The 114,522-nt window shown below is 41.7% G+C and overlaps 5 protein-coding genes across 14 annotated transcripts; 2 read left to right on the forward strand and 3 right to left on the reverse strand.

The window, feature by feature from the left end:
- Nucleotides 1-44,825: 44,825 nt before the first annotated feature.
- On the forward strand, nt 44,826-46,516 carry LOC6524731 (probable RNA-binding protein 18). Of its 4 annotated transcripts, none has more exons than XM_039377788.2 (5): nt 44,826-44,909; nt 44,972-45,096; nt 45,215-45,289; nt 45,663-45,755; nt 45,834-46,516. In XM_039377788.2, exons 3-5 carry the CDS (start codon nt 45,221-45,223, stop codon nt 46,116-46,118), a joined length of 447 nt encoding a protein of 148 aa, XP_039233722.1. In that variant the 5' UTR covers nt 44,826-44,909; nt 44,972-45,096; nt 45,215-45,220; the 3' UTR covers nt 46,119-46,516. The 4 variants fall into 4 exon arrangements, with proteins under 4 accessions (XP_039233722.1, XP_015045853.2, XP_039233719.1 ...); XM_015190367.2 differs by having other exon boundaries at nt 44,827-44,909; nt 45,169-45,289; XM_039377785.2 differs by having other exon boundaries at nt 44,837-45,096; nt 45,145-45,289.
- Nucleotides 46,214-47,176, reverse strand: LOC6524732 (probable 28S ribosomal protein S25, mitochondrial). The gene is made up of 3 exons (XM_002100540.4): nt 46,938-47,176; nt 46,680-46,874; nt 46,214-46,434 (listed from the first exon to the last, which is right to left on the reverse strand). Exons 1-3 carry the CDS (start codon nt 47,072-47,074, stop codon nt 46,263-46,265), a joined length of 504 nt encoding a protein of 167 aa, XP_002100576.1. The 5' UTR covers nt 47,075-47,176; the 3' UTR covers nt 46,214-46,262.
- Nucleotides 47,177-47,252: 76 nt separating this feature from the next.
- LOC6524733 (nucleoside diphosphate kinase 6) lies at nt 47,253-48,611 on the forward strand. Its single transcript, XM_002100541.3, has 2 exons — nt 47,253-47,547; nt 47,624-48,611. The coding sequence occupies exons 1-2, from the start codon at nt 47,348-47,350 to the stop codon at nt 47,874-47,876; spliced, it is 453 nt and encodes a 150-aa protein (XP_002100577.1). The 5' UTR covers nt 47,253-47,347; the 3' UTR covers nt 47,877-48,611.
- LOC6524734 (b(0,+)-type amino acid transporter 1) lies at nt 48,295-65,920 on the reverse strand. Of its 6 annotated transcripts, XM_015190370.2 has the most exons (10): nt 54,679-54,920; nt 54,265-54,436; nt 53,526-53,572; nt 52,129-52,230; nt 51,631-51,737; nt 51,495-51,570; nt 50,835-51,333; nt 50,668-50,764; nt 50,061-50,379; nt 48,295-49,992 (listed from the first exon to the last, which is right to left on the reverse strand). In XM_015190370.2, exons 1-10 carry the CDS (start codon nt 54,752-54,754, stop codon nt 49,922-49,924), a joined length of 1,566 nt encoding a protein of 521 aa, XP_015045856.1. In that variant the 5' UTR covers nt 54,755-54,920; the 3' UTR covers nt 48,295-49,921. The 6 variants fall into 6 exon arrangements, 4 of the variants coding, with proteins under 4 accessions (XP_015045856.1, XP_015045855.1, XP_002100578.1 ...); XR_005562226.2 differs by lacking the exon at nt 54,679-54,920 and adding an exon at nt 65,603-65,762 and having other exon boundaries at nt 50,061-50,317; nt 51,495-51,737; XR_005562225.2 differs by having other exon boundaries at nt 50,061-50,317; nt 51,495-51,737; nt 54,679-54,921.
- A 1,587-nt stretch (nt 65,921-67,507) lies between these two features.
- Nucleotides 67,508-111,410, reverse strand: LOC6524736 (netrin-A). Of its 2 annotated transcripts, none has more exons than XM_002100544.3 (7): nt 109,713-111,410; nt 82,980-83,168; nt 72,942-73,091; nt 72,714-72,866; nt 68,660-68,725; nt 68,219-68,600; nt 67,508-68,133 (listed from the first exon to the last, which is right to left on the reverse strand). In XM_002100544.3, the coding sequence occupies exons 1-7, from the start codon at nt 110,824-110,826 to the stop codon at nt 67,992-67,994; spliced, it is 2,196 nt and encodes a 731-aa protein (XP_002100580.1). In that variant the 5' UTR covers nt 110,827-111,410; the 3' UTR covers nt 67,508-67,991. The 2 variants fall into 2 exon arrangements, with proteins under 2 accessions (XP_002100580.1, XP_015045858.1); XM_015190372.2 differs by having other exon boundaries at nt 67,994-68,133; nt 72,710-72,866.
- Between the last annotated feature and the right edge of the window lie 3,112 nt (nt 111,411-114,522).

Below are 114,522 nucleotides of genomic sequence, written 5' to 3' on the forward strand. Positions count from 1 at the left end.
AAAGAGCACCCTTCGCCTTGATGAGCCATGTTTATGCCGCCAGAGAATTTTTAATTGAAAATAAAGAGTTTAAGCAAACATCAAAAATCACACATACGCCATGTTGGCTGCGAAGGCTCCGGCTTCGGCTTCGTGCTGTTTAATGACTTCATTTGTGTGGCGATGACAGCTGGCTGACAGGCAAACACAACAACAGCAGCCGCAGAATGTCATTTTAATAGACTAAACAAAAGGCTCAAATAAAAATTAACAGCATTTCGCTCGCTCGCCGAAGAGTGAAGTGTGCGAAAACGAGGCGTTTGTATTTTATGGCAATACTTTCGGGCTCATAACATTTTTACAGTTCCCGCTTTTGGCCAGTTTCGCGATGTTGATGATTATCATGATCATGATCATAATGGTGGATGATTTTTGATTCGACTGCTCTTCGAATTGTCGTTGTTTCCACGCAACAAGTGGCAATTTCATTAATTAGTAATACGCCACCCACTTTTCACGCCCAAATCAGCGTTGTAATATTGGCCACATCAAAGGACCTGGGAGTAGAGAACATTTTTAAGGGCCAAAATTGAATTAGCAGTTCCATTTGGCTGCCAACGAGGCGCTTAATAAATTATGCTTTAAAAGTAATACTTGAAACCAAATGGAATGCTATAAAATATTGTACCAGCGGTATTTAAACCGGAGTCTAATCTAAGTTTGTGCAATGATAGATTTCTGAGCCCCGAAACGATTTCTGCCATAAATCAGTTTAAATATCCAAGCCACTTCAGTGTTTGTTACTTTACAATTTTCACTTTGGCAACGCCATCAAGTGTACAGTGCTGTCCATGCGTATAGCTCCTGTGAGTGAGTGAGAGTGAGATGTAGCAGCCGAAATCGCTTATTATGTGAAATGGACTTGCGAATGCCCCTGGGGGCGTTTTCAAAACCTGACGCCCTGCATCGCAGTAAATTTGAAATTGATTTTCACTCAAGTTCTGTTGCTATTGCTGTTGCTGTTTGCTGGCAGGCAACCAAATCGAGTTGTTCATCAAACAATGCCTATTTGCATTCGGGCACATTTATATATTACATATCGGTGTGCCCAGGATGCCAGCATTGAGCAGAAACAACATCAACATCAACATCAACAATGACCGACGGGGATGGCAACAAAGTCAAAGTAATTTCCCTAAGTAAATTCCGAATAGTTAGATGTGCAAACCCGTTGGCTTTCTCTGCCCCTCGAGCCACAAGATTTTTATAGTGTTCGCCTACATGCCCCGCCCCCGTTGCCTGGAGAAAGCAAATTGTACAGCTGAGGCCAAGGAAGTAGAGCCAATATGAACTATAAGAAAATCACATAGATATTACATTTTACCTCATTAATCATATAAGCTTTCAAATTAGTAAAACTTTCACTTTTTACTGTAAACTTTACTTGCCTTTAAATCTACGATATGTTACCTATGTTTAATAGTTGCATTGCCATAAAAGCCTTTAGGAAGTAAAGGAGTTCGAATTTTGCTGTTAAATTGAGTCGTACTGTGCACACACACACACACATCCTTACACGACCACGCCCCCAGTTGGCCCATTTCAATTTGCACGTTTGCCATTCTTATCAATAGTGAAAAGCTTGCCTGCCCGCCTCGAAGTGCCGAAGAATGAAACTTCAGCTGTTTGTGGACTAACTGACTGACTGATTGACTGACCTCCAGATGGCGAGTGGTGCTCTGTTTTCCTCGGTTTTCCTTGGTTTTCCCAGCAACCAGAGCCAGTGGCTCTTTAGTATGCCAGTCGTGTGTGCGGGTGAACTGAAATGGTTTCGGCCAGGCTTAGTCCTTAGTCCTTGGTCCTTGGCACTTGGTCCTTGCAATCCAGCAATACTCCTCCGTTTATCCCGCCTGGCGAAAAGTTGCCTCGTTTTTCAAATTTGAATTTACTGCCTTCGTCCTCCCGATTTGAGCAGTCAGAGTCAGTCAGCCATTCGGTCAGTCATTCAGTTGTTCAGTGGTTCAGTCAGTCATTCGGGCAGTTGGATTGCAAATGGTATGCGAGTGGTTGGAAAACAGTCGTGCTCATTCGCTCATTCATTTAGCCGCTAATCAAACAAAATTGAGGCATGCATTAGTTATCTGCACGCACCACAGACGCTGCAGGCATTTGACTTGTACAGTGGGCTCAGAAAGCTACTACCACCTACAACTAGCATTCCTAGGGACATAAAAGTGCTACAACAATATTTTGAGACCAAGCACTCAATCTACCAAACTGGTAAAGCCATTCAAAGGCTCCTTTAACGAAAATGAAGTCATTATAACACTTGCTACCTTTAATAAACGAGTAAGCTAAAAATGAAATGGTCTCAAAGTTATGCACAAAAATGGATGTTTCAAAATAAATATGAAAATATTTGTCGTAATCGAAATGGCCATTTTTTTGGGGGGGTTGCGGCAGCGATAATCCTTCGGCAGCCAGGAAGCGAAATTAATTGAAAAATTGACTTAATATTCCAGCAAACAGCGGTTGATTCAGATCGGGTAATTTGCGATGGCTTGTGTACCGACCAATTTCCACAACAACATAATCGTTTTTTATCCCACTGCACAGTGGAGTGACTCTTGGGAATGCCAATAATTCACTCACTAGAAATAATTAATGCCGCGCTTTAATTAATTATCTTTGGAGAATAAATTGTAGTACCATTCAGTTAAGTTTAGAAATGTTAAGGAGATTCTCTGAACAACACTATACTAACCCCAATAAATTATACCATTTTTGAAGTATTGTTCAAACTTTTTAACCCACTTTTTAAACCACTGTGCGTGGCAGGAAGAAAAATCGCCCGGCTTTATGTATTATGGTATGTATTAATTTTTCGGGATTAGTGAGATTGCCGCCCTGGCATAAAGATCAAATTATATAGCCATTCTAAAGTGGAGCGATGCAATTGATTTTTGTCATCAAAACGAGTGGAAGTAATCCACTGTCAGGACGAGGCTAATTCCGTGGCTGCGGATGACGATGAGGATGGGAAAGAGGATGCTTCTCAGGACTTGGCTGGTGATGAGGATTTTTGATGGGATAGGAAGTGGGAGTGGGAAGTGGGAGCGGTTGTGGTGCTGATGATGACGCTGGTTGAGGAGGACAATGGCGCACGCGCTGCCCGTTAATGGCCGCTGCCACGCCTCCCCCGCCTACCACGCCTCCCCCGCCTGCCACGCCTCCCCGGCAGCCACAACGCCCAGCGTTCCACCGAAATTTTTTGGTCCGTTTAAGGGCCGCTCACGTACGCAAATAATGTCGCTTTCAGGCGGATGAGATGAGAGGCGGCTGTTGTCGGTTTGCTAACTTTTAGCCAACTGAAACGTGATTTGCCGCAAACAAATAATTTTCTATAGCCAGCCAGCCAGCCAGCCAGCCAACCAGCCAGCCAGCCAGTTTGTTTGGTTTTTCGAGGAGGTCCTGGTTGCCAATATATGTGCAGCATACTTTCGGGGCATTTATTTGCAGAGATCGCATTTGCGGCAAAAGCGGCAAAAGCGGCAATTAGCACGGCTCGCTCTTAAAGCCAAGATGAATCGAAACTGCACAGTGGTGGTGGCCCTAATTGGTTAAATAATAATTGGCAAGCTTTAATCGCTCACAAGTGCCATGAACGGTGATTGCTGTTTAAATTAGAATTTCTCCGAATTTTTTTTTTCGGATGGGAGGGGTGGCGAAAGGTGGGGCGACAACCATAATTGGATAAGTTTGCCACACTTTAATTACACACTAATGGCAATCAGGCATAATTGTTGCCTGTTTTGTTGCACTTCTATCATGAGAACTTATTGATTACTTTATGTATCCAATTAGGGCGGTTGCAATTTGTGAAATTTGCGAGATGCATGACTTAATTTATTGGCCAAGAAGCAGCAGTGGGTAATTATTATGCTTTAAGGGCTGTCAGCACTGGAGGCACCGAATTTTGCACTCGGAATAAAAATGATCAGAAATGATTAGAAGAAATCACTATAATATAAGTAAGTAGGCAACGAAAAAATACATAATCCGCAGATCTCATCTCTTCTATCAGCCCAAAAGTATCTGAAATCGAGAATCTCTCAATTTCACCTCCAAAACTCGGCTTTAACGTCCGGTTTTTGGGACATTTCGTTGTTTTATGCACCAGGCAATCATAATTAGCAGTAGGTGGCTACTAAAATCTAAATGATCGTTGGCCACTTCCTGACATTCTAAAATAAAATAGATTTCTGCTCTACAACGGCTCTTTTTTAATGCAATTAAAAAACCCAATCTGTTTTAAAACTAAAATTTTGTATAAAGAGATCAAGTTTTTAGAAGTGGATGGGTGACAGGTGGCCAGGTGTCCACAATCGCTCACCGTATCTATTTCCCTGCCGAGTGCGTTGATAGTAGAGCTTAGCTTCAAGACAGATTACAGCTTAAATGATGCATTAAAGCACACCAACACACGCTCACAGACACTCTCAGCAAGTCACAGTCACACCGGCGTATCCTAGTTTATTATTGACTGCTAAAGAGTCAGGACTAAGCCAGGACGATTCGACCGAGAGCGGCCAACGGCAAATGCCTTGGCATTTAAGAGGATTTGGGGCAGACGTCGCTCACACTTACACACACACACATACACACGCACACACACACGCACACTGGCACGCAGATATTTGGTGTCAAACTTGGTCAATCAGGACGTCAGGATGTGGAGGATGACCTGGTCAACACTTAGCCGAAGGTGAAAACTAAAAAAAAATACTCCAGTAAAAGTGAAAACTGGAAGAACGTTTTTTCACCCAGATAATCTGCCATTCAAGTCCTTTTGTTTTAGTAAGAACTGTTTGGTTTAAGTAAAAGTGCAAAGAAGGCTCTTCAACGGGTATAAAAACTATAAATAAAATGAACATTACTCGTATAATGCAACAGCATCTTTATTGCCTAATAATTTTAAGTGGATTTCACAAGCCCTTGGTGTAAACGCTGTGAGCTCAGCACAGATATGTAATCCCCTGAATATGCTCTTAATTCAGATAATTTATCCAAATTTTCCAGAGTGTGCCCCCAGAATTGCGGCTGCTCCGCCATTACACTCATTTAATTACATCAGCAAAATGACCAAAACAGTCTGCCAATCCAGCGCCCATTCCATGATATGTGAGCCAAGGTTCTAAGTGTTTTGCACAGGGATCAGAGGATTCAGGATTCAGGACTCAGGGAAGATGGGAAGATGGGATCCTTTGTGTGTCGTGGTAAATTTTCTAATGCGCACCAATAAATTTTCAGCGTCGAAAAGTGCGTTTTATGCACTCTAATAATTCAAGCCGCTCCAACAAAAACACTTGATGCTGGGAAAAAACATTCGTTATAAAGTGCTAAGAGTTTCAAGGAGCCCAGTACCCCAGTACCTTAAGCCAAATGAAAGATGGTAAATGGTGAGTGGAAATGGGGAGTGGGGAGTGGGGAATGGGGAATGGGTCATCCAGCTCCAGCTCCAGCTTCAGATCCAGCTCTCCAGCTTTAGCTCCGGCGATAAAAAGTGCCCCTCTTGGAAAACGACTGTCCACAGTTTGGATGGCAAAAGGAAAATTAATTATAAGCGCGGACTTCTAGTTAAGATTAACAAACTGTGAAAATTGCTCAGCTTTAATTGAAATTAAGCAGCACTTGAGAGCCAGAGATACTTTGTAGTTTTTGTGCTTGCGGATTAATTTAAATTTATTAGAGCCAAGCTTTCAAAGTTGCATTTACATTTTACATTTCTCACTTTTGCATTTCGTGGCGGTAATTTATGCCACGCCCGGCAAATCATTTGAAAATCAGCTTAGCCACCCAGTCAATAACTTCTGACACTGCGCAAAATCAACAAGAAAATATGTAGCAAAAAAACAAGTAGAATAAAAACAAAAAAAAAGGAAAAAATGAGAAAAATGGAGGCTAAAATTCCGTAGCTATGGCTGTGGAACACAAAGGGCTGTAATGAGGCGTTGGAAAGTGCGGGAAAATGTGGGGGGTGGGGAAATGCGGAAAGCGCGGAAAAGCGGGGGCGATGGGCCAGCTGGCGATAAGCCCCAAGTGTTGACAACTGGCAGATGAAAACTTTGGCCTGAAATGCGCAGGGAAAACAAGCAAGCCTACACCAGCAGCTGGGGAAAACTTTCTAATAAATAACTTATTAAAATATTAAAGTGAGGCAGTCGAGCAGAAGGAGTCGCATCCTTCACATCCTTCCTCACACATGGCCCCCATTTAAGCCGCCCTAAGCCAAAGTAACTTTTTAAGTTCACTTCTTCAGCCAACTTGTCTGGATGCCAATGGATGTCGATGGAGCACGGCTATAGAAAGATATCCGGAATGGTAGTGGAAATCGAAGGGTTTTAGTGCAGAGCAGTAAAAAGAGAGGAAGGATATAAAATACAGCCAAGATACTTGCCCACTTCGAAGCTAAGAGATTATTTATCGTATTTATGCTAAATTACTAAACAAGAACTAACTGAATTATATTGGCAATAAAAAAACATTTTATTGGCTTCCCCAGAGCTAAATGTTAAAAGATATATATTTTATTGCTGCTCATTAACATTCAACCTTTAAAGCCTATATGGCTATATGGCTTTAGTCCTTACAATTCACACTCATGTTTGCATTACAAATAACATGTAAGCGCATTGCAATATCCGACTTTTTCAAATAAATCAGATTAGCCGCCGTAATTAACGCCCATTTCAACTTGGCTAAATTCATTTAAACAGAGAGATTGCGTGAATAGATTTCGTAACACAATGAACTGCACATACTTGTAGCTGAGCATTTATAATCGAATATATAAATAAAATAATTCAAACTTTTTGAATGCAAATTCAATGCAGGTTTGGGAAGCATTAGAGAATTATGTTAATTACCCGCTAATCGAACCAGAGTACATATCTTTTCAATGTGCCAACTGAAGCCCAGCGATTTCCAAAAATTTGCGCTTTGCCGCTTGAATGTCTAGTTTACGAATTTCATAAACATTTTTCATCGCCTCCGGCATCGTCTGAGTTTCATTGATTGGTAATCCCAAAACGCCTCAAGTTCACTGCAGCGAACCACTTCACTCGAAAGCTTCACATGCGTTTAACCTCCATATCAATTTTATTTTGCAGCTCATTTCCCATTTACTTGCGGTTTGTGAATATGATATTTGATATGTAATAGAATAAAAAACAAATTTCCATATATGAAACTGACTAATCTTCAAAATCCAAATTTAAGGCTTAGCCTCAGAATTGCGTAGTTACTGTTTTAAATAGATTGCATGTAACATGTATTGAAATTCCTAAGGCATAGCTGGATTTGACTTAAGTCAATGCTTTCAAAATCTGTCCCATGATTTGGCATCTTTTTTAATTTTGAAGGCAACCTGTCAAGTTTGTTGACGTTTAAGTGACATGCCCAAAAGAGTGTTTCAATTTTTTCCTTCTTTAATCTTCCTTTTTTTTCTCTGGTTCAGACTGTGTGGCTTTGTTGGGGATTTATCATTCACATGTTGCTCTTTACCAGCAAACACAGCCAACCCGGCCAGGAATTATGCAAAAAAATTGACTTTGCAACTTTGGATTATGAAGCCTGTAAAATGGCGCCATCAACAAAAACAGGAAAGATTTAGGGGCCGCAGACGCAGCAGCATAAAAAGATACATACTCGTATATAGAAACGGAACCAGACAATTGGGGTTAGGTGGCTGGGGGGCTCAAGAGTTCAACAGTTCAACAGTTCAAGAGTTCAGCAGTTCGGCTTGTGGGGATGGTTTCAATGGTTCAGTCAGACACGTAAAGGTGGCAATAATAAAAACGATAACAATGCAAATACGTGATGGGCCTGAAAAGAGATTCAGGTGCCAGATTTGTGCCCTTCTAATCCATCATTAGGCCAGGTAATTATGACTGAAATTAAGGGAGTGCCATGTGTGCGTCATAAAACAGGCTTAGTCTGATTTTAGCCTCTATACTCCATTCTCCATTCTCCATTCTAGTTCGCTACTATTACTACTCGTTTTTCCGCTCCGTCTAGTGTTATCCATGGACTTGCATGGCTTCCCTGGTTTGGGTAATAAATTTTGCCGTGTGCCAGGACCAAACACAAAATGCCAGCTGCTTTTTGCACTCCCATTTATGCAAATTGAAAACTTAACAGCATTTTTAGTGCGCCAGTATGTGGTGTAGTGTCTGTGGGGCTTTCGCATTTTCGGATTTTTCAAGAGGGCATTCCGTCTGCAACATCATGCGCTTAGAGGCCCAACAAACCCCACAAACTCCACAAACCCCATGAACCCCACAAAATCGTACAAAACCCGGCAATTAATCGTCCACTCGACTAACTGACTGTTTCCCTCCCAGTAATTGTAACTGTTTACAGCAGCCAAACATGTCGCATGTTTTATGGCGCCGCCAGGGGTTAAGGATATGGAACACAGGTCATAGGTCACGGAAAATAGGGGGGGGAAATGGGGCCCTTGCAGGGGGGTGTATCGCTTGTGGCTCGAATTTGATGCGATGCGGTAAAAGTTGTTTATGACACGATGTGATTTAGGCAACTCAACTGCCACAAATAGGCAGCCATAACGAATGGGCTTTTGAAATTACCACGAATATATATCCTGACAAATCCTGCGAGTGCTCAGCCAAAAAATATATTCCGACAGAAGCCATGACAAATCCCAAAACGCACTCAAAACGGAATCGTTTAAATTTTGGTGAGTGCCCGCGTAAAGCAGCCGTAATTGGCCTTTTTGTTGTCTTGCGATTTTAGATTCGATTTATTGCAATGGAATTGATGGGATTTTTAGGTAAACTGAATAGGTGAAAAAATATTTTATTTCAACTCATAGTTAAGGAAATATCCTACAATGTTGCATAAAACTCCATCTAAAATAAAAAAATTCACCAAAAGCGGCGAAAACCAATTTCAATTTTAGCTGGCTTTTAAATTTAATGATTACTCTGATCTGAATAACTATATTTGCAGATTTTCGTAACTTTGAGCTCGAAAGATAACACGCATTACCATCTATACTCTCTATATCTATATATATCTATATTTTCTATCTTCTTTGCATGTAAACCATATGCTTAAATTACATACATTTGACATTTATGTGTGCTAATTTATACGTGCAAAATCGTAGAAATCTGAAATTCAGGTGCCACATAGGCACGGTGGTATGTATGATTTTAAAGACATTTTGAGAATTTTCAGAAATCCAATTCCTAAACCAAACTCTTCTTGTTTTATAAACATTTCTTATACATTTGCTTAAGATTTTTTCTTTTGAAAAAAATACAATTGTTTTTACTAGATTCCTACAAGACAATGAAATGTATGTTTTCGAAAAATATTTTAGCATTTTGAAATTTACAATTGATTTCCAGTTACGATGCTCCACTGTGCAGCGTATGATTGACAAATGCCACAACGCAATTTCTTTGGAGCCGAGTTAATTTAGCCGTTATGATGTCCAAGTCCACAAACACTATTAATTACCATTAGCAAAGTCTGGATGTGAATGCAAATGCGAATTCTTTAATTAGGCGGCCAAGGATTCATTTATTGAAATTGTATTTCCATGTTAGATCGCAATCGGTGGCAAATAAATTTCAAATTATTGCATAAATCAGTTGCACATTTGGTCATTTGAAATTAAAGTCGTAATTTGTTTGCCATTGCCAAAATTACAGATTACTGGCAACATGCTAAATGATATTGCGACAATGTTGTGCAATTCATTTATGAAATGTACGAGTATTTATGCAAATTAATTTCGACCGACGACTCGGTTCAAGGTGGCACTGTAATTGGGATTGGGATTGGGGGTATAAAGTACACGTCGGCTTGAATCCTTCGAGACCCTTCGAGCGGAATAAATGATTTCATTGTGAGTTTGAAATAGAGACGCCGCCGACTGCCGACCGCATATAGAATGCCAAACGAATGCTGCACATTAACTTGCAATACCATGGATTCGGAGAAGCAAGGAGCACTCCTTTCGGACTGCTGACCAACACCACAAATGAACAATTGCCGCAAAGAATACGAAAAATTAATGAAATTCTCGAAATGTGGCAATGTGGCAATGAAGACGTTCGCCGCAAGTCCAACTCGAAATGGTCCTTCAACGTGTCCTTGCCACAGCCCACACCCCTCTCCCCGCCCATTGTGGGCCTCTAAATTTGCCAAAAAGTTCATTAGAGTAAGACAAAGATGGTTTCCACTCCTCCACTTGGCTCCTTTTCCCATTTCCCATTTCCCATCTCACTTGTACACCCTTCCATCTTGGCCTTCTGCGATGCCAATCCTTTGTACCTCCTCCGTGTTGTGTTGGTTATTTTAATTAAAAGCACATAAACGAGTCGGCCACGATCCGAACTTAGGGCTTTACACTGAGCGAAATCCATGAAGCTTGATTCGACTAGAAGTGCTGCTTGAGAAAGATGACTTCAGGTGATAGCCAAACAGAAATGCAGTAGGATATACATGGCGCTTTCTATTAATAAATAATAATAATAATACATATTCAATGTAGACATTTTCCGCAGTGAAGGCAGTTTTCCAAGGCTTAGAAAAAATGTTAGAAAATACACATTTCTACTGTTGTTTCCCAGATCCATGATGGTAGCTCCGAATATTTTTTTTCCGTGTCCAAGAACAGACCACAGTCCATTCAGCTTCCCTATGCATGCGCCTGCCAACTTGCGGCCACAAAATAATTATTGCAGGGAAATGTTCTATGAATGGACGCAGAAACTTTCATGGCTGTTCACTTTGTGCTACGCCAAACAATGCAACATGGGAAACTTTTACTCTCCTTGGCTTCGAGTTACTCACTTTCCCCGTTTTCCCGTTTCCCCCACGATTTTCCCCCTTGCAAGGTGAATGAGTATACAAGAAGAGTTGGAATTCTTGGCCACAGTTTATAGCCCACGCTCCAGAGGCCCAAAAACAATGCCATCGAAACTTTGACGGAGCTATGTCAAATGCAATTTCAGCACTCGAAACTCCCAACTGGCAGTCGATCGATCACTTCGAAAGTTCCATTGTGTTAAACAACTCGACTCAAATCTGCATTTACATGGTATGTGTTTTTCAAACTTAAAACTCCTTTAAAACTCCAAACATTAGCTTTTGAAAAGGATTTGCTTTAAATAATAATATCTCAAAATTGAAAATACTTGGGCCATTTCCTAAATATTTATTCACAGTTTTCTAATCCCGTACATCACACCAATGATATATGAGCCATATGAGCAACTTTCGTTTCTGGCATTAGTAGCCTTTAAAGTTTTGCCCATTTATATGCTAGATACGCTTGCTTTTTGGGCGGCAGCTTCACCTTCAATTAGTTGCTCCAGTGGCAGTGCTTTTAAAGCATTTAAATAAATGTTCACACCGCATTAAGCGTAATCCCTGCCCTGTCAGCCCAGGATTCGGGATACAGAACTTCGGTCCAGGATACAGACTTGGGTCAGGCTTGAACTGCTCTTTTCTCCCATTTTGGCCAGGGCTCTGTGAATACTCGGGTTTTACGGTATTGCGCACTGTGCGTATGAATTTGCAACTTAATTGAGTAAATGTGGTCATCAGTTGCATTTCGGCGAAGTTGTGTGTTGGATCGTGAAGGCAGCGGTCGAGTGTGGCATGGTGTGTTGTAGGGTGGGGTAGAGTAGAGTAGGGTGAATGAGGGGAAATTTCAGCAATTGCCGAAGGCCATATGCACCACTGTACCGGAAATGACGAGGAGCAGTTGCCGCTAAGCAGCTTAAGCACGCCAACTGAATGCCACACTAGATATGCGGCCAAGTGGGGCGGTGTGGGGCAGGGCGGGGGGCAGGGGCAGGGTTGGAAAGCAGTTTTCCAGGGGCGTCGACAAGTGAGGGGTGACGGGTGAAGGGGCGGCAGCTGCCACTCCGGGCAACTTGGCGTGCAGGAGGCGGAAGGCAGCAGGTTGTGGCCATCGCCATCGTCATCACCATCGCCATCGCCGTGGAGCGCTGAACCTTCCTCCAAAGTACGAACTTTGTGGCCTCTGAATACAGTCGCAGAAAAAAGTGTAAATTAGCAATGACATCAATCTCAACTTTAATATACTTTACTATATGTAAATTATTATCGTTTAAATAGATGTTGAAAATGCAGCCTGGCCAACTGTGCGTATGTGTAATATATTCAAAGAAATCGTTTCAGATACTTCAAGCGCACTAAACAATTAAATAAAATCCAATTCGAAGCAATTTCATAGAACTTAACTTTAAATTTCCAACGTTGAATTTGCTACGTTTAAGTTTAACAATTTCAAGTACACTTTTCCACAAAGGTTACTCATACGCACCGTTGTTTCCGCACCATGAAGTTTAACTTTGTCCTTAGTATATCAAAATATGTTCTATTATTATTTATTATATATTATTACTTATTATATATTATTATTTATTATACTGTTTACTATTATTTATTATATATTATTTATTTTGTTATCAACTTTTTCCCGCAGTGCACTCCTGAAGCGAAATTTCAAAGCAAATTTGCATGTGTGCGGTGGCCCTGGGCCTCCTGTTGGATGGGTCGTTCTGGCCGGCGGGCATCTCCTCCAGAAAACCCGATGACGACGCAAAGGAAGAGGGCTAACTCAAATTCGGCCATTGCCGTTCTCGTTGCGCCATTTAAATATTAAACGCATTTGAAAGTTGCACTCGGAAAGTGCCATCGAATGAGTTCTGACAACGAGTGCTGGACTTATGGGGCCGGATGGAAATATCTGTTCTGTTCTGTTCTGTACGTTTCAGCACTGTTCAGTTCCCGTGAGACGGGCAAAGTTTTCGGTCCGAAAAGAGCACTTCCAGTGGAGAGGCCATCCGAATCCATTTGCAACGAGACGAGACATTTGCACCGCGTTATGCCCGCTGCCTGATGCCTGGTACTCCGACATACAGATGAGACTTCACGGGGGCACGGGGCATCCTGCGAAAGGATTCTGGGTTTTATTTCGTTTCTAATTTGCGCGCTGCGCCAGCAAATTGAAACATTTCGTGCAACGGAAACGAAGTGCAATGACTCCAATCCCCACACTATCATTCCTACACCACCACCACCATCAGCACCACCACAAAAAAAGGAGAAAATAGAGAAGAAGGCGGAAGAAAAGGACGAAGGAGGGGAATCTCCCACTCGGCATCTCGACATTGTTGACTTGTCCCCACTTGTCGTCACTCCGAGTGGCTTTCACTTCGCTGTGCATCAGAATTTTGTCGGCTTAAGGGCGTGGATCGGGAAATGGGGGATGGGGGGCGTGGCAGAGGGTCCTTCAATCGGCGGACGAGGGGGGTTACATTCCTGCAATTGGGCGCATCAAATCCGAAAACTTGATCGCAGTGGCCAAATGATTGCCTCTAAGGACGTCATTGAGTGGAATATCTCGTATCTTCCTAATAGCCTCGTTATTTTATTGTTAAATAAATATTAAAATATTAATATATTTATTAATTAAACAGACTTTCCATCAGTACTTCATAATCCTTCATAACCGTTAAACATTGGTATGTATTTCCCATTTTGTGTTAAGTTGGATCTTTCATTTTATCTTTTTATCTGGTAAAGAAATATATTATTAGATTTTTTTTTCCCCCGCACAACTCACAAATTAACCCTTTGAAGCATCGAGTTGCCATCTTTAGCAAGTGTGGTGCAAGTTTATTTAATTATGCAAAGGAAATTTCATTTTTAATGGAAATTGTTTGAAGTTTTGCACACGATTGCCGTCAACGTTGGAGCCCCCATTCCCAACCCCATTCCCATCCCCACTCCCATATTCGCATCCCCATACCCATTTCCATATCCATGCCACATTGATTTCTCTACATGTGTTTTTTCGCACAGATGGGCTGCCAGGATATATAGTATTCCACCTACATATTTATACATGTCGCTGGCTGCTATGATTTATGCCTGTGGGGCCGTGTATATCGCTTTGGATTTCTTTCTGCTACTTTTTTCATTATTTCTTTCTTTCGCCACGACTCAAACATATTTATTACCTTTAATTAAAAACGCCATTTGTCAATGGAGCCACCCACACACATACATAAGTATCGCTGGCGTAAGTATCTGTGTGAGCTTTCTTTTTTCTCCTTTTTGGTTTGGTTTGGTTTGGTTGTGTTTTGTAGGTGACTCCGCACTCAGATGTGCAGATGTACGAGTATAGATGTATCCGCGTGGCCCAGCATCGATATTATTAATTGCTTTCAATTAAGGCAACAACACAAAGCACTCGGAATCGAATGACCACCAACGCGGCAGAGGACTTCCGAATTCAACTTTCCCAGAGATTGAACGGTCCATAAAACCGGATACCTACTAGCAGACATCAATCAGGAGGTGGAGCACCCTGAATAGCCCTTGGATATATAATACTAACAAGGCGAAATGAGTTTATTACCATCTAAAAGTTTATAATCTGTATACGATTTCACTCCTTAAAAGGAGCAGGAATTCTGCTTAATTATTACTACAATCTTTATTGCTGGAATGCTTTTTTCCTCGAGGCACTTAAAAAAGCATATTCATGCAATTTGATCGCATTCAAAGGTAAAGTCCTGTTCAATTTAAATTTCAATTAATCGTCCTTGGCTGCGGAAGATAAATCGCATGTAATAAGCAGACAGCCGCTCGCCATGTGGCCGGAATAAATGCGAGTCCATTAGAAATGAGCGATTTGTAGTCATTGCTTAGTTGGTGGCAATAAAAATGAGATCAGAACAAATAAATTTGCTCCTTCTGCTGCCAATGTGAGCTGTGTCAGATGGCAGGGGGTCAGGGGTTCAGGGGGTCGAAGGACTTGTATCCTTGGGCGAACAACAATTGCTCACCGGGTGAAATAATGATGTGGCAACGACATCGATGCAGGCCAGTACTGCTCGGTTGCACCTTTAGCCACGAAAATAAATTCGCCACAACAGAACAGACTCACTGGATGTAGCCAAGCCAACCAAAACGAAGCCATCTCACATCCCATATCCCATATCCCATATCCCACATCTCACATATCCTCGTCCTTGTTTGTGGCCCATGGCAGCAGACTGGCAGCTAAATGAATTTAGTTAGCTCCGTTTACCGCCCCTCCTCCCTTCCCCTTCTCCCGCCCCTTCGGCTTCCACTCAACTGTGGCCAAGTTTTTGACTTGGCTTTCCATTCTCGTCCGCATCTGCTCGGCTTGGCCCATAACTTTGTTAGACGCCATATTATCAGCAGCCGCAGCCGAGTGGCAGGATCCGCACTGCGAGAGAATCCCAGTTGCAACACTTACCAGTAGGTTATGAAAGGAATTATTAAACAAGCATTCACTAGAGCATTTTTTAAACAAGAACATTGAGGAATTCAATGATTGGAAATGACTTTTTAGGTACCAATTTAGCATATTATAGTTTTGCCACTATTCCAGCTAATTTCTCCAAGTGCAGCACAAGTGGCAGCTTCTTGGCGAACAGGAAACTTAACTTAACTCAACTGAGCTGCTCAGTTCAGTTCAGTTCAGTCATTTTGCTCGAGACTCCAGCAAGTTCAAGTTCAGCGCAAAGCGCGCTAAACAAATTGAAAGTAATTGGAATGCTTAGAGCAGGTCAAAGGGCATTTCCTGTTGCCTTTCAGACACACACACATCCGTGAGGTTAAACCGGGCCAATAAGGTGCCAAATGCCGTTCTCATTGATGGCGGACAATTTAGCAGTGAAAGGCGATGGGAAATGGCCAAGTGAATGGGGCAAGTCCAATCAATCAGATTGTGCAACAAGCGGTTGCAAGTTGGCCACGCTGTGTAAAGTGCTGATCGAAGTCGAATGGCTTTCAAATGAAAGTAAATTCCACAAAATGAATCATTTCAAAGTAAATGATCATTTCAACTCATATGATTAATCGTGTGTTGGTCAAGATTAGCCGAATTGAAGATGGCATATGCTTGCACTTTCGAATGCTCATGTTAATTGAATTTAGAGCAACTTGCAACTCGCCTCAGATGCGGCAGTAGATTTTTTAATTAACTTGGCTTGCTGGCAGCGATTTCGAAAGGCACCCAATGGTGGTGGAGCATTGTGTTGGGGATGGCGGAATCTTGTAATTATCTCAACAATGTTACCAGAATGCAACCAGTAAACCCCTCTTCAAAATCAAGTTAATGAAAGCGGTCTTTCCCTGTACTTTCCTGTCCTTGGCAGTGTGACACAAACAATGGCAAACACACACACACGCACACACACACGCACACACACTAACACTAACACGTATATCGCTGCATGGGTCCTGTCAAAAAAGGTTTGTGTTTCAGTTTCTGTTTCTGTTTGTGTCTGTGTCTGTGTCTTTGCAACTGTTTGCGAAGCGGGCTGCAATTGACGCTGGCCAGGTCCTGAAAAGCTGCAAGTTGAAGTGTCGCAAAAGGGACAGTGGGAGGACTTTAAACATGCCACATGGCACAGCGGGTGCAAAAACGTGCCACACGAGCAATGGCGGTGGCATGGGCAAAACAATTTCCGTGATTCGGCAGCCATTGGGGCGCTTGTCACAACCGCCGCTGCAGTTTGAGTTTGGGCTTCACTTGCAGCTGCGATGCCAATTGCACTGAGCGAAACGTGTGCTCACATTCAGAAGCTCATTCTAGCAAAAGAAGTTGTTAGAAAAGTCCCTTGGCAGTCATTTTGTATGTCTGCTCATCAGCTCGTAATTAGACCAGTTGCTGGTTAAAAACTGATTTATGATTTAAAAAAAGGATAAAACTTAATGTGTGGCTATGCAAATCAGATCTATATTTTAATAAAAATACTTTTCCAGCGCAAGTCCAGCAACCTGGCACTTAATTGTAGGCCCGTTGAGTGATGAAGCTTTTCCCCAGTTTAGTTTTAGCCCATCCTGCTGCGGTTGCCTGTGGATTAGTGGACATGGGTTGTGCTAAAAGCGGGTGAAAAAAGGGGGAGGTGTGGGGTCAATCCTTTCGAGCACGTTTGCTTTTCTCGCTTTGGGAAATATTTCACACTTGCGGCGCAGTCAGCAGTCGCTTTCAATGGACGGCCGCCGTTTCTTTTTTGGCGCCTGTCAGCTCACGTCAGTTCGCCCGCTTTTGTGCCACGCCCACTGTTTTGAGAACACTGGGCGCCATTTCTCAAATGCTGCTAACATCATCCTAGATAAACCTGAAAGCCACCATGGGAATAGTGCAGCTAAATAACATAGAAAAATCTGAGAATTTCAAGACTCGCTAGATCCGCCTTCTGATCGGCAACATTGTGGCTGTCGGCCAAGTTGCCACTGTGTTTTTCCGCGAAAACGAAATAGCAACTTTGCGGTTAACACTGTTGCAACTTGCAATCAAAATGACTTGCAACACACACACACACACACACACAAAACTCCCATGTGCGTCCTGCCAAGTTTGTTGTTCAAACTATTGCAAGTTGCACATTTTTCGCGCGCCAGCGTTGTTGCTGTCGTGTCAGCGGCAGATTTCAGCTTTGAATTATGTTCATGGCACGCACTGTAAACCGCAGGCACGCACCGTGCACGCCCATCCCCCTCCCCTTCTGCACACCCCTCTCAATTTGGCAAAACTGTTTAAGGACGACGTCCGCTGACAGTTTTTAATGCGAAAACAATATGCCACGCAGACTAATTGAGAGGCTGCCAAGAAAGTGGAATGGATGGCACACAGAAAGAAAATGCTGGCATTTGGCTTAGGCAAAATACGAGAACTAAATGCTTTAGAAGCAGTAATTGCTAGTAACCAACAGGGCGTATAAGTAATATTTACGCAATAAGTAATAGGCAGGTATAAAAGCATCTCAGTTGCTTAATTCCACATTAAATTCAGATAAAGCTGAAATGGAATTGAAGTACAGAACTTCTTAGCCAATTTTTGCTGTGCACCTTAAAGTTTTTGCCTTACACGCACACACACGCACACACATTCTAGTCCTGCGACCATGTATACATGTGTGAGTGAGTTGGCTCACGTCAGCTAGACATAAACCAAACAATAAACAAAAGTTTATGCATCTAATTTAGTTGTGAATGCTGGCAAGTAAATTCGAGCAGTCATGCTGCCGCTCTTGATGATGCACACTGCCAGAATGAGCAAATTGCGACACCCCTCCTCCATCCCTCTCCCATTTCCCCGCATTTCCACAGCAATTTTCCTACCCCACCCTTCGCTCACGCAACTTCAGTTTCCTTATCCGGTTGATACTACAGCAATGTCTTTGGCTGCTAAACTTAATTAGTTTGCTGGCAGCAACGACGGCGAAGTCGACGCGGGAAGCCAACCGCATGCGGCGCGCCACGCCTACTATACACCGCCCACCGTCCACCGCCCACCGTCCTCTTTATAGTGCCACCGAGATACTTATACACCCCTCACACCCCCCACCCATCGAGTTTGTTTTATTGGCAACAGCGTTGCATAAGCGGAAGCTTCCAGTTTACTTGCGGTCCAAAATCGCCAACTCAACTCATCCAAAACGTTACACAAAAAGAAAGTTATTAAAATAAAACGACTAATGAAAACTATAAAAACAAACTATAAAAATTATAAAATTAAAATACTATATTATTATAAAATAATAAAATAAATACTAGTTGCACTTTAATCGAACATCAGAGTGAAGTAAATTGAATTGGAAAATAATATTTCAACTTTTACTATTTAATATCTGTTCTTTGTTCGTTTTGTGTTCAGCAAATGGTTGCAACAATGAAAACAAAGTGCGGTTCATGCCACAGGACAAATGCACATTAATTGCTGGCTTAAAGTCGCGACTTGGTCTGAAGACGTTCCTTGTAAAATGAATGAAAGCAATTATGGAAGATATGCTTTTGGCCGGCAATACTTTTGACCGCCTTTCCTGCGAAAGCCAGTCGCGAATTAATAACAATATGATGTGGCAACTGAAGCTGTTAGTGTGTGCGAAGCGCAGCGTGACTGCTTTTCTAATTAGCTGCAAGAACGGCAGCAAAGGCGAGTCCTTCGAGGAGCCGGAGAGCTGCTTTAGAGCCACACAATATCCTGCGTGGCAAGCGGGGAACGGAATGGCAGAAGGACTTCCACTTACGGACACCTAACAAGTGGCAAGGGCAAGTCGAACGGAGGCACAGTGAAGCCTCTGAAGAACTCTCGATGCAGTCCTTTAATTTATTACTTTTAAGTCTGAGACTAGGTCAATGTTTAAGCTGTCCATCTGCTCGATATATTATACATATTTATTTATTTTTATATAGTTTCTTTGTGTTCTTTCAACAAATGAACAAGAATTGATTTACATTATATATTTACCAATTAAACAAAGTTTTGTCGTAGTAAAAGACAGATAATCTTACCTGTCCGTGTTTTGAGGTCAGGTTTCACTGTACCCCGAAAACCGCCTGCCGCCTGCCACTTGCCACGCCCATTGTCTGCACCGCCCCCTTGCCAACTGGCTTTGTGTGCTGCTTGTGTGTGTGTGCATTCGGGTTAATTGCGTGTAGCTCACCTGGCATTAGCAACGCTGATGTGGCTAATAAACTTGCCGCCTCCGCAGCGCCAGTACCTGCAAAATCCAGAGAAAGCGGAAGACAAGGAGATTGGGATAGAAGCTGGCGAAAGTTAGAAAGTTATTTGGCACAGCCCCCGAGAAGGAAGAAAGCAGTCGCTCGACAAAGAAATAACAGAGAAACCCTGCCAGCCAGCTACATGCAAAACGTTTTCAGCTGAATTTGCTCCGTGAAAAGTTTCCCTTTTTCCACGTTTTTTCTGGAGGGAATGAAAGGTGAGATTTCTAGTGAAGTTTTCACATCGATGTTGGGAAATCCTAGTGCGCCAGGGGATGCGATCGACCTGCTCGGCTGATCAGCACACTCCACACACTTGATTGATTGCCACCCTGTTTCCCTTGCAACCACGGAAAATCTACGGAAAATCCACGGAAAATCCACACGCAACGGACGTTGGCCAAGTTTTTGTTTACTTGGCCACTTCAGTGGCCTTCGCTGGCCAAGTTAGCCACGCAAATTGAGCAGAATGTGATGGCCTACTAAATGAGGCTAATTTTGTAAATTTGTTCACTTGGCTTACAAATGATTTGCTTTTTTCCCAGTCTCTTTTGGAATATTTATAAAAACATATGAAATATTAATATGCAATGTGTTTCACATGTCTAACCTAGGCAAAGATATATATACAATTTGAAACCGTTTGCAGTGTATCCATATCTGTTAGGCACTGAAAGAGCTTTCCAACTTTAGCGATAACTGGTATACAAGTCATCAGCGTTTCCTCAGCATTTCAGCGTTTCAGTGCTCCCCACTTTCCCCATTTTCGGCTCAATTTGACTGCCTCTTGTCGGTGGGAACGTGAGCTGAAAGCCGAACAAGAAATTAACATGACGAGGACAACAGCAGCGAGTCCTGGCCAAAAAGACGATGATGGTGGCCGTGATGACCATGATGGCCACGATGAGTCGTCGCTTTACGTTGATGCAATTGGCAGGTGGGGGCGTGGCAGTGGGCGCACGGGCGGTTGGGCAGTAGGGCAGTTGGGCGTGCGGAGTGACCACTCGGAAATTGGCAAATTTGTCACACTTCAGGCCGAGTCGATTGTGTCTCAATCTTCATAAAACACACACCGCACACTCACACATGTGGGCCTGAATCTGGTTTTGATTGCTCGCCGTTTGTCGCGTTTGCGAAGGACTCGCTAGGACGAAGGACACTGGCTAATCCAGAAGCAGAAACAGTTTACCCTAGATGATGGATTAAGGCCGAGGAAATCATCATATTTAGGCGTAACACGATTTCTGTCTGTTTCTACTTACTTACAGCAGTGATTTTTGCCTATGAAAGCAGCCGAAAAAATGTATATGTTGCATAGAGTCTTTAAACGAAGTGACATTCAATCAAATACCCGAGGCTGATCATCAGGATTCGACAGGATTCGACAGGATGTCGGCGCGCTTTGGAGAGCCCGTGAGCCAGGACTAAGTAATTACACATAAATCCACTTGATGGAGCGCAAGAAACAGCTCCTCAGCCACTTTAGTCGACATTGATGATGCACTTAGATGTCAGCACACTCACGTGCACAAACACTCGCACTTGCAACATGCTACTTGCTACTTGCTACTTGCTACTTGCCACTTTCCACTTGCAACTTGCCACTTGACACTGGAAGCCAAAAGTCTTGCACTCTTTGAAGGCCCAAAAACAGTTTCAAGTCATCAAATTCAAAGTTTGTGTAGCCGCTTGACTGGCTGGCTGGCTGGTTGGGTAGTAAGTAGTGCTGTTCATGTGGCAGCCATAGTTTCCATTTCCAACCCATTTTCCACCCAAAAGGGCTTTGCTTGTGGTTGTGCCGCCCATTTCATGTAACATGAAATGTTAATGAGAAATTTATTATGGCAAATAAGCTCGATTTGAGTTCTGCGTTCTGGGTTCTCTATTCAGCATCCTGCATCAAGCATCAAGCATCAGGCATCAAGCATCCTGCACATTCTCACATTCCCACATCCAACATCCTGCCTCCTACCTCCTGCCTCCTGCATCCTACATCCTGCATCCTGCATCCTTGGCAGGCTGTGGTTCGCTCCGTTTCGGCCATCTGATGGCAATGGCGAAGGCGTTGTTAAGTGCATGTGGCGCGCAATTAGCGCAAATGGCGTAAATGTGCAAGTTGCAACCACCCACGCACGAGCCGAATAACAGCACCCATCTAACCACCCAACTGCTGGCAAAACACCACCCACCCACCAACAACCACCCACAGCACCACAAAGCACCAAAACACCAGCCATTCCAGCATTCCACCACTGGCAACATTGCCACCAAGGCCCTTATTATTATTATTGTTATTATTATTATTGCTGCCGTATTGCCATTCCGATTAAGCCAACAGAAGGGCAACCATAAGTATGCCCCATGAAAAAGTGGAAAACGAGCAGGGGATTGAAAAACTAATAGAGACGTAAATATGCATTTTCAGGGCAACGAGAAAAGCAACAGCTAGCTTCAGAGTTGCTGGTTAACTAAAAAGGTAGCCAAAGTTGCAAGGCAAGTGATTATGCATTTTTTAACTAATTATTTATAATTAAGTTCGATGTAAGTACTTGACAACTAAATATTTTTTTATTATATTTACAGTCTTAATATTATGTTTCGTTTGTTGAGCAGCAACCAATCATCTTTAACGTTTAATGCCTTTAATTCAATTTTAATTGATGACTTCATTAGCATGAGGCACAAAAATGTTGTAATTAGTATTGAGAGGGAATCACAGACAAAACGAGGCGGCGATATTGTTGAAAAATTTATGGCAGCCAAAACAGCAATCAGTTTTTGGCCAAAGGAACAGGAAGTGCTGCAAGGAAAATTAGATGGGGGAAAAGCATTTTCCACAGCGGAGTGGAAAGTGGGGTGAGCTGACTTTGAGCAATCAGAAAATGAAGCGACAAGCTGCCACCCAAAAAAGCGACGCCTTTTGTCCGAAAAAGCAGCCAGCACCCTTCCGCCCACTTAGCCCCCCCATCCCCCTTTTTTCAACCCACCCCCACCCCTGCGCCCCCTCCCCCTCTCAGCCACTTCAATCAAATGCCAGGCGCCGCAATATTTGCGTTTAATTTACCAACAATTTGTGTGTTTGGAGCGTTGAAAATTTTAAACATGCGGTGCGCGTCAAGTGGCCATTGAGTCGGCTCGAGGGTTCCGAATTTTCCGGGTCTTGGGGATATACGTTTACACAAGTATATACATCGTTTATATACATATATATATATACAGCTACATAAATATACAACGGACCATGGACCTCGAATAAACGAACAACAGCCGTTGATGGCACAGTTTGTACTCGTAAACATTAAAATGCCTGGCAAATTAAATCGATAAATGTTTGAAGTCGAGATTTTTTGCCATCCTTCTTGCTTTTTTTTTTATATTCCACATGAATTGGGTATTCATAAATCGATAATTGCCGCTTTATATCGCCAACAATATATTTTCGTTGGGCTCGTTGCAAAAAATAATTTATTGGGTTGTTTAAATTGTCTTCAATAGGCTCATAAATGCACGAGAATTACGCTGATTACAGAAAATTAATATAAATGACCGGGAGAGAGTTATAGTTGAAGTGAATTTATCAGATCGTGAAGGGGCATTACCTTTTATTATTAATAGGAAACAGTAGATGAGAGCCAAACTTCTAGGCAGTCATTAAGTTGCACTACTAATCTTGGGTGGTTTTTATAAGGCTTCTTAAATGTTTACTTCGCCTAAAAAATTGCACAAAATAGACATAGTTTTTAAAGATTCACTAGTGAAATTGCAGGACGAAGGTAGCAAATTGAGCTGGGAAAACACATTCTTGGCAAAACACGGCCACTTGGCCAATGCAATTTCTGCATCTACGACGGCCAAACACTCGAGGCTGCACATACATGCATACGTACATATGTATACATACACAAACACACGTGCAGGAAGTGCCGTATAACGATTTAATGATTCTCGATTCTCATTTACATTGCCACTTGATATGGAATTCGCGCCCCAGGCGCATTCCCTTCCGGCTTGACACCCAAGTAACAACATCGGGAGCTCGACTGCCGTTCCCGGCGGCTGCTTACGTAACGGTTACGTAATGTGCACACTTCACTTGGTCCAACAGCCACCCACCACCACCCACTAGCCATCCCAAAATCAAAGCCAGCACCACCCACCCACAATGTGCCTGCAACCTCAGTGATGGAAAGCATGCAGGTGGATTTTTCCACAAACCCGCGGGTACGCTGGGTACATATAAATAAATGAAATAATCGTGTGATTTATAATAACAGTGCATTTAGGATTTTTGTAGCTGACTTTTGGACACCTATATAGAAGATTTTATTCCAGATTTTTGCAGAGATTCCTGAAGAGTACCCACTACAACTAGGTACACGGTGGGTGGCGCCACCAGCACCGCCGAAGAGTCGAGACCACAAGCACAGTTGGGGAAAAACAAAATGCAAATTTTGCGAGACGGCATCGTGATTGACATTTGAACTGCTAATGAAGCTATCACTCGTCGCAAGGAGAAAGTGGGTGGATGTCGCAGTAGCTGTCATCAAGTGGCAGTCAGAGATGGAGATTCACACACCCAGACACTCAGGAGCTTGTGTGGATTTTTCCAGGAGGTGAGGCAGGTCCTTTCTGTGCTCGTCGGGAGAGTCCTTCTCTTTCTCTGTGTGTGTGTGTGTGTGTGTGTAGAAATGGCAAGTACGTGACTACGTTGCAACAAAAACACACTCGTGGCTTTCCTCCTCATCGAGGAGCAGGAAAATCTGTCTGCACATTGCACTTTAACATTTTGTTTTGACAACTGCGAATTCATCAATGCGCTCTCCCGACTGATGGCCGATGCAGATTGGGTTTTTCCGAGCACCAAGCCATCCCACTTTCTGCACTTTCTACACTTTCTACACTTTCCTCCCCCCCGCTGCAACTGCCATCAAACCGAAAGACAATCAAACGAATGCAAATTGAAGTGGAAGCGATTAAGCTGAAAATGGATTTGTGTACTTTATGCCATTGCCAAAAGGTTCTTGAGCTTCTTTGCTTCTTTTGGCTTTTTCCCACCGCCAAGGGAAATCCAAAAACCGGGGTAAAACAGCTTGAATCGGCAAAGTTTTTGTAGGCCGTCGCCACTAAAGTTTGCCACGCCCTTGCCACTTGGGCAAAAATGGCGGCTGGGGCGGCGGTGTTGCAACGGGGGCGTGGCTGAGAGTTTTGTGCATTATGCAGCCTTATTGTGAATTTCTGCTGATGCGGCAGAAGGCAGCAGCAGCAGCAGCAAAAGCAGCAGCAGCAAAAGATTGCAACTTGGGGCCAAGGAGGATATTGTAGGATACTCGGATGGCTCAGGAGCAGACAAATTGCAAATGCCGCACAAAAATGCAAACGCAAATTCTTTGGAAAATACGTTCGAATGGACGGAAAGCGCTTTGCCACAAAAGCCAAAGATAACGAGACAATTTCATGCGACGATAGTTGAACAGAGTTTGATGGAAATCAACGAGCCAACTCAAATTCACGAGCTGAGCTTGCTCTCCTCGTTTCACTACGCTTCTTTTTTGTCCCACTCGTCTGCCTAAATTATTATTTAAAAGCGTTTACGAGATGATTTAGCTGAATTTGAAATAGTTAATATGATTTTCTTTTAAATTAAAAATAAATATATAACGAATAATAAAAGATCTTTCTTTTATACTGCTTTATATTTTATACTGCAATTATTTTTCGATATTTATAATTTTTTGAAAGCCCTAAAAGTGCATCTGCATACTTTTCCACTCCACAACCAAATGCACACAATTTATTTCAGCTGGCTGGTGGGCAATTTGTTAGATTGACGCGTTGCAACAAAGACGTCGTGGGTGCAACAACACCCATAATCTGCACAAAGAAGATGAGTTGCGTCGATGGCGAGTATTAAACATAATTTCGCTTACGTCACTTGACTGATTAACCATCTGGAACACTGGGAGGTGGGTGGATGAGTTCGATGAGATGGGAAAGGGATAAAATAGGGAAGGAAGCGGACAAACAGCAAATATGACAGGGCATAAATTGAATGGATGAAACATGAAAACGCACTTAAACAGCAATCAATTGCACTTTACACGAGATGCACCTTCAGAGGACACTTGACCCCATCCTCAGCCCAACCCCCCTACCTCTCCCTACCCCCCTTTACGTTCAATAAACTATGCGGCAAAGGAAGGCGGACAAAAATAGGGAAGTTTTCAGTTCAATAAAGGAGGGTGGGGAATGTGAAAAAACAATGTGCACAACACATGCAAATATTTATTTTACAACAACGCTAGAGCGCCCCCTTTGTGCCACGCCCCACAGCTCACTGCTCACAGCTCACAGCTCAAAGTTGCCGGCGATATTTTCGTTGGGAGAACGGAAAATGGGAAATGGGAAATGCGAAAAGGAGACGACAGCAGAAAACACAACAAAATACGGCGAAACTTTTCATCCAAAGAAGTTCAACTAGTGAAAAGTTTTCTGCACGAAAAAGGAACTTTTCAGTTTTTTCCCTAGTTTTTTTCCAGTTTTTTTTTTCTTCGCAGTATTTTGAAATTTTTTGTTCCCTTTTGGCTGCCAGCAAGATGCGAAACCGTCAAATTCTCCATGTTTATTTTGAAATCATGCAAAAACAGCAAAATCAAATTATGCAAAAAATGCGAATGAAAAAATAACGCGACAGAGATGCAAGCACTACAATTGCAATCAAAAGTTTTCTCCATTCCAATAAGCAATAATTTGTGCACAAAGGCCACTGAACCATTGAATAAAATCATCGACAAGTCGAGTTATCGAATTGAAATACACTGCAGTGTACCTATGCATTATGTATCACCATTATTGGTAGTTAATTAATTAGCCGCGCTTAATTGCCGTAAGTAATGCGTTCTCAAAGCAGCCTAAGCAATTAAAGCGGCGCATAAAGTGTCGAGTTTGGCAAAGCAAAGAATTCACTTCATTAATTTCCGTGGTGGCAAAATAATAAAGTGCCATTAATTAACTAATGGCTTAAAGGTAAGTTTTCACATTTCTTCACATTCAACAGAGCAAGCTTATTATTAAGGATCTATTTCTGTTGTCCAGCTGCATATATGTACATTCCGCCAGCATAGCGGCCTAGTATTAACTTGTGCACTAACCTGTTCAATCTGCAGTCATTCGCAACTCTGACCCGTTTATTCAAGTCTTGGCCGGGTCAAAAGCGTTCGCAAAACAGCTGAAACATCCTGAAGGAAAAAAGGGCGGGCAAAGGGGGGCAAGTGCCTGTTCTCTATCAGCTCGGCGAAACTTTGTGCGCTGTGCATCATCAGCAGTTTATGAAATTGTTGCAGCTGCAACACGAAGATGCCCCAAGGACCCAAGACTGAAGACCCACTACGCAGTAGCCAGTAGTAGTCCGGATCCAGGACGAAGGACCAAGGCAGTCATGTTTAAAGTTGCCCACGCAGCTGCTGCCAGGCCTCGTAAAACAATAAAAGCACACAACTTGGCCAAGGGGAATCGAATGCTACATAGCTCGCAGTCCTCCAGAAATTCACCACCAAGTTGGAGGTGCACTGAAATTGCCGGCAGGGACAATCAACAACGGTGGCCGCCACATGGCGGCAAACAGATTTACCCGTATGCCCCCACAGCTCCATGCAGTCCCATTTTCCGCTCGAGATTGTCCCCTTGTTCTATCATCTGACTCCGACGGGGAACTTGTGAACCTGGTAGTTGAATAACCCACATCACTGGAGCACTAGAGATGTTGCCACCTTGTGGCATATTACTAAATATCAAATACAGTTGATGGTAGTTCGAAAAAACTTCACCTCTGTGCACTTATAAAACACATACTTCTTGCATAAGTAATTATGAGAATCCTTCTGAGCAGTGAGTTACTGGCTTGGTGCTTCTTTGATTGGAGTCCTGCGACTCTGGGCTTCATCCTGCGACCTCTGCTACCCCACGCCCCCCCGCTCTTATCCACCGTTCTTATCCACCTGCGTGCACTCAATCATCCGGCGGACTGAGCTGCTCTTTAAGCCACGTTGGCCTTCGCAGCTGAGCCTATGCAGCAAATGCCTTACAAATGCTAATTCGCAATCTTAATGACAATGAGTCGAGGTGCTGCAAAATGCGGGGAAGACACACACAGACACACACAAGACACACACAAGACACACACACAGACACACACAAGACACACAGACAGACAAACAGGTGGCAGTTTGAGGGCGGCACGCCAAACAATTCTAAAATAATTTGCATATTCCGCTGACTGTGTCGCTGCGACTTGTGGGCTGGAATTGGGTTTGGGTTTGGGTTTGGGCTTAGCTCTGACTTGTCTCCGGGTTTTAGCTTGCGTTTTTCCCGGGGTTTTTCGTTGCGGGTTTGGGTCTGGGTCCGGGTTTTGGGGTTGCCTGCCTTTCATAACTCTGGCGACATTTATCTCAATTTCACGCACGCTAAATACTCGCCACACACACATACACTGGGAGAAACGTAGCTTATTTTACTAAATAATACAATAAAATATATATAAGAAAATGTATTAAGAATGATCTAGTAAAATGCTTCTGAGCCTTAATTTAAACTTTCTAGTTTAGGTTGAGTAAATTTGCTGGTAGTTTCTTTTTGTCTGCGCATTTTCGACTTAACTAGCAAGCATTTTAGTGCATTAGCGCCCAATGTGCAGAGAGGGAGACACACACACACACACACATAGAGAGGCAGCTACTAGGCATAATAATAACCGGGACAATATCCTGCCACGCCCCCCCCCGTCCGCCGCCCATGCACGCCAATCCTTGCCAGCTCGTCGCGTTGTCGTCATCGCTGTCAGCGTCGCCTGTTTCTGTGCCTGTTTCTGTTTAAATAATAAACTAAGAAAGCTTAGCGCTGAAATGCAAAGTTAAATATGCAAAATACACACACGCACCTCCTCACCCCTCCCGCCACCCCATCGAAATGAGCACGGCATTCCGCGAGTGGCGAAGGATGCGAGGGCTGCGAAGGATACGATGGAAGGATCATAAGCCGCTCAGCAGCTCGTTGAATGTATTTAAGCATAAATTTCAATTATGCACAAAATAAAAGAGACGGAGAGCCAAGGACTCTAAGCCGCTGCCATTAAAGCCGGCAAGTTACCGACTGCGGCTTAAAAGATATTCCATCTTGTTTCTTTTTCCGCCACCTTCAGAATGTCCTGATTTCGTTTTTAGCACTGGAAGGACACGCGGCGCTCTAAAGGGCGCACGGCTGCAGCATTTAGCAATTTGCGTTGATTTCTTTTTTTTTCTTTTTTTTTTTTTGGTTTTTTTTGGCATGGCGTGGGCGTGGAAAAAGCCATCGCCCAACTCAAACAAGCTCCACACACACGAGGAACACGCGTCGTATACGCGATAACGTGAAACGGCTAATGGGAAATGGGAAATGAAGAATGGAAATTTAAGTGAGTGGGAACAAGCGGGCGCAATCAATTAGCATTAGGTGGGTAATAAAGGCTCACAAAGCCAAGAGTCCTGAAATTTCCGAATTCCTGAATTCAAGCACCTGAGTTATGACTGCCATTCAATGGAGCAGATCAAATGCTCAATACATCTAAACTTAAGTTATAGATAATATTCATGGCAGCTATTAATATGTAAAACTACAAGTTATACACGAATTTAATACAAAAGTTATATATAGAATTATATAAAATTATATTAAATGTTGCATTCCAATTTTTGTCACAAAATAGTTAGTATTTTAGGCTTTTAGTTATATTAGCTATGCAAATAACCCTGCTTAACTCGGCGAAGGAAAGGAGTCAAGACTAATGAAATGACATTTAGTAAGTTTGTGTGTAATTGCGACCAGCGATGGCAGCAAGGACTAATATTGGCACAGCCACCTGGGAACTTCACATGGAGTCCTTGGCGAGAATTTCTAGCGGCGGCGAGTTCAAAATCAAATTACATGTTTAACAAACAAGCCACTTGCATGCCATTGAGCACACACACACCGCACTCACACTTGTTCATATAAACAGTGCCACACACACACACACGCACACACACACGGATGCAGGCAGAAGGACATTAATGCACCCCCGCAATCCACGAATTTCTGGTCCTATCGCAATCGCAAATGGCCCCAATGCGTTATGTTGCGACTAATTATTCAACATTAATTCTAATTTGATTTGTTTATTTTGTATAACAAAATGTGTTTGCTCGGCATGTGTGCGGGTGTGCGTGTGTGGTGTTGAACGTGTTAGTGCATGTTAGTGCTCAGATCCTTCGAATTCAGATCCCCACTCTCCCCTTTCCTTGCCAGTCCTTCACGCACACAATCAGATGCAGAGGAAATTCAATTGCATTTTGTTTGGGCGTAATTAAATAACACTCGCCAGTTAGCCAGTTAGTCAGTCAGTCAGTCAGTCAGTTGGTCACTTAGTCATTCCGTCAGTTCGCAGGCTATTGTTTGATGCTCATTCATGCACGCATACATTAACGCACACACACACACACACACAGAAAGAGGCTAACACACACACACGCAGCACCGATCTGACCCGATAATAAATGCTGGAGAGCTGAACGCAATCGTGCCAAGACTACACAATAAGTACACTTGAGAAAAATCTATAAAAAAAAAAGGAGAATACGAAATAAAAAAAAAAAACGAATTAAAAATATATATAAACTAATTACGCATTTTAAACACATATTTATAGCTAAAACCCTATTCAAAGATAACACAATAAAGATGATTTTCAAACTTACAGTTGGCTTAGACAATCTTCTTTTCAGGACAACTATTTTTAATTACACAATAGATTTGATGATGATTTTATAAAAAAAATTTGTTTTTAAGACACTAAGACTTTTTGTTTTAGTGCAGCCACTTTAGCAGATCCAATCGTAATTATTGGGCTTTGATTAAATCTTTTCTCTGAGTTTCCAAGTGTGCTCGAGTGTATATTGTGTGTGTGGCAAATACACACACACATAGACACACACATACAGGGAAGAGTTGATTGTGCCAAAGAAATTTGATGTTGTCAAACAAAAATGTACAACAAAACACAAGTTGTCGGGTGCAAACAAGGCGTGACCCCATAACCCTTTGCACACAACCCTCTGGCGATCCAGCAATACGAGTATATAGATGCGTATATGGCAATAGCCATATAGAAATAGGAATGGGAATGGAAATGGGAATAGCAAAAGGGGCGTTCATCATCGGAGGCGTCGCAGCTGCAAGTGGGGCCGCCAAATGCGAAATGCAAACAGCAAAAAAGAGCAGTTGGCAGACAAAAAACCAAAGTCAACGCAAAATCAAAGCAACGGCCGCAGGACTAAACGGCACAAGTCTGAAAGTGACTGGGGGAAATCATCCGGAAAAAGGATTCACTCCATGTTGGTCCTTCGGTAGCGAAAATTCAACTCGGAACTAATGAAATGCTGATTCCTAAAAAATTAGAAACAATTCAAGCGATGTCACAATTGACATGCATTTTATTAACGATAAACAAATTAACCTAATTAGCACACCTAATATTCATCAAAATGGCAATGTTTTATTCGCATTAAACCAATTGGATAGAACTGAAAGCCAGTAGACAAGCAATTAAAGCATAGAACTTAAATGCAACTTAATTTTCAATCAAACTGGCTCAAATGGGACTTAATTACATTTTTCGTTAAATGGTTTTCAGCATGTCTAAATTAAGTTTTTGATTATGCCATTTACTAAAGCAGAATTTTAAATGAGCCACAAATAAAATTGGCTAAATCTAATCAAGTTATCTGCTTATATATTGTGTAGAAGATATTTCGTTTATTATTATTTTTCTGTTGTGCCATTTGGCAGTGCAAGTACTTTAGGCACCGAAACCCACAATCAGGATAATGAGAAATACGCACATGCAACTGCATCCATTGTTCCACCTTGTGTGAGGGTGTAAACTACATAACTTGACCAGAATCCCAGGCCGTTGCCCATATAAATAGGCAATAGTTTTTGCTCGCCTCGCCACAGGAGCCACACCAATGGTGGCAAAAAGCCAAGGGAACCAAGGGGAGTCATGGGGTGTGGCTTTCGCTTAGATAGCGGCGGATGCACAGTGAACCCTTGGTTGTCATAACCGCATTTCCCAGAATTAAACCAGCAGCATGCTGGCCAAAAAAAAAAAAACCGAATGTAACCACCATGGTGGAGTGTTCAGTGTGCAAAATGCCTGCTCGTTGGTGTATTTATGACATTTTGTAATGGAAAACCGCAACCGTACTCTAATTAGCACACATACATACACACACACGCACACACATAAACGTGCGCAGCATCTCTTTTTGATATTACGCATACGCACCGGTGGCAATGCTTCGTAAGGCTCGGTTACCTTGTCGATGGTTCGCCAGGCAAAAACCAAGACCTGTAATGAGCACATAAAGGAAAGACAAAGACCTGGACATACACAATGAAAAATTCAGCTAAAAACTACTCGTATGTATATTTCGTTGGTTTTTGTGGCAATATTATTTAAATGAATCTGCTTATGTGCAAATATATAACTGACTTATATTTAAAGACATTTATTTTAAGATTCTCCGCGAAACACTGACTAAAAATCGCCGAGTCTTTTAGCTGTGTGGCAGGTAATGGGATGCTGGCATGCTTTTTTGGTAATTGTGCGATTTGGAGGCTCTGTTTTCAAACTTGCAAAATTCAATGGGATAACGAAACGAGGGGTAATTAGGTGGTGTGTCACATCACATTAAATTGATTAGCTGTGCGTACATGTGCCGCGCATTAGAGTCCTTCACTCGGAGTTTGGGGGGGGGGCCTGAAAACTCGAAGGGAATGGCAATTACACAATCATATATAATTAATTTTGAATGCCACTCAACCCGCTCTCATCCGTTATCCAAAACCAAACAAAAAATGGGGGGAATTAAAGCACAACCCCACGGCGGCACTCAACAAATTAACCTTTAATGAGCCGCAGAGGAAACATTTTTGTGGGTTGTGCACTTTTTAGTCGATTTATTCCCAACTCCTTTTCGCCTAAGCTGCCTTCTCCTAACATCCGGATGGGGCGGTGATGGTGGGGTGGGCGTGGCAGATTGCAGCCAATTAACGCCACTGCAATTAATTTTAAATGCAACGCATCAAAACTAATTGCTCAAAACTGAATTAATTAAAAAAATACAAACACTGGCAGCGCGAGCTAAGCTTTCGGAAACAACAGCTCCGAATGGAAAACTGTCAACGCGGATTACTCGATTCGAGCATACCCTTTCGGTTATTAATTCACTTTAATTTATTTCTTTAATTTTAATCAGCACAATACTGCTAAGCTAAAAATGTCACTGCATTTATGTTTGCACCTTTGGCTGTGACTTAAAAACCGTAGGAGTAACTTGCCCAGTTCTCAGATATAAATTACCAGGTTAAGGTGAAACGTAAATATTCGTTAACACTTTAAAATCACTTTGGGGTGCTGCAAAAAAATGACCAGTTTGTAAAATTCCGTTGAAAAGCGGTTAACAAGTGTGCAGTGAACACGTTTTCCCTAGTGTTCAGGTGCAGATCGGTCAAAAGTGTGCCATAAATCCTGGGCGGCCAACGGGAGTGCCAGCCGCAAATACCCCTTGCTCCTGGGCGAAGATCAAGCCAAAGCCGAGAGCAGAAGGCCAAAAGCAAGGATGCAGCAGCAGGAGGAGCAGCAGGAGGAGCAGGAGGATGAGGAGCAGGAGGAGGAGCTGTGGAAGGACATTCGTTCGACTACAAAGTATGGCAAACGGAGGCGAGGCGCCATATTGTTAACAATTCTGTGTGCATACTAAAATGGCAGCATCCCCTTGGCCCCCGCAGTCCCCGCAGCCCCCTTAAACCACCGCCCAACTCCCTCGACGCCGTTGTGTTTAATTTCTTTTTGCCGCTACCGCTCCGCTTCTTCTTCTACCGCCGCTGCCTTTGCACGCGGCATGCAAATGAAATGTCATAAAAATTGCAACTCGGCAGCGGCAGCGGCACGGGCAGCGACGTCAATGTTGCAGCTGCCACTGTCGCTGCACTAAGAAAAAAGCACAGCAAAAGCATCTAAAGCTACGCAGAAAGTTAAATTTAACAAAATCTTGATTATATATATTCATATAAAAAATTACATTTTAAATTGCAATTTAAGAGCTACAAGAATGTAGTACTGAGAGCGAATTAACTTGGGGGCTTAGCTAGTCCCATGAATTGTTTTCAGTGTGATGCGGCTATTGGTGTTGCTGCTGCCGTCAACCGCAGCAATGAAGCAGCGACGGAGCGCGCATATTTTTGCAGCGTTTTTTCCAATTTTTTAATTTTAGAAAAACGCAGAATATTTTTTTTTTTAGCCTTAGCTTCTTTCGCCTTGCCGGCTGTTGCTGCTGCTTCTTCGTTGCTCTGTGGCAATGTTGCACAGATGAAAATGGGAATGGAAGAGTGCACACACATATCCTGTGAGAGGAGGAGGTGGACGGGTGAAAGGGAGCGGAAAGCTGAGAACTGCAAAGGGATGAGTGGCAACACACTCATTTATGTCTCGTAAACACCCGGGTTTCTGGTAGACACTCGAGTGTCTGTGGTAACATAATTACTGAAAAACGAAACAGATTATGCCCAAAATCTGTAGACAGCCTCCTTATTTTATGCATTCTTTTTACAGAAATTTAAACATCACGAAATATACATTTCTTTTTTATATATTATATTATATGCATTGTTAAAATTTTTAATATTTCTTTGCCATATTTGATTAAATAATAAAAAAACAAGCAGCCGCAGCCAAAAGTCAAAAACTTAAGCGTCCCTCTCCATTTTCGCCCAGGTACTCACCCCTTTCCTTAAGCTCTCCTCTCTTCCCCTCTTCCACGTCAGAGGTGAGAGTTGGTTGTAGCTCCTGGAAAATAGCTCGCTCAGGCACTTCCTCCAGTAGGTCGAAATCACATTGTTGGTATCCTCTGCTGCCACATTAAATCACTGCACCACTCACTCACATTTAGTATTTTTTTTTTGAAAAACATCGAAAAAGTGGTTTGCTTATGTAGGACTTTTGAGAAGCGCAGAGGAGGGCACCTATATTTTGGTATTATTTAGTATTTTTAGTATTAAGTATTTAGTATTATTTAGTATTTAGTACTTAGTGTTATTTAATATTTAGTTTTATTCACTATTTCCTTTTAATGTAACGTAATACTTTCAGCTATTTTACCTATAATTTTATAATTTAACTTTGAAAGCCAGCTAAAACAATAGAAATAGAATAGTGTTAATTAAGTATTAATATTATTTAATAATATATAAAATTGGGTGCTGAGACATCCGGTGTTTAGCGGGTGCACTTAGAGTGCCGGTGGCTTGCTGCGATTCTCTGGCGGAAAGGCCAACGACAGTTTAGAAAATGTGCACAAGTATTAAATTTTAGACGCCAGGCCACAACAGCGCAACCAAATGGGCTACAATCCGCCGGAGGAGTGGGGTTCACTGCTCACTGGAGACCGCGAAGGTAAAAGGGCTCAAAGTTGCGGTAACATATTCCCAACAGACCCACTCACACAGACACAGACACAGACACACACACTCCCACTCTCACACACACAGACAACCAAAAACGTGCAACTGAACAGTTTGTGCGCGGTTTTTCCGACTCCCGAGGAGGCAGTGCCTCTGGCCAAAAGGGTGACTCACCTGTGCTGGCCAAGTCCGGCGGGCAACAGACGATCACCCGTTTGCAATCTTATTGTAAAGATTTCCTTGGACTTGGTCTGCCTTCTATATGTATGCCACTAACCTTTTTTTAGCCAGCTGATTGATTAAAAACAACAAAAATGTGATTTTAGTTTATATAAGGAGGAAATAGAAATAATACATCTGAGAACCATATGAAAAATAATTTAAAGCGTAGCCGCAGGGAAATACATTCTTGAGTGATCTAATTATTATTCTTGATGTGTTCATATTTTCCATTTGTGTCTGTCTCCTCTTGTTTCCCTTTCATCTCCGAAATCCTCCGTGATTCGTTTCAAACTTTTGCAACTGTTTTCTTTTCTTTTTTTTCTCATTTAAGCCAAAGCATTGGCTACAAAGCTCGTTCGGTTGCTTTTCGAAATTCGTGTTACATTTGCAATAGTTAAGAGGGAGAAAGAAGACTTGCTGCCATCTCCTTCTCCAAATGCCCTAACTTCACCCTCTTCCACATAACTACATGCACTCAATGCACTTGATGATGATGTTACTCCGCCCTCCGTCCTCCGCCATCACTACGTTCAGTTTTCGGTTTGGACTGCCCGAACTGATGATGACCACAAGCACCGCACACTTGACAGCTACCCCACTGACCCACCCACTGAGCCACCCACTGAACCACTGGCAGCGAACCTTTCGAACAATGTGCCAAGTGCGTGCAAAGTTTTCCCACATCGGGCAACTTTCATCGGACGACGGGTCTCCCTGCTGCAAATCGGTCTCATATGGTGGATGTGCTGTCCGAAGAAAACGCCTCGAGCCGAAATTCAGTTAAAACTCTTTTCACAGAGCAGCCAGCAAGGATGTTTTTCCAGGGGTCCCTATGATTTCCCAATGGTTTTCCGCTCAGATATGTCATATAACTAATTAGCAAATATCATATAACTAAGTAGCAAAAATCATATAACTAATTAGCAAATATCATATAACTAACTCCAGCGTGGTGATTCTGTAAAACTATATAGCCTAATCAATGTTACTACTATTTGGATATTTGATATTTTTCGTGTATAATTGGTAATATGATAAATGCACTTTGGCCAGCTTTTAGCCCTTTAAAGAAATCCTTCCAGTGCGCCACTGATTGAAAATTCGAACTAAAATGCCGCAGGAGAGAGCTGATCAAAATTATTTGAAGCTTTTGCAATTTTTGTAATTAAGCGAACAAAGCCAAACATTTGCTCAGGCATTTTCCCCATTGTCTAGGCGCTGGGTGGTGTGTGGTGGGTGGTGGGTCATCGGGATGTGGGTTCACTTTTCTGGGGGTGGTGCTACAGCTTTTTGCCTGGTTTTTCGGGTGGCTTTTCGGGCTGCCTTCGAGTGTGGAATCTGCTGCAAGTGGCAGCTGAAAGTGCCAGTTTTATTGTTGTTACTGTTGCCCTAACTGCTGCATTTGCTCCAGTTGCTGTTGCTGTCGTCGTTGTTGTTGTTGTTGTTGGTGGTGCTGCTGGTAGTGCTGTAAAGTTGCTGGACAACTGAAAAACTGCAGCATGCAAATCGAAAAATAATTACAATTGCGCAAAGTTTTAAAACGAACTGACAACTGAGGCTGAAGCAAATGAGGAGCGTAGGGGGGATTTTTTTCCAGGCGGCAGGGCGATGAGTGGAAAGTGCCTGATTTCTTTCCGTTTCCTGGGCGAGCTGCTGGTGGGCGTGGCAGATCGGTCAAGGGGGCGTACGATGTCAGTGCGAATTGAAGATAAACCACATGTTGCGAAGGGGCAGGGGGCAAGGGGCAAAGGGGGTAGTGATGAAAAGCCTTCGAAACACACAGAGAGTTCTCAAAACGATCTCGAAAATAATGAAGGAATATTTCAAATTCATGTGTGAATGTGTTAAAAAGAATAATTAACAACAGTTTAATTTAAAAGACGCTAATCAGATTAATTACAATATTTGCAGAGAAGGAGATGCAACTATCTGTGGCATGTGATATACGCGTATATTTCAAAAATCAACATTTTCAAGCATTTGCATTCACATTTGCGAAAGAGTATCTTGAGTTGCTAGGACTGCGGCAATTAAGAATGCGTACATGTACTTAGTGTAATTGGTTCGCTTTGAGGCAACTCGAATGTTTTCCATTTGAGGCAAATGTATTTAATTTTATTTTCCCAGTGGAAAAGGGCGGCAAAGGGAGGAAAAGTGGCTGGCAGAAGTGCATGTGTGTTTTGACAGAACATTTGGAGACGGCTTCAGCTGCTGGAGACTCGGAGTACGAATGGGCTCCTCAAAATGCATTAGACACACATTTGCCAGGCATGGAGCCATTCAAACATGCTCACATTCTCACATTCTAACACAAACGATAATGCGTTTGTCCCCTGTCCCCAAGAATTCATACCATGCTCTCGCATCCTGGCCGAAAAACTTTGGAAACTCATTCAGTGTCATGTAGATTTTTCGTATTTTTGCGTTTGCCCCGACAAAAAATAATTGTTGGCTAACTATTTGCCAAGCTCATAAAACTGTGCCCCTCCCATCGTCCTCGGTACGGTGTCAGGGAAGGCAGTTATCCTGAGTTGGTGGCATTTTAAAACTATTGTTCATTTCAAGCATCAAGAAACTTGCCAAATTGTTGTTGAAGCGCTGTCGAAACTTTTTAATTTTGACGCCTTGGCAGGTGGTGTTTTGTATCCCCCCGCCACTCCGCCCACCTACCACCCTCTCCGCCCTTCCACGCCGACAGAAGTGGGCGTGGTCGGGGTTTTGTCATGCCTATCTTGGCAGGTGGTGTCGGTCAAAAAGTGATTTGGTTGGTTAATATTCTTAGTTACGAGTAAAAAAATGTAATTCTTTTTACCTTCTGACCATTTTTAGCCAAGTTATGCCGAAAATATCAATAGTAAATAATGAATTTTTGCCGAAATTCGTTTTTCTGTTTTTTGCGACTATAAATATCAGTATTTTGATAAGAACATTTGAAATATTGGTCCAAATATGGAATGTCATACCTCGTTGAGCTCGTAATTAAATTCCTAATCAAACTGTGTTCAAAAATGGAGATTCTATTTTTTTCACATTTTTTGCAATTTTTGATGATGTTACCCCTTACAAAAAAAGCCAAAATTTGGCCAAAAATTATTTTAACAATGTCGGACAAAAAGTGATATATTTAGTTAGTATGGGTAATTAGAAGTACAAAAATGTAATTCTTTTTACTTTCTGACAATTTTTAGCCAAGTTATACCGAAAATATCAATCGAAAATATTGAATTTTTGCCGAAAATCGATTTTCTGTTTTTTTGCGAATATTATTATCAGTATTTTAATCACAGCATTCGAAATAGTGGGCCAATTATGAAATGTCATACCTCGTTGAGTTCGCAATTAAATTTCATAACAAACTGTGTTTTCAGAAAAAAATTTAATTTTTTTCACATTTTTTGCAATTTTTGATGATGATTTTTAAATTATCGCGAAATGCCGAAAATCGTTTTTCTGTTTTTTCCGACTATAAATATCAGTATTTTGATCACAACATTTAAAATATTGGTCCGAATATGGAATGTCATACCTCGTTGAATTCGTAATTAAATTTCCTATCAAACTGTGTTTTCAAAATAAAATTCTATTTTTTTCACATTTTTTGCAAATTTTGATGATGTTACCCCTTACAAAAAATGCGAAAATCTGGCCAAAAATTATTTTAACAATGTCGCTCAAAAAGTGATATATTTAGTTAGTATTGGTAATTAGGAGTACAAAAATGTAATTCTTTTTACTTTCTACAGAAAAAAAAAGCTAAAATTTGTCAAATTTTTAATTTATTTAAAATCAGGCGGAGAGTAATAGGGATCGTAAATCTCGACAACAAGCAGGCAACAAAAGCCATCCTTATTGCTGTGCGACCATTTTAAGCCAGTTTCAACGGACATTGCTCATACGCACCGTTAACGAAAAAGAGGAGGGTGGTGTTTGTGGGTTCAGGGCCTTTGATTCAATTAACTTTGTTTATCGCGCATAATGCATGGATTATCAATATCAATTGACATCAATTTCGGTCACTGTGGAAACCAATAGCATTAACAACGGGCCGAAGGACGAGGAAATTGTTTGTCCAAACAGCATTTTGTGCGGAGCCATTGGCAAGTTTTTCCTTTTTGCTGGCGGCCTCGGCGGCATTTCAATTAAATCCCCCCCGCGTCTAATTGAATTGAACGAAAATTGAATTGAGTGTGGGGCATTTGTTCGTGCGTCACTTAAAGTTGACCCTGCGACCCATTAAATTCCACCCAGCACTTGGCTCTGCGATGAGCGGAAACACAAACCAAAGTAATTTCAATTTTAGCTTGAGATGAGGATGAAGTTGATTGGGGATGACAGAGCAGCACGTTGGGGTTTTTATACGGCTTTAATTGCCAACAAGCAAACACTCACACTCACACCCACACCCACACATACACATATGGAACACACCACCACACACACACAGATAATTAAAAAGTTTTTGCCGCTGTAAAATGGGAAAAATCTTTGCATATTCCCATCTTCAATATCCTGCGTTCCACTCTTTCCGCATCTCCAGGATAATCCGGAGCGCACCACGGAGCTACAACATGCCACAATTTACGAATTATTATATGGCTGCTGCTCCTCATTGTTGTTCATCACAATCCTTGCACTTTCGGTTTGCTCACAATCCTTTTTTCGCGGGTATTTTGAATCAAAAAATATCTACCTTGACTTGAATCATTTAATATAAATTAAAAGTTTACTTAAATTTTTATTAAATTCGGACTTTTTCAATCAGTTTAAAACATAATTTGGGATAATTTTTGTATTGTGCCCAAAACTAATCTCACAGCTAAATGAAATGGGTATCTTAACGTCGATCAGAGCAGTCGCAGTGGGGGCTCTTACATTTATGTTGTGCTTTTTATTGCCGCCCCAAGAGCTGAAGACGACAACGTCAAAGAAATGCGATATGGAGATGAGCGAGCAGGAGTCATTTCGCCAAGGTTCACATAATCAAAGCCTCCCCTCTCTTTCACACCCCGTTAGTCCGACTCTTTCGCACTGCTTCAGTCTGTCCCTCTCGCACCCAACGTCGGCAGAATGCAATTTGTTATATGGTTTTGTAGCTGTTAGTTTCCATGTATGCGGAGTGGGCTGGGATATGTTCCTTATCCCTTATCCTTGCTCCCACATACACAAACACACACACAGATGCACTCACACGGACGAGACGCACACACACTTACTCAGTGAAAACAATGAGTGCATTATGCACAGGATAAATTTATGCAACACTCGTCATGCCTTATTATTGTTAAAGATTCCTATTGCATTTGCTGCTGGCATTCCTCGAATAAGTTTTAATTAAAATCAAAATCTGTCGGCATCTCTGCTTAACTAATTTGCATGACAACCCAAGACAGTTGACACCTTGGCATTCTCTTCTCTTCTCTTCGGCATTGTAACACCTATCCTGCATCCTGCATACTGAATCCTGCATCCTGATATCCTGGCGCCAAGGAGCCGCTCCCCTACTCATCCTACTCTCTGCGATTCATTGTCTTTGCGCATCCCGACATTCAATTAGACTAATAATTTTCTAATTACATTGCTGTTATGGCAAAGTTTATATTTTGATGCCAATAACTTGAAGTGGCAGTTGATTAAGTATATCAAAAACGTTAGCCATGTATAAATCCATAACTAAAACGCTTAAATAACTGAAAGTTTAATGTCGAATAGCTATATTTTCTTTAAATAACAGCTGCTATTGAACTACAAAATCGATTGATTGAACACTATATAGCTACTAAAAATAAATTAAATTCCAAGAGCAGCTTTTCTAAGATATATCAACAATTTTCGTAAATAATAGCTGATAAATATTATTAAACTAAATTTCTGTTTTGGCATGAAATTCCCCAAATCACTTAGAATTCGAATAAAAATATGAGAAAATTGCTCGAACGAAGTGCCTGCAATTTTCGTTTCTCGTTTCAGCCTTCAATTGTTGTTAACTAATTTGCATGGCATTCTCGATGGACATTGCAACACGTTATCCTTTAGGTCCGTTGCAAACGGCAAACAGCAAACGGCGAACAGCAAACGGCAAACAGCAAACGGCAAACTGCTCCTGTCTTTCATTTCATTCACGTTCCAGAGTTTTTGGCTGAGGCATTTTATTGCCTTCATATTTCCATGTCCTGATCCCAGACGCTGTCATAAATTGCACTAGCCTGGCACAAATGAACCGTGCACAGGACGAAGGATAATGGACGAAGGACGCAGCACAGGACGGCAGAGAGCAGGCCAAGATAGAAGCTCACCGATGCGCTTACATAATTTGAATAACTCACAAAAATGCACATTTATCGCATAATGCTCTCGTACATCAGCCTGGTCAGGACACAGGACACACGCAGACACGCAGGACTCTCTGCCATGTTCCATATCCTTTTCATAAGAGCACCCCACTATTTTCTGGCCACTCTACACGACGTTTCAGTCCTGGCAAATGCCTTAAAATTAATAAATTATGTGGTTATTCCTTGGGATATTACGCAGCTCGAATGAACCCATGCTGGCATTTTTGCCAGATGAGAGGGGATTATAAAATATACGAACTTGATTTGTGCTTAAACTTGCTCTACATTTTTAGTTTGTTATTAACACCAATTCGCAAGCATTAATAATTAGTTTACAAAACGATGAAGACCTCAGCTTGCTATCCATATTTTCCCTTGTAAACCTTAAGAATTTTTAACCGCATAATCAAAATGGTATGCTAGGAAAGCTTCCAGCTTATGTAACCTTCTTAGAAATCGTCCTTTGGCCTCCTGCTGAAGTACATTTTCTAGCCTAGTTTATATGCCACGGAATACAGAACACAGAACCCATGACAAAATCATTACAACCATTTCGTGTAGTTATCGTTTCACATATGTATATACAAAATACATACACTTGCCCCGCCCACACTCGCCCCTTTTCATCGTGATGTTGCTCTAGGAAATGGCAAAAGCTGTAAAAAATTTGCATTTTTATAACAACTTAAGTCACCAGACGACTTTACTTTTCCAAGCACTTGAACTGGTTTGCTTCCTATACAAAGTTTTGCATGCGTGTCACCCCCATGCCACGCCCCCTCCGCCGCCGCCCTCGCCATATCTTGGCATATCTAAACTATGAGCACGGCTAGAAATCGTTATGAGCACCATATTAGGTTTTAGATTTATGGAGTTTAATTAAAAAGTTGAACTTCATGTTTTCTACTATTAAATAGTATATACCTCAAATTTCAAATAATAATACTCCTATAATAATTTAATAATTTCTTTTTCAGTGTAGTCTTGTGCGAGTATGAGTGCATTTATAAAAGCAGTTATATTTATGAACTAGAAAGAGAAAACGATGTTCCAAAAAAGAAAGCAGATCCAAAAAAAATAGTGTCCATTTTGCAATTTGCCGCCGGCGCGGTGAACGCAAGGCAAAATGGTTAAAAGGCCAAAAGGGGGTGGTGGTGCAGAGCGGGAGAAGTGGCTTGAAAGTGGGCGGCAAGGGGCTTTAAATGGGCAGGGCGTGGCAGTGGATAAGTGGGGACATATGCATGGAATAGCACCGAAAACTAAATAAAACAGCACAAGTCTGTCCTCGGCGGAAATACATTTCGTTGAGAATTTTCCTGCTAGGAAATTATGATGTCCATAATTGGAAGCACTAGTTTTTGCCCCATAAAACCTGATACAAATTCTAAAAGAAATAAATTGGTACAAAGCAGAGAGATAGATCTTGGGTCAACTAATTCCAGCCAGCGCTAACTCCATAAATATTCAAAGAAGTATTTTATCTTAACAACTTATTAAGCTTATTTGAATGAAACCGCTTTTGATGCAATCAGAAACTTAAAGCTGCAGCTGCTCCGTGGTAATTTGTATGACCTGCACCCACTAAATTGGCATTTTGGCGCCATCAAGTGATTTGCTGGCGACATTACGTATGCAGAAAATGACCAACATGTTGCTCCCAGGGCTCTGCCATAAAAAATGGCATAAGAATCATGTAGAAATTGCAGCATGCATACTAAAATGCACTTCTAAGATGCACCAAAAAAAGACATCCATTCGATTATCTTTGGCCCTAAGCAACTGTACACCATGTATTGTATGTTTCAAATAATAGGAAAAGAAACTACAAATTAAGGGAGATTATGTATGAATTAAAACAAGCAGGGATTTTTTTCCCAGTGTCCTGCAGTGACCTCGTGTCAGCGGCAACTCCTTACATATGCATGCGAGAGTGCGTCCTGGCTGGACAAACTCGATATGCATCGTGGAGCCCGACGTCTCGGTGAATTATTTAAATAAATGGTGGGTGCTGGGACAGAGATCAAGCGCCAGCTTTTTTATCATCGCCCTCTAACTCATGTGCACTGTGCAGGTTTCCTTCTGCAGGACCTTTTTCGCTTGTTACTGCTGCTTTGGCTCAACGATGGTAATTTGTAAGGGCAGGAATGCAGAGAGCATGTGGGACACACGAAAATAAGTGTACATATAATATACAAAATACCTCAACTTCGGAGCACAACTGGAAATTAAATGGGAGAGTTTTTAATAAATTGCTTAAATGAGCTTTAAAAAAGCAAAGTTTTACAAAATAGTGGTTAACCACAAATTTTGTTACAAGCAAATATTATATACATTAAAAACCAATTAAAACTGTTTGTAAATACATATTAGATATATATAAAAATATAGCAAAAAATAAGAAATTTATAAAACTTTAGCTCCATTTTTTTCCTATGTCATATAGAGACTAAATTCCTACACGACTCGTAGCCAACTTACCATAAAAATAGCTTGCATTTCTGCACTCACATCCAGTCCAGTGTCCAGAAATGAAGATGTCGGAAGTTGTCCTCCAAAGGGGGTGGCTAAAAAGTCCTGGCCAAGAGGAGCTGGCCCTGGACTTATCGCATACAATGCGCATTAGCAGTGTCTACATGAGTCCCCATCAAGTTATTCCCATCCTGTGTCCAGGACGGCTGTTCTGTTGCATATTTCAAAGGACAGGGCAAAGTCCGCTGTTTGTCATCTCGTTTTGGAGCGCTTGAATCCGTTTAGCCTTTTTCTGGACTGCAGAGTGCGGGCAGCTTTACAAACTGGAGACGGAGGTGTTAGAGTTAGTTTAAGTTTATTGCCTTTACAGGATAAGCTTTACTTTATTTTTATTTCAATAGATGATTTCCAAACGTGAACTTCAGTTATTTAGATAACTAAAAGGCAGCTTACTATATTTTAAATAGAACAAAATTCGTATATCCTATTTAAATGATTGGTAGACATGTTTTTTCGGTTTTTTTTTTTTTTTTACATTTTAAATAGTTGTACGCATATCGATTAGATTACTTGCGTTACAATTACATTTTGAATTTTAACTCACCTCACTGGGTTCTGTTGGCAGTTTCATCGTGGTGAATAGCTGCACTCGCCAGCTATCGATATCGATATGCATTGATGTTATCCCGCACTTTGCCCATCCCTAAGCTCAGTAGACTGCACAATTTTTCGTTTATTTTGGCACACAAAATGGCTAGCACTGTCCGTAAATCCGTGTAGAACCGCACTCCAGTCGCATTTCAGTGTCTAAAATGTCCTTGCAGGCCGGATCGAGTGGCTCGGGAGGTGCTGGCGGTGCCGGTGCCAGTGGTGGTAGCGGCAACGGCACTGGAAACTCCGAAGAGGCGCGTCGCATTTGGGTTGGGAATCTGGATTCGCGCATCACCGAGTAAGTTGTGGCTGCCAAACACGCAGCGCGATTCCATGGTGCTAATAGTTCCCTTTGCATTGCCCCCTATCGGTTCCAACTCCTCAAACTGATGCAAAAATGCGGTGCCATCGAGAAGTTCGACATGCTGTTCCACAAGGGCGGTCCCATGGTGGGACAATCCAGGGGCTACGCCTTCGTCACCTTCGCGCAGGTGGGTTCATTGCACTATTGGTGCAGACGATGAAGACGGTGCAGCTGCAGCGTTATCGTGGCCTTTTAAACTGGGGTTTTGCAGTGCGACTTGCTTTGTATCTATTCTCGCAGTTACACTCGCCTAAAAACCCACCAGATTATTTTTATACCTGTCACACGTACTTAAAAGGATACTATATTTGTAGCAAAGTATGTAAAAGTAGAAGAGAGCCTATCCGGACTCTAAGAGGTGTATTATACACCACTGACAATGTAGATTAATAGATTCAATTCTAGCTGGGATACACAATATGTGACTGTGATGCACCGTATTCAATGATATTTATTATTTAGCTATTACCACTTACCAATTGTCACGAAATTCGTTTTAGAACGAAGGAGCCACCAATGCCCTGCTGAAACTGGACGGAACCAGCGTGGGAAACCGCTCGATAGCCGTGCGTTTGGCCAAGAACATTAAATATGTAAGCAAAACCGAGGCCTTCGAGTCACCAAGCGTTAGTTAAGCCTCACTAACTTATGACCAATTCTGTACACAACAGGACGACCTGCAGAAGCCCAAGCCGCGCCTGGAGATACCAGCGTTGGGAACAGGCAAACGCGAGGAGAAGATCAGCAAAACGGAGGCCATTCGCGCCATTGAAGCCAAGCTGAAAGTGCTGGAGCGGCAGACTGACGACAATCTCGAGCTGAACACAGCCGGCAGGGGCGAGGCCAACGTGCCCTTCATCCAGCGCTACCAGTTCAACAAGGACCGGGACGGATCGCAGCGCTACGGCAAGTCCTCGGCTCCATATCATCGACAGCAGCGTCCCAAGCGGCGCTAGGCTCTCCCAACACTCGACTTAGCCACCGTCTCACCCAGTAGTCTGTAAAAATCATTAGTACTTAGGGCGCTACCTCAGCAGACGAGCCTTGCAGGTGTAATTTACAATTAATTTATTAAAAAAAGGAACAATCAGAACGGACGTCTATTTGGGTGCGAACTTGACCTTGCCGCGCATGTGATCGGGCAGCGGCACGGTTCCGGGACAGGGCACTTGGCCGGGGATCTCGCAGATGCAGTGCCTGCCGCATCCATAGCCAAAGTTGGCCGGGTTGTCCTTACTCTCCTTCAAGCGCTCCTCCGCGTCGAGTTGCTCCCTGGAAATGAGAATTGAATATGTATTAAGTGTAAATGTACAATGAACAGCTAAATTAGAATAAATGGCGTTTTCTATACTGAGCAAGCTTCTTTCCAACTCACAATTCATTCTTAAGGGGAAGGGTTCTATATAATGAAGTTCCTCCAATAAGAATGAGTTCCTAAAGACTATCTACCGATACTAAGGCTATCTAATGATAACCACGCAAAACCTAAGTTTACAAGAAAAGTAATGGGTTCTCACCGGGTCTTGCCCACCACCTTGACCAGGTGCTCGATGATGTCGTCTCGATTCCGGCTATCCACATCTATAAGCATATCGCGTCCATCGTCGAAATAGCAACGCACAAACGGCGAGGGGGTCATGTTCTTCAGGGTGAGCACCTGCACCTCGGGATTCTTGAACTGGATCTGCGGTATGTTCCAGAACACAAAGTCCCTGTGCGTTTGGGATTTATTAGCATATAGTTCAGTTATTAGTCAAATATATGCCATAACTTACCGAGCTCCCGCGTGATGATCTCCATATGTGTTGTAGTTCACGCTGAAGATGCGCACCTTGTCCTTGAGCACCAGCTTGCCGGCATTCAGATACTTCAGAGTGCGACGGATGGGCTCACGGCCCTTCATGAACGGCATTTTGCACTTTTAATTCAAATTCGTCTGGGTAAAACAAAAGAAATCCAATAAAAAGCGGCTCTGCTTGTGTAATGCGAACAGCTGATCGATTGGTTAGCTAGTGACACCCCACGGCGATAGTTCCCATCGATAGAAATGTGGTGTCGATGATAAATGTGGCACTCGATTGTTGTTCTGGACAAATATCGATAGACCCATTTGGCCCACCGGCTGGCTAATTTGTTTACCTGCTTCATTTAAACGTTAATGTTAGTTTCCCATAACCAATAGGATATGGAGATAACACTCGCTCTGATAAAGCCGCACGTGCTGCGGAATACCTATGCGATGCAGCAGATCCGAGCTCTGATCTCCCAGAACTTCACTGTACTCGACCAGAAGGAGGTTTGCATTACGAAAGAACTATCGGAGCGATTCTACGCGGAGCACAAAGGAAAATTCTTCTACCACCGGCTAACTAGTTTTATGAACAGGTCTGTACAGCCCCAAGGCAAATCCTTAAATTCGCAGGCATATAGATTTTATAACAAGTTGGTATATATCTTTCAGCGGACCCTGCTATGCCCTGATTCTGCAGTCGGAAGCCTGCATCCAAAAGTGGCGCAGTCTGCTGGGTCCCACCAAGGTGTTCCGTGCCGTGTATAGTGATCCCAACTGCATCCGAGCATTGTACGGGCTATCCGACACCCGTAACGCCTGCCACGGATCGGACAGCGAGGCATCCGCCCTTCGCGAGATCAGCATCCTGTTTCCGGAGTTCGACGCGGCTGTCGGCAGCCGCCAGGCGAAAAGGAAGACGTAGTCGAGGATTACTTGATCCTTACATTAGTTAAAATGTCCACTACCAAAGCGGTTGATGTTTATATACTGCTTAAATAGCTATTGGAATGGTCCTTATTTATGTTTCTTATTTGTATTGCTTTGCATTTTTAAGATTAGTATTAAGCGTTGACCAACGACAGCAAAACATCACACGAAAATGTTGATATGCGCTGCTTTTGAAGTACTTTTATAATAATTTTTGTGACTTGCGTACTAATACATTTATATATTTGCTTGTAGAAGCAGGGGAACAAATAAAAAAGCATTTTAAAACAATAATTCCATGTTGAATAGTAAAAAACAATACATAATTGTCAAAGCCAGCAAAACTCAGATTACCATAGATGAAAGTATAGAAACTTACATTTCCAAATCGGAAGCGCAAATTCAGAGAGACATGTGTTTCAAAAACTTTATTTCGTCAATTTCCGGTTTACATAATACAATTCTTTTGTTATTAGGTGGTAGGTACATGTATAGATAGAGATTTTCGATTTGCTCTGGTTTCCGTTTAGCTCATTGTAAATAGTTGGTAATAAAATTATAAAATTTATAAACTTAACAAATTATATAAATATATATTTATGTGTGGGTAAGTTCTGTAGTATGCCTATAAATAGGTAAAGATATAAATGTTTTGTATATCGGTTCAGACAATTGAGAAGTATAGTAAGAAATTGAAAAGCGGGATATATATCATTAAAAAAGATCTAAATTCTTGTATTTTCTTGTATTTCCGAGCGAGACGGCACCTGCATCTGCTGTCTTTTTCTAACTCGTGTGCGACGAGTCCTTCACGAATAACAGAAAACTAGTTTGAACAAAAAACAAAACAAAAAATTTGCATTATAATAATAATTAATGTATAACCGTCTCTCTAAATCTAGATCTAGTTTTGGTTGCAACGATTTGTCAAAGCAGACACAAGTCGCAAAAAAATTTATTTAACAAGTATCCATAGTAGTATTTACGTTTGCTTTTCTTTCATTCATTTTTAAATGGCTTTTTCTATTTTTTTGTTTGAATTTTCTCAGTGTTTGTTTTCTTTACCTTACTTTGGTATCAATTACAAATCTTTAATGCCTATTTGCAGTCCTACGAATTTCACACGCGATCCCCGACCGCCAGGTGGCGCTCTAGTCGCACAAAGTTAGAAACATTCAGTTGGGATGTTTGTATTTAGCATTTGTCCTCTGTTTTGTGTTACCATGCGGTTTTTGCCTTATTATCATAACTATGATCCTCGTCCATTACACACATATATATAAATATTGCTATTTCAGCCGATCTCTAGATCGGCCAACTCGTATATAATGTGGGTAAATAACGCCAGCGGAAAATCCAAATGAGTACAAACAAGGATAACCCGAAGCTCTGCGGCGAGTGTTGACTTTGGTGGGCACTGTACGGATTGGTGGTGTCATCGATTCCTGGCGGCACTGTACTCAAACCTCAAGATCCCAAGATCCCATCATTCCCAGATAATATGTAGGTATTATTTATGGGGCCTGCACTTCAAACCGCTTGGCAATGATATCTTCGACTATTTAGGTGTGTGTATTTGTGTGTCTGTGTTTGGTTTTTTTGTTAGTTGTTTCTGTCATTTGTCTTGATCTTTAATTAATAGAACACAAAAATATATGTATATATAGATTTGCTTTGTTTGTATAAACGTACGTACGTATCAACTATGCAACTTGGCCTATGCGCGCTACATAAAGATACAAATCTATGTATCCACACTAAATATCTGTATATTCACATATAATCTTTGAATATAACCAGCTCATAGCATAAAAAGACTATTTCAAATAGTTTTTTTTTTCTCTAGCACTACTTTGTCAACGACAACGTCAGTATATCAATATAGGGTTGCTGCTAACGCTCTCAACCCCTTTTGCATCCTGTCTATGCTGCACTCCTAATATATCCTCGTTTGTATAGTAATTAAGTGAATGTATTTGCTTCTCGCTTTCCGAGCTTGTTGGCCTCCCTTTGAAATCTTGAGCACTTTCCGGGGATCCTTCACTCGAACATGGCCATCGACGAGGTGGGCACCACCTCCAACAGCAGCTGGAAGAATAGCGTCACCTTGTCTGCAGGGAGAAGAATTCAACGTTAAGAATTGTTTGTTGTTTAGTTATGGGAACTTTCGGTTACTTACTCATAAACCTCGGCGTCATTCCGAGCTTGACGAATGGCACATAGAAGATCAGGCCCGCGAATATGAAGAGCAGGGCATAGAGATACTCAACGCGCGGGGTCTCGAAAATGGGTGCCGCCACGAGATACACGGAGATGACCAAGACCACAACGGGAATGATGATCGGCACCTTGTAGGGCCGAGGATAGTTGGGTTTGGTGTAGCGCATCACGATCAGGGCCAGCATCGCTCCGCCGTAGAATATCCAGGCGGTGAAGCTGAAGAAATCAATCAGCGAATCAATTGTGCCATGGAGCACCATTGCCGAGGCAATCAGCGACTGGAGACGGGGATAAGTACGCACAGAGAAAGATACAGAGAAAGAGGGGAGTTTAGAACGAGGATCGGATCGATACACGGGCATTCACAGGCGTTGTCAAATAATAATGAGGGGGGTACTATAAGATTTCAAATTGGTTTAGATAACATACATATACATAAACGGAGAAACTATGAGAACTATAGTAAAGTTGGATCTACAAATTTCATTTGGGTCTGCTAATATTGTGGTTTATGAAGCAGTCTAGGGTATGTTCAGTAAATGAAGAGGGTAGTTTCAGATACTTACGTGGAATATCAGCCCCGGAGCAGGTGTAAGACGACGCACATGGACATATGAGAGGATATCCAACAGGTGACCCTCTCGACTGGCCGCGAAGCACAGACTGAAAGGGGAGTAGAAAAAATAATAGATTACAAAATAAAAATAATAGCAATAGTAATAATAATCCTTACCGCCCAGCTGCAAAGAGCGTTCCATTGGCGCTGCCAAACGTGCTGATGGTGACGCTAAGTGGCATCAGCCAGGCGAGTGCGCCCAGGATGCGGTTGCCAAAGGTGACGGCCACCGCCTCCGACTCGATCATCTCCTGCGGCGACATGGCCGCCAGGTAGGAGATGTTGATCAGCGCATAGCAGAGCGTGACCAGCGGTATGCCGATGATGATCGAGCGCGGCAGATTCTTGCTGGGATTCTTGATCTCCTCGGTTACGTAGTTCAGGTTATTCCAGCCATCGTAGGCCCACAGGCCCGTGTAGAAGGCCGTGGCGATGGCGCCCACATTGGGCATCGGGCCATTAAATGCATTCGACAGGTGCTGCGTGTTGCCCTGCATCAGTTTCCAGGCTCCGCCGCAGATCACAACCACCACAGCCACCAGTTTGGCGGCGGTGAATACGTTCTGCACGGCCATTCCTAGGTTGACGCTGTAGCAGTTCACGAACAGGATCATCACTGTACAGAAGAGGGAAACTCATTAGTAGAATTCATTGGTATATTAGGAGATACATATATGGGTAATAGGGATCAATACCAGAGTGTATCTATCAAAATAATTCAGTTAAATCTCTATTATTAGCTGGTACTAATCCCCTTACAGTGGTAACCATTCTTACCAATTGCCACCAGGGCGACCATCTTGACCACGCCCCTGGGCGGATCGCATTCCGTCACAAAGGCCTCAACGGCGTACTGTGCAAATGATAAGCATATTATAGCCATTTGAGATGGCTTCAACACCAAAGTCGATACCCATGAGAACAGAAACGCCGGCGCCGGTCCATAGGCATCCATAAAGTAAGCCCATTCCGCCCCCGACGACGTGTTCATCGTGCCAAGTTCAGCGTATGCCAGAGCGCCTGAAAGTAGGCAATGAAATGCATTAGTTAGGTATAAAGGATGAACATCTTTAAATAATATTAAAATACAAATAAAAACTGAGCATTTACATTCTTTAGATAAATAGCTACTTTATATTCTGAGCAAATACAATTTATTTGAAGAATCTTTCTTCTTTGAATGATTTAAAAACTAGAATGCAGTTTGCCAAGCACAATTTCGCCGAGTGTATGGTGCACAAGATTGGAAGGTGTGACATTCCGCGAAAGTTTGGCTCCTCGCCAGCCGTGCAACAAGTTGTGACGAGAGTGCAGGGTCGAGTCTTGGGACTTGGCCACTTGGCGGCGTTAAGTGGGTCAGCTGCACGTGGTGCACATTTCGGGGGATGGTGGTTCTAGTGACTTGACTTACCCAGCAGAGAGAGCACACCACATGCAAGCCAGATTATAAAGCTAACTCCAACGGAACCAGTGCGAACCAGTAAACCGGAGGGTGACACAAAAATTCCAGACCCTGTGGATTGACAAAAGAGAAAGAGAAGATTTAGATATAGATATAAATATAGATATATGTAGCTAGGAATATAGATATATAGAAGCTAAACGTTTACACAGCTGCGGTTCGGAAAAACAGCTGATTAAGGGCCCACATTGTTGTTTTTCCCTACTTTCCCCATCGATACGATTTCCCGTATGCTAATGAGCGGCTGGCGCGGTCCTACTACATAGTATATACCATTTGAGTGGGTGTTGCGGACGTCATCAGTGGGCGGACAAAAGTTCGGCGAAAGCTCCGACCACGCGGCGAATGAGCAATACCGGCAAATAGTGGTTTTTCCTGCAGAGAATCTCAGACAACTCTGCCCGGAGCGGAGGGGAAAAATATGAAGTTGGGTGGCCATCCGACCCCTGAGGCGTGCAACAATTTCGGTAACGTGCCACAAGCTGGCGCCATTGCCTAAGGTCAAAGTGCAGCAGCGACAATAGACGCCATTCGTGTCATAAATATGTATTTCAATACAGCGCACTTTTTGAGCCACATACAGCAGCGTCCAAATTGGTAGTGAAAACTGGCCAGAAAGGATAATAGCCAACGCTACGTTTTTAAATAAAAAGTTAAACTTAACATTTGAATAAGTTTGGTTTGTTTTCCAATCTTGTTATAATAAGGGACCAACCTGGGTTTTTTTCCACTGCTATTATATCAAACACTACAAAACATCTAGTGTGATTACTTTGATTTACCACCGCTAAACGAGCTCCACTTTTATAGGGCTGCCCTTTTCGCTCCCTAAAAATATGCCTGGAAATTGGCCTTAATCCACGCCATTCCCCGCACTCCCCCCTCCAACCATCTGATGGCACTTTCATTCTCACGCCGATTGCGTACCTACATATATACATCTATACATCCATACAGACAGACAATATATATATATGGGTGGGCCTAAAGCTGTGTATATGTACTATGTGCCGTGCATATAGCTAAATTCGTGCGTACGTATTTTTGGCCATGCGCGCCTCCAATCTGAAGAAAAGCAGCAAGGAAAATAAACCGAATGACAAACTGTGCCTCAATATTTTCCACCGACTCCCAGAGCGAAAGCTGTATTAAAAAAGAAAAACAGGAACGAACGGGACAGCAAATTTGACACAATCCGTGAAAAACTGCGTGTTCGTGTGTTTTTGGGGGACACTTTGGACAATTTTCTCTTTTCCTGTCACTTCGACATGCCTGCCCCATGTTTTATGCATTTGTTTTGACAATAGCGTTGGGCAGAAGCAGCTCCGAATGGATGGTACACTCACCTATCATAGTTCCAACAATTAAAGCCACCCCACTGAAGAGGCCCAGCCTGAAAAGACAAAAACAAAAGGTAAATACAATAAATAAGTAGTATAGTAAATGCAATAAAACAATCAAATAAATTTGAAGAACAAATACAATCATGAGGCAAGATTTCATCATTCAAATCAGCATGTTCAAGTCAAAAGTCCATTAATATTGACAGATAGATGTTAAAAATACATCCATGTAGTCGATAATTTTGTGTACGTTAAGTAAATCACTTAATTGGCAGCAAGGTGTTAGAAATAAATCAACTGAATAGCGCGTTTTTAGCCAAGTAAATAGAAACTGTTTACGTCTACACTGAAAACATTTGATTTTTGCCACTAGGCTAAAAATGGCTCTTTGCCTTGTTCTCTTTCCATTGAGAAGTTTGATATTATCTCTAAAGCTAATTGCTATGAGTTTACTTGTATCAAAAACTAAGTTTATATGAACAAGTTTGGAAAATAAATAAATAATAATTATATATAAATCTTGATTATTAAAGTAATTCTAGTGTTATCTTGCCAGCTATTTATAATTTATTTTGACAAGCTATAAAACAAATTAATAGATATAGTGAAACATATCGACTTGAAAATGCAGTTGCTGAGTCTCAATAAAAATGAATAAATTATAAAAATCTCCTGACTTTCGGGATTAAACGAGGGATATTAATGCACTATCATTTTGAGTAGTGGGACTAACGATCGTTACCTTCTCTCGAGGTGAACAACGTGGTTCTGCGTTGAGCCATTCCTCTCCAGCGGCTTCCGCATCCGCCCGGTCCCTGATGAGTCGGTCTCTGGCGCCTCGGGCCCTTCTGTCCCAAGAGTCCCATTGGCGCACATGGTCCCGTTGCTCGTTGCTTTTGTTGGCACATTATGTCCTGCAGGATCACCATCATCATCATCATCACCATCACCGCAAAGGATCGCAAAAAAAAGACAGAGAGCAGAACACATGAATTAGCATAAGTCGTGAGCAGGAGCACCAGAAAAAAAAAGAATCACTTATATCACACAGCAAGTATATGGCACGTTTTTCTTTTCCGTGTAGACAGAGTTTATGAATGGACTTGTGACACACATACACATACGGATACACCCGCACACACACACAGACACACACCTCTGTTATTATCTGTTGAATTATTTTTGCATGCGTTCTTTTGCAAGCAAAATAGTTGTGATATTTTATCGCGCATGGCATGGACGGATAACAAGTTGCTAAAATTATTTCGCCGCGAATTTCAGCACTCGGCGAATACAAATATATGAAAAGTATATATATATATATATATATATATAGCTATGTATATATATATAAATGTTTTAAAAGAAGTGCGGACCAAAAAAAGTGTAGCGCAGTGGGCGGCGAATCGCAGGCAACTGTTCGCATCCCAAATGGCGGCGGCGTCAAATAGTCCGCCCGGTGAAAGCTTTCCGCCGAGCGGTACGCGAGCGGTACTCGGCCGTCACTCGGGCGCCACACGAGCGGCACACGAGCGGCACACGAGCGGCACACGAGCGGCAGACGAACAGCAGCCGAGCGTCGGAAAAACGGCAGGCGATGAAAAACGAGAAAAGCGACCGGCGTTGGGAGAATAACCACTTTCTCCAAACGAGATTGCGTTCGAGATGAGTTCGACTGGCTTGGGAGCTTGGGATGGCCTCCACTTATATCACACTCATCGAGGATAATAATAATGTTCGGCATGCAGGAGTGAATGCTATTGATAATGGGATAAAATATCACATTAAGGGATAATATTCATGGTTGAAGTTTTTGGAAATCCTAAGTTGGGATAACAAGAATAGAGCTGGCAGGCAAACCTCCGCATCACATACATTGGTTTAGAACCGCAGTAATATCAATTAAATATATGTAGATATAAATAATACAAAATATACTAAAAATATACTTAGAAGAGCTCTCAAATCTTCATAATTCATAATTTTTTATATAAAGTCCTGTCACAGTGATAAGAAAGTATTATAAGATGCTTTATTTATTGTAGTGAATACTTCTAAGCCAGTCTTAACCAGCATTAATGGTTACTTTCTATCCCCACAGATAAGAGTAAAATTCAATACAAATGGAATTTTATAAAGGGGTATTAAAATTTCTTTGGCGTTGTTTGGGACAGCGTTTCAGCATTTTTGCTTCTGTTTTTTCCCGCGGCTGACTACGTGACACACTGCGTATGTATGTAGAAAAGTCCTCCTCCTTCCGACTGATTTATGCAATTCGCCTCGTCCGTCGGTTGTATGGTTCTATATTTTGATTATAGAATTGTCAAGGTGAAGGCATCTTCTCTCCTCAGATACTAACTCTCGGTCCGCCCCGCTATTTATAGCTTTGCATAAAAATTTCAAATTGAATTAGTCGGCTAATGCCGCGGCGACGTCAGAAGGTTCTCGCCGCCGATCAGAATCTGCAGTTTAGTAGCATCATCTCTCTATGGTCGCCTCCATTCATCGGCTACTCTCAATTAATTGTTGCTTGCGCATTTCATTTGCCTCAATTGGCCGCTTATTAATGGTCATGTGCTGTGACTCCGTTCGCCACACTTTCATATGTATATGCTCGTATAAATATATTTATATTTATATATATATTGCATATAACTCACTCCCGTTAGAAGTCGGGCTACAACGTCACTGGTTCTTTAACTCTCGCCCACGAGGCGTCGAAATTTCATCAGCCCAACCACCGCGTGTACATAACACTCTATGTACATTCATAATTTTAAAGTTCTCCCACTATTTTTTACGGCCACTGATTCTGCCACTAGATGCCACTGGATGTGCCCCCAAAAATCGTATATGTACCAAGATAGTGGGCTGAACAAATAGATATCTATCTGCACGAGCATAAATATAATACGTATCCAAAGATTTGGATACACACGCCATAGCGCCTACGTATGCACTCGCACAACTGGGCCAAAAAATTAGCATCGATTTAATTTCAATTATAAGTTCGTTCTGTATAAAACAGATTGAATTTCTAGCAAGAATCTCTCGAGAATCTCCAGTGAAATAAACAATTATTGTGACGCAACAGTGCGTATACGTAATGTACATCAAGTATACGTAACGTTGCCACTATCAAACAATTTACGTAATCAGTTTAATCAGCTGATGATCATTAACTTCCCACCATTTCCCAATATCAATTTTAAATTATGAAAAGGTGAGAATGGTAAGGATTTGAAATCAGCGCTATTCATTCGACTTCAAGTGTAGGTATAAAAATAAATAATACACGTCTATACACAGAGTCTTTGTATGTGTAGCCACATAAACATAAATAAACGATTCCTACGTTAAGCTCTGTGTCGTTTTTCAGCTTCTGCAGCTTCTTCTTGCTCCGCATTTTTTTTTCTCAATGTATTTTCTGTCATAAAAGTCACGCGGCTTGTGGCCATTTTCGGTTTTTTTTTTCTGTTTTTGTTCAACGCCTGGCAAGGGGGGCGTGGCAGGCGGAGAATGGGTTAATCACAAAGTGAATATTGCACCTTTGCAAAGGGAGGGAAAAGTAAACACATACCCAATAGCTTAGTAAACCGATCACTTAAGTTTTAAAGTGTAATGCAAAAACCTACAGACAGCCAAATGTAATTTAATTTAGATAATGATGTTCTCGTTGAGTTTTCATCACGATGCGAATACAGCCACTTGGCAACCAGTTCGCGATAATAGAATCTAATGGTCAATTAAAACGAAACACGAGCCAGACTCAAAATACCCCTTTCCGAGGTCCCCAGTCAGTGAGCAGTTAAGTGAGCTCCTTGCGCCGTTTTATTGAATATGATTTCGATTCCGATTCAGAAACTCGAGGCACCAGACATGAAGCGCCACATCGATTTACTGCCTGCAATTGGATTCCTACGGTCATCATTCCGAATGTGAAAATAATCTTTAGAAAATGCTCATAACGAATTGAAATGCATTACTAAAGTTGTGAAGAAACAACAATAACAAGTTAGTCCTACACTCAATACAACATTAAAGTGCGCCTATGGAGTGACCACTGTACTTCCATTAGGGCGAACAGAACCTACGACCAGCGATGCACGTAGACTGCGGATATTTGCGATATTTCTTGGTATTTTTAGGGGCCGTCCAGGTCGAACATTGTTTGGGCTTGTCGGCTGATTTTCGCTCGCTAATTATTTAGGCACTCTAACGCAAAAAACAAACTGCAAAGATATTAGTGTAGATAACACCAGCGGCTGACGAGCTGACGAGAGGGAAATGTCTAGCTCATACAAAATAATATGGTATTATTATCGCCCAGCAATTATACCCAACTGATTACTAATAAATCAATTTAATTTTCGTAACGCCAGTGCGAATAATAAATCATTTCATGACATAGAATGAAATTATTTTATGGAGCTCATGACTGCCTTTTAATTCACCAATTTAAATGGTTTTATCAGAGCTGAAAGGATTTTTAAACAAGAAAACAACGTGCTATCCTAAAGATACTGCTAGAATATGAATTCTCCTTGAAAATTCCCGCCTTAAAAAATCCGATCAATGACAATGTGAATTCTTTTAGCTTTGGAATTTATTCTATCTATAGACTAGTTAATGTAAATATTTTGATATATTCCCTGACTATTGTTTAAGAAATGAGGTGTGTTTACCTTAAACAATAACGTAATGATTAGGGGTCATAGCTATATGATATTTTTGGCAGTGTATGTTAGCGAAACCAACTCCAGGGGAAAGGAAGCCGCTGTGCCAACGTCAGCGGTACTAAAATGAGTAATAATCACGCGCTGGTCAGCCAAATTTCTGGGTCGAAGAAAAGCTGCTCTACGTGCAAATGAATATTTGAAATATGCAAAGCTCGGCGGGGGAAGTTCATGCATCTAAATTGGCCGGCGGCCAAATAAAAACGATTTTCCTCTGCCGCCGACATCGTTGGTAAATATTTTCAGTTAATTTCGTTGCGGGTGTCGCGTCAGAAATTCTTGAAATCTAAATGATCGTGCACGGGAACAAGGACATCACTCCTATTGCTAATCCTGAACTAAAGTTCCACACAAACTATCATAGGGACTTCAGCCAGTAGGCTAAGAAAATCTAAGCAAATTGTAATCCATTGGAAAAATTATATTTTTGGTAAACATGTATTAGCGCTATAAAAATTATAATTTGTCAAAAGTTTAATAGCACCCAAGTTATTTGGCCAACTCATTTACGATCTTTTTATTGGCGGCATTGTCTTCTCCGAGCTGACATCTCAATGAAGATGAAATTCATTCGAATGCCGCACTTGTGGAAATTCAATTTAAATTACTTGTTTACTTATTTGCGTTAGCGCTGTTAATTAAACGAGGAATGAAAAGTTTCATCTGCTTGTGTCGCAAATTCGTTTGTGCTAATTAGAGCAGAATATATACGGATTGATTGATCGAATGTCCGCGTCTCACCTTTGACACTAGTTATTGTCCAACCAGCTCCCCGTTTCCATTCCAATCCCCTCCATACTCAACGAGTCAATCAAAGAACTTGGTTACAAGTGTTTGCTTAACCCTCGACTGACACGCGAGCCGCAAATGCTCCCGAAATAAACCACTCTCCATTCGCTTAATTGATTTATTCTGTATCGTTAGACGTGTCCCGTGTTCCGAGTCCCGAGTTCCAAGTCCCGACAAAAGTGTCAATGGCCCTCTCCCAGTCCCAGTCCCAGTCCCAGTCCCAAGTCCATGTCCAAAATTCACAATTCTCTTGGCCACTTCGCAGAAGCAGCGCATCGGTTTACACGTCGCCGCAATTCGCGGACTTGACCAGTGGTAATAAGAGATTATTACGTTATCATTTCACTTTCGTTTTGTGCAATTTTTCATTCATTTGGTGGTTTTATCGCAGGCCATGAAAGTGTTGCTGATAAATCAGGTGTGAACCAGTTGAAATCTAATTGAAACTTAATCTGCGACTAATTTGTATTGCCGCTAAAACCACTTGCAAACCGGTTATAAGCCGATTTCGAGTGGTTAGTGTGGTTAAATAATAACACCAAATAATTCGCTATAGATTTGATACTTATATAGGCTTTATAGTTTATTTAATACATATCAAATCTAGTTTTTAAAGAACATCATCATACTTTCCCTTGTTCGGGATATCCGTCTGCGCATGAACATCCGAATCCACTTATGAAATGCTATTATTTCAATATGTGCTGCGCTCCATTTGCGTCAGCCATGCCCACCTCTGCCATCTCCTGTTCAGCACCCATACTCTCCTGCTCCATATTGTTTCATTGGATGCTGTCGAAATGCTGTTTGCCCTGGTCTTAATTGAAATGTATCGTTTGTCGTTTAACGTTGGTCACCCCTTCCCCCGTTCCACCATCGCCCTCTTTAGATTTTTGTTAATTGAGGTTCTAAAAGGCAGGAGCCGGTGCAAGGGGTGTGGCGGTGGGGTTGACCGGGCGGAAGAACGACAAAGTCAATGTCAAGGCGAGCCGTGCACTTAGAAGCAAGTGGGTAGCAGTGGGTGGCAGAAGAGCGTGTCGCCCATTCGCAATACCCTCAAAGTGTTGCAGAGTGTGCAAAGTGGTGCAAAAAACAAAGGAGAAAATTCTTTTAACAAGCCGACATTCGTTGCTCCTTTTTGTATCATAAAATTGAAAGATTCAAGTGTTGCATACTTTCTGGCGTCTTGTTAAGAAGTGAAATAACAAAAAAAGCTGCATATATCCTATTGGCATAAAATTTGGCATGTAGTTGGGTATAAGAAAAGAAAGATCTTTAATCTTTAGGATCAGATATGTTATGCTTTGACACTTTAGCAGCGCTGTACATTTTCTCTTAGTACACAACCGTTTTAAAGCCAACTTGTCGCTTTTATTACTGTTGGCACACTCTGCCATTATTAGCCACAATAATTTTGACACACACATAGGGAAAAATCATTGACGTGTTAATTTGTGACGCCAACAACACCTTGACATTGTCACCAACCAAGGTCAGCTAAAAATGCCAAACTTATATAAGGTATAAAAACAGGATGTCAGATGGGTTAAGTGACAAGTATTGGAAAACCTCATGAAGAAATAAAGATTTTAGAGTTTACATAGAAGCTTTTGGCCTTCATAGTATGGACACGAACCCAAAAAGTCTTTTGCTGAATACGACGATCTCAAAGTGCAAGAGTCTGGCTGTGATCTTCATCAACTTAAGATACCCCCTTCACACATTTTTCAAACCGTTGTATCGAAAACTCTATCAGTTGTATATTTGCATTCCCTCAAAGTCGACAGATGATCTTTGGCAAATCGGCTTACTTGACTTCGCCCATTTTGCATCTAGTTTCTGGGGACATCCAGTTTGTACTGCTGTCGTTGCCTTTTCTGTTGGCATATTAATTTAACCCAATTGATTTTCAATTGACTCGTGACGCGCCGAGCGTTATGGTGACTGCTCTGCCAACGACGACGATGATGACGCTAATGATCGCTCATAATAATCAGAAAGCTATAAATTCATTTGGACGAGAGACACGAGAGGCGGCGTAAAGGGCGATTCGATTCTATTTCGTTTGGTTTGTGGCAGCTGAGAATGTAAGACCAAATTGTTGGTTTTGAATGCGATTGCAAAATAGAAAAACACTTATAAAAGAAACGATTTCCTAACCCTTGACGTACAAATTCTCTATTTACAGTAGATAGATCTCTATAGAACAGTAGATAAAGCCAGTGGGAAAATCGTTGCGAAATCACCAGGGAAAAAGCGGGCAAAAGTCTGTAGGTGAACGATATAGGCAAGAAAATTGATTGGGAAACGCTTCTAAAAATACCATCAAACAGGTGCAATAGAAAACACGGTCCTGCTTCCGTTTCTTTTGATTTTCGTACCGGTTATCTCTTATGCATGGTGGAAACACATCGGTGGAAACATCGGCACATGTCCATGAGAATTGAAAATCAGAAATAGCTGCGGCAGCTGAGCAAAAGCCGAATACATTTCCCCCCCCTTCTCATGCAAGCTTAATGCTTCTGGTGAAATACAGAAATTGGCTTCTCAAGCTGTTGCCAGGGGCGTTGGGTTAAAAAAAAGGGGGAGGGGCAGGCAAAACACAGCACCAGACAGATGGAAAAGGGGCAGCGAAAGTTGGAGCACATTGAGGCATTGAACTCATTTTTTCCCAACTCGGGGCGCCATTCAATTATTTGTAAGCTTAGGCAAGGACACGCACACAGTTGTAAGTACGAGGAGCAGCACCACACCAACACACTTTTGTGTACACATACACATCACGAAACCTTTTTGTTTGTGAGCGGGCTATGAATTTTAGAGGCTCGTCCTTTTTCTCCGCCCTTTGTACTTGTACCCGCCTCCTCCATGGTATTCCCTTAAAACGAGCGGGTCCTTTAGCTACTGTCTCTCTTTTTCAGTCAATATCAACTGTTAGAAGTATTGAAGAATATAGATTTTTAGTGAGTACCTTAAGCAGTTTTGCCTACAGAAGAATTGTTGTTTAGATAGTAGTAGGTAGGATACAATATTAATTCAAAGTGACTATGCTTGAAGTTGAATGATTCAAACACTCTGTGCTAACTTCTGCCGGGTTTCTCATCGAGTACATGAAATTTTTATAGGCGCCCTTTGTCGTCGGCCGCCGCTGCCATCGAAAGCGGTCCACGTGTCGCTTCTGCGTGGGTGTGGGTGTGCGTGTGTGCATGCCCATCTATATGTTGGTATTTGTATTTGTATCAGTGGGGCACGCCCCTCTCGCCTTTGCTGGGCGGTAGGCCACCTGTTTTTATGGGAGCCCCCGCACTTACGCAATGGAAGCCGGCTCGCAGTGACGTTGCCAGCTGCTCATGTACACATATGTACAACCATGGATATAGATATATAAATTTACGTATATATATATATATGTATATATAAGTGTATATGTAAGGAACACTTTTATGGGTATTTGTGTGGCTCGAGTCTGGGCCAAAAATAGCCAAAGTCGGGAAAATGGGAAACCAGTATTCTGCGGAAAAGCTCGACTCTCCCAGCGCCGGCGCTCTGGATGATGTCCTTGCCAGGACATCTCGCTGCCGTTGCTGATAACAATTCGCAGGCTGCGTTATCGCCGCAAAAACTTTCACTGCCACACCGCGTTCTGCGATTCCTGAGCGCCGCTTCAGCGACGTAAAAGTTTCTCGGCAGCTGGGGAATTCCGCCCCGAAAACACGTAGCGCACTTTTCCGGGGGGCCGTTTAAGGGTCTGGCCCAAAGGACCTGCCAACTGGCACTAGCCAGCACCACCCACTCGAATGACAGAGCCAAGGACAATGCGTGAACACAATGGCGAAATGCTTAACCCTGGCCCCCAAAAATCTGTAATGGCCATGGGCGGTGATGGCCCAACCACCTCTCCCTGCTCATCTGCAAATGAAATCAGGCAACTGCGACGTTGCTTAAACACGAACTACATTAGGTCAGTGGGGAAAAGAAGTTGCCAATTGGATTTGGTCAAAAGGAAAGCAAAGGTTAATGAAAGAAGAATTTTATTTAAAAATACATTTAAACAAACGTAGTTTTATGAAATAGAACTACTTGCACGCCTAGATATCAGATACTACATAATAGTACGTACTACTCAATATCAGATTTAGGAATTTCATAAAATTGGACTTTATAAACGTAATTGCGTTATAAGTTTTCTTTTTAGCAATAATTGCTCTTGTCACCGACATGACACGTACATTTACATTTACGTCGTACAAAATCATTCATTAGATAGTTTCCTATTAATGGCCATAAAGAGGGCTGAAATTCCCCGCTTCGTTGGAGAAGCTGGGCAGAGTGGGCGGGGCCGAGGAGGTGGGATCGGTACTGCCCCCACACTCAGCAGATTGCACAAGCAAAGCGAAAAGGGAAATGCGAAAAGTGAACTCAAGCTCCCGCACCGCAGAGCAAACGGAGGGGAAACCACCACTGGGAGGCACTTCACCCACTCTCCTCCAAGTGTGATTAATGGACCACAGTTCTAAATTATTAGCTAAATGCATCCGATCATCAGTCGCAAACTATTTTCGCTTGCGGACAATAAGCGAGCGAGTGCCGCAACTGCTGAGCAGGCGGAATAATAGATGCGAATTTAAATGTGCTCTCAAGATTCTATATCTGCGGCATTCCTTACGAACGATTGCACATGCAAGTAATTTTGAGCTTCTGAATATTAGATTCTTCTCTAACTCTTTAAGGAAATTGAAATGTATTTTAAAGCTAAATGTGTAAAAATAATTCTTGATTATGGTAACTAAAAGGGTTCTATTCATCATAAAAATCCTTAGCTCACCTCAAAGGAGCTATAAATTCATGTTACACTCGTATAACTTGTGTATAGCCACACTTTCCACACACTTTTTTTCAGTGCACAGCACAGTATTGCGTGGCCAAATTATGTCAAGTGCAAAATGCAGTCACGCCAACCAACAAACAGCCCACATGCCACCACAAGCCACCCATCCATCCAGTAAAGACCACCCACGCACTGAAGAATACCACCCTTTTTGGCGTTGCCTTGACTTTGTCCTTGACTCGCTTGGCTGGAACTTTTGGGTTTTGTGGGCTTCCGTCTGCCAAAGAATCTCGGTTAAGCCGAGCTCTCTTTACATTGAAAAAGCCGGCTTTGTAACTATAATTAGACCGCTTCCAGTAATACGAAAGCCATGGCAGCGCCTAAAAGCAGGCAACACCTGGCTCTTTGCAAGGCCATCAAGTGCCAATTGGGAATCTATCTGCGTATCTGTATCTGCAAACATGAATGTGCCTACCATTGCCGAAGGGGTTGGGGTACAGTCGACACCCACTGATAAGCAACCCTCGGCAGCTTTTAACGATTGCGTAACTGACAATGGAAAACGAGGAGGAATGGTGACCACGCTAAGCCATCGTAAAAATTGCTTATAGGCACAATAACGTAAACAACCTCAAATGAAAGTGAAATGGGACGCAAGTCGTATAGACAGTAATTGCCAATATCTATCTAGGTTCCCTAATATGAAGCTACATTTGCACTTCCCAAAAGAATTTGGGAATATATATAGAATTCAACTAAACAAATATACGTAAATTATATTCCTCTTGCATCTGGATTTTTTATCCCAACAGAACCATTTTTATTCAAAAAATAACCAGTATCTATGTATTTGATGTCTGCAGAGGCAATCTTTCTAATCGAATACTGTCTATTAATTAATTTCAGCCAAAAAATCAATGAATATACTCCCAATCGTATGTAAAGTTCCCACATAAATCATTTAGCAAGTTTCGGTTTGTTTTAGGTGCACGAATCTTTAATTTCTTGGGAATTTTGGCGAATGTTTCTCTGTAGCCTGAATCAAATTTCACTATATCTACATACCATATAAGTAATAACCAAATGTCAATCAATAAAGTCGCATTTTTAAGTTTTCTTTCAATTTATCAAAACAACTGTCTGTCTTGGGGATAAAAGTCTTAATGGAGTGTCCACTGGCCTTTGATAAGTTCTTCAAAGGGGAATTATTGTATATTTCAGTGATTTTCACAAGGGAAATGGAGGCTTGGCGGATGTTCTACAATTTCGATGTTTATGCTGCAACTTTTTTGAACTTGGCTTTTGGTTTGGGCTGATTAGAACAGCTGTTCTGCTGCAATCGTGCACAAACAAGCGCATTCACGCCCTCACACACAGACATACACACACACACACACACACACAGATGAGGATAACCGTTAGCCGGTCAGTAATTTAACGTTCTTCTTTTATTTTTGCACATGCGCATGCGCGTCACACAAAAATTCACACGAAAAAAAAGTTGGTAGAAAAGCGGAGCAGAAACGCGAAAAAGGCACGCACACCTGCCATCACATGCTGCAACTCGAGCAATTGTTTGCCCGCTCACTTAGCACCGCAGAAAGGCACGAGATGGCTTGGAAATGGACATAATGCGAGTAATCACCACTAATTTGCGAAAAAAATAATTAAACAAAAAATGAAAAAAAAAAACCTAACGGAACTAGCGAACGATAACGATAACTCACCATTGGCGTGAATATGATTTGTGTTGTTTGGTTGGACATGCTGATACATGACTTGCTACAGTGCGCCAATGTCGTCACTTTCATGTCACTTTAAACACTGCGAGAGAATGAAAGCGTCGCCCTGCGGCTCTGCGTATTTATAAGGCGCCGGGCAGAATCGTCATCGCCATCGCTATCGGTATCGGAATCTCTGGGCTTCGCGCCTCTCTCCTCTCTTCACTCACCACTCTCATCGTCTTCCTTCTGTGCCGGCATTTTCCCAGTATTTCTCTCCACTCACACACGTTGCTCCTTTTTGGAGCAGGGAGCTGAGCTTTTGCCGACCACACTGAAAAAACAAATTTGGTTCGCTTTAGACACTTACTTAAGCTTACAGTAAATCAAACCCAATTAGTTGCTTATTAAATTAAATAGAATTATGAAATATTCATAATTCTAATAGTTTTATACATTTCATTGTATTTGGTTTCAGTGTAGAAAGAGAGAGAGCTTGCGTAGGCGTGCGGCTTGCAGGAGCCGAGAGGAGAAGGAAAAGGGGCGGCTTGATGACGTAAAATGGGCGGTGGGCGGTCGTTGGGCGTAACTGAATTAGGACGACGGCACAATCCGCACATGCTATGCGTGTAGAACTGGCCGCCCATCAAATGCAGTACTCTGAACGATTCAGTGGGGGAATCACCTGTTCGTGTTAGGAGGGTCAACAGCAGTGGACAAGATAATAGCACCTCTTAATTCAACTGTTAGCATAGACAATTCTATATTATACATTTTTTAAAGCCTATAAAGTGACTATAACCGCTTGCAAACTAATGTAGAATAATGCTAGTACGTCACTTTTTCGTCGACTATACAAATGATTATTAACTATTATTCAAATAGCAAGAGAGAGCACATAAAAACTGCGCGTGGAATAATTTGCTATGAGTTACAACGTTTTTTTAGCCATAAATGTTCATAGAGATATGGTTGTTTATAGAACGTGATTTTGTATTATATCTATACTTAACAACAAGGTGTGCATATCTAACAAATATCTCAAGCTAAATTCTGTCGAATAGTTAGGTTGCCCTTTTAGGTGCCCTTTAAAGGTGATTACTATATAACATAAAATATATAACAAAAAAAACTGCTGATAAAGTACACTGCTTGCTGTAGAAGTTATATTTTATGAGAACGCTATGGTATAACTATGAATATTAAATGTTATAATGTAACATACTTTGAAACAAATTTCAACTGTTTAATAAAGTATCATATTGCTACTAGTAAAAATAACAGTAAATATAAATAAACAGTAAGATAACAGCCATCAAAAAACAAACAGTCCCTTTTTTAGGACCTTGTTCTATATATTAGCCGTAATAATAAATTGGAAAAGCAAGTCCCATGGGTAAATTATAATTGAAGCTCTTTGAAACGCTTACCTTATTTTGGTCCATTAAATCTTTTCATTTTCTTTAAAAACTGAGATATAAAATCACTTTGACAATCAAACAAATCCAAAAGGCAACCAAAACAAAACACATATGTTTGGAAATCGATAGACACAAGAATCGGTCAAGAGGGTGGCAACGATACAAACTCCGATAAATAGAGATGCCACCTGCGCTACAGCCCGCCAACCACCCAAGATTCAAAATTAAGTTTGAAATATATTTATCTACGACTGTTGGGCATAAAGATTATAACCCAACACACAATAAATTGTGTATGGAATACAATTTAAAGAAAGGAATTTTGTTCTTTTAGAGAGGAGAACACCTGATTTGTTATCCAGAAGTATAATCTACAAGTGGCAGCGCTTGTATTAAATGGCATCCCTTTCAACAAATGACAGCGCCAACAATGACCCAGTGTGGCAGCCCTCCGAATAACCGCCAAATATTTGAAATTCAAAAGTTGTGCTCTGCTCTGTACAATATTTATTAATTACTACTAATTTATTAATGTTTGCGAGTCATGCATGCATCAAAGTGCTTCTTACATATAAATTATGGCTTACTGGCGCTCTTTCTGATTGCGAGACTGCCCTAGTACGTAAATTGTTCACAAATGCTTAAACTGGGCTGACAGGAATCTTAATTAGGCGAATAATACAAGTCGTATATATAGATTACGTAGATTACATGTATAGATACTTTCGTGCGTTTGATTTCAAGTTATTATCAATTACCGATTGCTTTGTAACGATTGAAGTTAATTAAATAAATTAAATACAGCTAGTTTGATTTTAACTGCTACAAAATCGGTTAATGAGACATTAAAAAAAACAAAAAAAAACTGTTTAAGAGACAATGACACGATTTGATTGTTTTCTGCTGTTAATAAGTTCTTATCTCTAGGATCTTGAGACTACACGCAGGATGTGGGATTATAATTGGCTGGAGGATTACGCGCAAGTACGCGCTCTCCGCTGGAAGCGCTTCATGCGTCGATACCAGTCCTCCTTCCATTCGATTACGATCGAGTGCGGTCCGATGCCCAAGTAACCGGGTGGCGCCTCCGAGTCCCGACCCAAGATCAAATAGGATCTGTAAAATAAGCGGTTTGTCATGAGGAAACTGTATAGACAAGCTAATCGCCAGAAAAGCGGTTTATTCGAATTAGTTTTCGCACCTGTTTACTCTAATCTTGGGGCAGCGGCACTCCAGATGCTTAGTCGGTATGATCCAGGTCATAGGACCGCGTTTTAGGATTGTACTCGGCATTCCGTACACGTTCCCCGCGCCGCTGCTTTCGCCTGTTTTGCTGCGCTTGAAGACGGCCTGGATCTGCAGATCGAAGCGCTCCACTTCGCTGCCTCTGCGATTGAGATTGGGATTTGGATAGTCCGCCGCCTGGAACTCGTACTCCCCCGTGATTGGTGATCGCGCCGATCCCGGCTGCACCTGATCCATTTCGTAGTCCGCCACGTCGGGATCCATTGCGCGTCGTTGAGACTCCCTGCTGCTGACTGCCTCGCTGCTCGTATCGCGACCAATTACTTTGGCCATTATTGCTGTGGGATAATGGATTTATTAGCAATATACACACATTTTCAGGTGGCCTTAAACTTACCGTAGTCTCTTTTGCAGAACTTGTTTAGGTTTAGCCTTTTGGTGCTGACTCTGCATTTGCCGCATTCTGAAAAATGTCGAAGAAATGGGGAATTCTGCAATTAGCCAGTGGTTAAATGAAATGCTGCTCACACTGTGAGGTCCTTGGGCACTCGGAACTTGCCACACAGAGCGAACAAACGCATTCACATTGCACAAATGACATGAGGCTCAGTGAAGGGGCAAATGGAAATGGATCGAAGTGATATTGTGTTAGAGGTTAATTGGGGGTAGGATTTCAGTTGGGGTTCCTTCCCTATCCCTATCCCTATGTCAAGTTGCCCGCCTCCTTGTCCTCCTTCCCATTTGTCCTTCGGCTGGGGCATTCCACTCTGGTGTTTACAATTTAATTGCGAAATTTATGTCTTTATGGCCAATGCCAATTAGCAGAAACAGAAACAGTGGCAGCAGCCACAGCATCAGCGTTGCTTGATCAATTTTACATTAAGACCCCGCCCCGCCCCCGACTGTCTATTTTGAATGCAGAGAAAGAAAATCTACATTTCTATCATAAATCACATTTTTGGTATCTACGTAAAGAGTTTGCCAATTTTTGGCAATGCTAAATTCAATCTTGTAGCAATTCTAACAAAAGATGGGTCACAGCGCATTTCTCTCTGTGTATTTCGACTTCGTGCCTCGGGCCGCCTTTTGTGGCGAATAAAATTAGCCAAGAAGTATTTGTTTTTGTTATTGTTTTGCTTTTGCTCTGGCTGGGAATCGCAGCTTGCATTGCTGTTCGTTCAGACGCCGATCGCAATGTCAAAGTAAACGTGACACAATTGCATTGAAACTCTCGATCTGTTCGTGGCATAAACATTTATATGAAATGCATCGGACGACTTATAAATCGATCGACGGCGGCAGATCGAATTTGAAGCCATATCTAAAGTTGAAAACTTAAATGGCACTTTTCCCTTTTTCCTTGGCTATTTATGGCTATTTTCACTATCCCGCTACGCAGAGTGAAGTGCATTTTCCCGATGCACTTAGCCAGCAAACGATATTTATCGCCTTCATTTAAAGATCATTAGCCACGCCCCGAAAACGAACGCAAATATCTGAAAATATCTGAAAATATCTAAAAATACCCAAAAATAAAGCTGCGAGATTCGTAAGTTCTGACTCACTTTTCGGGAATCCCTCTTTTGCCAATTGTTGCTATGTTGCAAGTACATAAACATACATATTTGGGTGCTCAAGAATTATTAGAAAAATAAACAACAATCTGTGGTGTAAGATGCGGAAAGTATCTTAAAGTTCGTATAAACTACAATAACATTTATTACAAGTTATCTTCAAATAAAATAAGCATAAATCGGAAAACTCCAACCTGCTGCCTGACTATGAAAGCCATTCATGTAAATTGCGAGCAAACATAAATCTTTCGGAAATTTGCAAGTCATCAAATTAACATAACATTAAAATTGACCCACGACCCCTGGGCAAACACACACACACACATACACACGCACACACACACACACAGTGGGCTGCTTTTCGCTGCGGGTGCAACTAAGTTTAAATTAACTCAAACTTGGACAGAATTTTAAATTAATTTAATAAGATTATCAAATTATAAATTCATAATTAACATTCATGTTCGTGCTGAGTGTCGGCGGTGGGCGTGGCAGGCCGCCCGCCCGCCTCCATTTCGCTGTGCCAATGAATAGCAAAGGACGAACTTTTTGCGTAGATCCTGTGCCTGTGTCTGTGTGTGTGTCCATTTGCCTAACTCAGTTCTCGGTTGGTTACAGGGAATGAAAAACTTTCCACCGACAACTTTTCCAACTTGCGCTTTTCTTTGCCGTTGACAAATACATTTAAGAGGGGCAGCCTCTTTAAACGCAGCCCTCATCTCGCAACTCGCATTCCGCATCTAGCATTTCGCATCTCGGTGTTCCGTCTGCAGCTCGATTTGCATTTTTGGCAAGATGGATGGATGGTGATGGAATGGAGTTGGTCCTTCGAGCCGGAGGCAACTTGATATGCAACAATTGCAGCCAGAAATTGATCCTAGTCGTCTGGCAGCTATTCATATCTGCTTGCAATTTTAATGGGTCTCAAGGATTTGTCGAAACTTCGAAAAAGGGATTTCCGAACTGTACAACTAAATTTAATTAAAAGTGATTACTAGATTCGTTGGGATTTTTTCATTCCCAATTAAATAATATTTTACCAGCATTTTAATTAATAAAATCCTATATAAAAATCCTATATTTTGCTCTAGCATAAGCAGGAAGAGAATGCCATAGTAAATGGGAAAACACTTGAATCTCAAGTCGCTGTCCTTTTTCGTCCTTTTCATTTGGCCACTTGGCAGTGACAATGTGACTCTATTACGATTAACTCGCCGCTTATATTTCCCGTGGCTGCTTAAGTTGCTCAGTCAATTTGTCATTGTTTCCACTTGCAGCTGCATAAACGGCTCATCTTTAGCTGAATCCTGTCGTCCTGCGGATCCCTTAAACCCCCCACCCCCCCCGTTCGGCTATCCTGCTGTGACTTTGCCCAACGCCTTGAGCAAATAGTTGGCAGCAATTAGCGGCGCAGGCAGAAGCACTAGACTCTAAAACTCGCCATTGGATACTAGATACTGGATACTGAGTACTGGGTACTTGGTAGTGGGTAGTGGGTAGTGGGTAGTGGGTAGTGGGTAGTGGGTAGTAGGTACGGTGTGCACTGGTCACTGTGCGACGGGGAGGTGGGCGACGACGACTGCTCTTCTTGATGCTGCTGCAGCTTATTCATGGGAAATTAAATAAAAAACTTTTTTAATACATTTGCTTTGCCAAGTTTCGCCTGCTCTCTGTCATTCTACACTTTCTGCCCCTCTCCTCTCTTCTCTCCTCTCTCCTCTCCTCTCTCCGCTCCTCTCTCCTCTCCTCTCTCCTCTTCTCTACTCTTCTCTCCTCTCTATTTTCTTGTTGTTTTGTATCTTTCTGTGACGTTTCTTTGGGGTGATCTTTGTTGTTGTTGTTGGCACTGTTGCTGCTGTTTGAATACCCTGCAATTCTAAGTATCGAGGGTACACTGTGTTTGTTCTAAAACCACTTTTGCAATTTTAAAAATATATTATAACTTTGTTTAGCTGCTAAAATATATGCAGTTGTTAATAAAACATCTCTGAATTACAAACCCTTTTATTACAATATCTTGTTACTGGATATCTAATAGTCTTTACCCCGTGCTGAGATTTGTCCTTTTTTGTTTTTTCTCCAAGTTTTATTGCAAAGTTTATTTTGCCGCGAGAGCGAGAGGGCTTGCGTGTGCGAGCGAGAGGGTGCCTAGAACTGGGCTTAGTATGATTTATGCTGCGTGGCGCTTTTTGTATGCTTGTTGCACTTCACCAGTCCCACTCCCTCTTTCGACTCTCCGGGGGCCCACTGTACTTTCTTCGCCACTGTAACTAAAAGTTGCGTGCAAACATTTGCGTTGTCTGTTAAGTGCCGCTGTCCCGTCCCCACCCCCCTCTTGCCCCTGGAGCCGCTCCTTGTTTTTCCGCCTTCACTTCCACTTCCCCTTCCCCTTCCACTTTTCCTGACCGACAACCGACTGCACTTTAGCGGATTTGTGTTTTCTCACCCATTTTAAAGGATTACAAAGGCGAGCCAAACGCCACGGCAAACTATGCGCCTTCTTCGACGCGTTCCTGGCACAGTGAGCCCTCGCTTTGCGGGAAGCTTGGACTTGTGTTTTGCCAAAGCAATTTATTTAAGCAATTATGTCAGAGCCCACAGCACAAGTTGTACTAAGGAGCCAGCTACTACTTAACTAATTAATTATCTTTTTCTTATACCAAACATTTGCTATGTAGTATATAGCATTTAGGAAGTAATTTACTGTCTTTTTTAGTAAGTGCCCACTGTATAAGTCCGCTCATAAACAATACTACCAGTTAGCATAAGCACTTGCAACCGAATGCCAAGGAGGGTGAGAGGAGGGATGCGGATAGTCGGTTAGCACACAAAACACAACAGATACAGATATGGATATGAGAGGTGGCACTTACTTACCCCTGCCGCCCTCGGTGCGATAGTACTGGGACTGGGCGGCCATTCCGGAGGCGCCGTTGCGATCGCCACCAGATCCTGGCGAGGATTCGGGCTCATCCGGCTCGGGAGCGGTGTTCTGGGTGTCCAGCATGTTGATCATGCGCGGTGGTTGCTCTGCGGGATGGTTAAATGGTAAATGGATTGTTAATACATTGGAATACTCTTGGTTTGTGGCAAACTTGGACTCACTTATGCAGGGGGCGATGTGGGAGCGACTTTGCTGGTAACCTCGGGCGCAGCGGTTGCAGGTCAGTCCGGTGACCCCGTCCTTGCAGGGACATTGACCGCTGGTGCTGTTGCAGATCTTGCCAGATGACCCGATCGGATGGCACTCGCAGGCTGCAAATGAAAATGAAAGGCGAAAAACGATATACTCGTGGTACGATTACGTTTACGGCTGCGATGTCTGAAAACACATAGTGCAGATGTAGCTGAAATCTTTCTTTTTTTTTGCAGAGCGTGCTGAGAGCTTAATGGACATGGTCCGGCACTTCAAAGACAAAACGGCAATTGCCAATGGCCACCGGACTCGAAATCGAATTGGAATCGCCAATCTGGTCCACTTGAGTTTTACTTAAAGTCTTTCAAGTTCTGATTTCTGCATCATCACGTTGCCGCTGCATTCACCATTCACCACAGATTCTACCCGGGATTTTGGCCCCCATTTCGACGGCAGCAGATTCGTTTATGAGCCGTGGAAATGTACATTAATACAGATACGATTACTGCACATACATACATACGTATGTATGTGTGTGCACTCCGGCAAATTGAGTGCACGCCAGCAGTTAACGGCTGTCCGCCGGATTCGTTCTTTGTCCGTTTCTTGTCCGTCCGCACACGGTTAATTGCAAATGAGAGTGCAAATGGGACCGCCCACCATTATGTTCCGCCCACTTTTCCCTTTTTTTGTTGCTTTTGGATTCAGTATGCAATCGAACAATGTCAGTGGCTTGGTAAAATTAAATTTATTCCAGATATGAGACCATTTAAGCACTATCTTCAAATACTTTAAATACTTTTCGATATCTCTAAAGCTGTTGTTATAATAAATATGCCCAGCTGCACTTAATCCTGTTTATTTCTGTGAAATCTTACAAACATAAGATCAGATCCTTAAATTATATAGCATATTTACAAATTTTTTACTGACTCCTTTGTTTACCACTAATTTTTTAGAGAGAAAACGACGGGGAGGGGATTTCTAGTTTTGAGACTATTATGAAGGACTTTGCAGTTGTTTCTTCAGCTGAGCCTGCTCCCTGTGGGTTGTTTAGTTAATAAGCCGCTTTTGGCCACATCTAATGGGTCTTTGCGCAGGCTCTTGGCCAAGAGCTGTTGCATATTTAAAGATTTAACTTGTGCATGGCATTGGGAGTGGCATGTCAAGGGGGTTAGCAGGCGGAGTGGTAATGTTGCACTGGGCAAAGGTGGGTGTCACGTTCGGAATACACACACTTAACCACACATTTAACCCATTAGGGTTTGTCAGAAAGAAATATTTCTTGAATTTAAATGTCTTTGGAATATTTTACATGATATATTTGTTGTGTTTTCAACAATATTAGTTGTTACATGGCTATTTGGTGGTTGGAAAGGGATTTTTACACTCGAAACTAATGGGTTAACTAGGCGTAGAGTTATACCTCTGTCCTGCTCTCGCACACCCAGCCTCTCGCTTCCACTTTCATATCCCATATACAGATATATACACGTTGCGTGCGCTCGTGCAACATTTGGTAATTTAATCCGATTTACAATAAATTAAATGCGATTTATATGCACACAGTGACACATCCGGATGATAACAACAACAGCAGCAACGGACAATAATAACTTGCAACAACAGCAACAAGAGCAACAATGCCGTGTGTCCATTGTTGTTGCCTGCAGGGCGCTTCATAGTCGCCGAACGAGCACGGTGGGGCAAAACGGAACACTACTATCAGGAAAATATTATATTTTTATTTATTTTAATATATATATTTATTTTAAATATTGTTTGATCAATATGAATCTTTCAGAATATTTTTATTAGTAGCGCCCTAAAAAATAGGTTTGGAAATTCATAGGCTGTGCCAATAAACTCAGCACCACTGTGCCGCTTACGGTGGGTTTTGGGGGCAACAATATGCGAGTTGTGTGCACCGCGCTATCTGCAAGGAGCAGAGTGTGGGCCAGTTGGTCACGAATGGGAATGGGTATGCGAGTGGGACTCGGATTGGGTTATGGTCCATGGACCTGGGGCATATGGGACATGGAATATAGAATGTGGGATATGGGGCTGTGGGACTTGGGACCTTCAGCTTTTTGGATATTGTTAAAATAAGCAAGCCAGAGAAAATCGCGGGACTGCAAGCCAGCGAGTTCATTACACACATCCCATATCAGTGCACGGCATTGGCATTGGCATTACACCGTATACATATATATCCCCGTATCCGAATCCCATCTGCTCCGGATTGCCGGTGCCATCCATATGCTCCTCCTCTGTCCGGATTTACTTGTCATTTTCCATTTGCGCGTAGGTTTTCCTCGCTTTTTATGCCCCTTTTTCCCGTCGCTTGCTCCATTGGCCGTGATAAAGATTATGAATTTTCATTATGGCCAGGCCAACAGAGGGATTCCCTCTGTTCGAGTGGCTTCATTTTCGAATAGTCGGGTATGAACGTTCCAGCGAGAGCCATTTGCATTTCTATTTAATTATTGAGTCCACAGTTGCATCGGTGATTCAGGAAGGCCCTTTCACCAGAGATCTCCTTTTAATTTGGCCCGAAGTGCGACCCAAATTTGTTGGGACAAAGAGTCCAGGCAAACGAGTCATTCCCTTCGGCTTATCCACAGATCGATTCGGGTCAGGGACTCCCGAAATAAATGAGCTCCTAATGAGCGGAGTCCACCAATGAATCACTTGAGCCACTGACTTACTGACTGGCCAGGGATTCCAGCGAAAGTGAATCAAATCTAAAGTTCACGAATATTTTTGCTCAATTTATTTCAGCTTTTGGGTATCTAATAAATTCTATTCTAATTCTTCCATATTGGTTTGTTTTATGAAAACTCTAAATTAAAGTGAGACAATCAATGAGGGGAAACATTCATTTGTCTGTTCTTTATCGCCTGCTGTGCATCATTAACATCATGCATATATGTATGTTAATCGAATAATCTAGTGAAACAGATGATTTAAGGCCATTATCCACTCATTAGATCATTTGTTTAACACGAATTTCTCGTTGCGCACCGATTCAAAGTTACCTCATTGAACGACCTATTAAACAGTTGAGTACACAGAAATAAATGTGCGTATGTGGCGAATACAATACACTCGTATATATTCGTATATATATCCCATGTTTATTCACATTTTCAGGTATGTTTTATGGCATCTGCCAGGCATGGATATTTTTAAATCAATCATTCGCAGTATGGCTGGCATTCATTTGTGCGAGTATATGAAATGTACGGATTGTGTTTTTGCACTTCAATCCCCTTGACCTCCGACCCTTTTTTGCATTTATGTTCGACAATTTTCTGGCTTTGAATATTGAATATTTCGATTTTATTCGTCCTGCCCGTTTTTGATTACCAAAAATAGTTAAAATGTTGATGGATTAAAATATTGCAAATACATGAGAGAGAATGCCATCCTGTTTTCTACTTTGCTACCCTATTTAAGTGCGATTCCAGGTAGCCTTGTATTTTTCTTGGCTTTCGCTTCCTTTTCCTTTTGCCAGGGCAACGGAAAATTAATTAAGCAAACCACCCACTCGCGTTCACTCAAACAAAAGCACCAACACTGGGCCTAGTGTAAACATCATAAAGCAAATCAAGCGCAATTTGTTATTGTTTATTTCAACTTTGCGCAAGCAAACCGCCCAATTTGCCCCTACCAAAAATAACAACAACAACAAAAAAATTAACAAAAAAAGAGAAGAAAAAACCCCACTGACCAGTGGAGGAAAGTGCGTTACATAAATTTACGGCAAAAGTCTCTTCCTCGGCCATCAATTGCCATAAAATATTAGCCGAAATTTTCTAGTCCAACAGCGACGACGAAACAAGAAGGAAAACGAAAATTGTTAGCCATAAAGAGCACAGCTGCCAGAAGTCAGTAGTCGGTAGTCGGTAGTCAGGGGGCTATTGTTGATGCTGCTATTTGTTATTATTAGCAGAAAACAAAAGCCCACAGAATCGTGCAATTTTCCAAAGAAAACCAAGCAAACAGACTCCTCTGCGGCCATAGAAGAATTATGAAGAAGATTTCGCAGACAAAATCTGCCGCGCCATCGCATGATTTGCAGTGAGAGATTACACCTGACCAAGTGGGCGATGTGTGAGATGTGCAGATCCAGCCTATATAACACTAACCAGACCAGATCGTGTGCATATATATACTACATACATATATACGAGTTTATATATAAATATGTATATAGGTATATGGGCAATGCCAAAACTTGTGCATTCGAGGAAAAGCCAATTGCACTAGTACTTATTAGCTGGCAAAATAAGCCTTTTGATTTGGTCTTGCTTCTGGAAAAAGCAAACACTTCAAATTCTAAAATATACGAATATTTCGAAAATTCTGCAATTGCAGTACTATGCAATGCGTCATCGTTCAAATTTTAAATTTACTATTTATTTTCACAATTTTATTGTTTGCCAGAAATAAACGCATTTGTCGATTGTTTAATAGTTTCAATTTATGTTAGTTTTCTTTAAGAGCAATTGCCTATTTTTGCAGTTGTATTTCACATTCTTAAAGAGCCATTCAAATGCATAACTTTCCCAATGATTCCAATGATTATGAATTAAATCCAAGCTCAATGCGATTACCCTTGGAGGGCAGGATTACATTACACATTCAATTAAATGCACACATATCGCACATCGCACGTCAATGATTCACTCGAATGATCATCTACCAATTGCTCATGAATGAATTCAAATGAGCCATTTGATTTAGCCCGAATGCCTGACAAAAACCGGTCCAAAAAGGCGATTCACCTTTGCCATCGCCATCGCCATCGCACTTCACACTTGGAGTTTAAGCCGCCGGGCGGAACTTTTCTTGGGTCTTATTAATAAATCAAAGGCTTCGCGCGACACTCCACGAAAAGTTGCTTTTCCTCGCCTCTTCCATTTCCCCATTTTCCTGGGCGGCGGAGTAAAAAAAGTTTATCGCGGTTGCAACTGGCGCAAAGTTCGCTCAACTTTCGTTCGCCGTTCAAATGAGCAAAAAGCCTCTTCTCGTCTTGCTACAATTTTCTGTTGCATGTACAAAGTTTTCCATTTCCAGGTGGAGAAAAGCTGGTAAAAGGCTGGGAAAATCGACTCGGGCCGACAGGCGGACGGGGGGACAAAAAAAAAACTTTTCGCGCATTTCAAATTGTGCGTTAAAGATTGAGGCGCCTTGGGAAAATCGAGAGGGAAATGCTCGTATATGGAGGAGGCGGGGTAAACAGATCTGAATGGGCCTATTGAAAATCAAACGACGCGCAGTAAAGTAGGCAATGTGGAGCCGAATTGTTGCCAAACTCTTGCTACTTCTCACGACGACTGAAAGTGCACCGTTTCGGAAAATGATTTTCCAACTGGAAAAGTGGCTTGGTGTGAGTTGGTGTGAGTTGAGTGTGGGTGGCTGGTGAAATGGCAGCGCCAATTTGACGCTCGAACAATTTGCACAGCTTTAAATGTCGGCTCGCATGCAAAATGTCATAATTCAAATTGGGCGGCTTTGCTCGCCCATCGGCGAACCTCTGTCCTTCCGAAAATGTCCGTGGATTTGGGGACATTCCGGTGCTTGCGGGTTAAACGCTGCCATAAGCTCATGTGTACACAGAGAAAAAAAGAATACACCTTTTGAAAACAGCTTACTTATATGTAGTACGTTCCAATTTGAAATTAAGTAGTTATTATACAATGTTAATAAATCCTCTTTGTAGTAGATAAAGCATCGCTTGGAATTTATTCAAAAATTCAAGTTACTCTATTCTCTGTTCTTTGACTTAAGTTCATCAATCAAATCGGCCGAAATGAACTACGCTTTTTGAAATGCCAAGAGCATATCCGATTCGTTGTGCTGTTTGAATACAACCCCTATAAAACTGAAATGTTTCTATACATTTTTTTTTTGTACTCTTCTGCCTGTTGTTTAGCTATGTCAAAATTGTTCAAAAATTGCTTGTGTTCTGGGCATGAACTTTTATAGCTTTGCCAGCAGAAAATTTGTCACGGGGCTTAGTTTTTGGTTGGAACCACCGACCCACCCACCCACTGGCTTTGAAATAGATTTTTCCGGCTTAGTTCTTCAAAGCCACCTTGGCATGCTATATGCTGTATGATAAATGCATTTCGCGCTGGCATTTCGAAATTTCAATTAAGTTGCCAAGCGACCCTCGCAGCGATAACCTTTAACCTTTAAGCGATTCGGCACAGTTGCATCGACGCGTTTTATGAAATTCTAATGATGTTTGACTGATTTCTGATGCCTGACTCCTGATCCCTGTTTCCTGTTTCCTCCCCCAACGAAAATAATAATGTCCTTGCCCAGCCTCCCCCATTTGCCACCGCATTTGAATGAACTTTTGGGCAATAAAGAAACTTTTCCCGTCTACGTGTGTGTGGCATTATTTTAATTGCCGCTCCTGCTGTTTTCCATCCATGTTATATTGCTGTAACATTTCGCACGTGACTTTCCGATTTTATGGCTTTTAATTTCACGTATTTAGTTACGGATAATGTTAATTGTATTCCAGGGCACGCCCAACGCCCAACGCCCCCCAAAATGTCCCCTCCCCATTGACACATGCGAATCCGGAGTGTCTTTTGTCATCGTGGATATGGCCTATGAGTTCCGGGCAGTTGAAAACAATTGGCAGGCATTCAATTGTATACCCTAATTACTGGGCGATGATAAACGGTTATCGCAGATACGACGCCACGTAATGTATATTAATGTATATTAAAAGGATGGCCTTGTCAGCACACATCTGATACGGTTGTATTCAGTTGGAATTTAGAAAGAAATATCTAATTAATTAATAGAAAAGCAACATAAGTAGCGAGTATTTCCTCAGTTTTGCTTATTATTTGCAGAGCACACAGTCTGCGATTTGCACTTCTTGTTTTTATTGCCCTTGTATGTGGCATGCAGATTTAATGATGTCAACGATGGCAATAAGGCAATAAGGCAAAAAGTAGAGTATACTTTTTTGGGGGTACTGGCAGGAGGGTTCAGATTTTAATTATCAAAGGAGCAGTCGTTGAGGCACAGGCAACACATGCAGACAAGTGTATGAATAACGATTCGTTTACGGCCAGGATGTCGGGATGTTCGGATGTTGGGAAGTTGGAATTTTGGAATGTCGGATCCTCCCGTTGGACAAATAATAATATGTAATTTTCCGGTCATTGAAACATTTGCACAAATAAGGAAATTGACTGAAATGACTTTGACAACACGTGTCCGTATCTATGAGTTTGCATCTGAATCTAAGTCTGTATCTGTATCTGTATCTGTGTCCGTATCTGTATCTGTAGCTGTAACTGCCTGCATCTACAGCTGTGTGTAATTTCAAATTTCAAATACCAATTCCACAGCCAACTCCTCATTTCCCACAACCAACAACACAACCAAACTCTCTGTCTAGGCGATGAATTATGGCTTTGGCTGGCATTTGCTCCATTAGACTCGACTTTGCCTTCCTCGAGTAAATCATTTGAATATTTAAATTAAATCAACTTCAAATTCAAATTCAACTGATGCACACACACACACACACTCATGCTCGAATAAATGTAGTTTTACGGAAGCCAAGTTGCTGGTAATCTTTTTCATTTTAACTGGCAATCGAAATGAATTTAAGGCGTTAATTATAAAGGATGTTAATGGCATAGCTGAAATCTAATGGCTTTCACTCAGATTTGGAATGCAGATTGCGGCGGAAAGATTTTGAGGATTGGGGAATGGAATTGCAAACCTTTGCAAACCGAAACTCACAACCGAAAACAACAAACCGATTTTATTGACAACTTAATATTAACAACAGGCTCAATATTTAATACCCACATTTAAATGTGTACTTGTGGCTTTTGATTAAGAGTCTCTGAAGCTAAAGGTAATTTCTATTAGCCTAGCACGACTTACGGTTCAGTTAAGTAATTATTTTGGAATTCTAAATGTTGATTATACATTGATTGTAATTATCTCAAAATCAATTTACCAATTGCTTAAGAAAATTTCAATTTCAATGTACGTACTTCACTTCATGTAAATTCTTTGTTGCGTTAGCTTAAAGTGTTTAATATTTTTAAGTCAACGCCTTAAAGGCCTTTAGATTTGCAGCTTCTGAATAATAAAATTCAAATTCAAATACCTTTGAGCTGCAGACAACCCACAAACACATGAGGACACCCCTTTTTGTGGCAGCTTTTGCAGTCTTGTGAAACGACAGCACAAAATGCCATTAGTAATGTGAAATTATTTTAAATTTATTTCGAACGTTATGGGTACTGCATGTATGACTACTATGACTAATATATGTGTATGAAAAACGAGCCAGCTCGAGATGAAACGAATAAATCTCTGAATGTCCTCCTCCTCTGACATTTCCATTGGGGGCATCAGCTGGCGAGGATTCCTTCTCGATTCTTTCTCATGCGGCTCCTGTGCCACAAAGATTTCACCCAACAATTTCGGGCTGACTAATTGAAAGTGGAAAGTGGGAAGTGGGAAGGGGTATGGGGTATGGCAGCCGCAACATTTGGCAAATGACAAACATGACGTAAAACATTTTGCCAACAAGCCAGAAACAAGTCGCAAAAACACAAACGAAACAAATGAAACAAATGGAACAATGGCAGCCACTGTAAGTTCGGGGAATGTACAAATCTTTCTTAACAAATTGCACGCGTGTCAAAATTAAAACGAATAAATTTTTTATGGCCTCTGGAAGGAGAGGCATATACTCGTAATTTCAAAAAATTGTCGCAGCGGCGCCTTTTGTGTCCCAAAATCGCAAGTGGTTTCAGTGGCTTACGGTGGGTGGGTGGGTTTAATTCGGCGATATTTACGATGTGGTGGCTCCGTTCCGACTTAGCGGCGGATAATTAATTAAAAATCGATAAGAATTTGATTTGGATTTAACGGCTCTGGCTGAGCGGACACGAGAATTATGATGCTTAGTCAGCTGAAATGCGAAATCCGAAAGCTAAAACACTGAAAGCTGAATGTTGAAAGCCAAATTCCGAAAGCCAAAAGCGGTTTGCGACCAAAAATTTCTGACACCGCAATGACAAACGACAGGCGGCACCCCCTAAACCACCTACCGAAAATCACTCCCACTGGGGCCTTTGGTTTTTGTTGTTGTTTACGATACTCGATTCGCAATTAGGTATAAATTTGTTGAATGCGAATTCTCAGCGGGATACTGCCTACTATACATGTTATACTATATCCGTTTATATATGTATATAAATTTGTGTATAGATGCGCCACGAAACTATAAATAGTCGAGCGCTTCAGATTTTAGCCATGTGTTCCACCTGATTTGATTGTTTGCCAATGAAAATGATTGCAGGCAATAAATTTCGGCTGCTTCCTCCTCAACCTCCACCTCTTCCCCTTCCTCGGCCATATAAAGCACATCCGCAATCTCATTTTTCTACATTAAATAATCCACTTTGGATTTGGGTTAATGAACAGCTCAAAAAGGCAGGTTTATCCAAAACCAAGGTTCATTTAATCATGGCAATTTAATAATATTTTGCAACCAGCATTAGCAGTTCTAAGTATTTGTATTTTTTATACTATTGCTTAATCCGTGGTATTTTTTTTAAAGCATTTCCCTTTTGCTGCTAGCATCTTTTCCTTATCCGCTGGCTTCGTTTTATTTTTATTGTTTCGATTGGAGCGCGTGAATTTATGGCGGCCATAAATTACATTACAAACAACACACTCGAAGGTCGCCTGGGGATGGGCTGGCCAAAGGGTGGCCACAGGGGGCTAAAGGGGTGCCAAAAAGGGGGCCTAAATGGGGATCCAAAGGGGTTACAAAGGGGGAGTCACAAGGGGGTACGGCTGGCCCAGTTGGATGTCGCTGTGAGCTAATTATTGTAAATTAGGCATTAATCTCGGACACAAGAATGCCTGATTGCACAACACTGTTTTTATTGCTAGTTTTTTTGTTTTTATTTTAATTTTAATATATTTTTTTGGCTTACCTTTGCACACCTTGCGGTGGGTGAGCGGCTTGGTGGCGTCGCGGTAGAATCCCTCCTTGCACTGGTGGCAATTCCGGCCGGTGGTCGAGTGGCGACAATTCTGGCAGACTCCGCCGGAGACGCCCTGCGACAGCCGGAAGATTTCCATGTTGAAGCGGCACTGACGGGCGTGCTTGTTGCAGTTGCACTCTGTAATGAAACAAATGGAAACAAGTTAGATAGGTTCGCATGAGAAAAGATACATTTGCTGCGATCTTAATGTACGCAATGTTCGCCTTCAACGACTCTATTGCCGCCTTCGATTTGGCGATAAATGCTGAAAAAATGGCACGCAAAATGGTTTGTCCGGGCAAATGTGCCAAGATTGGATGGGGGATGGTGCGAGTTGGTGGGGGAATGGAACACAGATTGGCAGTGGATCTGGTGGATGAGAGTGCTATTTGTCTAGCGGGACATTGGCTTAGGTTGGATAATTTATGCGGCGATTTGTCTTGAATTACTTAAGACTTAAGACGATGAGAATATACTGGGGTGAACTTGCCCAGCGAAAACGGGGCGTATGAGCAATAAGTTAGTTAAAATTATTTAACAGCATTCGATTTATATTACCTAGATGATAAAGAAACATTGCAGTTCATTTTGTCCATTTAAATACTGTATTTACTGAGCTAAGATGGGGTTTTATATTTCGAATTATAAGCCCACCTAATGCAGTTGAAGAAAAGTTAACTGGCATATCCCATTCGATCAATGAAGACCGGAGTTTTCTGTGCTTTTTTTGCTGTCGCCTGCTGCTTGTTATGCTTTTGGCAAACAGTTTTGCTATTGACATTCGAAGGCGAGTGCTGCGGTTTCTGCTGCCTGCCATTGGCACACTCAGAGAAATAAGTGTGACTTGGAAAAAAACCTGAAAATCAAGCCAGCTTTTAAGATGCTCTATGTCACTCAAATTCCAATCGATTTTCTGGCGATTTTCTTCGGTAGATAGGTAGAAAACATCCCCCGCTTTTGTCTGTGTACAAGTTCTGTGCTGAGTTGACATCTTTCAGCTGAGGTTTGGTGGCCCAAGAAAGGAGCGACAGTTCGGACGGAAATGGACAGCTGACCTGTCAATGGCATCGACCACGAAACTGGAATCTTTCTGCTGTTGCAGCTTGCAGACAAAAACTTCAAGCGCCCCACCATTGTCCACTGGTCGAGGGCCCACTGTCTGTCAACGATTCCGTGCAATCGACAGTTGTGGCACCCCGGACTTCATTTCGCAGTTCGCAGTTGGCAGTTTGCAGTTTGAAGTTCCGTGCACAGTTTGGTTCTGGTTGCACATATGTATGTTATAATTATCTTGCACAGTGAGACAACTCAGAGAAGACGACTCTCGACACCACTTTCACTCCACTTTCCACTCTCACTGGTTCTATTGGATCACGGACTGTTCCATGGTTAATGCCGCTTGCCACATGCCACATGCCGCATGCCACATGCCTATTCCTCATTTCTCATTCCTCAAGTCCCGTCCTCATGCCAGCCACAGAGCAACTTATGTCAGCGCAAATATTTGAGCGCAGTCAGGGACTTTCGCATTCATGGACTGCGAAAAAAAACCTTTATATATGACCAAGAATGAACTGAGTACGCAGCCTAACATTTTATGAATTTATATATATTTTTTTCCGACTAGCTAGACCATTTCGCACAGTGCACTTGGTCTAGCAGTTGCAGACCGTTGTAGAATCGTCAACAAAAGCTAAGCAAATATTTGAAAAACGCTGAGAGCTCAAAGCACGGCGTGTGGCTAATTGACAAGCTACCAGGCAACCAGGCTACCAGATATACCTACTAGACCACGTATAGCCCCCAAAACATCCCCACTTCCGCCCCGAGAAAGGGTTCGGTTTTGGTTTTGGTTCGGTTTGGTTTGGTTCGGTGTTAAAAATGCTAGATAATTAATTTTAATGACACACTTACGACCTGCGACTCGCGGCTCGCGACTCCCGGCGAATGCCACTTGATTTATGAGCCGGACAGAGATATTTTCGTTTTTACTTTTTTTTTTCGACCGGGGGATTTCTTTTCTTTTGGGGGCCATGTAAATCTCAGTTCGACGATTACAAAATGCCCATCCAGCTCAATCAAATGCGACTTAAAGCGATGCATAAAACCGCTCATTAGCCGGACCCCAAGCTGCTGTGTTATCCGAGAAAGGTGAGTCCAGTAATTAAGTTCAAATTTGATAAGTGGCCCTCAAACACTCATACACTCCCCGGAATCGGCGATGCATTTCGTTGGATTTCGTTGGACTGGGGGAAAACAATGAAATCGTCAGTATCAGTATCTGTATCCGTATCTTTGTCGCAGTCGCAGGCCCAGAAATTAACTGCCTGGGAGAGTTTCCAATAAAACGACATTTTTAGGCCGCTTAACTTTCGACACGAATTAGTCACTGGGTGAGCAACAAAAACGAACATTAATTTTCCTAGGGAAAGCTAGTGGCTCAGAAAAAGGATAAGAGTTAGAAAATAGTCAAGTATATTTAAGCCAAATGATGTGATAAGCTGGCCATGATTTTAAAGAAGCGGAATAAGCTGAATGCTTCTGCAACTTGTTTTCAAAAATCGCCATTTGAATGGCCACCATTTTCGGTGCTCGAACCAAGTGGACACAGTGCAAATTTTGCGATTTATGAATGGCAGCGCTTTGCAATCTACCAAAACCCACAACCAGTTGGATGCGTCTATTGGCCATCTCTAATTAACTGCAGAGGGGCTGTTTTTTTCATTCTTTATGCTCCTTAGGGATATTTTTTGGACATGGACATTGCTGGTCAGAAGCAGATTTGGCCAAGCTTAGCAACTTCGAATTGGCCATGGCTGCTCCGTTGGTAAATTGTAGGAAAACGTTCGCTTTTGGCCACTGCCATTGGCCGAAAACAAACCAAAACATTCCGTATCCAAGCAGACCAAAGCCAAAGCCAAAGCAAACGCAAACCAGCCAAAAGCCAATTCAACGTTACGCTTTTGACTTGATCCAGAGTATATAGTTCATGCCGAAAGAATTATGGCATCTATTAATTAAAAGTTTCTCAAAAAGCATGAGATCATACAGTAGCACTTCACTTAGTTAAGTTAAATTTTAAATTAGTTTTGATTTTTATTTAAATTTCATTCCTATTGTGGTCAACTTGCTTTGAAAAAAAGTAAATTAATCAATTCATTTTATTAAATTGTAATTTAATGGTAAGCCGCAATAAATGTGGTCAACTTTTTTCAACTAAAGTCATTTTGGATGTTCAATCACGAAATGGTTTTGCAGAATCGCCGTCGCATAAACCGACTAGCTGTTGATGGGTTTTTAGCCCCCTTTTTTTGGGGGTTTCTGGCGTTTGGGGCTTGGGGTTTTGTTGGCCGGGGCTTTTCCTTGTCCATGTCCTGGCTGAGAGTTTTCAATTTTCCTCACTCGATCCCCCCGATCCCCTCGTCTGCTGGTCGTTGTCGACGTTTCATCGTTTTATGATTGATTGCGTTCGCCTCGCAGTGATTTTCGGTTACCGAAAATTGTGAATTGAATTCGTGGCATGGCGTGGAGGGGATGGGAATGGGTATGGGTATGGGTTTGGGGTTTGGGGGAATGGATACCCCCCCTTTTCAACGGAAGCGGGGGCTTTCAATGGCTGTTGGTTGTTGGTGCGATTGCGGTTGCGGTTGCTGCTCTTGCGTTTTTGCACTGCAATTTGACAATTTCATCGCAAAATTGTTTTGGTGTTTGTGGCCGTGTTCTGTGCTCTGTGTCTCTCTGTGATTTATCAAAAGTGGTCGTTTTACACACACACACAGAAAATCACGAAAAACAAAAACATTCTTGCCGGGTAATTAATAATTTCAGTTTTTGCACACCGAACAAGGCGAAATCATTGTTCATCGGCGAAACAAAAAATGTGAGTGAGTGATTCACAAGAAGCCGAGCAATTATGTCATCTCATCGCGTCTTTAGCTGTCTGTCTAAAGTATTCTGGTTAACCCAATTTCGCCACTCTTTGAACTACAACTATACTTATCTATAGTACAGGGCGAGTATTTATAAACATTTTCATCGTAAACGCCCCAAAACAGTCGTAAACAGCCAGAACCACTTTCATAAATTGTTCGCACTGACTTCCCTGGAAGCGGCCATAGAAAATACCAAGAAAATCGCCCATCCCCATCCACATGGCCCCAAAAAAGCATCTAAACAATTGGAGACCTCTGGCCTAAACGCCCCACCCCTCACTTTGCACCCAACTGCATTGTAATCAGCTTTATTGGCCAATGTAATTAACTTGCAGGGTTTTCAGCAGCAAATTTATTTTGTCTGTCACCTAGTGGATGGTAAATCTTCATTTTGCTGACGATCAAAACGTGCACAAAAGTGGGGCCAATTCAAAGAACCCTCAACTAAGTCACTTTCTTTAGAATTCTGCATACCCTAGCTTAGGAACTAATCTAAATTAGCTTGGCTACTAGCTTTTGTTTAAGGAAGTTGCACTTTGTATACAAATGGCCGAGAATGTATACAATTTGGTATAAGGAAAACTTTATTTTTCGAAATTCACAACAAAGAAAAATAGTTTAGGGCTTAAAAATATAAAATCGAATTTTATGCAACAACAGTTTAGACAACCCATGCTTATTTTCATTAAAGTTCAGACAATAGTTTTTGGCCCACGCCCATTTCCATCTAATCCACTTCATGCTGCAGCATTTTCCGCGCCCTCGGCGCTTTTTCGGAAAACTTAAAACATTTTTCTTTTGGCGCTTCCTTGCAAATCGGAAAAAAAAAACGAGTGCAATTAAGGCGACTGCAGCAGCTTTTGTTTTCGGTGTCGTTTCGCGTGCCGCAGCTGCAACATTTTCCTTGTCAACGGCGGCGGCAGAAACAGCGATTACAAATTGTTTGCTGCTTGTGGCCAAATAAATAAATACAATAAAAAAAAGTACAAAAAACCTAGAGAGTAGTATGTATGTATGCTTATAAATACATTTTTAGTTCAGGCATCGAGTAAGAGCAGCGCCGGAATCTCCAACTTCCACTTGTTTTCATCTGCATTCAGAGTTTTGTTCTCTAATTAACGCCGGGCGAATTAACATATAAATATATACACATCTGGGCAGAAGGGGCAGGGATTGGAGATGGGGAGGGAGAGGGGAAAATCAGGGTGCATCGGCGATATCCTGCCGCTAATAAAAAACAATGTTCATGGCTTCACTTTGGCCCACACAGGCGGCGGAGGAGGGGTCGATTGGAATTTATGTTTGGTTTTTCGTCGAACTGCTCGCAGCATTCGGAGGAAAATGTTCTTTCTGTTTGTTATTTCTATGTTTTTTTTTGTTATTTTTTTTTTGTATTTAAATCAAGACACCGAATTATTTCAATTCTCTGTTGTTGTCTTCCTTTTAAATATTCGAATTTCAAACTCCAATTCCTATTCCAATACCAATTCCAATTCCAATTCCGATTTCGGTTTTCAATTTTCGTGGTGCATTTTCTGGCATTTCCCAAATTAGTGCGGAGGACGCCGAGGAAAAACAATAAACAAATTTCCAAAATGTTTGTGTGCTCAGCTTCATTTCGAGGGCGACAAGGATAGATAGATATATGTATATATATTTATACATACCTATATAGATATAGGGTGGGTTAAAAAAACGACTCGTTAAGACACATAAATAAAACCAGCACCAGTTTCCTAATTAAGTCGCCCAGTCAAAAAACACACACACACACACACTTATTTGCCTGAAAAGTGGGCCCAAAATAAAATCATTTAACAAAATAAGTTAAGTGCACGGGGATTATAAATGGCAGGCACTATTCACTAAAGATTGTGATGCATTGTATGGCCAAAGCTCTGTTCAGTTTTCACTTTCTATATTTTGTGCTTAAAATATGTGTCTGCATTTTCTGGCTAAAAAGTTCACTTTAACTTGTAACATTAAGCCTGAAATGGTACTATTTTTGATTTGGGAATATTTCCAAGTAAATCAATTGATTTGTTATTCCGGAAATAGTTCATATAATAGCCTTTTTAACCCCCCAAATAGCAAATAAATATTATGCAGCGCATTTGAAATTACCAAAAAGGTAAATAAATCCTTGTGAATTATTCTCAACACGATTTTCTCCGCTTTTCAGGCCTCATTAATTAGTTTGGACAACTTGAGATCGCAGACAAAGCAAACTCAATTGAGTGTGCTGCTGGAGTTTCTGGTGTTGAAATAAGCATATGTATCTGTATCTGTAGCTGGTGGGTGTGTATTTTGTGTCTGTGTGTGTGTGTGTGTGTGGCAGATAAACAAAACAGCAGCTAGATCAACAACACTTGCAGGTGAGGTGAAAGGTCTTCGCCGCCCGCTGATCGCCCGTACCGCTCATCCTCATCCTCATCCTCATCATCATCTTCAACTTCATACCGCTCGTACCGCTCAAGTGGCGCATTGTTGTTGCTGCTGGGTTTTGATCTTTGTTTTGATTGGGATTCGCTTTTCGAATTCAGAGTTGTGTGCACAGGGAGAAATAAGTGCCCCTTACCTATCTACATTACCAAGACATGAAATAATCCTAGATCTATCTAAATCTATTAAATATCATTTCTCTTATGAGATGTTTTTGACTTGAAGCAACTATGTATGCATTAGCATCATTAGCCCAATTTTCTGCCAGTGCACTGCCCGTTCTGTGGATCAAAGTGGTGCTGGTTGGGCTCTGAGTTTGAAAGTGGTGTTGGTTGGATTCGTGGTGTTGAAATGTCAGCCAGCACTTGCCGCACCGCACATGGCCTCCAATTGCGGCAATATGTTTTGTTTAACATTTTTCTCGCCTTTTTTTGGGGGCCTTGCAGTTGCATTTGTTGCATTTGCTGCATTTGTTGCATTTGCATTTTGTTTGTTTATCTTTTGGAGCTCTGCACGTGTGCGCTTACTGTACTGTTGGTGTGTGTGTGTGTGGGAAATCGTGGACTCTGTGCCCATGGGCCACGCCTTAATTACCATTTGCCAGGGGCTAATTCGTATAAATGATTTTTAAATGCGCAAAAATGGCCCGGCTACTGATTCCCAATAGAGTTGTAGATTGCATTTAATTAAGCAGAAAACTCCATCACACCAGATCGCCCATTCATTCCTTCAACCCTTTTGTGTTGTCGTGTGAATGTCAATTAAAAATCGTATCTGCCGCCTGACATTGTGCATAGTAACTCGTAGATAGTCTATCTGCGATGTCCGTACAAATTCCCCAGAAACCCTCCATGAAATGCGATGCCTCCAAAAGGTCAAAGATGCCCCAATGCAGCCGCAACCAACGAAACATAAATCAGCTCCTTCATTCCAACAGTGGGATGAGTTTGGATGGGGGACACGAGAGTTCGGGTCGAGTTCTGCTGGAGTTTTCAATGTCACTTGCAGTTACTTGCAGATTTCTCAGTTATTTTATATTCGCCCGATTGTCGACACTTGTTGGCATTCTTTTTTTTCTGTTTTTGGTGTTCTTAAGGGGAGCAAGCTGAAGCATGGGTTTCCATCTAGTTGGAGTGCAGCCGACTTATAAATATAAATTGAATTTTATTTTATATATAGGTATATACCTAGGATACCTCAATTCATTTAACACAAAACAAAACATTTTATTTTACTAGTCATTTTCGTACGCTTATTAGATCGTTGCAAGCTGCACACCCAAACCGTCAAGTAAAAACAACTAATGCATAAAAGACAATCGCATAAATTTATGACTTGGCACTTTTTTAACCTTTAGGTGATGTCATGCCATGCAGGTGGAAAGGTCACCTATGTATAATTTCCTGGAGCCCATTCCGATTGCATATTATTGTGCAACTTTATTTGTAAGAGCATTCGAGCATTCCCCAGAATCCAGCAATTCACTTCACTTTTTAAGTAGTTTCTCCCTCTGTTTTTTATTGTAGTTTTTGGCAATTCGTCATGGTCAGGACCTGAGATCGGAGTACGTGTAAAATCTCCAGCTGGGCGGCCTGGGCTCAGAAACTTGAATCCTTTTGTGTCCACGGCCTGGGAAGCCGCTTCCTTCGGTTTCCCTGTACTGTTTGCCATTTATGGCACTTAAGCAAATTAATAATAAGATGCCACCAGAGGCCCAAAGTCGCACAATGCCACTGGATTTCGGATTTCGTATTTCGTATTTTGGATATGACAATGAGCCAGAAATGGATGTACATGCGTGTATGTCTGCCCGGTCATCATGAGATAAACTAGGAACAACAATAAAAAAAAATTGAGAAAAAGGGGCGTGTCGGCCGACTCAGTTTCGTTTTCATGGATTTTAATCTTGTATCCCTCTGGTTTTTGCCACATTTTCGTACTTTTCGGTAGACATCAGTGCATTTATGGGTACAGGACCAGGGAGGGAGGGGTGAGTGAGAGCGGCGCATTGTGCATTTATTGTCTGTGCCGAGTTTGAGGCTTCGATTTGGTCAATTGTTCAATGAGTTTTCCCAACAGCAGCTGCTGCTCTGCTCTGCTCTTGCCATGTTGCACATTTTGGCCCTTCTTCTGCACTCAAAAAAAAAGTGGCAAAGTACTATTTACAAAGAAGTTACACATCACAAGTCTCTGTTTATGGTAAGTATGGCAGCTATATCGCTTGTAATGAAATCAACGTTCTTTTTTACACATTAGTTACTAAGTAATATTAATTAAATTATTTATATGTACAACAAATTTTTGTTATATAAAACTTAACATTTTTTTCATTATCAAAAAAAAGGATTTTTATTTTTTCGAGTGTCCTTGAAGGAAAATGCATGCAAAACTATGTATGTAGGAAGGCCCAGCAGAGGAGCCACGTCCCTCGTGCAGCCTTTGCATTTATTTACATTTGTCCGTGAACACGGACACAGGGACACACGGACATACGGACATACGGACAGTTGGACGGACGGACAGCGAGGCAGACGGTTGCGATGCATTCAAATTCGCATTCACATTCACATTCGAATTGACATTCATTCATTCACTCGCCGGCAAGGGAAGGGAAGGGAAGGGGGCTTGTCGACTGGCAAGCCTTTTCTTCTGGGTTTTCGGAAATCGCCGCCCAAAAGGGACCTTCCTAACAGGTGTGCAAACGGTGGTCGAAATGGAAATGGTTATGTTTTATTATGAGCTCGGGGTGCAGCGAGAGAAATACATACATACACATACATATGTATGTATGTACATATAAGGCAGGATATGCCGACTGGACAGGGATAAAGCTGCTGCTAATCAATTAGTGACAACATAAATCGATTTCCATTGAGAGCTATTAAGCCATAAAAGTGGAAAGCGTTGGACGATGAACCTGAAAATCGACCGGATGCCGAAGAGAATCAGGAATGTAACAACTTATAGGGATGCTAAATGAAATGCTTAAGCTGAACATCGCAACTAGCTCAAATGTATTTATTAAAATAATTATTAATAATAATTAAATAGTTTTGTATTATTCCTTTTATTTAGAATATCGCATTTGTTATCCTTTATCTTTATTCCAAATAAATCTTTATTACACCTTAAAAGATTTATTTACATTATTCACATTCACTTCCCCCGGCTGTCTCATCACCATCACATTTCTTTTACCAATTCTAATGAACCTGTTCGCCTTGGGAAGTGATATCTGTAGTCCCATCTCTAGTTTATCCCATCATAAACATTCTGTTGTCAGGCAGGCGGGATCAGAGACACATATATAGGCCATTAAACTGAGGCAGTGATTGGGAATTATTTGTGTTTAAAAGGCCGTGATAAAACGAACTCCTTAGCAATTTCAGTAGAGAATATTCTGGCTAAGTCTGAATCCGATGAGATATGCAAAGTATTCTTTTGGATTATTAGTTTCTCACACGATAGATGATCACAATTCCTGGGTTCTTTGCCGTTTTCCCATTGAAATCGGCACAGATGACTATCTAGATGCCCCTAAATCCTTTAGGCCAAGTCAAGTTAAGTCAAGTCGAGGTATGTAGTCGTAGTTTGACAAAACGGTTACCCGATAGCTACTATTATTTGGCAGTGCCATTCACCTGAATGCCTGAATAAAGTATATTGTCAATGGTCATGGACAGAGATATAGGGACAAAGATACAGATGCAGATGCAGATACAGTTGCAGTTGCAGATTCAGATTCAGAGAGGACAAGTCGTGAAAGTAACATGAACGGGGCCAGAGCCAAAAGCAAATCACAATGGGCCAAAACAATGATAATAAGTAAAATGTGTAAGACTTTTCCCGCGACAAACGCGATCTGCACTGAAAATACTGCCCATCTATTTATGAAATCGATTAGTTAAAGACATTTTATTTCGATTATTGGTTCGTTAATTTCTACAAGCTCGTTGCTGTTATATTGATCGTATTTAAGTGTATTTTTCGTGTGTATTTTTTTCTGTGTGGTCATGATTCCAACTAGGCAGCTAGTACAGCCGAATCCTTATTAATATTTGTACATATATTTATCTGGTCTGCTGTTTTCCAGAAACGCTCGAGGTCAAAGAGATAAACGGAAGCTGATCTGCGCTCCAATTGAACCTTAGGACAACGACTGCCGTCGCGAGACAATGCAATTTGCATATTAAGACAATGCTATCTATACATCTCCAAAGCACCGAAAGTATCTTCTGCCTTTTCTGGCTATCAATGCTCCTTTTCAGCATTTTATTTCCGAACCGATGGGGTTCGTTTTCTTTTCAAAGACAGAGAGAGAGAGGAAAAAGTTAATTGCAGGGGAAGAAATTAACACTTGACTGGGGCGACGAAAAACAACTTTTGCCACAACTTTAGTCCTCGTAGTCGTAAAAAAAAAAGAAAAAAAAAATCCAGAGAAGAAGAACCAACGAAACAGAAGCCAGTGGAAAGTTATAGGCCAACAAGTGCAGATAATATTTATGGGCAAGACAAAGCCGCAACACAAGATGGCCATGTACGAGTATCTGGCTCCCTTTACAGCCAGTTTTGTGGTCAGTATTTCTGGCCCAAACGTCGCCTACTATCTTATGCCATTTTACTTTATGGGACATTTTGCTATTTCATAAAGCCAGCCTAGGGGATTGCATGCCCAGGAGTGGGAATGGGTTGGTGTGCTAGGATAGGATAGCATAGAATAGCATAGGGATAGTCCTTGTTCTTCCAGCATCCTGGGTGTCCTGGTGTTTATTAAATGCTATTCACAAAGGCAGGCAGCAGGCGGGCCTAAAAAACCCTAAAAAACAAACAAACAACCAGCGCAAAAAGATCTCGCAATGCCCCTTAACGACTTTCGATTGCCGTTCCTTTGTTGTACACTATCCTGCAGTTTTGTTTAATTAATTTATTAGGAATTTCAGAAGTTTACTGATTCTGCACAATACAATTCATCTATTCAAACACAAGGAGCTTAAAAATCTAAAATTCTAGCTTAAAGCAGAACTAGGATTCGCTGAACTCTAGAAATATTATTATTTAAGAGATCTTTTCATTACAACTTTAGAGTATCCGGCATTTCGACTTCGTGCTACGTCTCTCAACTTTTTTTCACTGGCCCCTGGTATTTTTTTTGTTCCTCACTATCTTTCGCAACTTTTTGTGTCACATTTATCGCACTTTATAATTAAAAGATGAACAAAGAAAGGCGACCACACTGCTCAGCGCAGAAATATATGAAAAACGAGCTGTTTTTTATATTGTCAGGGTGTCAGGCGGGGATTTTAGCAGGGAGCACCCCGTTCTGTGGCTACTTGTTTGTTGTTTTTGTCAAGTCCCTGGACGCCGTCTTATCAGTTGGCTAAATAATGATAACAATAAACAAAAGTCAAGCCATTGTTGTAAACGGTTTTGCTCAGCTGCCTGCTTCTTCTACTTTGGCATCGGCTGCCTGTTCTTTTAATAAATTACATATTTATGTATCTTCAGTTGACTTTTGCCGCGGAGTCGAGTCCCCCGCTAGTTGGCATAATTGTTGGACCCACGCGATGCGATGCTATGCGATGCGACGCGGCGGAAGATTAACAACTTCCGAAATGGCTTTTTTAATGACACCAATTATGAGTTTCTTATCGGGACGGCAGCTGGACACCTCAGCTCCCAGAGTCTTTGCATTCGACAACCTTTTTTTTTTTTTTTGTTTCGGACACTTCTTCTTCATTTCGAACTTTTAATGAAGTAATTTTTCCTCTGGTTCCCCAGCGTGTTTCACCCAAAAAAAAACTGGGGAAAACTTACCGGGGGGAGGTGTACAAATATTATTATAGGGCGACTTTCGCTGCATTGTTTGTCATTTTTAATCTCGGCTTCCCCAGTTTTTATACGAGGTATTCAAAATATTATGGGTATAATGTGTGCGGTTTTCGTGAGCATTGGCTTGTCAACTTTTAGTGTTTTTGTTTAAAGGGATATTGCATATCTATGCATTTTCAATATTTCTTTTTATTGAATCATTATTATTATATGCAATCATAAAATGGGTATAAAAAAGTCGATTCGCCTGGCTAAAGCATTCTAACTTTTTTGTTTGCCTTTTGAATTGTTTCCCTTTTTGTAGTTTCGGGTAATATTTATTTTTTGGGCGCGCTTTGTTTGTGCAGCTTCTTAAATAGTTGAGTGTGATAAGAAAACTTGGAAATGGGCCAAAGTTCTCGTGGGGAAATAAAAGTGGGTAATTGCTAGCATTTAGTAGCTGAGCTTAAACTCGCAGCTGGGTGCAATACGCTTTTAATAAAGCAGTTTTAGAATACTAAGTTTCAGACTAAATGAATAGATTCCAAATATCATGTGTCTCGCACTAATTGAAAGCTTATAAAGGCACAATTTAATCCTTTTCTGTCAACCATCTAGCCAACCTTCACCCCTTAATGGACTGGGAAGTAATGAAATCAGGGCACTGCACTTCTCACTTGAGTTCCTCCAACATTCCCCTACGTCTGGCTAAGCCCCTTGAATGAGCACCGATATCCATTCACATCCATTCATTGAGGCCTCGACCATTCATCAGTTGATTTGGCGCAGTTGACTCATCGTTTTCCCATCGTCATCCTCACATCTTTCCAGCTTGCCATCTTTCCATCTTGCCACCTTTCACTTGACCGATGGACAACTGACCAACTGCATCGTTCCACGGACCGGAATCGGTTTCGAAATATTTGTCGCCTCCAATCAGGGAACTTGAACGATTTGTTTGCGCATGCAGATGAGCAACTTCAATTTGTTTGAGCCGATAATTTGGTGTTTGTTTCATCGCTAATGAAGCCAATGCCGATTTGCCAGTTCTTCAGATTGAGACCGAGATTGAGATGGAGATGAAGATGGAGATTTAGTTTCCCCAGGTTTTTCATTCCCAGCGATTGTGCAACGTCATTGCGACGAGGTGTCGGAGCAGCTAAACTTCGTCTGGTTGATTAATTAAATGTAATTGAGTTTTAATAAGCCGGCAAAAGGGCAAAAAGGCCAAGCCCTGTAAAAACAACTGCCACACTGGGAAAAAATGTGGCAAAAGGGCAGCAAATACTTCTTGAAAACAGCGCAAGAAATCCATACTTTAGCCTAAACTCATTTGCAAAATTTATTGGCTAGAATTTACTTAGATTTTCTTTGTCTTCATAGAATTGCCTGAGTGAATGGGTATGCAGACCAATTTAGAAATCCCAATTAATTTCCCAGTGGAAGATGCGGGTGTCACCGAAGGTCGCAGTTGTCGAACCAACAGACTCATTAACGACTCCACTCTGACTTTGGAATCCGTGAGCTGTGAGCTGTGGGATTGGGAAAGCCATCGAGTTGGGCTCTCCATCTCCGCCAGCGCTTAACAATCACTTAGCGCATTATTAAAAACGCTTTTTGATTGCGCTTTGGCGTGTTGGCCCATTGAAATCGATAGGCGTAGCCCAGTGGATCTTGGCCAGCGGCTGAGCGTTAGATACCCTAGCTCCACAGATCTTGACAGGGTATCATAGTATTTCAATCTATAAAAATATATCGTACTTAAACGAAATTAAAATAGTTTCATCGGAATTCTAAATAAATATGTAAGGTAAAATATTATTACTTGGTTCAGTTGCTGTAATGGATACAAAATGAAATCCCAATAAATCATTTTCTTACTTTCCCACTCCGCTTTGTAGAGTATTACCCATCTCGACCATCGTCTTCAGCTCAAAACTCTCCTTCTCTAGTTTCAGCCTCCGCTACATTTTAATTGACCATGGCCAAGAAGTCGCACTTGGAAATGTCTCAATCAAAAACAAAAAAGAAACAAAAATAAAAGGCAGAAAACCCGAAAATCGAACACAGACACAACTGCCCACAGTAAATCTACATAAATTTTGTGGTCAAGAAGGAGAGACACACACAAAATACGGGAGGAAAAATTAAATAAAATAAAATAAAAAGCCGAATTGAAACTTTTTCTTTTTGTAGGCACGCCTTTAACATATATCTTTACTCGTCAGTGTGTGTTGATAATTTGCATTTGATTACGGCTGTTTGCCGTTGGGCTGCGAAAATTGTTGTTCCGGCAAAAGGCTTTGATTTCTAATCAATGCTGTTGGATCTTGTAGAACGAAGATTAGTAGGAGTTTCTTTTGACACGGGTCTTACGATACTTGATCCGATACTTCTCGGGACCCTCCTCCCAAAAAGTTGTCTTGTTTTTCGGGAAACGAACTCCCTCCACTCCCCTGATGAAGTTGTCAATGTTCTTTGGGGACGACTGCCTAATAGGATCGTTTGCAGACCTCAAAAATTAATAATATGGCATTAACAATGGGAATATCTACGACTTGTAAGTGTGTGTGTGTGTGCGGGGGACAAAAGGCCAAAACTCAATAACAATAAAAATAACAAGATGTCATAAAATGGGAATGGACTGGAGTGGCCCAGCCAGCCAGTCAGCCAGCCAGCAGAAGAAAAGCCGAAAATAAATAAATAAACAAGTTACCGGAATGCAAAAGGCCAGAAAAAGATGCTCGGAGTTGAGGGTAAGCATTCAAAAAAGGATAATTACGTGCTTGAGCAGCAAGCAAATAAAAAAAAAAAAAGAAACCAAATTAAAGTGAGCCCGTTTTGCCTACGGCAAGTAAATGCCACTCCAGCCCCAGCCCAAAAAAAAAAAAAAATCCAAAGAGACAAGACCAACCACCGAAAGCGAGAAATGAAAAGGAAATCTAAAATTTGTCAAATGAAAATATTTTTCAAAAAGGGAAAACGATGAGTGCCACCCAAAACATCCAAAGCACCCAGAACACCCAACCACCACCCTCAAGACAATGAAAGCTAGATTATTGTTTGTTGGCTTTCCCTTTTTCCGAGTTGCCGCTTCGATGACTTAATCTCGTCGTCTTTTGGCGCCTGTCAGGCTGCGAAAAGAGTCGAGAAATCTCGACAAGATAGTCCCAACCCTTTTCGGGGTCTTACCTTTCGAACAGGTGACCATTTGTCAGGATCCAGAAATCTTCCCATCCCAAAGCATCAACCCCATCCTCATAGAAAGCCCCTGCTCGCTCGCGATGAACATCCCCATTTGGCTAAAAACGGGGTGGCATAGAACGTCGGCATAGAACTTCAATTTGGGAAATACTTTCGCATCGCACAAAATATTTGTGTAAAATTTAATTAAAGCAAAAATACCCCATACACCCAACATAACATCGATGGATGCCCGGATGAGCAAAGCAATAACACAACGCAAACTAAATGCAAACAACGTTCGAAGGGCCAAAAGTGCGATGGGTTGAATGAGGTTTACCGACGACCAAACTACTCGGTAGTTGAGCTGCATTTTGCTCACTTTTTGGACACTTTTCCAGAACCCACAAGGTAATAAAATAAAATGGATTTAATTGTTAGTCAAATTGGCAGAGAAAGTCAAGGCGAATTTGGATTCATTATGTTTATTAGTCAGAGGAATGACAGCATTTTATTTATGTTGCCAATTTATAGAAGACCAAGTCAGAATAAAAAAGAGAGATTTCTATTAAATTGTAGTATGTTTAAGGTTCGTATTCCTGCTAAAACATTTTTTTCTTAAAAAAAGCTTCCAATGCTTTGGTGATCAACTAAAGTTTTCGTCTTTACTTCGGTAAACTATAACAAAAGTCCACTTGGAGTAACACCCTCAAGGTATTTCCCTCTAGATAATCAAGTGCTCATCTTTACTCCGATCTGGAGGTTTGTAATTAAGTCACCTGGGCAAAGCCCTCTCCCCAAATTTCCCCGAGTGTGTGAGAAAATTAATTTCCAGCCGAAAAACCAAAAAAAAAACCAAAACTGATGCCTGTGAGTGATAGGCCGTTGTAACTTTCGCAGCCCAAAATCGGCTCAGAGTTAATTATTTGCCTGACCCTGGGCGAGTTGTACACACCTGTTCGAATGGCCCCCCTTCCCGCCCTTATCTTTTTGGCCACACCCCCACCCATACTCGCCCCCTGCCCCTCCCCTGCCCCTTTGCCTGGCAGCATCATTCGACAGTTTCAATTTTAATGACTTTTAACGTCTCCCGCTTGATTTTGAAGCTTTGCTTTTCCAACTTGAATTTGCTTTTCATTTATTTTATCTCATTTTATTTTTCTCGTTGCTTGTTTGTTTATCTTTTGTTTGCCAAGGGGTGTGGGGGCGGGGGGAAGTTGGAGGGTTAATATTTGAATTGGCTTTTTTCCACAGGCGTGGCCGCCGCCCTTCCAAAAATGTATAAAAAAAAAATAGAAAATAACGACGAAAAACAACAACGAAATTAAGAAACATGTTGCAATTTGGTCAACTCGCCTAATGAGCTTTTTATTTGACTAAAAAACTCTGGCGGAGTATATGTAAAGTGCTTCAGGTTGTTGTGCAGTTGGAACGGGGTATAACTGCAAAGTTAGTAAAGGTACAACTTTTTGTACGTTAAAATGCATTAAATATGTGTGTTTTGGTGCAACAAAAAAGTTATTGTCCACAATTAGCCAAGGCTATAAACTATTCCTGATGTAGATGTCAGATTTGAAAAGTACTACGCAATACCATAAAAATATATAGAAATCAGATAGTAATAAATATGAAAATGTTTCACCGCTTTTCGAAAGGTCGTGTATTTGCTCTACCTGAAGTTAAAGAGATGGTTTAAAGTGATCTCAATTTCCTCGCATGCATGTTTTTTTTTAAATATAACTTGCAGGGAGAAGTTCGAGTTTTCCGAGTGCAGGTTTTGATTGCACTTCACACCTATGATGCACCTGACGCCGACTGAGAGGCGTCATTCACGTCGTTTTCTTTTTTGGCCACTTTGCGCAACTTCTTCGCCCCGTTTTCGAGATTTCACCAGTTTTTTCTTCTTTTTCGGATAAATTTTCCCGCTGACAGGCTGAAAAGGCTGAAAAGACTGTGAAGGGGCGAATGTTCTGTACTTTACTCGATAATTAGCTGTATTTGGAGCAGATTTTATGGCATGTTCGCATGAGGTGAGAGCTAATTTCCCAAAAAAAAATATATATTTAACTCGAGGCGTATAAAAAGTGAGAAACTGAAATGCGGACGACCCGTGTGTTTGTTTATCTATAAAACAAATCCAAGAACATATCAATCAAATTGGCTGACTAAATGCTGCATCAAAATAGGTTAGTCAGGGGCATAAAACACACACATAACGCAAATGTGAATAAATTTTCATGGGAAATTTAAAATACATTTTCTCTGCTCAACGTGATTTATGGTAAAAGTTTACAAGATTTATAAGAAACTAAATAAATCAATTTAAAGATGGAAAATCCAATTAGTCAAAGTGTAAATGGTATGGGTAGATTTTTATAATTATGCTGGTCTTTTAGCCAAATTGTAACCCTTATAGTTTTGATATTTTGCTTTTTATTTAGTTTTTAGCTTTCTCCCAATACCGCAAGCGAATCAATTTTATATTAATCGTGTGAAAACAACGAGGTATCGTCTGTATGGGCTATGAAATTTTCTGTTAGATGCTAGTTAAATGCTTTCTTTGCCTTCAATGAAAATCTTCCCGTAAATCTTCCCATAACCAACATGTTTCACTTGTGGTCATTTTATGGCGCCCACCACACAAACTTCTGGTCTTTTGTTATTATTTCCCTTTTTTTTCCGATTTTTCAGGTGGCCATGGGAAGCAGGCAAGGTGCAGGCGGCAACAATAAAAAGGCGAGTTGCAGCGGCCGTTGCAAGTTTCTTGTGTATTGCTGTTGCTCAAATCTCGAATCGCATGTCCAAGTGTTTTGAAGCGTGCAACATTTCGGCGGCCGAGGGGATGCAGCTGGAGATGGAGCTAAAGATGCAGTTGCAAGTTGCAGTTGCCGATGAGGAACTGAGAAGTTGTTGCGGCGAGTGTGGCAGTGTGTTGCTGCGGCATAAGTCAACATGTCGGCGGCAACACCATGTGCCATGTGCCATGTGCAATGGGAGATGTGCAAGATGCAATATCCAATGTTGCTGTTGCTGCTGCTGCTGCTGCCTGCATAATTCTCGCTGTGTGTTGCATGTTGTAAATGTTAAGCGCGGCAGCAACTTTGGCGGCGTCCAAGTTTTTCATCTGAGCATTTGCGCTTCACTGCGATTTATTTGCCCGTTGTTTGTAATGCCATTTATTGCTGCGATGTTGGTTGTTCGATGCCTGGATGTTGTTGCTATTGCTGTTAAATGCTTATTTACATTACGTTTAGTGGCACTTGGCAGCGGCGTTTCCACCGAAAAAAAACTGAAAACCATGTTGAAACTGAAAACTGAAAACTGAATCCTCAAGACCCAAAACCAAACGAACGCCCCTCATTTCCCGTCGAAGGTGAGAAGAAGTCGTTGTTGCCACTGCACACATTTTGATTTATGGCTTGCCTTCGGCTGCTGGCTTTTTATGTCCGATATGCCATACATATCATTATGCTGGACACAGTGGGTTGATCAAACGGACTCGAAAATAATATACATATATGCTAGTTTAGTTTTATGGCGGAATTAGTTTTATTGAGCGAATACTTTAATGCTTCTGTTTATCAAAAAGATTTCCTTGCCAATAGCATTTGATTCTGAATATACGTGAAAAAAAAACGGTTTCTTGGTCAAAGACATAGAAATAATGATCAAAATATAGAAAGTTAAAACTCGTTAAGCTTTTAATTTCATCTTCAATCGATTGGCATTCAAAACAAAAAATTTTGATGACAATTTTTGAATTTTTGCCGAAAATTGTTTTTTTGTGTTTTGTGACTATAAATATCAGTATTTTGATCAGAACATTCGAAATATTGGTCCGAATATGAAATGTAATACCTCGTTGAGCTCGTAATTAAATTTCCAGTCGAACTGTGTTTTCAAAAAAAAAAAAAATTTTTTTCACATTTTTTGCAATTTTTGATGATGGTACCCCTTACAAAAAATGCGAAAATTTGGCCAAAAATTATTTTAATAAAGTCGGTCCAAAAGTGATTTGGTTGGTTAGTTTTCGTAATTATGAGTAAAAATATGTTAATTTTTTGGTTGTCTGATTATTTTTAGCCAAGTTATACCGTAAATGCCAATCCTAAATATTGAAAATTTGCCGAAAATCGTTTTTCTGATTTTTTACGTAAATAATTATCAATATTTTGATCACAGCATTCGAAATATTGGTCCGAATATGGAATGTCATACGTCGTTGAGCTCGTAACTAAATTTCCTATCAAACTGTGTTTTCAAAAAAAAAAAATTTTTTCCCACATTTTTTGCAAAATTTGATGATGTTACCCCTTACAAAAAATGCGAAAATTTGGCCCAAAATTATTTTAACAATGTCGGTCAAAAAGTGATATCTTTGATTAGTATTGGTAATTATGAGTTAAAAACAGTAATTCTTTTAACTTTCTGACCATTTTTAGCCAAGTTATGAAGAAAAAAGCAACCTAGAACTAATTTTAAAGCCTGTTTTTTAAATCTACATAACTGATGATATTTTAACCAAAAAAACCTTTGCTCTCCACAAACTTCTTGACCCACCCATGTGCAGCTATCTTTTTCCATGCCTTCCGTGTCTATTGTTGCAGACAGCTGATATTGATGTTGTTGTTGCGCATGGGCAGCTGCCCCAAGTTGCAAGTTCGCCGCATTTCGAAGGGAATTCTCGCAATTCAAATTCAAATTCAAAGGAATTCCCAAGAGCAACACCCAAGACCAACAACAAAATGGAAGTGGCAAGTACACATATGCTTGTTGCTGCTATTTATGTACAAATGTATTAGCAACAAAAATGATTTAATAGATTCCACGAACAGACACGACTCCTCCAAAAAACCCCCCCTTCTCTCACTCTCACTCTGTGAAAAACCCAACCCGCTGGCATTCCTCGAGTTTGTGTGTTGACATTTGCCAACTGGCTCGGCATTCAAAGCCTATTAAAAATGTATCCGACAGCTCCATGAAGTATGCAACAAACTCTTATGCCGTTTTCTTTGCCACATGGACTGGAATCCCGATCCTGGGATGGGATGACATGGGATGGGCTAAGATATGAAGGCAACCAGCCCCTGATCCAATTAACTGCTTACACAAAACTCAAATGGCCAGACAAATAGAGACGACGTCGACGGGGTCGAGTTCCGTGCTCAGAGATATGTGTATATAAATGCATATATGTATATATCCCCATTCCCATACCCATTCCCGTTTCACCTGATCCACATCCTCGACCAGCAAGTAATAACAGTTAAAATCAACGCACGGCATTCGTCCTCACATCCCAGCTGGCCTTTGGCCATTTTCTAGCAGCCAAACACATGAACATGTGCCTGAATGGATGGGGAAGGACTCAGATCCTTTTTCTACCTTTTGAAGCTGTGGCATAGAAATGGCCAAGCGCTGTCCTTGCACTTTGATAAGGAGTTGGAATCATAAATCCATGGCTCACAGACAAGAATAAAAAAATTGGATTGTGAACATTCAAACAAAAAGGTTGCAAAGTTTTTAAAATAGTCATTTATAGTAGTTGCTAGGTTTAAATTTATGATCCTACCATTTGTAGGGCATCCACAGATCGTTGTAGCTGCACTCACCGATCCGCCCAAAGCTGCTGACTTAACTTTTCGTTTTGTTTTGGTTTGTTTGGCTTTTGAGCTCCCTGTGTCCTGGCTGCCTTTGCCCTTTGCTTTTGACATTCGTTGGCTGATGAGCCTGCGAAGGATTTTGGCTGCTGGGGTTGCATGTTGTGCTTTGTGTGGCGTTATGTGCATAAAAAATAATCATAATCACTTGAAAGCCAAGTCCAAACCAAACCAAACCAAGCCGAACCGAAACAAATGCCAACTTAAGTCCAAAGGGCCAAATATGCAGAATAGCAAATATGAGGGCATTTTTTAAGCTGCCAGCATTTTGCCAAACATTTCGAGGGGCGATAAATAACAACATAAATGAAGCAAGTGCCAAAGTGTGTTGTAAAAAGTTGCTAAATATTGCTAAATATATTTCGCTAAGCACCACTGATGAAAGTGAATACGCAAATACTGATGTGCAAAAATTAAAGCCACTGGGCAGGATATACATATGCCCAAGGATGGGCAGAATATATGGGCGAGGATGCGAGGATGCAAGGATACGAGGACGAGCGTGAAGCCGACTATGTGCTGGCCAGTAAATCAGAGCGTATGGCGATGACAGCCTCGTCATAGACAGCCGGCCATCATAACGAATGGTCTAGGTGTCCCCGGTTCTATTCAGGCTCCCAAAATGACAGACCCACCGGCTGAAAGGGCGCCACCTGGGGTCTTTCATTTAGCAATGATGTAGTGCTCCCTCCATTTCATACCTGGTAAATTGCATTTTAGGTTTAATAACTATTAAGTACATATTGCATCTACTAGATATGGTAATAAGGTTTCATTCCATCTGCAGTTATAAGCTCGGCAATCTTTACATAAAAGTTTTTACCTAACCAATTCAGTAAAATGGGAATGCCCAGAGTGCAGGGCATCAGCAAGTCGGGAGTCCAGATGCTCTAGTTATTTTCTTGTATTTTTTCTGTATTTTTTGCACACTGAAGTGCGCATTTGACAAGCCCGGTAAACAACAATTAAAATGACAACGGAGTAGATGGCGAGGCGAAAGGATTTTTGCACGTTTCGCTTTCTACTCATTGGGACCCCGCATGTCCCCCTCCTCCGCACAATCCATTCATCCTTATCCCAGTGGGGAAGGAAAAGTCCACGAGTGCAAAAAAAAAAAAAAAATGGGAAAAAATTCATGAAATGTTACTGATGAAAACTGACATAAGGCGACTGGCAGGGAATGCTGTGCGAAATTATAGCCACAGGACATTCACACACAAAGCAGCGGAATCACAGCCAAACAAAGCCCAAACCCCGCCCAAAAAGGATGGGCAAATAACTTGAGGACATGCCAATGCAATTTCGAATCAATGTCCAGGGGAGCCAGCCAAAAAAAAAAATAGAAGAAAACAGGAAAAACGGAGACAAAATCGGAAAATGTCAAGGGAAAAAATCTGGTGGTAGCGGCAAAAACTGGCAGATGGGAAAATGCATTTACAAGGCAAAGGTGATGAAATAACCTTTAACTTGGTCAACAAAAAAGTAAAAATGATTATATAAAAGGGCTTATTTATGTATATGTACTGCTCATTTATTTCCTTTAAGCAGTTTCATTGGAAATGCATTTAAAGACACTGAAGTGAAAATTAATTGACTAAATAACTAATTGATTTCTGTACTCAGTTTGAACGGATTAGTTTATAACTAACTGAAATTTATAGGTTTTATGCATATTCATGCATCATTAATAACACCCCTTATTAGCTAGTGATGATGCCCTTGTTTTTCTGCGATGATATATAGACATCATTCGGCGGCCGCCAAATCATTCCATTCGATTTTAGTTGGACAAATTGTTTGGCTAATTTGCGCGGCATTTTCGTAAGCCCCCGGCACATTTATCACCACTCCGTCGCAGCGAAGCATTTTCGACCCGTCCATCAGAGGAACTATTTCTGGTCGGCGGCCACGGCAACAACATGGCGTATGAGTAATGTCTTGATTTGCCAAACGTTTTAACGGATTTAAATTTATTTATTGTGCGCCATCTCAACAACGCCGACGTTAATTTTAGCCACATCTCACGAATTTGTTTGCTTTTGTTTTTGTTCAAATTTAAATTCAAATTGAAAATCACATCGCTCTCCTCTATTTTCATCTGCTCTTCAGCTTTATGACTCCCATGACTCGCCCGTACATTATATATATATATATCTTCAGATTTCTGGATCCTAGGCCCGATTTGAGTGCGGATGGAGGTGTGATAAACTGCATTCGCCATATGATTGAGGGGTTAAGTGCGGGTCAAAGTTGGCTGCCGTCTTAACTCATTAAAAATATATGTATTATGTATGTTCATATGTACGAGTATGTGCGCCAGCTCTCCTTTGTTCTCGACACCTATAAATCTAAGGCGAATTTATGCTGCGAGTTGGGAGTTTGGCAATTTATGGTAAAAGAATGTTGAGAATGAATGGTTTCCGGCGCACAGAGAAATAATGGGACTGCATCTGTGCATTAATCACGATTTTCCCGGGACTCTTTCGTAATTCGCTCTCTAAGATATTAGCCCCTTTTACCATAAGGGGTTATTTTGTAAGCCGAAAGATTGCTTTATTATTTGTTGATCCATTTAATGAACCATAATTTTGGCCATCGGCATCGAAGAACCCTTGGGGTGTTAAAAGAAATTTCCATGAAATACGCCATAAAGTATACCAACTTCCGCCTTAAAGTTTTTTACTTTATTATGCTTGGCTAGCAAGATATGCATTAGAAATTGTTTATTGACTTTTGCGCATTATTATGAAATGATATATTGCGGAAACAGCAAATCGTTTATACATATCTGAATAATTTATTAACCTAAATATTCCTCATCCTGAGCTCAGTTTTTACTACTTCCTTCGCCTGTTTTACATAAAATCCTTCCATATGTGTGGCATATATTTGGGAAACTCCTAATTTAGTGAGTCCTTGCATGCAAATTGCCTGCTGTTATCGCCTGCTCATTAAAAGCCGACCTAAATCGTTTTGCAGTTAGTTAAAAGATAGCATCACGTGCCCTTCAATTCGATTCCATTCCATTCGCTTCGATTTGGATTTCCATAACCATTTTCGTTGCGTTTCATTTCGATTCGATTCGAGTGCAATCTGCTCGCATATGTTCGCTTTTTCCGAATTTTCTGTGGTTTTTTCTTTTCACACCGCTCATCGGAAATATTTTCCGGCCTGGACATTTTTCGTTTCCCTTTTCATTGTTGTTGTTTTTCGGTCTGTAATTGCTGCCTGTTGGCTGTTGTCTGTGTTGTTTTCGTTGTTATTGTTGTTGTATTTGTTGTTTTTGTAGCCGTTGTTTGAGGTCACATTGAACGTCAAAAGCGGCGATGGCAACGTTAATTTCGTTTGTCCATAAACATGCTACATATGCTGCGCGGGTCCTTTGAGCTGAAATCCGAGGGGGTGAGACGCAGGGATGCAGTGACGCAGGGACGCAGAGGTCGGTTGCATTTTGCAACCCTAATAAACCGAAGGGCGGCGTGCCCAGGGGGCGTGGCCGGGAGAAGGAGTAGGAGAGTCTGGCACACGTGCCGGCCTCTGATAAGACCGTCTGCCTTCCATTTCCATTTTCATCTCCCATCGCCCATTTTCCATTTTCCCGCCCCGTATGGTGTGACTGTGATTTATGCACTAAACAATACTAAAGGTCTCCCGGCTGCATGTCCTTTCCCTCCTTTCCCGATCCCCCCCTTACCCTAGCATCGCCATCCAACTGGATGAGGAAAAAATTGCAATGTTATGGCACGTGATGACCACGAAGGACACTTTCATCAAGTGCCTGCAATGAATGATGCCAGTGCTTTTTCCATTCACATGGAGCCATCTAATATGAAGTGTAAGTGTAAGCCAATGAAAAATAGGTTACATATATAGTTTGATTTTACAAATATTGCAGCTCATCAATTTATATGCAAATGCTGAATATCCTGGTGGTAAACTGCACATTTTTGCTAATAAAATGATAAAGCAAGTCTCCCACTCTTTGTATGCCACACATATCTGAACCCTTACAATTTTGTCAGTTCTAATGCACGAAATCAAATTCCAGCATCAAAATCAGAAGAAATCGAAAACCCAAAACCTTCCCTGCTCTCGTTTTCATGTTCGATTGTCGGGAATTATGTGTTCGCTCTTGTTGAAAATGCTTATCAAATTAATTTCGCTTAAATTCGCGCTTATTGTTCGAGCTCAGCCAGTTTTTAGAGGGTTAATTGCGAGGGTTTATCCCGGGGTTTCTGGATTCAGGATTCTGAATTCAGGATTCAAGATTTGGAATTCGGCAATCCGGACATTGGTAGCGGAATATCGCCCTCGAAGTCTCGGCATTGTGTCCTGATTGAATGTTATTGCTGTTGTTTGTTTGTTTGCTTGTTTAGCCTGGCCAAAGGTAAAGTCTCGATTTCGCCTCGGTGGCGAGGGTTGGCCCAAGAGTTGCTACTTGATTGGGTCTCACTTACCTACGGATATTATTGTATGTGCGCATACTTCCCCCATAACACTCTACACGTGTCCATCGAGTTGTTCAATTATGGCTAAGCCAAATCCGCAGCACAAACATTCATGCCTTTGGGTTTTCCTTCATATTTTCGCTTCCAGATTCCTGTTCCTCCTCCAGCATGCTTCTTATCCTTGGCGTGGAAAAGAGCAACCCCGTGCCGAGTGAAACTAAGATGAAGACCAAACACACGCGACTGGCTCGAAAAATTGAAATCGAAAATTCTAATGGAGTTGTCGCCAGTCGCCAGCTCCAGATTACCATTTTAAGCATTTGCAACCCTGCACTCCAGCGATATGCTTACTTTCTGTATTTTAACTTTGTGTCCCGATATGTTTGCCCAACAGATTGAGCTGGCTGGCTGGCCAGGAGCAGAATGTCCTTGGGGGAAAATACTCGCCCCGAAGGTAACATAATTTCGCATCGATATATTCCCCTTTTGCGGCGTCTGTTTTCCCATTTTTCATGGGGGAGTTGGTTGACTTTCTTGGCCTAGGTAGGATGTGTCGCGGGAAAATCTCCTGGCCGGGTTATTCCGCACAACAGAAGTTTAGGTAAAAGAGCCTCTGTGGCTCAGGTAAGATCCCTCGAGTGTGTTTATAAGCCCTCTCAATAATATTGGCCAATAAAACGAAGCCTAATCCAATACTTTTCCCAGAGGTGTGTTTGAGATAAAAATACGCCACCTAAACACTTTGTATAGGAAATAACATCTAATTAAAAAACCGCATATTAAATTGTGACTTTCAAAATCAAACGTACAATTTCATAATATTGTATTATTTTGTATAAATAATGTAATTGTGTAAATTAAGGTAGGAATGTACCTGCATCAAGCCCACCAAAGTTGTTTATATAGTGACTCTCCTTCCATTACTTATAAATAAACAAAAAGGCTGAACTGAAATCTGTTCGTTGTTTATAGAATATTCCCAGAGCTGAATTATTTATTTCAAACTACTAGTATGCCCTTGCTTTTGGATCTTAAACCCTGTTTATACAAATATTTAAAATTATTTTCGGAATTTCGGTTAATTATCTAAAAAACCATATAGTCATAGACAAAAAGTGCTAATATATAGTATATATAAATTCCCATCCAGATTTGTAGATCCCCGTATCCCGACTAAAATATAAAATAGGAAATGGTTTGCTGACTCACCTTTGCACTCGTTGGCTTCCTTGGCGGTGGCCCGTGCCCATGGGCGATCGAAGTGGAATGGCTTGCAGCGTTCGCAGTCCCTTCCAGCGGTGTTGTGGCTGCACTCGCAGTTCAGCTGCCCACTGCCGTCCGTGGAGCACTTGGAGGCGTGTCCATTGCACTTGCAACGTCCGCCCACGGAGAAGTCCGAGATGGCATAGTGCAAACCACCGCCGGATGTGGTCACATCACCACCGAGATTCGACTCAATATTATTGCCAGCGGGTCCATTGGCCAGGGGCACACTGTACTTGCCGCTGGCCAAGTCCGCTGCTCCGCCGGCTTCCAGTGAGAGCAGGGCCTGCGGATCGGGGCGTTGAAGGCGGTGGAAGACCACCCGGATATCGGTGGCCGTCACCCAGTCCTGCAGCACCGGCGATGAGTCCAGATCCCGAGCCGATGGCCGTCCCTCCAGTGTGCTGAAGGCAATCCTGGAGACCAGTGGCCTGGTGACATCGCTGCAGCGGGCCTCGTGCTCATTGTGGCGCCCAGTGGATTGGCGGGCGGGTCGTCCGAATAGCCGGCGGCACTGGGAGCTAAAGAACTGGAATGGCTGCCAGCTGAGTCCGTGATCGGTGCTCTTGTAGATCACCATCGAATCGGGACGCGGTGCATGCGGGCACAGCTGCAGGATCACATAGGTCAGCTCGAACTTCTTGCCCAGCGAGAGGGTCAAGGTCACGTTGTCGCCACTTCCGGTTACCGGTTCACTGCGCCAGCAGGTCACATTATTCGAGTTATTCAAATCGGTCAGCGAGCGGGCTGGAAAGCTGCGCATCGGATCCGCCATGTCGCAGGTGTGGCAGGAGCGGTCGTGATCCTGGTACTCGCAGTACCGCTGCGCACCCGACGATCCGCACGTGGAACTGGCCACCACTGGTGCATCGTAGGCGGCGTTCACAAAGTCCGGAATGCAGGTGCGTGGCTCGTGCGCCTTATTGTAGCACGGATCATCCGGCGGCGCCTGTTGCGGAAACATCTTCAAGAGCACATCATTGGAGATGCACTGAATGTGGGTGAACCTGGTGGTTCCCAGCAGCAGGAGCAGCAACAGTCCACCGATCAGTGGAGGCATGTTTGTGGTCTCAGTGAGTTTTAGCTGTTTTTTTTAATCACTCAATTTCACTCAAAACAAATCGAAATCAGCCGTTTTTTTCAGTTAAAAAACTCTTTAAATTTGGTAATGTAAAAGTATAAACTTTCAACTGTTTTGTAGTTTTAAAAATCACTAATTCTTGGTAGTTAATTGTTTCGGCGAAGCACAATCATAAAAATATTTCAAATTTTCAAAACCGTTTACGAGTTGTAGATTTTGAACAAGAACTCCAAGTTCTGTGAATTTCAATAGTTTCAAAAGTCACTAGAGCCGCACCAAACAAAAAATGAGTAAATCGCCAATAGTTTTGAAGTTAACACACTTGAGCACTCAAAAAAATTCGAAATCGCCGCTTTGACAGCCGTTTGCGCACGCGTTTTTGAATCGCGCGTCGCGTCTCAAATCTCCAGCCACTCGAATCGAATCGCAAATCGCGAATCTCCAATCGCAAATCTCCAAACCCAAATCTCAAATCGCGTCGTTCAAATCGCCGTTCGTTGTTCGGCGGCGTTCGGTTCGTAACGTCAAGTCGGGCTGCTTGTCCACAGGCGACTGTGTGTTCGTTTTCGTTCGTCGCTCGTTTTTTCGATTTTTCGGTTTTCCACCTCTGCACGTGCGTGTATGCGTCTCGGTGTGTGTGTGTGTATGTGTGTGTTTGTTGGTGACCGCGCTTAAGATCGCCGCCCGCAACATGTTGCTCCATTATGTTGCTGATGCTGCGCTGCCACACAACAACGCAACCGCTCTCCTCTCTCTTCAGATACATCTCTCAGTCACATTTTGAGAGTTGCGCAGTTCGGGCGCAACATTTGTTGCTTTGCTGGCGCTGCAATTATTTCTTTTTGTTTTTTACATTTATTGCCACTCGGCGACACATTTTGTTGCCGGTTTGTCCGCAAATAGCCACTGTTTTGTTTGCCGTCGATTGTTTTTGTTGACTTGGCCGCACAAACGGGGCCACACAGCAAATCCAAACATTTTGTCCACTTTACGGACAGATAACTGTTTTCTTAAACAGCATTCGTCGTACTCTTTTAGCTTGATAAATTATGTATACGTATCATAAATTAATCGTTTTAAAATTAAATAAAGCATATATTTGGATTTTTTTGTATTTTTATAAGCTTGGGTTTAAACTAAACGTTTGGATACTATTGTTTTTGAAAAATATAAAAAAACGTTGTAATAATTCGAATTTTCTAAGCCATATATCACAATAACTATAAGTACATATCTATCTGCGTAAAAGTTTCATAAGAAGTCTAATAGGAAAACAATCCAATTTAGGAGCATGATAACTTATCGCTCATTCTTCAACTAAATCGATAAAAAAAGTTCGAAGTTCGAGAAATCTTTAGAAAACCTAAACCTAATATTTTTACGAAAATCCAATAAAATGAATCGATGTTTTTCAGTTTAATCAAAGGCCACAACTCAGCCAAATATTGAGAATTTCGAGATGGAAGTAGAAACAGAAGCGAAGACATCGACATCATTGCGTTCTTCTGGCTTTTTTGCTCCGCCCTGTGTTTACCTTTGGATACCCTTGGCTATCGATAATAAAGACGCCTCGAATCTCCAATCTCGAATCTTCAATCCCCAATACCCAATCCCCAACTCTCGTTCTCGCGCTGGCTAAGTTATTAACTAGTCGTTAATGAAAATCATCAATTTTCGAAGGGGGCGCGTAATTACGCCAAGCGGATGGTCATGCCGACGACGATGGCTTCATTATAGCTTTCCCCCCAATCTTCCCCCCTGCTTCTTATATACATCGATATTCCCCACCGCCTACTCCAATATTTTCTGCATTTTGCCTGCACCTTTCTGATAAGCGTTTCACTTTCGGTTCCCTTCGGCTTTTGCCTTCATAAACGGCGTCCACGCGCTTTTGTTTGTTTGTTTTTATTTGGAGGCGCGTATAATTAGCTTGGATGGGGCATGTGTGGTCGGGTGGGCGTAAGAGCGTAGGGGCGTGGCAGCGGTCGAAACCGTATCGTATCGTATATACCTTAATTATTCGACTTCTCATAAGGGGCCCTGGAATATGGGCTTAAACACAATGCTCACACCTAATCGTTGGCAGGCAGGAAAGGTTTATTGTAAATATTGCCTGAAATCGCCTTTAAATTGAATGCATAAATCATAACAGCCTGTTTTCCTAATTAAATATTTTGTAAAGAATAAAAAGAAATAGCTGGAAAATAAATATTCATATTTAACAAATGTAACCCAGTGATTAGAAGTACTTACGTTTGAACCTCTGGCTTAGCAACTGCAACACCTACGACCTTAAGCATGCGATGAAAGACAGCTGGCCGGCTCATTTCCGCTTCCTTTGTTGATGCGGATCCACTTCCACATCCGCAACCACATCCGCATCCGCATCCAGCCAAAACTACTTCTGGTCGAAGGCTTATAGGCGCCTTGGCCTGGAGGAGACTCAAAGAGAGGAGGATGGAAGATGGGGCATTCAAGCTGGATGAGAACTTTTGCTTTATTACCTTGGCAGTAGGCGTGGCTGCGACAACCACAAAGCCCACGACCATGACATGACGAGGCTGTGTATGTGGGTACACTGAGAGAATTTTTGGCAAAATGTACGTTAACTTAAGTCGGTTGTAAACTACTATTTAAGTATGCATTCCGATTCAATGTGTAGGTACAATGGAAAGCTTGTAAAGCTGGGCAGTCATGTTGCCAAATAGATCATTATACTAGCAAATTTTCTCAGTGCACCACTGCGTTTTTGTCCCGCACTGTTTGTTTGTATGGGTGGGCGGCCAGACAGTGCTAAACTTTGGCTTAATATTGGCAAGTGCGTAAAGAAAATTGCATTGTCGTTTTCGCAGAGTTTTCAGAGAGTGGGCGTTTCGGGGGGGTTTGGGGCTTTTCGGTTTGATAGATGGGGTTTGGGGGTTGAGGGGCTGTGTAGTTCAGGACCGTCCGGCCTTTTGTCAATTGTGCTTTCGAATGGGGCGCAAAGTCCAAACGGCTTTTCGTTGGTCCGTTTGTTTGTTTGTTTGCCAGGCCGACCGACCGACTGGCCGGCGGCAAGATTTTTAGATTATGACGGCTCTGCAATCCTCACCAGCTGGACAATATCCAGATCCGCTCGTCCCCAGGTCATGCACCGCGCGAAAAACCCAGAGAACCTAGTTTAAAGTGTATAAAAAAGGCAGAGTATTAGTTATAATGTTGGGATAAGCCAAAGGTATAAATATTGATGGCATAATTAAATAAAAGGGTGCATTTTAAAATGATGTTCTCTATGGACACCTGCAGAGTTTACTTTTACATTTACCTTTTGCTCTTGTTCGATAAAATCACGCAACTTTTTCTGTCAGTGTCCATTGTTTGCCGTAGTCCTATTTATTTGTGTTAGGACACTCTTGCGCTTTATTGGTGACATCGATGAATGTGAACTCCTTTGCCGATTCCACTCACTCATCGAGGATTCTGTAGATTCACACGCCTGCAACCCCTTCACCCCCGCCCCCATTCCACGCCACAGGATTCCCAATTTTTGGGGCTTTGTGGTCACTTTTTGTGCCCAGTGTTTATCTTTGGGGTTTTTGTTTGTCTTTTACAAAGTGTTTGGCTCTGTAGTTGGTCTTTGATTTTATTGCTCGACCTGCAAACATGCAAAAAATACGACACACAATACACACAATA

Source organism: Drosophila yakuba, chromosome X (assembly GCF_016746365.2).
Source record: "Drosophila yakuba strain Tai18E2 chromosome X, Prin_Dyak_Tai18E2_2.1, whole genome shotgun sequence".
Lineage (NCBI taxonomy): Eukaryota > Metazoa > Arthropoda > Insecta > Diptera > Drosophilidae > Drosophila > Drosophila yakuba.

Bases quoted from the DNA above. Each gene is read 5' to 3' on its own strand.
- LOC6524731 (XM_039377785.2), top strand. From the start codon at position 44,960: ATGTCCTTGCAGGCCGGATCGAGTGGCTCGGGAGGTGCTGGCGGTGCC. The intron at 45,097-45,144 runs GTAAGTTGTGGC...TGGTGCTAATAG, and splicing joins CTGGATTCGCGCATCACCGA to TTCCCTTTGCATTGCCCCCT. The intron at 45,290-45,662 runs GTGGGTTCATTG...AATTCGTTTTAG, and splicing joins CCTTCGTCACCTTCGCGCAG to AACGAAGGAGCCACCAATGC.
- LOC6524732 (XM_002100540.4), bottom strand. From the start codon at position 47,074: ATGCCGTTCATGAAGGGCCGTGAGCCCATCCGTCGCACTCTGAAGTAT. The intron at 46,875-46,937 runs GTAAGTTATGGC...CCAAACGCACAG, and splicing joins GATCATCACGCGGGAGCTCG to GGACTTTGTGTTCTGGAACA. The intron at 46,435-46,679 runs GTGAGAACCCAT...TCTCATTTCCAG, and splicing joins AAGGTGGTGGGCAAGACCCG to GGAGCAACTCGACGCGGAGG.
- LOC6524733 (XM_002100541.3), top strand. From the start codon at position 47,348: ATGGAGATAACACTCGCTCTGATAAAGCCGCACGTGCTGCGGAATACC. The intron at 47,548-47,623 runs GTCTGTACAGCC...TATATCTTTCAG, and splicing joins CTAACTAGTTTTATGAACAG to CGGACCCTGCTATGCCCTGA.
- LOC6524734 (XM_015190371.2), bottom strand. From the start codon at position 54,754: ATGCGCGATAAAATATCACAACTATTTTGCTTGCAAAAGAACGCATGC. The intron at 54,437-54,678 runs GTGTGTGTCTGT...GTGATCCTGCAG, and splicing joins TTCAACAGATAATAACAGAG to GACATAATGTGCCAACAAAA. The intron at 49,993-50,060 runs GTAAGTAACCGA...TTCTCCCTGCAG, and splicing joins AATGACGCCGAGGTTTATGA to ACAAGGTGACGCTATTCTTC.
- LOC6524736 (XM_002100544.3), bottom strand. From the start codon at position 110,826: ATGCCTCCACTGATCGGTGGACTGTTGCTGCTCCTGCTGCTGGGAACC. The intron at 72,867-72,941 runs GTGAGTCCAAGT...ACCATCCCGCAG, and splicing joins CCACATCGCCCCCTGCATAA to AGCAACCACCGCGCATGATC. The intron at 68,726-72,713 runs GTAAGTAAGTGC...GACATTTTTCAG, and splicing joins TCGCACCGAGGGCGGCAGGG to AATGCGGCAAATGCAGAGTC.